The sequence below is a fragment of the Lytechinus pictus genome, chromosome 19 (assembly GCF_037042905.1).
Source record: "Lytechinus pictus isolate F3 Inbred chromosome 19, Lp3.0, whole genome shotgun sequence".
NCBI classification, from domain to species: domain Eukaryota; kingdom Metazoa; phylum Echinodermata; class Echinoidea; order Temnopleuroida; family Toxopneustidae; genus Lytechinus; species Lytechinus pictus.
Window position 1 is genome coordinate 2255307 of NC_087263.1, and position 144179 is coordinate 2399485.

The 144179-nt window shown below is 37.0% G+C and overlaps 4 protein-coding genes across 6 annotated transcripts in view; 2 read left to right on the forward strand and 2 right to left on the reverse strand.

The window, feature by feature from the left end:
* The window catches only part of LOC129283411 (uncharacterized), a 15173-nt gene extending 11031 nt beyond the window's left edge, over positions 1–4142 (forward strand). For 2 of the 3 annotated variants that reach the window (XR_010296567.1, XR_010296568.1), the window contains one exon: positions 187–4142. Coding sequence is in view for 1 of the 3 variants with exons in the window: in XM_064113676.1 (XP_063969746.1) it covers positions 788–1564 (777 nt within the window). In the remaining 2 variants the exon portion in view is untranslated. The remainder of the gene's footprint in view (positions 1–186) is intronic. The other variant, XM_064113676.1, reaches the window with a different exon arrangement.
* Positions 4143–33160: 29018 nt separating this feature from the next.
* Positions 33161–43330, reverse strand: LOC129282491 (large ribosomal subunit protein eL42-like). The gene is made up of 5 exons (XM_054918387.2): positions 43265–43330; positions 39778–39883; positions 36772–36839; positions 35590–35706; positions 33161–33664 (listed from the first exon to the last, which is right to left on the reverse strand). Exons 1-5 carry the CDS (start codon positions 43265–43267, stop codon positions 33644–33646), a joined length of 315 nt encoding a protein of 104 aa, XP_054774362.1. The 5' UTR covers positions 43268–43330; the 3' UTR covers positions 33161–33643.
* Positions 43331–51373: 8043 nt separating this feature from the next.
* LOC129283201 (T-complex protein 1 subunit beta-like) lies at positions 51374–70476 on the forward strand. The gene is made up of 14 exons (XM_064114016.1): positions 51374–51463; positions 53074–53208; positions 53999–54110; positions 55137–55213; positions 58004–58116; positions 59727–59853; positions 60238–60414; positions 61065–61192; positions 62311–62495; positions 63216–63383; positions 63823–63926; positions 64805–64904; positions 65262–65403; positions 67030–70476. Exons 1-14 carry the CDS (start codon positions 51461–51463, stop codon positions 67052–67054), a joined length of 1596 nt encoding a protein of 531 aa, XP_063970086.1. The 5' UTR covers positions 51374–51460; the 3' UTR covers positions 67055–70476.
* A 1929-nt stretch (positions 70477–72405) lies between these two features.
* On the reverse strand, positions 72406–103735 carry LOC129283341 (cryptochrome-1-like). Its single transcript, XM_064114105.1, has 12 exons — positions 102398–103735; positions 98986–99094; positions 97460–97602; positions 93198–93382; positions 91961–92049; positions 89098–89238; positions 86303–86473; positions 85266–85406; positions 84312–84463; positions 82695–82792; positions 78747–78851; positions 72406–77345 (listed from the first exon to the last, which is right to left on the reverse strand). Exons 1-12 carry the CDS (start codon positions 102592–102594, stop codon positions 76732–76734), a joined length of 2145 nt encoding a protein of 714 aa, XP_063970175.1. The 5' UTR covers positions 102595–103735; the 3' UTR covers positions 72406–76731.
* Between the last annotated feature and the right edge of the window lie 40444 nt (positions 103736–144179).

A 144179-nucleotide genomic window follows, 5' to 3' on the forward strand; every position in this document is an offset into this window, starting at 1 on the left:
AATGGAATGAAACATCAGAAAATCACTTCCTTGAAAAAAAAAAGTATATTATTTGCTTTTCTCTTGTGTACTGACACCAAATCACCATGCCCCGATTTCTCGCTCGATTGGTCTCTAAAACGTGTTTGTCACCCCATAAAGTTTAATAACCCATATCTTTATGTTTCTCTCATTTACTTTTCACAGCTCCACCCTGGGATGATAATGATACTATCTACCGCTGTGACGTCATAATGCTCTGTTCACGCTGGTGAAGTCAAGCACCAAGGTCAACCTACTTTTGAAAAGACAATTCTAAACAGACGATATCCTGTCAGACAAGACTGGGCCAGCTAATTGCAACAATCTGTGCTACTGGGTACTCAGACTTCGGCATCACCCGTATCCAGGGAGTTCAAAATTGAAACGGGTTATTTTGCTTTATCCTGACCCCGGAAACTTGGCGTTGAACGTCTCATTACACTATTAATGGAACACTTTCTCCCTGTACTGGTATATGAGGTATCAAGTACCACCATCATACGTTGTTGCAGTGATTTATGACCGGCGTTAGACTTCAAGAGCTGGTCATTAAGGAAGTTCACTTTCGCCTCACAAAGCGCATTTCTCTCGGTGACCAAGCTGGTTACTGAACCTTTAAGAGGAAATTCCTGCTTTGAACAAGGACTTTAATTACCAAGTACTTGAGATAAATTATATTTGTTGGTTTTGAAATCATATATTAGCCTTCTTTACTGAAGTTGAGGGTATTTTCTTCTTCCTCAGTGTTTTGGATTACACATTCGTTATGTCGACACAGTTAGATAATCGGTTTGGAGGGCATGCAGCGCCACCAACGGTGACCCGAGAAGATATCCGACAGATTGAACTGTTCTTCTGCAGTCTCAAAAGCAAGGTCTATGTTTGTCCCGCCCTTTGCAACTTGTACTTTGCTACTTTGGAAGAAATGGCGAATCTTGGTGGCTGGGAACTACAGACTACTGGCTTTCCAACGTTGATATTCGATACAGGCGCACTTAGACGCACTCCCAGGCTGCAACTGTGCATCGCTGAGAAAGGCACTGGTTTTGTCAAATGGAAAGAGGACCTCGGTTTGAAAACCATGTACAAAGCACCTGGTGACAAATTCCATACTATCACTCTTTCTTCGGATTCGAGACGGATCGCCGGATTGAGTTTTGACGATCAAAACGCGGCCGCGGATCTCTTACGCACCGCTGAGTCTTGGTTGCAGGAAAAATGTGCGATGGATCGTGAAAGTGCAGCCGATGCCGATAAGAAAAAGAAAAAGAAGAAATCTAAATCGGTAAAGGTCATCCTACCGAGGAAAGAAACAATATCACTTCCGTGTCAATTTGAACACATTACCCGTATAGATTCAAAGAATATCAACCGCAAACTCAACTCCGCGCAATCAATGGATGTGAACGACTCAGAAGAAGCCTACGATCAACATGCGCGGATAACCACGTACGGCAAAACGAAACAGACGTCTTATGGCTACGCAGAAAGCACGTCAACGGAAGATTCTGGACTCGATGAAATATTTACAGACCAAATATGACTGTGACAAGCAGAAGTTAACCTTTAAAAAATTGGTAGAATGAAAGACAATTTTGTGATCGATCGAATGAATCGAATGCATATATGTAAAAAACATGTACAGATTTTATTTCAAACATTTAGCATTTTTATAAAAGATTTGTTTTTTCTGTCATGTTACAGCATGTCACGACAGATTTGGTACTGTCATTTGAAGGGTGATTGTCTCTTTAAAAATATTAAGGAAAGCATTCATTTATGATGTTGTGTCTATGCCAGCGTGTTATGATAGGTAAATTCGACATAAAGGTGATGCTATTTTATTCGTAACTGAATACAAGTGGTATTGCATAGTTTCATAAAACAGACCTCCTTTATAGAGGTTTTCTCTTTCGTTTTTTCTCCGTCTAACTCTTTTATTTGTCCTCATTATTTACTTTTCGTATAATTACTTATAGGGGATATTATTGCTCCCTGCGGCAACACCCTAGTCTGCTGGGCAAACCCTTCACTCGGGTTAAGGGTCTGAATGTGCAGCCTACTCATGCCTTGTGTACTGAAGGCTCTCTCGATCAGCAAGTTTTGTATGTGCTAGTCTTTGCGTGGAGTGTTGATCAAAGTTTCAATCAGGGTATGTGCCTGCAGACTAGCTTGCAAGTACTTACGCTCCGCCATTATCAACTTGTAGATTATTTTCTACCCCAACCATTTCGGTGGGCAATGAATATAGGCCTGTATGTATGTATTTAAGTTATATTTGCAGAGGGGAGAAGTGTCTCTATAAACGCGATAATGTGAGAGTCATAGCTAAATGACGATGTCGTCAAAATGATTAATGATGTTATGATAACGCATCGAAATGGAATTAATTGTCATCATGCAATGAGAGGTGATCATTAACGCACAAATTTATTTAAAAAATGAATAGTGAAGTTTATTGCTGTATCAGTATGGTTGTGCTGGTGTATATTATAAAGGATGATCATTATTAGATCTTTAAAGAATTTTAATGGTAGGCACATTGTGTGGTATAATGATAAACCTGCACAGCAAAAACTGCGGTGTTAGTCGGTGTACATAGAGGACCACACCAGTGATTTTACACTGGTGTTAAATTGACAGTGTTAGTTTAGCACCTATAGGTGTTATTGCAACACCTTTGGTTGTTACATGTACACTCTTTGGTGTTATATTCAATCTCTAGGGTGTAATCTTAACACCAGAGGGTGTGGTCCTCTATTAACACCCACTGGTGTCAGTTTTAACACCACAGTTTTTACAGTGTGATGAAATTACATCGATAGGGCGGGAAATTGAATCGCCAGGACTGCAAATCGCCTGACCTGTCAATGTCGTATTACGTGATTATAATTTGAGCAATGAGCATCATTGCAATAGACACACTGGTGTAACGATATTGGTTGGGTGGCCTTGATTCGCTGTACCCCCCCCCCCCCCCCGAAAAAAATGTCAGTGTAATGTCCTTTAATATTGTACTTTTCGATGAATTTCCTGCACCATCCTGCATACATTATGGACGATTGAAATTATCATTTGTCAACATAATGACAGAATATTGAAATTGTGTAATAATTGACTCGTTTGCTTCGTTCGCTCGAGTTATTAAGTAAATTAATAATTCATCATTATGCATCCGGACTCAGCTCCTCAAACATTACTTGTCTCATTGCGCCTATCAATGGATATGTAGCCGTGATTGTTATCACAATTCATAAAGAAAAAATATGCGTATAATGTAGCTAAATATCACCAATTTATTTTTCAACCAAGTCAATAAAGATTTATATATCAAGACCTAACTCGGAAAGTCATGCATGGACATGTACTACCCATTCGTGTAGATTTATGTAACGCTGTCTGCATAAAAATGCATGGTCAGAAGATGGGTGGAGTACGAAAGCAATCCGGAGATTGGTGTAATATTTATCTATGTCACCGGATATGTTGTGTACACATGGGATAGATACTATTATGTTTTGAAGGAAGTGACTGCCACTATGATCACAAAGCACAACATAAGATGTCACCACTCTCGATAATATCATGTTTGATATACACATACAAGGCTGCAGTCACACACATGAAACCGGCTCCAAACCGATCGCCGATATGTCATTCAAAATAACGTGATAGATTTGATCGGTCAGGGGCCCGTTGCAGAAAGAGTTGCGATCAAATGCAACTGAAAATATCTTGCGCAACTTGATTTTCAGCCAATGTGGGACCCGTATTAAAAGCCAGCAACGTCAACATAATTATGTTTGATAAAAATATTTCGATGTACACGTATATTCATACATTCACTGTTTGCTTGACGATTCAGTATGCTTCTCTTTGTTTTCAAAGGACGTAATGCAAATTCCCTAAAGAAAACATTATGACATTTCTGGATTTCCATAGAATTTAGGTTGATCGGATCAATTGTAACTCTTTGTAAGACGGGGCCCTGTAGTCGGTTTCGTTGGTGAGACTGTAAAATAGGGATCATTTATCGTTCAGCATGTCACGTGTGATAACATGAGGCAATGTTCATGTTTAAAAGTAGCAGTGTATTTATTCATTAAAGCGAATGATTATAACCAGCATTGTCTTACATTTTATTACTGGGGTGTTCAAACTGACAGCAGTCATGGCAGTTGGTGCCCCTAGAGGACCACACCCTTAAGTGTTAAAATTACACCAAAGGTTGTAATAATTACACCAAAGGTTGTAATAATAACAACCAACGGTGTTGTAATTAATAACACTAATAGGTGCTAAACGTGCACCAAATATTTAACACCGGAATAAAATGAGTGGTGTGGTCCTCTATATATGTACACCAATCAACACCGTAGTTTTCCTGCGTGGGTATATGAAAGACTCTTTTGGGTGTGGTGAGTGAGGGTGTGGCCAATGGTGATTAAGGGGGTCATTTCCTCCCCCCCCCCCCCCCACCTTATTATAGGCGCCACGGGGAACCAACATTTAGCACAGAGTTAGTTAGAACATGATCTAATTTAAACAAGACTGCAGAATATGGGCCTATGTATATTTAAAGTTCTGCAACAATCGAAGTATAGTTTTTTTTTCAAGCAGTTATACGGAAAGGAAAATTATTTTGAAAGAAAAGGATATTCCGTTGTTGATCTTATTGATTTCACAGTCGCGTGACAATTAGTTTCACTCTCCAAGGCATATCCCATAAACATTATAAATCGTTAGACCTTTGTTGAATTTCAATTACTTTGTGAAACAACTGCCATGACTACAAGTTAATTTTGTAAAGGCTTGTTTATGGCGCTTGTTCAACTAATCATTTTACAATAATGACATGAATTAGGTACAATAAAAACTCTTTTCTGTTGTTCTGCTATTGAAAATAAATCGAATTTTCAGACGTCGAATCTTGAATGATCGCATTCGCAACTTTGGTAGAAATGCTATTGAATTGATCCGTAATCATGATCATAGCCGTACGCCGATTTTTTTTCCTTAGAGGCAAGATGCATAAACATTCTCAAAGAAACTCGTAATCGAGGGAGCGAGGAGAACAAGCTTGTCACTGAGTGCCTTTGCATTTACTAAAGTGGAATTGAAGGGTTTCGTGCTCACTTTTGGTGAATTTTGTGGAAAAAAAAAAAAATGTTTTCAGAATTTCTGAGGTGGGGCAACCCCCCCCCCCCCCCCCCCTCTGCGTACGGCCATGGTTATGGTAATTGTATCGGATTTCGTCGTCGTGATCATTGTCATTATGATTTATTTCCTCACTCGGCAATACCAGTAATTATTCTTGTGCTTCCACTCCAAAACACAGTATTGATAGGTATGACTCGAATAATTTCAAACACTCTCTACAGTGTGTTTTCACACGCAGTTCACAATTCACCTCAAAATAATAGGATTAGTGATGGGATGCGTGTTTGTTCTTTAATTGAATAATGAAAGTTTCGCATTGAATTAATAATGAACATTCTTTTTCAAAGATCCTGAAACTTGGAGAAGTAAAGGCGTCCACACATCCCGATAGAAATGAAAAAATATATATCATAACAAAATAAACACAATAAAAATGCTTTTCCTTGACATTTCACACAATGAACATTGGTGCTTCACAGAAAAAATAATAAAATTGAAATAAAGACTGTGTGATATTGAGGTCGGTGGCATCCACTCTTCCTCCACAGAAGTAACAATGAACTTAAGTTTTATACGGTATCCGCAAACGTGCAATTAATTTTCAAGTTCTTATTTCCTTCCTGGAAATCCGGATTTTTATAGCCATTCACGTAATGATTCTCGTATTATACACGTGCTGAATTGACATTGTTGTAATGAGGATACCATTACTGAATAATTTTTTTAATGACCTATTTTCCATTATTCATCATTGTGTTGGGAATTTTGAGCAGCGCTCAAAATACGAAAATAATTTCTCAAGATTTCAGTCGTGCAGCTCTGATTGTCGTTTTGGGGGGTAGTTAAGTATTCACTCTGTTATTCATAATAAAGACCGTGGCGTAACAAGCGGGGGGGGGGGGCAGGGCAGAAGGGTTTTGAAAGTTGGGGCTGACCATGCAAACAAAATCACAATCAGATGGTAACTTTTAAGTTTTACACCCTTTTGGAAAAACCGGAAGTGGGGTGAAGCCCACCCAGCTCCCCCCCCCCCCTCTCCCTCCGGGTCTGGGGCCCCTGAAGGACAAGCACATGTGTCTGCAAGGGCCGCGAAACGGTTTTGAAAGTGGGGGGGGGCAGAGCCGAAAGTGACCATGCAAAACTCATAACCAGATGGTCATTTTTATGTCTTTGTACACGGTTTAGGAAAAAAAGTGCGGGGACTGAAGCCCCCACAGCCCCGTTTCCGCGGCCCATGATCTGTCAGATGTTCATTGAAACGCCCCCCCCCCCCCCTCTTCACTAATGAACACTGGAAAAATATATTAGGTGTATAAACCACTGAAAATGTTATGGGGTTTCGAGATTATATCTGGGCAATATACCTCTGTGCAGAAAAGAAAATGAATACATTCTTTTCTTTGTCCTTCGATTGACAACGTCACGCTGTAAGCTAATTAGACACCTAATAATCAGTGTCATATTACACGACAAATACTTGTATGTCTCAGCAATAAAATTCATTTCATTAATGACGTCGTATATCACCGCCGCTTAAAGCACTACGCATCTACGAGTCTCATCATCGTTAGTCAAATTAATGATTCTAATCGGAAAAGAATGAGGAATAAATTACCGAAAGCAGTGATTCATCCTTAGTATTGTCTCTTTTATCAGTCAGGCCGAGGGGAAGAAACTCACCAAGGACTAGTTAGGCCAGTAGACTGGCAGTAATTGATGGTTTATTATGGCCTGATTAGTAGCGGATTTTATGACTCAAGATTTGAGCTGCTTTAAGTTGTTGAGAATATTTGTTCTGGGTCAAGAGTCTTTGCGTTGTACTGTAAATAAGTATGAGATTTTGTAAATAAATATCGTATGCACAAAAATATAGAAATCGTATTAAGTCTTGTAATTTATTCATTGTATAATTTAATTTCGTTTTCCTTTTAGAATGATGCTTTACAAGTCCTACAAGAATATACAAGGTTCTGCGTCGGCGCTGGGATAAATAAATGAATAAACCAAAATATTGATAGATGGAAAACAACACGCACGAACAAATAAAATAAATGAATTTAAATTGTTGACGTTTCGGTCAGCACATTGATAAATATATTTTTTAACCGAAACACAATATTAGTTTTCTGCGGTGTTTTATTTACTTTGAATTTATTTAGTTAAGTTATGTATGACGTTTGATTTGGCATTCATTGATTGATTTTATTTGTTTGTGTGTGGTTTTTCATTTATCTTTTTTCCCACACATTTCTGATTTTTTTTTTAAATTTAAATACAAGAAAATGTAAAGAAAGAAGAAATAACTAACTAGAAAAATTCAAATAAATAAATAAATCATTATTATTACCTACTCGGCAAATGAAGATGATGCAAATACATACCAATTCAGTAAAAAAACAAAGAATTAACAATACATAGTAAACATTAACCACTAGAATGGCAGGTATACATAAATGGTCAACTTGATGATTGTTAGAATAAAATTTCCAGTCCAACAAATAAATGAAATAATAGATGAAATTGATAATTAGGTAGGTAATTGATATTCATTTATTAATAATTATCGATTGTTTATTTGATAATGTCATTAATCTATAGTCGAATGACTAATTGATTGATTGATTGATTGATAAGGACTATTATATACTGAACGTCTAACTGAAAGCTACTTATTACCAAAGCCCATACATGCATGGTCGGCCTACATGTAGAGTCCCTATATATGGCATATAAGGTCTCATACAAATTCATAATATTCATAAATACGGTCAGGTTTAGAGAAACCCGATGAGCAAATTATATTCCCCGGTGAGCATATTGACCATATCTTTGACCTGGTCATTCAAAGAACAATAGGTGAAACTTGACCTCCACTACACTGACCGTACCCATGGTTGTAGGGTCACCTCTAAACAGCGCCTTCCGAGGATGCCCCCGGAAGTCGCCCCAGGGTGTCGAACCCTGATATACACCCCCCCCCCCCCTCTCGTCCGTTTATTTATTTAAATGATTTCATAATCATTTACAAATTCTCACAGTACCAAAGCAAACCATGATTATCAATTATTATGATAGAAAAAAAGTAGTGCATGAAAAATGCTATGAACTACACGTACAGTGTAGGCCCTACTGCATTTTGACGAATTTCAATAAAATCCCATATGACAAGCAGAGAGGTGGATTGGCATGTACTATTAATAGCCTATATACACACACAAACACACTCGCTGTCATCACTCACATTGCAATAAACAAAGTATCTAAAATTTAAGGTAATCATTTTTTTTTCTTTTTAGTGTTATTATTCAATCTATTGGGCCGGTTTACCATCAAAATATGGTAAAATAGAGTTTTGCCATATTTGTCATCATCACCATTAGTAAAGTTTTTTATTGGGCATTTCAAATGGACCCCATGGAAGAACAGTATAGTCATGTCGACTAAACTGAATATGGGCTATCCATCCGTTTTGCTTTTTTTCTTTTTTTTATACGGAAAATAAATACTATACTATACTAAATACATAAAGGATGCAGAGTTACATAATTATAATTGCTATATCTGATATATTTCGGGTGCAAATATTATAGATAATATTCGCCCAGAGAAAATACCGCCCTTTTAGGCCTTTGGAAAGGTTCGAAAACGAGATCCATGACCGAGAAGGAGAGAAAATTGGAATGTTACACCATCTCTCGCCACAGGGAGGATTACAACCCAGGCCTCGTAGGTATTGTTCTATGGTGCAATGTTACAGGAAGGGGGTGCGACATGAGAGATGTGGTATTCCACCAATCTGCCATTAACTCAAAGGATATTATTTTGAGCATGAATGAGGAAAACAGCTGCTCCGTTATATTTTATGGCTATTAGAGTTTCCCGCCCAGTTCTTTTAGTTTTCTCTCGTTTTCCTTATACAGCTTTCTGTCTTGGCTTCCTTTCATATCTTTTTCTTCCTTTTCCTTTATTCCCTGCTATTCTTCAGCTCCCTTTAAAATCTGCATCTCACAAATAAACAGCTGCTTCACGCTACCGCCCTCCCTTGAATATTCCGTCCGCCTCCGCCCTACAACCCCCCCCCCTTCTCCCCCCCCCCTTCTCTCTCTCTCTCTCTCTCTTAGTTTCTTTTTTTAACCTTTATCTGTTTTATTGTCTTCTCATTTTCCCCCTTTACCATTTTCGATCAACATCTGGTAACCATAGTAACGTCTCTAATGTCTCCCGCCTTCTCCGTGTCACGTTTCTCTTCCTCACCCCCTGTCTCGCTCCCCCTCTCCCCCCCCCCCCCCCCCTCTATCCGTCTTTATGGTTATGAATACCCGTGGTCGTCAAGCCGTCTGAAAGTTCTATAAAAATAACAATGTACCTTGCATTTGATAAATGAAACCGTAACTTTTCTTGACATGTTCAAAAACGGCTGAATGTGATATTTTCCCCTCAAAAAAGGCAATTCGATTTTCATTTATTTCTTTTTTATTAGAGGTTCTGCTTATAAATTCATTCGATAATTTTCATCAAGTTATAATTGAAATTCCTTCAGCTGCGACTAAAAACGTAATTAAATAGATTTCAGAATGATAAGGTATAATGATGAATAGGCCTAAATATATTTTTCGTAAAGTTCGAAGGAAGAAATAGAACAGGGAATGAAGGGAAAATGAGAGTAGACCATTATGATGATGCAGATGCGAGAAATTAATGAAGGCAACATCTGAACATTATATTCCTCGTGTTTATCAACCGATTATATTTAATTTAATGTCAGTAAAAATGAAAATTAAACTAATGCCAATCAATACCGGATACAATGGTAGATGCGTAGATAGGCCTATAAAGTTGCAGTTTAAAAGTCATTTCCTGTCACTTTGGGATAAGTTTCAAGAATTCATTGAAAATATGAAAACAATTAATGCATCGAATTCATAGAAAGAATGACGTTTAAATGACAAAAACAGAAGGAAATATGAACCCCCCCCCCCCCTCCGCTCTTCGTGCGAGGTAATGGTTATTAATTTTTGTTAAAGGATGCAGAGTATTGAAAGCTGTGGTGGCGAGATCATTATTTACATGTTGGTATCAATGGATTAAAGGAAATAAAGTAAACAATTTTACCTTCTTTATCCTATTTCATATAAACAAACAAAACATATGCCTAACCGTCGGTTTGAGTTTTGTATAAAGTGACAAAGTGCTTTCCAATCCCCACAATAATTCTGAAAAAAAACCTTCTCCCTCGATTTTCAAGATAACCTTTCAAATTCAACCATCATGACCACAGTGAAAGTGGGTTCATGACTCGCAAAGAATTAGGAAACTCCTGCATCGCAACCACAAGAAAAAAAACACAAGGAAAGTAGCAAAATTCTTCATATTCTCATGAAAAACGATACTTTTTCCGGGTTAATAATGTACTTACCGTGTGGGCTTTTCAGTGACGTAGCCGGAGAATACAGTACCCCCCCCCCCCCCCCCGTGGCGTAATTAGCAAAAAAAAAGTCAGGGGCCATATCGGTCAAAATTTATAAAGAGCTGCTAGCCAACAATAACATGAATAATGTAGGCATTTTTATTACAAAAAATCAAATGTTGTGATAGATTGTGACATGATATTCAGAAAATAGTGTCATATTTCATCCTTCTCTCTTTCCTTTTGTTCCGGCTTTTCTTCTTCTTTTTTTCTTGGTCTTGAACTATATGCTTGGGGGCGAGTGCCCCCAACCCCTATCGTAAGAAAATAGACCGCCATTTACCTTCTCGAAGCAATCCATGCCTTACAGTAAGGTTGTAATCATAGGTTGTAATCATAACAGTATTATTGGTAGGAGGGGGCAAAACTGCATAAACATGTTCAAGAGAATATTTCCAAGCGAGTGAGTGAAGCGACCGAGCAGATTGCAAGATTTTTATTTCAATTTTCAAATTGAAAAGTAGTGATCTGATTAACTTCGGGGTAAAATATTATGAACATTTGCAATGAAAATATGGGTTTTGTTGCCGCCTGTCTCCCTCTCTTCTTTACGTAATTTATGGCAATCTGTGGGATTATGCTCATCAATAATCACACTTGCGTATCCCTTCAAAAAATTAATAAGCCAAGACGAGACAGCTGACTTTATATTTATCTCCAGTGCAAATGACCGACCGTTTGGATATCATTTCTTATCCCCTTGAAAATCATGTTATAGTTGATGATATTTCCCAAGTGATCTGAATACTCTAAATTCCAAGGATTTAAAATAAATCCAGATCGGCTGTGATTGGTGACCAGCCAAATTTTGGATTTGTGTTTAATCTTTAGGATTAACTTTTAAATCTAAAATGATTTAAATTCAAATCTTTTAGCTTTATGTTTAAATCCTAATGGTTTAAATCTTAATCTAATATTCGGCTGGTCACTATTCACAGCTGATCTGGATTTATTTTAAGTCCTTGGAATTTAGAGTGTACGAATATAACATCTCATCTGTTGTATATAAATCGATGGTGTATAGAGGAGGGGGACTTAACCCCTCCCCTCAAAAAAAATATCCACAAGTAAGAAAAAAAAACGAGAAAAAAAAAAGAAAAAGAAAGTACAAGGGTGAAATATGATATAATAATTTTTAAGATGTTTTAAGATGTTAAAAAATCTTATTAATAATGTATTTTTTGCTCACTCGCTTCGTTCGCTCACTGTTTATCAGAATTTTCGACCAATACACCCTGACATTTTTAGCTCATTACTCCACTGCTATAGGAATCAGTTTAGAGGATAGAGAATGTTAATTGGCTCTGTCTGGCCTTGTTTGGTTTTGGAGGGATGTAAAATGAGGCACACAAATGTTTGGAATATGAAGCAAAATGTCATTACACGTTCATGATGAAATCAAAATGAGAGCGATCCTTATCAGATTATGGCACACTGGCCTGCGACATTATTAACAATAACATGAAACATTGTAGAGCATTTATCTGCAAGAAAATGACTTCAATACCTCAGAAGAAGTGGAAATTCTTCTTCCCCATGGCCTTTTAAACACAGGCATCTCTTTAGTATTTTATTTGTTTCGAGCCTGCTATTCGCGAGGGTACATTTCCAAATTTATACCATGTACCTAGAGAGGCTTGTTATGAAAGAAAGCAATAAAGAGTTGGGGTCGCATGCCGATTTTGGCACGCGCGAGAGCTTGGCTTCTCCGGGGAGTGCCCCGGGGATGCCAGACAGTCGCGTGCCTTATTTAGATTCATGGGGCTACTTTAAAGTCATGAAAAAAGATTTGTAAGAAATTATTAATAATAATATTCTAAATTTTCTTGCCTGAATGTGATATATAAATGAAGGGAAGAAAAAAGAAGTGTCGAGATAAAGGATGGGGATTCGAGGGAGGGGAGTGAGAGGGGGGGGGGAATAAAGAAGAGAGCGATTGGAAGATGGAGAGAGAAAAATGAGGAAGAGGGGGAGAGAGTGAGGGAGTAGACATGGTAGAGAGGGGGAATATGCAGAGGGGCGGTCAGAGGGACAGAGACTGAGGCTTTAGAATATGTGAGGGGAATAGGCCTACCAATAGTCTTGAATGCAGCTAGTTTGATGATCATCAGTATCATTTCTGATTATAACGATTAAAAAAATACACAAATCAAGTTCCATCCTGAATCATAGTAGGTCTATTAAGGGGGAAGTTCACCCTGACGAAAACTGTAAATTGTAAAAATAGCAGAAAAATAACAAAAATATTATTGGTTGAGGTTTGAGTAAATCCGTTAAAGATTAAGAAAGTTATAAGAATTTCAAGTTTTTATTTCCTATATAAATTTCTAATAAATGAGAGCTTAGATTGCTCACAGGAACCTCCGCATCTTTACGTAGAATCCATCTGCAGTTTAAGCTCTCACCGCCTTTTCGGCCGCGACTTATTGCTATAAAAATAATAACTTTAATGAAAAATTCCATCACTTGAACTGCCATGACAAAGCCATATGCTGCAGGGAGATGAGACTTCATAAAGGGATAACGGCTTTATGAATTTATGGAAAGCCAAGTGTGACGCTCGACAAATATTAACAAGCCGTTCGTTTAGTCATGCGTGACCTTAAATGAACAGCCATGACCACATCAGTAATACCTTGGTCACATTTGCTCTACGGCGGGCGTACGGCGACCGTAGATACCTGAATTCAAGAGATTTCTGCGGCGGCCGCAGTAAATCTGCGGTGGCCGCAGGGTCGACGTACGGCGGATTCCTAATTTCTACAGGCCGTAGGGGTGGCCGTAGAATTTTATCGCGGAGTTATAACATTTTTCTTGTCTACGCTCGCCGTAGAAATTGGACTAGCCGTAGCCATGGCGTAGAACGGTCTGCGGCGGCCGTACGTCGAGCGTACGGTGGCCGTGCGACTGCCCTTGTGTTCTTCTTCCCTCCTTTCCCCTTCTCCTTTTGTGTTATCTGCTTGGGAGGCACCAGGCGTGCATCTAGGATTTTGCACCTCGGGGGCCCGACCTATAATTTTAACCCCTGTGTACTTTTCGAAAAAGAAAAGGTGCCCCCTCTCCGTCAGGCAAACAGGTGCCTCAAATGCACGTTGAATTATCTTATTTCATAATCACATGAAAAAGGGCAACCGCAGACCACTTTTTCAATGATGTGTTGATAAAAATCAAAATATCCATGAATATGATGTATTAAAATACCACATTGTTAAAAGAACAAATGTGACCAGGAAGCCTAGATATTTAAGCACTTTCATCAGAGTAAGCCCTACTAGAAATATGTGGATGGGAGCTTTTATTTCTTTACCAAGGGTGGATTTAGCTTTCGCCATTAGGGAGGAGGGGGTATTTTTCATGATTTCATCCATATTTTCCCGATCGGGCGTGGGGGCGCCATGGTATAGTGTTTACGACTCTCGTCTTTCAATCAGAGTTACATAGATTCGAATCCAAGCCATTGCGTGTTTTCCTTCAGCAAGAAATTTACTCACATTGTGCTGCACTCGACCCAGGTCAGGTGAATGGGTACACGGTAGGAAGAAATTCCTCGAATGTTCGAGCGTTCGATCGAGGTATAGCCGTGCTAAAGCCGGGGTCATAAAAACATTATCATGTTAAGCAGGGTCCGCTGGGAGAACAGTTTTCAGAGCTGAAGCGGCTACCCAGGGTAAATTACGACGTTATTATTGTTATTATTATAGTTATTATTATTATTATCGGGAGTTAAATGATGATTTCTGTTGGTTTTTTTTTTTGTTAGGGTGTAGTTCTTACTAAAGACTGACGCGTTTATTAACATCTTAACTTTATTCATACAAACAAGTTAAGGGAGATTTATTTCATAAGTCCAAAAAAATAATGCGAACGCGATTTTTTATATGTTATGTATAGACCTGAAAATAGAATATTCTGATAAGTTTTGTAAGCATGAGCAGAATATCTATCTGCCAGCGCGAGCTGAAAATTTTTGATATTCTGACCCAATGTTTGGAAATTCTAAACACTATTGGTAATCATGAACAGGATGGGCACTTTAATATCATTCGATGCGAGCGCGAAGCGCGAGCTGAACATTATTTATATTCCGTTCCAAAACTGGACATTCTAAGCAATTTTGGTTATCATTAGGTAATCATTAACAGGATGTCCATATAAACTAATCACGAGCGCGAAGCGCGAATCACCTCAAAGGTCGAATTTGCCCCCCCCCCCTTCCTAGGTCGAACATTACTCTTATAATATTCAGATCAGAGTCGATCATCAATTTGGCGCCCCCCCCCCCCCGGTCGAACGTCAATTTGACGCCCCTTGGTCAAACATAAAATTGGCGCCCCTTATGTAGAATATAAATTTGGCGCCCCTGCACTTTTATTATTTTCCCCTCTTTCTCTTCTTCTCTTCTCTCCTTTTCCCTTCTTCTTTATTCTTTCTCTCTTTCTTTCCTCCCTTTTCCCTTTCTCCTCTTTCCCCCTCCTTTTTTTTTTATTTCCCTTTTCTTTCCCTTTCTTCCCTCCCTCTTTTTGGCTCCCCCTTTTCGCCTACCCGGGGGCCCGGGCCCCAAACCCCCCTCCCTCCCGCCCAGAATACGCGCGTGGGCATGGTGCATACACTTTGGAAACTTTCTAAAATAAAATGTCAAAGGTAAAATATCATGATGAGTGTGATAAGCAATTCATTGTATACTCACTGCACGTACAGCCCCCCCCCCTGCGGCCGCCGTGAGTGCGCCTTGCGGCCACCTCGCGTCTGCCGTAGTATTTGTCAAAAACCTACGGCCAGTGCAGGGTCGCCCTACGGCGACACGGCGACCGTACGTCGTGATTTCAAGGACATACGTCAGCCGCAGATTTTCTGTCTCCATAAATTAAAAGATACGCCGTGCGGCGACCCTAACATATGTGACCGCTACAGTAGGTGGCCGTGGAAATTCTGCGGCGACCATAGATTTGTTAGTCGCCGTAGACATTTTAGAATCTACGGCGGCCGTAGCAAATGTGACCGAGGTATAAACTGCCGATTCGTCTACAGTCAACTCAGGTAATCGCAAGGTCTACCTTCATTTAGTCTAATGCCATTCCGTCCATCAACTTTTCGTCTAACAACCATTTGGTCCAATACCCATTTGGTCCAATACTCACTTCGTCGAATCACCAGTTCGTCTGTGACCATTTCGTCTAATAACCAGTTGGTCTAATATCCATTTTCTTTTAATTTTAGCCCAATCAACACTTATCCAATTTGACCAAATGGTTTATGAACTAAAAAGGTTATCATACCATCTGGTTATTAGACGAAATTGTGAGTGGACTATATGGCAATTAGACCATGTGGACAGTGGATGAATTGATAATAGACCAAATGGTAGTAGACGAGTTGGTAATTAGACCAATTGGCATTAGACCAATTGAAAATAAACCGTGTAGTCACAACAGTGAAACCGACTCCAGACCAATCAAAGCTATAACGTTATTTCCAATGACATACAATCGGTCGGTCTGGAATTGGTTTCATTGGTGTGACTGCGACCGAAACCGACTCCAAACCGACCGATGGTATGTCATTTGAAATAACGTAATAGCTTTAATCGGTTTGGAGCCGGTTTCGTTGGTGTGACTGCAACCGAAACCGACCGATAGTATGTCATTGGTAATAATGTAATAGCTTTGATCGGTCTGGAATCGGTTTCATTGGTGTGACTGTAACCGAAACCTACTTCACACCGAGCGATGATATGCCATCATTGAATATTGTCTGGATAATGATGATGCCTAAATAATACATCAGGGCTAGGTTAGTTATTAATCGTACACTTGATTTGTCACGATTGATTGTACATTGTAGTCAATGCAATCAATCGTAGAAAATTGTAAAAAGATCATTGCTAAGCTCTGTGTTACGGGCCACAGATTTAGCAAACATTTTGGACACAGTTTGACAATACGAATTTAGATGTTGGCATAGACATGATAGATGGCTTTCCATAGTTGTGATTGATAGGATCAATCGTAACTCTTTGTAAGACTGGGGTCCCAGAAGACACTACAAACAATAATCATCAATTTTTTCGGGAACACATGAAGCTTGGCACGCCAGAAGGCGCATATCTTCACCGACGATGGTGATGATGATGAGTTGTTATTGACTGATGTCTTTTAAGACGTTGTTGCCCCTGGTGATGAGATGGAGCATATTGGGGGGGGGGGCAGAGCAAGAGCAGGGATCAAGGGAGTGGTGGGGACATTGCCATCAATGTAGATGAGAGGACACGTGATGATCTCTCACCCCTACCTTTTTCTTTATTGTTGCCTATGTCTAATTTACTTTGAGAGAAATACAATGAATCAAAAGGTACATGATTATTTAAGTATGATAGAAAGTATAGGACTTCAGCAGCTTATCTCATCCCCCACCAGGGTGACTAATTCTACCTCATCAGTTATTGATCATGTTTATGCTAATGTTTATAATCACGCAATTCATTCAGGTGTTATCGAGACAGATGTCTCTGATCATTTTCCAATCTTTGTAATATTTGAAAGTAAGAATAAGAATAAGAACGCTTTCGTGAGGAAAGTTGCCCGAGCCTACAAGTCATTTAATATTCAATCATTTCATGAAGATCTTGGCAAAATTGATTGGGTACCTGTATTCAGACACAAAGATGTAAATAGAGCTTATGAAGTTTTTTATGACATGTTTGTGAAAGTGTGTGATAAACACGCACCTAACACAGAACACAATGTATCTCGTAAAAAGAATAGTCCCAAGAAACCGTGGATTTCATCAGCAATTATTAAATGTATCAGGAACAAACACAAACTGTACAAAAAGTACCGGTCGTCGAATTTTAATGAAGAGTATGGGAATAAATATAAAAGGTATAGAAACACCTTGGTGACAGTTATAAAAAATGCTAAGAGAATGTATTATTGCAATTCTTTTGATTATAATAAAAATGATATGCGAAAGACCTGGGAAACTATTAAAGAGTTAATTGGGAAAAGGAAGAATAAAAATATGCATACTATTGAGGAGTTGGTCATTAATCGAGGTGGATTAGATACAATTGTTACCTCAGGAAAGGATATAGCCGAGGAACTTAACGACTACTTTGTTACTGTTGGGTCAAATTTGGCAGAACTAATACCAAATGGGCCTCCTAATTCTTGTTTTAAAGATTACTTGGGTGCTTCAAATGAGATCTCTTTATTTTGGAAACCCATAATGGAAGAGGAAGTTAAAGATATTTTATGTACTTTAGATGCTTCAAAATCTCATGGGTATGATAATTTGCCAGTTAGATTGATCAAGGATGCAGCACCTTTCATTGCTTCTCCGTTGACTTATATTTTCAATTTATCATTAGAATTGGGCAAATTCCCAGATGCCCTAAAGGTAGCAAAAGTGACCCCCCTGTATAAAAAGGGTTCGAAGGATGACCCAGGCAATTATAGACCCATTTCAGTTTTACCAGTTATTGCAAAAATCTTTGAAAAATTAGTTAATATGCGTCTCATGGCCTTTCTAGAGTCCAGTGATATTTTGTATAGACATCAGTATGGCTTTCGTAAGAGATATAGTACGAAATTATCAGTAATAAATTTGGTAAACACATTATTGAAGGCGATTGATAAAGGTGAAATAACCATAGGTATATTTATAGATTTCAAAAAGGCGTTTGACACAATCAATCATAACATACTCTACGAAAAATTAAAGCATTATGGAATAAGAGGTATTGTATTGCAGTGGTTCCAGAATTACTTAATGGACCGATCGCAGGTTTTATGTTACAAAGATGAAATGTCCAGTAGTAGAAGGATAACATGTGGTGTTCCCCAAGGATCAGTCCTGGGGCCAACACTCTTTTTATTATATATTAATGACTTACCAAGATCAACTGATTTTTTCCAGTTTAGACTTTTTGCAGATGATTCAAATATTTTCCATACTTTCCCCAAATTTCAAAAAGATATTGATATGAACTATGTAAGTAAGAAATTAAAAGAGGTGTATAGTTGGTGTATACTTAACAAATTAACCATAAATTTGAAGAAAACTAATTATATGATAATAAAAGGACCAAGACGATCTATTGAAATTGAAGGTGTATTAACTTTATGTGAAACAGTTATAGAAAAAGTACATGTGGCATCTTTTGTAGGAATTCAAATCGATGAATCTTTGTTGTGGAAAAACCAGATCCAATGTATTGATAAATGCATTAGGCGGAAAATTGGTTTGCTTTTTAAATTACGTTACTATGTACCACGGCATGTTCTAATGCTTTTGTATAAATGTTTTATACAACCACACATATCTTTTGGAATTGAAGTTTGGGGAAGTAGCTACAGGAGCCACCTAAATCGTATATATTTGGCGCAGAAAATGGCTATGAGAGCAATTACATTTTCTCCACTTAGAACAAGCTCTACGCCACTATTCGTCAGTCTGGGGGTATTAGGTGTTTATGACTTGCATAAACTTGCAGTATCAACATTTGTTTATGATTTACACAAGGAACATTTACCACATTCTGTAAAGCAATACTTTGAGATGTTAAATCATAGTTACAAAACCAGAGGCAGAGAACATTCCATGCTAAGACTCCCCAAATGTAACACTACACATGGCACTTTTTCTATATCTTTTATTGGAGCAAAGTTTTGGAATAGTTTGCCCCAGAGTATACGAGAGAAAAGAACACGGTTTTCATTTCGTAAAAATCTGAAAATTTACTTGATTAATGAAGTTTGATGATTGATATGAGTTTGGAAAAAAATAAAATAAAACAAAGTTGTTTTAGAAGTAGATACATTGAACTTTGATCCTTTTGGGAAACCATTCTCGACTAGCACTTGTGCTAACTTTTGGTTCTCCCTTTAACAGCATTTCATTTGGTACAAAATCACCCATACCATTTATAATTTATGTTCATGCATACAATCAATTTTTATGGTGATTTGCTTCTTGTCAGGTGAGACTGCATCAAGACAAACCACATGATGTTACTCTTTTGTATTATATCTGATATCACATGCGGTATTATATTGTGTTTATATTTAGACTATGATTATGTTATGTTATGAATTGCATTTATATGATTCATGTTATATAACACATTCTTGTAAATATGTATTACACATATATTCATTCATGTAAATATGTTAATGTTGTTAATAAATTCAACTCAACTCAACTCAACTCAAGCGCCCCCCCCCAAAAAAAAAAAAGAAGAAGAAAAAAGATAATAATAATGAAAATGAATAAATAGATAGATAAATGAATAAATACTAATTTGAAAATAAATGCATAAATATATAAATAAACAAACAAATATATAAATAGATATATATATATATAAATAAATAAATAAACAAATAAATATATAAATAAATAAGCAAATGAATAAGTAATAAATTAATAAAATAAAATAAAATAAAGGAATATTAAAAATAAAATGTTTCATGACTAAGAAAGGGGAGAAAAAGTTGAAATATGAAATCTCTTTCTGGAATTTGTCAAAATCTATCAATTCGATTTTTGTATTAAAATTTTTGCTTGCCCGCTGTTCTCCCCGCTTCTCATACGCCATGTCTGCTCCCCCCCCCCCCCGCCCCCTCAAAATGTTTGGTTTCCTGGTTTATTGAATTTTCCTTTCAAAGTGATTATTAGCTAAACAGGAGAGTAGATAACGCCGGGTGAAAAGATATGATTCTGCTTTAAAGGCCTCATGAGTATATGCGACCACGGCATGACGTTAGACTGGCTTAATTTTACACGTGTTACATGTGGACGAAGCAATGTGCTATGTAACCTTCATTAGTAATATATGTCTCGAATTAGCCTATTATCTTTCATTATGGGCGACGGTAGTCCAACTTTAATCAATTAGATCATTGGGTGCCTGGTAAGTTGGCTACAGTCCCATTCGCAATCAAGGATGTTGGTTCCTGTCGTATATATCATCGATGGTGTTTAAAGGGACACGCCAGGCTGGAAATATTGTGACTTTGAACAGATAAATTAAAATCAAACAAAAAAAAATCAATGACAATTTCATCCGAATCGGACAAAAATATCAAAGTTATGACATTTTAAATTGTAGAGTTATGTGCATGCATGTCTTCATGAATATGTAATGAGCAAGCTGATCATGTCATATTTCCACTTATATTTTTTTCTATTTTGTAATTTCGTCCACGCGAAGAATTATAACAATTGGATTGACTCCCTTGACTACTGATTTGATGTGTACGATAATCACTGCTGCGAATTAGTTTTGTTACAGCCTTACAGGGGAGACAATTTTCATATAAACATGAATGATAATATGAAAGAATTATGATTTCATGTATCACTGGCGTAAATCCCGGGGGGGGGGATGGGGGGATATATCCCCCCCCCCACTTTTCGAGGAGGGGGGGATGGCCTGTACAAACACCCCCCCCCCCCCCCCCACTTTTTACGAAAGAAATGAAAAAAAAATTGTTTTATTGGTGAAAATTCTTCCTAAAATACCGCTTAACAAATAAAACAATATTATTGAATCATAAAATGCAAATAAAGAGCCATTTCATCATTTCCAAACGAAATACTTATGTCCTTATTATAACATTGAAGAGAAACCCCTGTTTCTTCCAATTCATCAATGTTGGGGTCTTTGGGAAGGGATTAAGATGGAATGTCAAAAATTTTTGAATGTAATCTCTAATAAAACCATTAAACCATCATGGGGTAAAAAAAGATAATAATATTGGAGGGGTATTTGCCATATGGACATACAGTGGCGTAACTACGGGGGGCATGGGGGGCACATCCCCCCCCCCCCCCCCATCGGCTGACAAAAAAAAACGGGGAAAGGGGGAAAGGAGAAAAAAGGGAGAAAGGAAGAGAAACGTAGTGGGAAAGAAGAAAATATTCATCATAATGTTATATTATATTATAATTATGTTATGTTACATTACAACTTTATGAAACATAATTTGCCCAGGGCCTACGTCTTTTTTTATTGTTCCTGGTGCTCGCATTGTCTGTTGTACTAAATCATCCCGTTTTCAAATCAATATAAACCAGAAAGTCAAAAAGGGGCCTAAGCTTTCGATCCTAGCAGAATCTTCGTCGGAGGCAAAATGACAAACATATAAGGTGGAACAACCATAATATAGACCACAAACAAGCTACAGCAACACTAGAAACAAGGAGACAAAAGGGGCATTAGTGAGTAGAGAAGACCAATCAGGTTAGTGAAGGGGATGAAAGAAAAGGAGTAGGCAGACACAAAGGGAAGTTAGTGTAAGTAAGGCCAGTAAAAGACCTCAAGCCAAGAGGGATTAAAATAATGAGGCAGGCAACATCAAACAGGATCTGGAACAAAACAGTGATAATGGGATGAAAAACAAGAGAATTAGTGAGAGGTGGGTCAAACAGGTTACAAAGAAAGGCTTAATAAACTGGTGCATAAGAGTGGGGGGAAAAAAAGAAAAAGAATGGGGAACAACTGATAATGTGCAAAAGACATATAAGTATATATGAAAAAGCATTAAACAAACTAAGAGAAGAAGGTAAGTGTAAATATGTATCTATAAGTGATATGTATATAAATATATCCAAAAAGAAATGTATATGAAAAAATATATAAATACACATATGGTGTAACTGATATTGTAATCCGCTAGGTGTGACGGGAAAAAAACATAAGACTATATAGTAGGGGAAAAAAAAAAGCAAATTGCCTAAAAAGGTAAAAGCAAATATAGAAGAGAGGGGGTGTATTATGAAGAAACCATAGTATACATGTAAATAAGCAAATGTGGTAAATCTAAAAGAGGTGAGTGGAGAAAAAACAAATATATATATATATATATAATAATAATTATTATATCGCCTGAATAAGGAAGGAAAAATTGGAGCTGAGCTTGTATGAGATATGGGAGGAAAGTAGAGTAAGAAACTATAATGTAACTATTCAAAAGAGCTGAGGGGAAAAATTATATGTATATATAAATTGAAAGTGGATAGGAAAGAAAAATCAGTCGTTCCCCTCTTGGATGTTCAGGCCATGAGGTTGGGTGGTGCGAAGTATAAAACCAAATATATTTCCTAGCACTTGAGTTATCATTGTTTTATGTACATGTCAAGATGTGATGAACGCGATCTGTTCTTTTCTCCTCTTTTCCTCTTTTTCTCTCCTCTCTTTTCCATTATTTCCATTCATCCCCTTACACCTTCACAACTTCCCTTTACATTTTTCTAGTTTCCTTCTTTATTTTCGCTCACCTATCACTGCATTCTCCTTTTTTCCCACTGACTGAATAGGTTCGTGTATCATTTTAAGAAACTGTTACGATACTTTGTATGAGAACTTTATATGTACTTGAATGTTTGTAAAATTGATGACAATTCGGCCTTTGGCTGCGATGATCTTTTAATAAACCATTTTATCTATCTATCTATCTATCTAGTGACATATGCTTCTTTTTCATGACTCAAAAGTGATTGCCCCATGTTAAGGTCTTCTTATGTATGAAACATTTCCTGTCCGTGATTACGTTCGCACTAGTGGATTGGTGAGATATGTCTGCTCTTCATGAATTCCTAAAATCAGTCCTTAAAATGTCCCTTCTGATCTGAATATCAAAAATGTTCAGCTCGCGCTTCGCGCTCGCATCATTTGGTTAATGAAATAGGTATGGTCCTAGTTAATTCCTACAAAGAAACCTTAGAATGCCCCACTTCAGGTCTGAATTATCTAAGTTTTCAGCTCGCGCTTCGCGCGCGCATTGTTTAGCGAGACAGGTACCTATCATGATTACACAAATTTGATTATATTGTCCCTTTTTAGGTGTGAATATAAAAAATTTCAGCTCGCGCTTCGCGCTCGCATTATTTGATCAGTGAGATACATATCCGTTTAATGACATTGTCCTTAAAATGTCTCTATTAGGTCAGTATAACTGGCAACTTAGCGCGCTTCGCGCACTCACTTAGTGATTCAAAAATTTTACTGGTGCCCCCCTCCCCAATGCCGTGACCCACGGTACGCCACTGTGGACATATCAATGATAATTCCTTGCATATCTAACATGATTGCAAAAAATGCCAAAATATTTCAGTCATCCCCCCCCCCCCACCCATCAACACGGATTTACGCCAGTGTCATGTATAACCATGGACCTACTACATGGTATAACTAACATAAGAAATAAAATAGGGGTATATGACATCACACATGGCGTAACAACTCCCCCAAAACGGTCGATATTTCCTCCCAGCAAAAAAAAATTTTACTGGTGCCCCCCTCCCCAATGCCGTGACCCACGGTACGCCACTGTGGACATATCAATGACAATTCCTTGCATATCTAACATGATTGCAAAAAATGCCAAAATATTTCAGTCATCCCCCCCCCCCCCCCACCCATCAACACGGATTTACGCCAGTGTCATGTATAACCATGGACCTACTACATGGTATAACTAACATAAGAAATAAAATAGGGGTATATGACATCACACATGGCGTAACAACTCCCCCAAAACGGTCGATATTTCCTCCCAGCAAAAAAAATAACAGTGACAAAAAAATGACAGACATTTTCCTACTTTGCCAGATTTGTAGTTACTCTTCCATCAAGGAGGTGCACCCCACTCACGCACCTCGTCCTCAGTCTGATCATTTTTATTGTATAGGCCTAATTATTTGTTGAGGACAATCTGCCACTGTAATTTTGAATGACTGAAAAAACATCTCTAAATTTATTAATTTGATTCCTCCCTCGGATGCATTTTATCATCCTTAATCATTTGTCAATCGACTTAATTCAGCTCCAAGTGTTTTGATAACATTTCCCCTCCAAGTCCGTCGCTCTTTTGAGAGGCATTTGCAACGTTTATAGCCCAAGGAAATTCACTATAACATGGCAGACAACGCCCCCGGCTCAACAATTATTCATGTCGACTATAAATAAATCAATACATTGGAAGGTGCTAATTGAACAGGTCGCGATGTCGAGGCCTGTCATTTGGAGGTGACTATACTGGGAGTACTGGGGCGACCCCAGCCCCCCCCCCCCCCTCCCTTCGCCATGTGGTTTAAAGGGACGTTCACCCTGACAAAAAGTTTGTCAAATTAGCAGAAAAACATAATTATAATTATTGGTGAAGGTTTGAAGAAAATCCATCACAGATCTAAAAAGTTATTAGAATTTTTATTTAGGGGGTTTGTGACGTCATATGATAGCAGCTCCCCATCTATCGTTGATTAAAAGACAATCAATGAAATGTCATTTTCTAAAAGAAAAATGAAAATGGGCTTCATTGTACCTTCAGGATATAAACAGAAAAATTATTTCGCATCCACTCCTGAAGGAATATTTTTTTTTATCATGAACCATTTAAAAACTTGAAATTTATGCATTTATATTGCATAACATAATGTGGGGCATCTGCTCGTATGTATAATGACGTCACAAATTAACCCCCACCCCCATCACCACCCGTATACGCCAATGTGTCATCGCGCAAGAGGTCTGATCAAGGTGTGTGTCTGATCAAGGAGCTAGGCTATAAAAGATTAAAGAGATTGCATCTATATATCTCTTAACGGTGAAGGGAAAGAATTAGTCTTGTTTCATTCGGAATGCGTCACTCGTATAATATCATCTGTTTTCATATACCATGCATGTACACTAAGAAAGACTTTCAAAGACAATCGCCCCTCTCCCCCAAATGCCCGAAATTGATTAAAGAAATTTGATACAATTTTTTCGACTTCGTGTTCAAACTATGAACAGATTACCTTTTCGTTACCCCTATTCCTAAACGGTCGTATGAAGCAAAAACAGGGGATGGATACGTTTTTTTATACGACAGGGGATGGATACGTTTTTGATACGACAGGGGTGGATACGTTTTTGATACGGTGCAAAGCCAGAGTCATGAAATCGAACAAGCGAAATAAAACAAAGAAACGAAAGATAATTTTTTCATATTGGCCCTTTATGATTCATGATGAAATTTGTCTTTTTGAGAGATGTGTTTTTTTTTTTCTTCTTCCAAGACAAAAAAAAATAGGACACAATTAAAATAAAAGATGAATCTGAGGTCAAATCCCCAATAATGAAAGGAAACTATAGATGACGTAACAACAACAAATGACCAACCCGGCCCTGTCTCCAAAATGTCGAGCAGCTGATACAAATGTTAATTGATCACAGACGAAATGAGCGTTGGAACATTCTCACAAGACATAAATAGATTAAGGTGAGTAAATATGAGATTACGCTTAGATTAAAATTAGTTATTCGACGCGAGGCTGTCTGTCCGTCCTAATAATTCAACACACGATTCTTTAGCCATGTTAGCGTTATGAGAGAGCTGAAAAGGGTAAAAGATGAGGATGGTTTATTTCCTGTTTGGATTCCAAGAACCAACATGATTAATCCCATTCATGTGACTGAAAACACGAGACCAAAACATGTAGATTCATTCAGAGCACCACTCCCCTCCCCTCACCCCCCCCCCCCCCATCGTTCTCTTTCTCTCTCCCCCTGCCTCACTCCATCTATTCCATCGCCCCCTCTATCTCCCCTCCCCGGCTCTCTCTCTCCCTTTCTCTTCATCTACATTTATTTATCTATCCCACCTCTTTCTCATTCTATATCTCATTTACTTCTGCCTCTTCTCAACTCCCTCCTATCCTCCCCCCGCACACACACACACACACACACACTCACCCTCATATAAATGCCCGATTATAATGATTTCATCCACAATTTTATGTTCGTTTTTTCATTCAATAATTCAATAACTTCATCATTTCAGTTCATTGGTTAGATACAGCATACCCTTGATAAGTCATCATGAATGTTCTCAAGTTCAATTATTAGTCACTCCATTCAAAAGATCATCAAGGTGCGTGGCAATCGATATGAACTCCTTTTGTAATATGCGCGTTAAAATCGTTATGCCCAGTTCCCACTGCCACGATTCGCGCCATGATTTTATATTTTTTGTTTTGTAGTAATCTTTATTATTCATTCACTTCAAATAAAATAACAATTGAAACGGTGGTCTTGATCGTAGGGTAATCGTAATGATCAGATCATAATTGGATCAGTTGGGGCAATCGTACTGATTTGTGCAAAAAAAATGAACGGTTAAAAAATGTTTCGATCGGCTATGAAAGACCAATCGTGGCTTTCGTAACGGATCACACGAAAGTGTGAAGGAGGTATGACATACAAAAATGAAACCGCATGGAACAATCGAAATAGAATATAGAAATCCATAATGGTTTATGTACAAGTATCATGAAATAAAGTGACTCACGGTGACTTTGGGCCTTTTCACACGTATATCTTCAATCATCATTGTCATGATGATTGCAGGCGTTATTGAATCTAATCATGTTCTAGATTGGATTCACACGTGCTGAAAATCGTTATTAGCCTTATTTTTCACTGGAGTCATCATTCAAATTACGATTTTTTTTTACCGTGTGAAAGAGCGGTAAGTTTCACAAATCACCTGAACAAAGATGAGTTGTAATATGAAAAAATAAGCACCATTATCATCTATACATATTTTCGAACACGAAATACATGTAGTGTGTTCAAACATGCATACAAATTCATAACAATGTTACTCAAGCTATAAAAATGATTTCAAATTAGCAAAAAGTAAATTCCAGATTTTGCTACATCTTAAATATAAAAAAAAGAAATTTAAATATCTTTTTTTTTTTTCTGATCACACCTAACTCAACTTATAGATGGGCCTACACAATACAGTTTTTGTATGCGTATAAATTATTATACAAACATGACTTGTAATACTTGCCTATGAAAAGGCACATTGAAATATTTGAATTGATTTTAAATCATGAAATGACACCAAAATACAGTTGTATGTATGAAATTCTGATACAATTCAAATTCAAATTGAAAATGAAATGGGGGGAAAATACTTTTCTCTGAGAAGACAATCAAAATGAATTAATAAATGCTCGGGAATACCGGTTAGTATACATTGTGGCTACACGTCGGGGAATTTTCATCATTATTTTATCACTTTTAGAAGGGAAGTGGTGTCTAAAAAAAAACAATTAACACCCAAATCTTCAAATCTTATCATTTTAGATAAGATCCAACGTTACTACCTCAACGATTTCCGTCACATTGACGACCTATTGTTTGATTTGAAAATCCGTAAAAACCCAACTGTTCTAATTTTGTATAGTAAGGCTGCTAAGTGGAGTACTGATGCATAAAGAATGATAGAGGACTCAGTTTTAGAAGTTTTACAACAGCGACTCCGCAAAATGGCGGTGTGTAGAGTATGAAGGCAGGATGGTATTGGGGGGGGGGGCATAGAAAGGGAAGACGGGTCGTGTGGTCCAGTGGTTAGAGCATTGGACTCGTAATCGCAAGGTTGTGAGTTCGAATCCCTACTCTGCCATTGTCTCTACTTTGATAAAAAGGCCCGAGAGTAATATCTGTCGTCTATAAGGTCAGCCACTATGACTGATTAAACCTAGACGTAAAATGTTTCCTCGGTAATTGGTTATATACCAGCTTGGCGTTTACCAGCAAAAATGCTGTCCTGCCGAGTTCCTACGGGAGTTACCATAAACCGAAACAGAAAAGACGATAAAATGGGAACAGGGGTGGTTCCATAGTATTTTTCGCGGGAGATCACGCCCCCCCCCCCCCCCACCAAAAAAAAATTTGTATTCTTGCAAATCTCCCGTGAGCGAAAGAATAAAATTGAATGTACGAATTGACATGTTTTTACTGTTTTCTGGCCGACGATGTGTTAAATAAATAAAGTGTAAAATAGGATGATTGTTGACAGCTCTGGGCAAAACAAAACCCCAATTGTTTCTTCCTTCATCAAAACAGGAATCATATTTTCTACTTTCCTGTCCTTTCTGTATTTAGATTGTTTTCAAGATTTTGTCGATGTTGTTTGACTCCTTAAAGATTATACTTAGGTAAAGATTACTTCGTGTATGTACGTGAAATAGTCTGGTTATAAGCGTTTGATGCCAGCCTGCCTGATGCCCCCTTTTTATCCCCCTCTTTTCGTTTTCCTCTCTTTCCTCTTTCCCACTTCTTTCTCTCTACATTTCCCCCAATTTTACTTTATCTTTCTTTTTGTTTCTTCTCATCATGCTCCCCCTCTCCCGCTTTCCGCCCCTTTCAGTCTCCCTCCCTCCTTCCTGCCTCCCTTATTCACTCTCTCTTTAAATCGATTTTTACGAATTCATAATTATTTCCATCTTTACTTCAAACACCCTAAATTGCATGCCCCCTTTAAACGAAATATTGTTAAACGGATAGTCATTTTTAATCATGTGGTTTAGCCGAGGATTCCTTTTAAAATTATTATCGAGACATGGACGGACCACGAGAATCTTTCAAGGACAAATTTACCTAAATATCTTGATCTAAATAATATAGAGAAAATTAAAATTACATAAAACAGCTAATTTCATTTTTTTTTAATGGGTGCCAAGTACCAAATTTATGGCATTTTCATATTTCACTCTTTTCTTCCACTTAGAAGTTTCTTTTTGTGTGTGTGTGTTTTTGTTTTTTTTCCCTTTCCCTTTCCACTCTATAGATTTCACATTAGCATACTGAGTATGCCAATTCTTGTTTTCTGTTGGAAATATGTCAGTTTTTTGCTTTTTTTTAAACAGTATTGTGGGGTATCGTTTCAGATTGGATCACAAAGTTCATCTGCATGAAAATAAAATAAAGAGAATTTAGATTTATCAATGTGTAGATTGACCATGTTGACTATGGCCCGTATTCTGAAGTCGGGTTTAAGTTAAACTCAGGTTTAAAGTTGTGGTTTAAGTATGGATGGCCAATTGTTACATAACAGTAGAGATATCATATTTCAGCTAATTTGGCTCTTAAATCATTCATAATTATCTATGAAGTAGGCCTATAAATCGATAATTGTCTTCACCATCAATGAATCAAGAAAGAGCAGAGTAAACATAAGAAACGTACAACTTAATACAAAATTTGATACTTTTGGCTTTCCATACTTAAACCACCACTTTAAACCTGAATTTAAGTTAAACCCGACTTCAGAATACGGGCCTATGGCTGCAAAATTATTTATCCATTGAAATTACATCACTCGTTTTAGACCTCTGTAAATAATATTGACATGATTGTATAAACATGTATATTCCTGCAACCAGTAACAGATGTGTTTCGTTTGGGATCCAGCAAAATACAAGCCCTGTGTTTTTAGTGGTCCTCTCCATTTTATCAAAATGTATGCGCTTCTTTTTAATATCTGTATTTTTTTGTTAGTGACATATGTTCTTGTTATTTATGCATATTCATAGGTCATCTCAAGTATGTCAGGTGTAATGATGGTAGGATCTTGTTTATTGGATGGACTTAATTTTTAGTTGAACAAACTGTAGTTTTCTGATTTACACTGTAAAAACTGTGGTGTTAAAACTGACACCAGTTGGTGTCTATAGAGGACCACACCCTGAGGTGTTAAAATTGCACCCTAGAGATTGAATATAACACCAAAGAGTGTAAATGTAACAACCAAAGTATGATAACACCTATAGGTGTTAAACTAACACTGTCAATTTAACACCGGATTGAAATAACTGGTGTGAAAATATGCCTCCGTGAACCCATTAAATATTTACACTGCAGAAACTTTTTTTTCAGTTGTTTTTTTACAAAATATGAAAATTGTGAAAAACTACGTATCTCCCAATATTCCCAATTAAACCGCGAACTCCACTTGTTTTGCTGTTTCAAAGCGACCTCATCAATAGCCGGATGTTTTTAGTTCTACGGGTCTTTGCTTATTAAATACATGGAATATGGCCAAAACAGAGACGGTATCAAGGAAAAGGGAAACTGCAAAGATTAAGTCTACGAAAAATTGCATTTTCATGTTAAAGCTCACGGTCGATGAACTATTTTTGTTCTTCCCTTTGTTATGTTTTGTTTTAGATATTTATCCTCAAGGATTGTTCACTGCACGCACAGCTTAAAACAAGGACTTTTTTTTCATTATTTTGAGAATTAACTATCCCTAGGCCAGGCTACTCGTCGGCAGAAAATCAATGTACGAGTATTTTGGATGATGTAATAGCTCTATGGCGAGAAAGATAACGAGCGCCATCTCGTGGTTGGTATCTGAAACGATGATTCCTGCCATCCGCTCACTGAACTGGAAATACGTATTTCCAGTTCAGTGCATCCGTTTCGGCTGCCGCTGGAAAAAAATGAACACAGCTCGCGTTAACTTGCCCCCTCCTCCCCCAGGGGCGGATCCAGCCTTCGCCAATAGGGGGGGCCCGGATTTTTTTTTTCAGCCATATTTTTCCCGATCGGCCGCTCGAAGATGATTTTGGGTTTCTTTGAAGGGGCAGTCCTAATAGTCACTTCTTAGCTTTATTCTTATAAATCAACATGAATATATATTATATATCCTTATATATATAAATAATGCGAGTGCGAAGCGCGAGCTAAATTTTTTTGGAAATCTTACGTATTTTTTCCTAAAATTTAAACATTCTGGGCTATGTTTGTTATCCTGAAAAAGACGTGTATGCAACTAAATAATTGCCACGAACGCCATGCGCGAGCAGAAATGAACTGATGGAAAAGAAATATGTTTTGTTTATTAACTTGACTAGATATTTAAACTCCATATTGAACAAGATATGAAAATCACCTAACAGGCAATGCAAGCGCGAAAAGCGAGCGAAAATTTTATATATTGACATGAAAGATTGTTATTTTACAAGTCTTCTTATTTCATTCACTCGTCTTCCTCCTCTTCTAATTCTTCTCCTCTCTTTTCCCTCCTTTTTTCTCTTTTTTTTTCTTTCTTTCTTTCCTTTTTTTTTTTTTTGCTCCGCCACTAGGGGGGGGCCCGGGCCCCTCGGGTCCCCCCTGGATCCGCTATGCTCCCCCCCACACACACCCACATTCAGCTAGTCATTTGCCCCACATGCACGCTCACTGATTTTTCGAGCAAATTGATATACTTTAGGGGTTCAGCCCGGCGAGCGGGGGGGGGGGGGTCCTGACGAATTACTGAAATGTCTTACATGACTATCTGGAAAAGAATAATTCTCTACATGTCAAACTATTGGGAGCCACAAAAGTACGTTTGATTTCGGTGAAATTTGACTTGGGATGTCATTGATGCATTTTGTGCATTCTTGGCCCCGTAACACAGAAGTTAGTAATAAATCATGAAGCTGATTCCTACGATTGATTGCATTGATTATTGTACATGATCAACCGTGAAAATCAGCCCTAAGATCAATTGCTAAGCTTTATGTAACAGGGCCCTGGTTTGAAATGCAATCTACTCTACAGTAAATCAATCATAATTTGGAAATAAAATAAAATCACAGCATCTCATGTCACAGGACTATAACGAGAATGTAATTAGCTAAATTTCAGGCATATTTTGCAAGAAATGACCCTATGAGTGTTTCATAAAGCTCTTCGTAAGTTGAGAGCGACTTAGGAACGACTGGTGAACCTTGCATACGTGCTATGTAATCACCAATAAACATTCAATGGTAAATATCATTTACCACAAGAAAGGATCACCAGTCGTTCTTTAAGTCGCTCTTAATGTATGAACAGCTTTATTAAATACCCACCAGGTAATTTCTTGCAAAATATGCCCAAAATGGAGCCAATTACTTTCTCCTTATAGACCCCTGTAAGAAGGGCACCTCCCTGTACATAGTATTCTGAAAGTAAATGGGCGAAAAGTTAATACTCGAGGAGTAATCGGCCAGACTCGTAAAAGGGCAGGGGGGGTGCCAATTCCTGCCACTGATTTTTTTTTGGTGGACTGATGAAATAAATAAATTGTGTCAACAAATTAACCTGTTAAAGAAATTAATTTCCTTATGTTAAAAGTTTCACATATCAGAAGTCAAACCTTTCATCATCCATTAGAAGTATGGTAATTAGATAACCAAGCAGGAGTTCTCGATTTTCTTGCTTAAATTTATTGGCATGTAACATTATACTATTGCATAAAGAATGGATGCAGCCATATTTGTCATTTGTGTGCAATTTGTCATTAGTCCACTGGTGTCATCACCATCTCAGAGCAAGAAGCAGAGCTAGTAGTTGTAAACAAATATGATCGCATGCACTGACACATATATGATGCAAAGATATTTTAAAATCAAGGACCAATAAATTTAAGCAAGAAATCTGACAAGTCCTGCATGCAAATCTTATTTCCATACTACACTTGGTTGGTTGAAATCTTTTATCATATGAAACTTTCAAGAAATTGAATTCTTAAACATAGATAGTTATGTAATTTGACACCTATGTATTTCTTTATTTTATCGGTCCACCAAGAAATTGCACCAATGATAAGCAGTATCGAACGGGCACCAGTGAACTGATCAACATCACATCTGGGCATTGGTAGTAGACTCAACACAAACACAATGCATCAAGATGAAAAATGATACTTTTGTGGCGAATAATCTGCAAATTTATTCATTGTTCCAAGATGTCATAGATTTTGTGAGATTTTCATCTGCATTCAATATGGTGAGAGTTCTCAAAGTTATTCACTGCCCACCTATTATCATCCATAGCTGACAGAAAAGCCACTTCCTCAAGAGCTTCTCCAAGTAATGAAGACAAACTCCAAATAGAGAACATGGCATGCTTTTGCAGGATATCCTCAAAACCAGTATGGGTTATCTGTTTGGAGTTGGAAGTGCATTGACCCCTTTCCACGGGGTCAACGCACTTCTACTTCTGAAGACATCAATTCCCTGATGACAAGGATCAACAGCAGAAAAGAAGAGTCATCTCTGAGCATGTTGTAAAGGCTTGATGGCGTTGAAAACCACGGGCAGGACAGGTCCAGAGCGATTGCGGGGTTGAAGGGAAGTGGTGTGATGAACGCAAGAAGGCCGGTAGATAATCTGGATGTTGCACATTTAAAACTGGATCATTTGTCCCTGCGAAAGAAAAAGGATGGAGGTGATAAGCTTCTTGTCCAGATAAAAAGCACTTCAACTGAATGTTTGTTGTTATATTTCAGTAATCAATTTGATAAGTCAAGGTCTCGCCATGACAATTTATACTTTTTTGGCTTCGAGTCTCACGTACCTATTGAGAACAAATTTACAACTCCCAGTTACCTGATTTTAAAGTAATGAATGATTATGTAACTGCATTCCCCCCCCCCCCTTCTGAGATGGGCTCCAATTAATGTGCCATGACATTTTCTTTCACAAACTTCACCAATTTAACAATAAACAAGTCAGCTGAAAAGATAATGCAAAATGTGATTTCAAATTCCAATATTTTTTTTCTCAAATTAAATTGAATTTGAAAATCACATCAATGTCTGAGTGAATCATTTCTAAGAGTACTCAAACTTGAATTGAGATTATACCCATTTCATGCAACAGCAACTATATGGCCAGATCAATTCTTAAGTTCAATTTGAAGTTGAAATGGAGTCAACTCACACCCAACAACAATCCAAGTCATATTTCACTTCTCAAATTAGGAAAGTAGACAGAGGTTGTAGACCAATCAAAATTTAATCCTAAGACTGGGGGGGGGGGGGGGGGCTGATTCAGCGCCCCCTTGACATTTTTTGCTGTAAATCCGCAGAAGCAAGAATTTTTTTAACCGCGTCACTCGCTGACTTTTTAATTTTAAGTCTCGCGCAACTTTTGAGACCAAAATTGTGACCCCCGGGTTCGCAGTTCCGAAATTATGCAACATTTCGTAAGTGCATGCAGACCCAAAATTGCTCAAAAACGTGAATTTGTGTACAAATCAAATGCAAATATTGTTTTAGCCAAAATTCATAAAATGTATCATTATTTTTCCTTTTACTGCTTAAAATCAATTAAATTTATCTTGTTAATGGTCAAAATAAAGTCCCCGACAATTTCCATTGAAAAAACAATAAAATACATAAGAAAATAAATGCGATGTAGACATTTTTAAAAAATAAATTTGATCAGATGCCTATAAAGGGTATGTGAAACAAAAATAAGCATTTTAGGGGCAATATTTTGTTATTTAGAGCAAACTTATAATTTTACGCATAAATTAGCATGAGCCATGAGATTTATTGCAGAATTTGATATTATAGTTTTGTAGATAATGCCATGGGTAACGCGCGTGCCAATTTTCGTCGCGATCGACAGCTGAGATCATAAGGGGGGGGGGGGCTGAATCAGCCCCCCCCCCCAGTCTTCTTAGGCGTCAAAATAGCTGTCTATTTAGGGTTAACCCTCACAATTGATACAAATCAAAGTCAGATTTTATTTTACCCACAAAATTTAAAGATCTACAGTGCCCTCTAGAATCCAATTAACATGCACCTTAAAATATAATTTGAAGTACAACTTTTGAAAAAAAATGACATTTTAGTCATTTTATGTATGGGAATATATGAAAGAGTAACCCTTGGCTTACATCACTATGACATTATATATGCGCCCAATTGATTACTAATTTTAACAAGTTAAAAATTTCATAACTTGTTTATTGTTCAAACTTTCACCTATCAACTTGGGTTGTGTGGTCCAGTGGTTAGAGCATTGGACTCATAATCACAAGGTTGTGAGTTCGAATCCCTACTCTGCCATTGTCTCCACTTTGATAAAAAGGCTCGAGAGTAATATCTGTCGTCTAGAAGGTCAGCCACAGTTACTGATTAACCTAGTCGTAAAATGTTTCCTAGGTAATTGGTTATATACCAGCTTGATGTTTACCAGTAAAATGCTGTCCTGCTGAGTTCCTACGGGAGTTACCATAAAACAGAAAAACAGAAAGAAAAAAACTTGTCTGGTTTTTCTTTTTCCTATAAAAACATGTTTATTTGGGTTGGATTTGCCCCGTTAAAAAGACCACTACATACCTTCCTCTTCTTGTCTCCTCCCAATTCGAAATGCTTACACCTCTTGATAGGAATCTGTTTGCGGAATTTACAATCCATGCACTCCATCCTCAGTACAATCTTCTTGGTCGTCTTGGCCTGGTAATTCATACAAAAATAGAAGAGAAAGTTTCATTGAGCGAGGCACACTAGTACTTCATTACACTGTATTGTATGAGTCCCCTGTAAGATCAATTCTTTAATAAATAAAGTGGTAGGTCAAGCTCCAGCTAGGGTTAAAAAAAGGGTTCCACAATATGCTCCTGCGACATTTGCTCAGGTCTTCGCTTCTCAGAGGGCATAGGGTTAGAGTTTTTGGTTTTAAAAAAATGAATATTAGGATTACGCTTAATTCAGTTATGGAGGTGAGGTTTTATGTTCTGCTTAATGTGCAGAAATTCCATCAATCTTTACTTTGGCTTTTAATGTTTGAGAAACATCTATAATGAATTTCATGGCCATGATAAATTAACCCCCTAAAAATAGATGGACGATCAAACGAACCCAGCACAATAATAAGGGTTCCAGAAAGGATGACAAACTTAAATTTACCACTGCTACTATCTTAGGTTGGACAAGGGAGATTTTATGAAGGGCAAATGGTCCGAGTGATGTGAGCAATGGAAAAATTGAATGGTTCTATGACATTTGCTCTGGCGACAATTGCTCCGGCGACAATTGCTCCGCTCTCAATTCCACACACCACCATGTGATTTCAAGTCCGATGTTAGCATTGGGGTTGGTGTTGAAAGCACAATTTGGATTGCTTCCCCTAACTCCAAAACCTATTCTGAGTTTGTAAAACTGATCCAGATCACATTATTGACATCTAAACAAAAGCAACTAGTAAAAGACTTTTCAGGACCCTCTTCATTTTATGTTTGGTGTTATACTCGTGCAAAAATTCACCTAACATCAACACCAAAAGGTCAACACCAAACTTGAAATCAACCAATCGAATGACCAACTTCAACCCTGGGTTTAACAATACACCATACCCTAAACCCAACATAAAACCCTATTGTAACTTTAACCCTAACCCTATATTTTGGACGAAATTAAGCCCGGAGCAATTGTCGCAGGAGCAAATGGCGTGTCACCAATCAAATAACCATGGATAGTACAAGAAAGTTAGTCACAATAGCAGTATGATGATAAACTCACCTTCTTACGGAAGATAGGCTTGGTCTGCCCACCATATCCCATCTGCTTCCTGTCATAACGCCTCTTACCTAGGATGGGAGTGAACAAATCAGAAATGAAAAAAAATTAACAGCATGCTACATTGCTTCTACCGGTAAATTGCCAATTCGTCCACTGCCAACTCGTCCACTCACCACATGGTAATTTCATTACGTCTAATGCCATTCCGTCTATCAACATTTAATCTACCAACCATTTGGTCCAATTACCATTTGGTCCAATAACCATCTGGTCCAATCATCACTTTGTCTAATCACCAGTTCGTCTATTACCATTTCGTCTAATAACCAGTTGTAGGGACAGTGATTTTCCGTTTAAAAAAATCTCAAATTCCGTTTCAGTATGTCAGAAAACGGAAATTCCGTTTCAGCATGTCAGACAACGGAAATTCCGTTTCCCCATAGACTTTGTACACACGGAAAAGTGACAATTCCGTTTACACATTGACTAGCAAAATCACAACACGTACACTCGCACTGGTCAAAATTTGTATCTGCTACTGTACCAATAACACAATAGAATCCGTTCTAATCGGATCTATGCGGGTGCATAAAATATTTTTACAAACCCATTTAGCATGCATACATCCTCACCTTTCACATTATTAGCATTATTTCACGGTGAAATGATATTTCATCGATAATTTTGGGGTTTTTTCGGACATCGTTATCATCAGTCAACGGCTTTTGCCAATCCGCAATCTTAGATTTTAAGACCACGATATCGTGCTGTTACATCTTCAAACGTAGAGGGCAGCAACACACGACCGTGTAGTTGAACGATATGTGTGCATGTGAAGCCCAACCCGGCCAGCCGGCGACGGGTGCGGGGTTCAATCAAGTGTGCTGATGTCGAGTGCAGTCACGATGTGTGAATTGTTAAGTAGCGAAGTGAAATCATGTTTTCTGGGGTTTTGTGGCCATTTAATATTCTCATTTTGTTGTGATTTTGGAGTAATTTCTGTTGCTATTCTGTGTATTTTGAGGGAAAATACGTTTTCCGTGATTTTCCGTTTAAAATGCCACTTTCCGTTTCAAAAGGCCCTTTCCGTGAATTCCGTCCGTTTTCCGCGATCGCGGAAAATCAGTGTCCCTACAGTTGGTCTAATACCCATTTTCCTTTCCTACATTTTGCACAATTAACACTATAGTTTAATTAGACCAAATGGACGATAGGCTATTGGACCAACTGGTTATAAGACGGAATGGCACTAGACTTGCTGAAAGTAGAACATATGGTGAGTAGACGAACTGATGGTAGACCAAATGATAGTGGACGAGTTGGCAATTGAATGAATTGGAAATAAACCCTTCGACCTACTAGCTAGAATAACAATGACAAAGAGTCTATCACTGCTGTGATTAACTTGATGCCAGTGAACTCAAGTAAAATTTGGGCAGTGTTCTAAATTTTTAGTGTAACTTTGGGATACCAAATGTGAAACAAACTAGTGTTGGAATCTGAAATATAATTCCCATCCCTAAGCTACTAATCCCAAAGTTCTTTTTTTTTTTTTAAGTTATCAGTGCCGTAAGCCCAGTCACATCTTCCGGATTAAAAGTCAAAACTTTTATTACAATGTGTAAGTAATGCATTGTAACATCAGGCTTCGCTGCTGCTTTGGGTCAGTTCATGACTTTAATGACATTTTTTGAAAGCAGAAGGCACTTTGTCAAAAGTCTGTGCTGTGTCTTTTGGCAGGTATCCTACTACAAATGCACTATGCATCTTTTCATTGCAGCTTTCCTGATTCCCCATTGTTTTGTCTAGATTATCAAGTGTGAAAATTGGAAGTATAAAATAAAGCCATTGTGGGATTACTGCATGAACTCTGACTTTTGACAAGGTACATGTATACAACAGGGGTCGCAGAAGGGGGGGGGGTGAAGCCCCTGTACAAAACCATGATCCAGTTGACCTGGGGAGGCTAGGATTAAACTGATCAATACTGAAATCCAGGATTCCCTTAGACTTTAAAGGAGAATGAAACTCTTGGAGCAAGTTAGCTTTTGTGAAAGCAGAAAAATCAAAGAATAAGATCAACAAAAGTTTGAGTAAAATAGGACTAGCAATAGAAGAGTTATGAGCATTTGAATGTCGAGATCACAAATGCTATGGAGATCCTCCAATTGGCAATGCGACCAAGATCTATTATGTCACAGATGAACAACTCTCCCCTTTTGGACACTGAAAATATACCCCAAAACATCTCTTTTTGCTCATTCTCATCATATGACAAACGATTCATCAATGATATAATGTTGTGAAACCTATGTACTTGTCCTCTCATAAAGAGAACACCTCACCTTGTGATAGACTCTATAAAAATGAGAATATAAGTGAAATAAGTACTAAAGTAATGAGGGAGTTGTACGTGTGTGACATCACAGATCTTGGTCGCATTGCCAATGGGAGGATCTACATGGCATTAGTGATCTCAATATTCAAATGCTCATAAATTTCTTATTATTCATTCAATCTTCCTCAAACTTTCAACAATATGTTTCTTTGATTTTTCTCTTTGATATGGATTCAGCTGGTTTCAAGGGTTTCATTCTCCTTTAAGGAATGGTTTAGTTCATGTAGGGGTTCAGGGGAGGTTCACACTGATAAGTTGGTTTTAAAGAAGAAAAAACAAAGAGATAAATATTGTTGAACGCTTTAATGAAAATCGATCAAAGAATAACTGTTGACAAGCAGCTCCTCCACATGTTCTATGATAAATTCTCATTCAAACAGAAATCTTTTATTCTTTATTGAGCCTTTTTACAATCCTTCACCAATACTTTCTCTAATTTTCTGCTTTATCAAAACCAACTTATAGTCAGGGTGAATGACCCCTTTAATAAATAGATCAGTATACAGAATTAATACAGACCATAGAGAGTTGGCAGTTTAGGATGGAAAAAATGAAAACTGCTATGGCCTTTAGTTGTACAGAAGCTCCTCTATTATTTTAGGACTTACCTTGGGTGTAGAGCGAAGCTTTGCCAGCCTTGTATTGGGTAACCTTATGGTTCATGTGCTTCTTGCACTTCTTGCAGTAAGTGCGGCGATTCTTTGGAACATTCACCTAAGCAGAGGAGAGAAGGAGAGGGTTATACAATTGTTATAAATCATTTACTAAAGGTAAAACGTCTAGGAAAGGAAACTCTTTGCATTAAAAAAATCAAATGTTTCTTGCATCTCATGAAAAGTTGAAATACATAATTTGAGAATCTAAATAGTCTAGTTTAAATGGAAATTGTATAGACTCTATAGAGTTGTATTTCTGACCAGTCTTGTATTACTTAACACACAAATTTACGCATCAAAAATAAATAAAGTAAAAAAAACCTTGCAAAATCCTTCCAAAGGGAATTTGAATAAAAAGATGAGAAAGGGTTTAAAACAACTTTTGAAAGTCTTTATTTTCTCAAAACAATCAAATTAGGTCAAAATAGCTGATTGGTAATGTGTATTTTCCAACTTTTACAACAGAAAACACACGTTTAGTAATACAATACCATTTTCAAGTGCCCAAAACATTTCACGCGTGGAGAGGGATACTTTCAGATGCTGATCAAAGACAAGACAACTGATCTCAGCAAAAAAAAAGTCCATCTTTATTTATTTTAGGTAGGCCCTAGACTATTTGTGTGGCAGTTTTAAATTAATTTTAAGAAAATCTTGCATTTGATATGATTGAATTTAGAAGTGTTCTGTAATCACTTTTGGCCTAGACTCTAGAGATCTAACATTAGACCTCACAAGTTTAAATATTTTAATCTTGAAACTTCTCATCTGTTTCAAGGCATGATCAAGGAAAGCCATTGATTTTGAGTAACACCCTTGACCTTCACCGGTGTCAAATTGGTGCATGATGCAAGAGCTGCCGACTTGCAGTGCACTGCACAGCAGCGGTCATTCACACAAGCATAGCGGTTCAATTGGCAAATCACAAATTTGTCAACCGCACTAACTTTACACAGGGCTAACAGTAGAGGCGCACGGCCAATATGGGAGACTCTCTCCAATAAGGGAGACAATCTCCCATATTGGAGTTTTGCTTTGCTAAAGAACAAAACATCAACAAGAGTGTAATTTTTTCCACCCAAAATTTTGTCTCACTTTTGTGTGTGGATGACAACAAAAATCCTTTTCAAAACAAAAGTAGACTGAATTTTTATAGACAGTGATAACGGTTACAATTTTTCATGAGGAATCTGCTTATCACACTTTTATTTGCCGCCAAGCCCAAGGTTTTAGTTCTGCAGAAATGTAAACCAAAGAAATTCAGGGACTCAGTTTTAAGGGGAGTGAGAATGATCACTCGCTACCGCTCTCCTTAATCCATTTTTGGTAGAGTGATTCATCACTTGCCTCGGCATTGCTTAACAAGAGTGTCAGTCAATGATCAAACTGTTAGAGTCAACCTTGAAAACCTTATTCTCTGTCAAGGTTTTGTACACAATTATATTGTAAGCAATAACACACTTGCAAGAATGACATTAAAAAGTTCAATGATGAGATAAATATTGCATAGATCTGATTGTCTCCTTTGGTTGTGGGTTGTAACTTAGTGTACGTTCCTCCATCCATTTTGAGATCGGACAAGAGAGCTCCCCTTCTATGTCAAAGAAGAGCTTTTTGTAGTGCTCCCCTATAAATGCTCCCTTTGGCTTTAAACGTTTTAGGAGAGCTTTTTATTGCTCCCATCATAATTATAAAACCGAGTCCCTGGAAATTGGTCTCCCAAACTGGAAACTGGTCTCCCAAACTGGAGACTGTCTCTGAATTTGGATACCCACATTTTTTTACAAAAGTCTGATATTAGGGTGTCTGAAGCCACACTGAAAAGTGTCAGCATAAGACAGGCTGATTTAGGGGAAAATATGGCGCATTTTTTTCGGGAAGTTCAGGCTACTAGAAAAATGTGATCTGAATTGATTATTAACTTGTGTTTGGCATGTATGGAAAGAGAAAATTCAGGGGCTTCTTTTGACAGTAAGGACAAGTTTATATGATCATTTTAAATAAGGATTTAGAGATAAATTGCAAACCCTTATTTTTGTGTGTGTTGAGATTGCCATTTCCCCATGCGTTTTCTATGGGAAAATTAATTTTCTGTTTTGCACAATTTTTTCACTTTGTCGCAATTTTTCATTGTGATCTGGTTTCCAAATATTTATAAAAATCATACCATCAGAAAGAGCATAAGAAATCCTATTGGACTCTTTATGGACAAGTTTTTGGCATAAATAATGAATTTATAACAGCTCTCGGAAGCTAAAAATTTGGATTTGTGTGTGTCCATTTCTTAACTACACAGTCTATGGCAGAGAAATGCTGAAAATTGACCTAATTTCATTCTTCTTTTTTGCAGCCAATAATCGGATTTTTTTCAAAAATGTTACATTTCTGTCAGTCTGAAGGTCATTTCTCTTCAAATTCACAAAGAAAATGTGATATTTTCTTGAAATAAGAAAAATAATATTTTTCTCCAGACACCCTACTGATATTGGACTTGGAGATAATCTCTCTCATGCCATGCATAGGAGACAGTCTCCCATTATTAATTGGCCATGCGCCTCTAGTACTGCCTACTGGCCAATGGTGGTTTCACTTTCTAGTTTCACTTTCAGGAACAATTCATGGATTTGAACGTGCAACCTTCGCCATATTTTTACAATTACATGGACTGAAGTTAGCGACCAAAAGATTTGCCTGCGGCAGCTCACCCAGTTGATTTGATCTCTAACTTCGGTCCATCATTATAAAAATTACGGTGAAGCACGATGTCTGAGGTGAGAATTTTAACGATGACATCACGTCGGGATCGAAGCAGAAATTAAATTGAAATAAGGCAGTTTCTGATCACAATATTTGGGAAAGCAGTGGGCATATTGTCTTGACCTTGAAAATGAAATGTGACCGAGTGACTTGCCATGTCCCATGAGATTTGCAAATAAAGAATTTTTGGCAGTTGTCTGGTGGGGAACTTTGTCTTTGCTCGAAGTCGGTCAATGCGAAACTGTATTTTTTTTCCAACCATCCATTTTTTTATCAACACTCAACAGTCCACTTCTGGCACTTTTCTACTCAATAAATTCATGTAAATTCCATTGTATACGCCACCTACCCACCACCACCCCGGGATTACACACAAGCCTTCATAATGGCGAGTAGAATTTGAGCCGTCACCAGATAACACTGCACACGAAGCCGAAGGCTCCGTACAGTACCGGTACCGTAAATGCATTGTAGTATTGTACTGTACTGGGCGAAGGCAAACAGTGGAGCGTAGGCGAAATTTTAAGTGTAATTCTTCTTTCATGAATACCAAAAAATAAAATTGGACTAATTAATGTGATCTTAACATATCTTATTTAACTTAAAACTTTATAAATACTCTTATTTGTGAAGGATGGTTAAGATTGAGGGAGATTTAATGAACACTAGATACCGTCCGTACCATTTTGAGAGATATCTCACGTCAAGAGAACTCGCAAAGACCGAAATGAAAGAGGCTTTCTTATTGGCCGAACTCTTTAACTATTTTCATTCGCAACTTCTGATTGGCTGTATACTTAATGGCTAAGGTGTCCTTACAGATGCAGCATGTAATGAAAGTTTTTCTTTCTGAATAACTGGTGAAAAGGAAGCTGGAATCTCTGTGAATGTTCTATTTTGTTTCTCTCTCTCTCTCTCTCTCTCTCTTTCTTTATTAATGTTCTTTCGAATTGTCATTCATGATTGTGTAAATATTGAATACGGGGGCGGATTTGGCTGTTGTTTTTTTTCCGAGGGGATTTGACCGAGAAATTTGACAACCACCCCCCCCCAAAAAAAAAAAAAGTGGGGAAAAATCATTACAAAACGGATTTCACTACAAAATGAATGAAGGTGATTTTGCATTTTGGTACCAAGATTTTTTGTTTACAAGCAAAGGCAAAAAAAAAGATTTCACTACGTAATGAATAAAGGTGATTTTGCATTTTGGCACCGAGAATTTTTTACTTAAGCAAAAGAGAGAGAAAAAAAACCCCAAAAGATTCACTATTTCATAATAAAATGAAGGTTATTCAGGTTGGCTCCAAAATGTAGGTCATTATTATTATTCTTTTATTTTACTTGGCAGCCCAAGGGTGGTAATAAGGACATTTTTAATTTTTCTCCCTCGATTTTCCTGTGATTTTGATAAAATTTTCAGCTTTCTTCTTCTTCTTCTTTATTGTCTATTGATTCAAATCAACATTTTACTGGGATGGACTTAATTTATAAAGGGGCGTTTAAAGCTGAAAATGATATGATTTGAACATATAAAATTAATTAAGCTTCAAACATTGGGTCAACCCTAAACATAAACTTTTAAAAATTCAAGACTAATACCAATTCCAACTATCACATGACTTGTAAAAGAACAGTATGGTTTCTTCGACATTCCAATTTTTTTCTTCAAAATGATAATTATCATCCAATCAGACACAGCGACAACTTTCATCTACCTATGCTAAGACTGCTTTTTGCTAAAAAATACTTTTATCTTTACCGACCAAAATTTTGGAATTTAATCTCTTCGTAAAGATATTCAACAGGCCTGCTCCATCAACTCTTTCAAGAGAAAACTTAAAATATTAATGTTATTATCTTGTTGAGGAAATTGCCCTTTTTCGTACGAAGGTGTTACCGCTTGCAGCTATTTTGTTTGGAAACCAAACCAATAAAATATCAAACATTCTGGCTAGAACTTATGGTACTTGAAGTTTTATCCGAACTATATTACCTCACTTAATTCCTTCAAACGTCAATGGTTTTTAAATGGATAAAAGTGCAGCTACGGCATTGCTGAAGAAGTGTATCCATGCAGAAGTAATGCGCAAGCTCGAAGCGCAAGATGATTTTTGTTTAGGGGCCTATATTGCTGTTTTATTTTACAGATGCATGCTAAAGGAAATGTAGGCCAAGTAATATTCAGACACGAAAATAAACACTTGTTATTACATTCATAATGTAGGTTCATCTACTCAATATCTACGCACAACGGAATGCAGCAGGGCGACGTTAAAGGGAAAGTTCACCCTGAAGAAAAGTATGTGGTAAAAATCGCAGAAAAAAAATGATGAAAAATATTGGTGAAGGTTTGAGGAAAATCCATTAAGATTAAGAAAGTTATTACAATTTTAATTTTTGATTTGTGACGTCATAAACGAGCAACTGCCCCATATAATCATGTTTTCATAATAATACGCATAATAAATTTCAAGTTTTTAATGGTTCGTGATGACTTGTTTTGTTTTTATTTTAGGGAAAGGGTGTAAAATGATTTGTCTATAACACTGAAGGTACAATGAAAACCATTTACGATTTTCTGAGCAAATGATATTTCATTGATTTGTTACCATACGATATGTAGGAAAGCTGCTCGTATATGACGTCACAAAATCAAATAATGAAAATTCTGGTAACTTTTCATTCTTTTATGGATTTTTCTCAAACCTTCGGCAATATTTTTTTTTTTTTCCTGCTATTTTTACAATGAACTTTTTGTCAGGTTGAACTTCCCCTTTAGGATTATGGAACGTTGTGTGTTAAAAGGATTGGATTTCATTTCGAGTTCTAATTGCGATTCAAACCTGAAAACGGGAATCTAGCTTTGTATCTCACGTAACAGAGTCGTAGGTATAGGCCAAAAATATCCTTGTAGGCCTATATAGAGCCAATATATACGCGTATGTAAAGGGTATGGGAAGGCGGGGTAAGTTGTGACACTTTTTGCTATTTGCATGTTAGAATTGATATGATTAATAATCTTGTGGAAATAAGTACCTTGCCTTAAAATTTAATTCTTCTGAAATATTTTTTACCTATGTATAACTTCATACCCCCATTATTTCCGATTTTATTATTATATAATTGAATACTACAATGGCATACACACTATTCATTTCCCAGACACATAATTCACTTTCAGTTGATATTTCTTTCTAGAATTCCACAACACAATTAGTTTCAATACCATACTTCATCCGTATTATTTATTTTGTAATTATCTGTGTTACTGTTTGAATATTTTATGTGTGTCATTATCATCTTGTAATACATCGCAATTCGGCCTTAGCTGCGACGATGCCTTGATTTTTATTAATAAACCATTTATCTATCTAAGTATCTATCTATCATGATACACTGAAAGTCATTGTCACCTTTGAAAAAAGAGATGTCAAATGGCTCACCTTGCCCCATCTGTGGGGAAAGTTGAGTCAACTTCTGGGGTAAGTTGAGCCACAAAAACGATGTACAAAATATATATGGGGGAAGAACCAGCATGTCAATTTTTTATCTTAAGTCTTTTCACTTGCTAATTCTCTATAAATACTAAAATCGTCTAAAAGGAAAAGAACAGTCATGTAAATTTGCTCCTTTCTGCCTGCAAATCGATGTCTTTTTAAGGTGTTTTTTTTTACAATTACCATAAAAATTACCATGGCTCAACTTGCCCCATGTTGGCTGGCTCAACTTACCCCAATCCAAATTTAATGCGAGAATTTCGCATCCACACAAGGATCCATCATGTAAAAGACTATGACAATTAAGAATGAAGATTCATGCATACCTGGACTAACAACGTTGTTCAATCTTTTGTCTTTTTTATATTTAAAGGACAAGTCTACCCCAACAAAAAGTTGATTTGAAAAATAGGAGAAAAATCCAACGAGCAAAACACTGAAAATTTTATCAAAATCGGATGTAAAATAAGAAAGTTATGACATTTTAAAGTTTCGCTTAATTTCACAAAACAGTTATATGCACATCCTGGTCGGTATGCAAATTGGCAGACTGATGACGTCACCCACTCACTATTTCTTTTGCATTTTATTATATGAAATATGAAATTTTCTAATTTTCTCCTCCTTGTCAAGTGAAACAAAGTTTCATTCCTCCCTGAACATGTGGAATTACCATTATTTTAACAGTTTATGGTTAAGTTAAGTTGGTCCTTCTTGTCAAATCTGTAAAAATTGAAATATTGTATTATTCAAACAATAAAAAACAAAAGAAATAGTGAGTGATGGACATCATCGACTCTCTCATTTGCATATCACTGAGTTGTGCATTTAACGTTTTATGAAAAATAGGCGAAACTTAAAAATGTCATAACTTTCTCTTTTTACTTCCGATTTCGATAAAATCGCATACATTCGTAATTCCGAAGCTTCGTTATTCCGAAGGTTCGGATATTCCGAAGGTTCGTTATTCCAAAGGTTCGTATTTCCGAAGGTTCGTAATTCCGAAGGTTCGTTAGTCCGAAAACGAAATGAGGTTCGTAATTCCGAAGGTTCGTTAGTCCGAAAACGAAGTGAGGTTCGTAATTCCGATGGTTCGTTAATCCGAAAACGAAATGAGGTTCGTAATTCCGAAGATTCGTTAGTCCGAAAACTAATGATTAACGAACCTTATTTTGTTTTCGGATTGACGAACCTTCGGAACATCGAACCTTATTTCGTTTTCGGATTATCGAACCTTCGGAATAACGAACCTTCGGAATAACGCCACAAATGTTCGGATTAACGAACCCTTTTACGTTTTCGGATTAACGAACATCGAGGTATAGGCAATTTACGTGTTTCGGAATTACGAACCTTCAGAATTACGAAGTGTAACCGATAAAATTCGCAGCGTTATGTTTGTTTGATTTTTCTCTATCGATTCAAATCAACAGTTTTCTAGGGTGGACTTGACCTTTAAATACGTGTGTGGGTAAAAAACACTTATCTATTTCACACCCTATTTTTACTTTTTTGGCTGAAATTTGTATTTTTTCCTCTAAAAAAGTAACTTTTGTTTCAAAGTTGAAAACAATGTGGTGGGGTTAGGGGTAATGCAATGGGTCATCAATACATGACACCACCATAATGTACTCATTCATTATTGGCCTGCATGGGGCTGGTGGCTCAACTTGCCCCTATGCTCAACTTACCCCGCCTTCCCCTATAGTTTACTTAGCGCATTGTAATGGATATCATCGAATGGGCAGTGTGAGGTCTTTTCTCCCTCTCCATTTTTTTTTGGCCGAGACTAATGGGGGGGGGGGGCTATTCGCAGCCCTCATGGATCTGCCGGGATCCGCCTATACAACCCAGAAGGAAAAACCAGTAAGACCAGTAAATTTTTTTTTACTGGTTTCCAGTATATTTTTACTGGGCCAGTTGATTTTTAACTGGACCAGTAAAAATCAACTGGAGACCAGTTCCAACAATTGCATTCCAGTTAAAACAAAGTAGTAATACCAGTTAAATTGTTTTTCATCAAACTGGTGTTACTGGTCCAATAAAATGGTTTCCAGTAGATTTTTACTGGTTTCCAGTATATATGTTTACTGGACCAGTTGATTTTTAATTGGACCAGTAAAAATCAACTGGAGACCAGTTCAAACAATTGCATTCCAGTTGAAGCAAAGTAGTAATACCAGTTATATTGTTTTTCATCAAACTGGTGTTACTGGTCCAATAAATAATGACTTTATTTCAAATCAGATCATTTGACGAATTATGGAAAATGAATCTTGCAATTCAGAAAAAGTTTTTTTCGTTATCATTTATCATTGTTATCATCATTCTTCTCATAATGGTTAATTTCGGTCATGTTCGCTCATTTGGTTTACGTAGCAGACGATGCTAGCCTGCTCGTATATAGTATACTTACGCAGACCCTTTTGCAAATCAAAATCAATTCTGGACTCGATATTTGCTCCTCAAACTGTAGCTATATTATAAATATAAGTAGGCATAGCTTTATAATACAAGAACATTGATACTTTCAACATTAAATGCGTAAATTAAGTTTGTTTGGACTGTATTAATTATTGTTTCAAATGAAAAGGATCTAGGAACGGAAACTATCATACGTTAGTCACGTGACGTTGTACACAGAAATATGCCATGTTCTGCCTGCTTGATCTCAAAGTTTGGGGAAAAAATGAGATGTAACCATTATTTCAGTCATAAAGTATTAGACATCAAACTGTAGGTAATCTATTTAGCATTGAGATGACAATCAATCTCGACCTTTCTGACCCTCAAGGATATATATCAGGTGTCCCACAGGGATCTATACTGGGTCCATTGATATTTTGTATTTTTATTAATGACATGTGTAATTTGAAATTGCATGTACATTCTAAAATGTCTCTTTATGCTGATGATACCGCCATTTTTAATCACGGTGAATCAATTAAGGAGGTACAAAAGTATTTGCAAGATGATTTTGATTCAATAAGTAAATGGCTAGACTTAAATAATATGCATTTACACCCGCAAAAAACAAAAGCCATGGTATTTGGTCAAAAGAAAAAGTTGAGGGGTGCTCATTTGTCAGTGAAATTCAGGAACATACAATTAGAAAATGTAAAAAAGATTAAATACTTAGGTGTCATGCTCGATCCGGGCTTGACTTGGTGCGAACATATTACTAATATCGTTTGTAAAATATCTCGGGCAATAGGTTGTGTAAGGCGGATTAAGCACTTACTGTCCTTTGATATTATGAAGAAGCTGTACTTTTCTATGGTTTTACCTTACATTGATTACTGTATTACATCTTGGGGAAGCAGTGCAAAAATACATTTAGATAAGATACAAAAACTTCAAAATAAATATGCCAGAATGCTTTTGAAAAAAGATTATAATACATCACAAATTTCTTTGTTGCAGTCACTGAAGTGGCAATCAGTAGATCAGCGTATAAAATATCAGTATTGTGTTCTTGTATATAAAATAATGAATAATTTAGTTCCAAATTATTTAAAACCTTTAGTATGTAAACGGCCCGTGAAATACAGGACACGGTATTCTTTACGATGCCCCCTTCAGCTTCCCAAAGCTAGAATTGAACATAAAAGAAAATCTTTCGCATATGTCGGACCCAAATTATTTAATGCACTTCCTTCAAATTTACAAGTTTGTACCTCCTTGTTAGTTTTTAAAAAATTATGCAAAGCCTTTCATACGAATTGATAAAGGGCGAAATGATATTTCTTTGATTTACAATGCTATGTATGTTTAAATTGTCACTTCCCACTCTATATTTTGGTGTTAATTGTTTCTGATGTTAGATATTTTGTATTTTTGTATTTTTGATGTTGTTTGTTGTTGTTCATAGTTATCTTGACATTTATTTTAAACTGCAGGGCGCCTTTGTAAAGCAGTTTTAAGAACTGAACAGGCCTACCCTGCAGTATAAAATAAATAAAACAAAATAAATAAATAAATAAATAAATAAATAAATTCCAGGGGGAAAACAAAGGTGCCAGCGTCTCGAAAATATGGATGGTTTTAAACCGTTTGCCATAACAAAAGTTGTGAACATGGACACTTTCAAATGAACAGCGAGACGTTAATAGTGTATTAATTGTAATAATATTTACATCGAATTAATGGAATTGGATACAATTTTCACACTATTATCAATCTGGTGTGAGATTATTAATAGTTATAAAGATATACCCGGATTTCTGCAATATTACGTTTATGAAAACCACTGTTCCCTGTGTTGAAGCTGTGTGTGGGGACTTTCGGACACTCAAATGCACGCGACTAACCATTATGTATAATTATCATTATCATTATTATTATTATGATTATTATGATCATTGTTGTTATCATTCTTATTACTGTTATCATTGTATTATTAATATTATCATAATTATCAAGTATTAACATTATCATTAAAATAATTATGATCAAGATCAAAGCAAGATATATTCCTCTGATATATAGTCAACTGGTCTAAAGTAATTCATTGTTTGAAATTGAACTGGTCAAGACCAGCAATACCAGTAATTCTGATGAAACTGATCACGTGGATTACCTCATTTGCATATTTCCTATTTTTTAAAGAAAAATCAGGATTTAGAATAAAATATCCTTGCATGCAATGGCACTCATTATTGTTTAAAAACTTTCTAAATAAGTGTGTGAACTAATTCACAATGAAAATGTGTAATTTCATATATCACATTTAAAATAACAGCAGAAATATTAATTTACTAACCATCTTTTCCATCACATTTCACTGACCATGGTATATAACAAACCAAATGCATGTAATAAATTGAACCAGTAAGACCAGTACGAGGACCAGTACGACCAGTTCGAGGACCAGTCACACCAGTAGAAAATACCAGTAAAGACCAGCTTGAATTGGATACCAGTATGAAGACCAGTGAGACCAGTAACAAGACCAGTATACTGGACCAGTTAGACCAGAAAATCGATGTTCCAATTTCCAGAGTTATCAGTTAAAATTCTACTGGTCTAACTGGTCCAGTGGAACTGGTTTTTCCTTCTGGGAAGCGTCGCGTATATCAATTGTATTTTTTTGTATATTAGTTTAGTTAGTTTAGTTTATGTTTTAAACTCACATTGATCCATCCAGCGTCGGATCTAGTTTGGTTTGATTATTGATTAAGGCATAGGCCTATGTGGGAATCAATTTTGTTTTTATATTACCGGTAACTATATATTATGTAGGGCCTTTTACAAAATGTTCGAGACGGTTCTACCGAGCCTAAATTTCAACGCACGTCGCCCTCTGGTGTTGAAAATTTTACAGTTCCTCGTGCTAAAAAAGAGATCGAAAATTCACTCGAAACACACCCTAATTCTTCAAAATGGTATGCATATTCACTGTTTATATATCATTATCGTTAAATATGAATTTAGTGCTTATCCATTAGATGGATTTTATTTTATGCATGATTGTCATACAATGTTTTTAATTACATGAAGTGTCCGCCGGTTATAATTGCTTGGCAACCGCAAATTACCCTGATCCCGCCTATTGATTTTTGTGTATTTTCCCCAAAATGATGATTTCGTTATGGATGAGGCTGAGCCTGAGCGCTCCCAATCTTAACTTTTCTAATTATACTTTGATAGTAAATAAGGATAACTATTAGATCTATCTCAATTACGAAAATTAAGTGGTGAATTCAGTATTTTTTGTTGTCCTAAAATCTTTTGGCAATCCCGGATTCCCGGTGCTGCTTTCTTCATTCTTGATTTGGTCAGAGACAGAGAATGAAAATGATGCAGATTTAGAGAAACGCCTGGAGGCTGGACAGTCCAGTGAACACAAAGAAAGTGTCATGAGTGTGTGTGCTGTTGTTGTTTCAACTGCAAGGCAAGCAATCATGCATGTACTATGTAAAGGGAGGGGAGAGCGCTGAAAAGGGGGAAGGAAAGAGAGGACAAGAAAAGGGAGAGAAAAATAGTAAAAAGACATGAAGAGTAAGAGACAAAAGGGGGAAAAAAGAGAGGGTAGAGGAAAAAGAGGGAAGGGGAGAAAGGAGAAAAAAGGGGAGAGAGGAAAAAAAGTAATTAAAAAGCCGGGAAGTGGGGGGGGGGGGCAAATTCATGTTTGAGTTCGACCTTTGGGGTGCCAAATTGACCTGAAATGAAGCGGCATCAAATTTACCTTAAACTCGGGGGGGGGGGGGCAGGATACCAAATTGATGTTTGACCTTCAGATGTAACATGGAATAATAAAGATAAAATGGAATAATTTGTGCGAGGTTAGTATTAGTATACTATTGCTAACCTCGCACCATGAACCGCGTTTGGCAGTGGATTTCTTACTAGTGGGTCACGCATGCTGCGACCCCACTTCTAGCGTCCACAACACGTGACTTCTATGGCTTGATTTTTTTGTGCGTGGCGATTAGCCTAAATAATCCAGGCGGGGGTCAAAGGGTCCGCCCCCAGCTCCCCACTGTATTGGCAGCGCAAAAAAGAGAAAAAAGACGAAAATAGGGAGGGAGGAGGGAAAAAAGAGAAAAAAGGAGGGATATTGATAAAAGTGAATGAAATAAGGGGAGGGGGAAATTGAAAAATGGAAAAACTGCTGTATTCACTCATTCCATTAATATAACTATGCATCTGGTGTTCTTCAAAATAAATGGTTTATTGCCAAGCCAGGCTTTGTAGTGATACTTTTTCTTTTTTCCCCTGCTAAACCAGCTTAATATCAGCATCAATTTTCTTTTACATGTAAACCTTGCTTTAGGTTCTTTCATAAATTCAAGTTAAATGGCATTAATAATATATATATATATATATATATATATATATATATTTTTTTTTTTTTTTTTTATTAATGTATTTTCGTACCCAATGTATTTACATTGAGCATTGTCAACATGGAAATTTTTTTTATCAGTAGAGAGACAACATGATTTAAGAAATTTTTGCATGTTTAATTTCCACTTCTTATTGTTTGTCATAGGTATCCCTTCAACCTGTTCAGATTCTAAAGCATAATGCGGAGGAGGAGAAAGCAGAGCTTGCTCGTATGTCATCTTTCATTGGCGCCATCGCCATTGGAGACTTGATCAAGAGCACACTAGGTCCCAAAGGAATGGTAAGCCTGCGCGCGACACTGGCACTGGTCCGACGGTCCCAGACCAGTAAAAATTGCTGTCGGGCCAGTAACTTTTCAGAATTACCCAGATTTACTGGTCTGACGTGACCAGTAAAAAATATTTCAAGCTTATACAAATTATATTTTCTCCTCTTGTAAATTATAAAAATGGCTCTCATGAATTGTGCTGTGTGTACTGTTTGTTTGTATTTTTTTTTTGGGGGGGGGGGCAATAAAAGCAATAAATGACAGCAAAATAAACTTATTCTTGTTTATGGTGTTCTTTAGTTTGGGGGACCAGTATATTTAGGTTCGGACCAGTAAAATAAGGAGAAATTGGGTATCTACTGGTCCGACATGAACAGGTTGGACCAGTAGAAAAAAAGGGTTAGTGTGGAGCCCTGGCCGTAAGCTGTTCTGCTTGGAAAAAGGAATTTCTTTCTAAAGATGATCACCTTGTATTCTTAAAATTTAAAATGATCTAACAGATGGATTATTGGGGGGAAAAAATCAGGACAATGATGAAAAACAACTATGCCGATCATGTTTTATCTTTTCGTACATAAATATTCTTCGACTTTTATAGAAGCACAGAACGTTAGATTTGGTCTTCTAAACCTATTGCTTTTTGCTCTCAGGATAGTGAAATAAATGTGGTCTTTTACTCTCTATAACATTTGATTTTGTGAAAGGGATGAACTTTTATTGCATCATTAGTATAGATATTGTCAATGGTTTGCTTCCTCGAGATGCACCAAACTAATTTGACGATTGTACTTTTTATCCCCAGGACAAGATCTTACAGAGTAACAGCCCAACAGCACCACTCACTGTCACGAATGATGGTGCCACCATTCTGAAATCCATCGGAGTGGATAATCCAGCTGCTAAGATCCTTGTTGGTAAGTTGGATTGATGTTATTTGATGTTTATTGTTTTGTTTAGTTTTTCCTTAGGCTGTTACATCAGTGTACTTAGTGTAATTATCATTATTTATTGTATATTTTCAGTGTACATTTCAACTTGGTGGCCCCTTTTTATAAGCTCTGCTTTCTTTGGGGTTACCAAACCATCATTCTATTGTTATATTTAGTATTTGAATAATTATTTATATTGGTATCTATTTATGTAATTGTTTGTACCTGATGATGGTTAAATGAATAAATTTAATTGAATTGAAATTATCAGTATTCCTGTGTATGCATGACCATGTACATTTATTTGTGTTTTCATTGCTTGTAGTATTTTGGTATATCTTGAAAGGAAATGGTTTGACCAGGGAAGGTTAGCCAGGGTTACACCAGAAACAAATTCTCCCGAATCAATGCTGACTGATTCTGCACGAATAGGTCCCGACTCGGAGCAGAATCACTAAGAATTGACTGCCCAGAATACACTGAATGCCTCCCAGAATCCGACCAAATTCCATCCGAATAAATCCCGAATGTGGACCAAATGAAATTTGTTATGGCCACATTTGGGAGTATTTTGAAGGGTATTCGGCTGGTTTTAACATTTCAAAACGAGCCAAATCTCTCCTCGAATGTTCCCAAATCCCTCCTTAATTTTCTCTCATTCAGGGAGAGAGAATAGAGTTCTCCCGAATCCTCCCAATTACGATTGGCAGCTGATTCGGTTCCAGCTTTAAATACCAGCCCGTATGTTGCCCCTGGAATAATTTGATTCTGCTAACATACACGAGTGCCTGAAATCAGAATTGTTCTGATAAAATGATATAATTAAGGTCCAAATACAATAATTTCTTGTCCCAATGCTCTTTGTGGTCAGAATATCTCTTATGAGCAATGTAAAATTAATTTCCTATGTATTTCATGGAGGGGGGGGGGGGTTATTGTCAACCTGCTAATATAAACTATTTCATATGACTTGTATGGAAAAATAAATTCATTGTTTTTTATTATAATCAGATATCAGTAAGGTACAGGATGATGAAGTTGGTGATGGAACTACCTCGGTCACAGTACTTGCCTGTGAACTTCTCAAAGTAAGTCATCTTCCATTTGAAGCCCTTTGTAGTTTCAAAGTCACACTTTTCACACCATTCTTCATTGATATTTGAGTATGTTCATATGGTAATCCCCTCTCATCTTGTCAATCGATGTGACATGTTGTTCTATCTATGCAATATAGTGTTCTTTTAGAAAAGAAAACGCAAAGAGAAACTATGCGCGTTAGCTCAGTCGGTAGAGCGGGGGACTCGTATTCCGGTGACCCGGGTTCGATTCCCACTTGGTGCACTAGTGCCCTTTGGTAAGGCATTAATCCTCAGTACCAGGTCCTTCGGAGAGGACCTTAAGCCATCGGTCCTCTGGTTGCTTGCTTACAAGCATTCATGCTTTCTTAGCAATCAGGTAAAAAATCACCACCAATACCAAAAGGAATTCTTAGGCATTTAGTACACAGTGAAATTGAATCCCATGTGCATAGGGCCATGTAGAGTACATTATGATAGTCTTGATGCATCATACCCTTTCTCAATATTAGCAAGAATATATGATGAATTTTTATTTCAAGAATATGATTCTTATTCCATTTTCATTGAAACCTAAGGAATACTGAGGAGCACACTAAATATTCAATTTCATCGAAAATATTGTGGTTTGACCGTTGCAAAGAATACAAGAAAACTGTTGCATCCTGGGAAAAACAGATAGGAAGCTTTTGAGAAGTTTGGGTCTTGAGCATCGATATATGTGACCAGGCGCCACAAAACCCACAAAAAGTCATCAGGAATGAAATTTTAGTTAAATAGCCCTTCTGAAAGAGGAGATTCTAAGCTTTATAATGATATGTAACTCATTAATAAAGATTGATACTAACACATACAAGTAAGAGGAGAATGTTCACTACCACAGAACACTCCTTTTGAGAAAGGGGGATTAAAATCACTCGTCTATTGAAGAGAACTATTGTGTATTGTAGACAAAAGGAAGATTAAAAATCAATAGATTTTCAAAAGAAGGAATTATCAGATTGCCCCCAAAGTTCACACACTAATTAGGTACATCCTGTCCATTAGTTTGAACAAGTATCAATGTTAGAACTTATCCTGTTTTATATTTATAGTGGTTCAAAGAGAGATGAATATTCAGGTTTTCGTGTGAACAAAACATGATTACAATTAACTCCAAAAGACAAAAATAGGTCTAATAAAAACACTGAAAAACTACTCTTTAGGTTTGATTGGTACATCCAAATTTTTAAAGTAAATGGGGAGAGTATACTCTTTTAGAAAACACCAAAATCTTAAATTTGAATATTCTGACCAAAATACTCTTAATTGGCTCCAATTGACAATCACACAGTGCAACTTTTGGGGTCACATATAAAAAAGAAATATGGATAGAGGTACAGCGCTTTAAAAATAAACCACCAGAGATTCTTAACCCTATCTAGGCCGGGGGGGGGGGGGGCCTCGGAGGCCCCCTCAACGATCCGCGCAATATTTTCGCCGCGCGAAATGTTTTAACCGCGTCGCTCGCTGACTTTTTACTTTCAAGTCTTGCGCAACTTTTGAGACCAATTTTGGGTCACCCGGGTACGTGGTTCCGAAATTACGCAACATTGCGTAAGTGCATGTCAGACCAAAAATTGCTCAAAAACGTGATTTTGTGTACAAAGTCAATGTAAATTGTGTTTTCAACCAAAAATCATAAATGTATGTTTATTTTTAGTTTTGCTGGTCTAAATGTATTTATTTTATGCTTTTTATGATCTCAGAAGAGTCCCCAACTAATTTCATTGAAAAAACAATGAAAAACAAAAGGTAAAAAAAACAAAGAAATACATAAGAAAATGATTTGATATCGCAATTTTGTTCATGTACACTTGCTAAGAACACCACAAAGAGTTTCTATACCAAAAATTAGAACATTTGGAGCTTTATTTAGGGAGTTAGAGAAAAAAGTATGATTTCGCATACTAATTACGCATAAATTAGCATAATCACTTACTAGCAATTCGCATGAAATAAATTACTATACAATTTTGTAGATTATGTCCCAGACAACCCGCGTACCAATTTTCGGCGCGATCGCACGGTCGACGGCCGAGATCTCAAGGGGGGGCCTGGGAGGCCTCCCCCCCGGCCATATGAACTTCGAAAATACCCCGGCCTAGATAGGGTTAAACTCCAATAGGTCAAGCACACACAAAGTTACATACTCTTTTCTCTTGCTTGTGCATGCTGTTTTTTCTTACGTGTTGGTATTCCCCCATGTACTGTTAATTGTGTCATGGAATACTTATAATGTAGCTTCAAGGTCATGTGTGCCGCAGCATACAACAAGCTCTGTCCAGGATCCGCACCCGATTACAACAAGTCTCTTATACACCACTATCAACCTGCACGCACACTGCGATCATCCCAATCTAGTCTCTTGCATATCCCACTATCTAAAAAATCCTGGGGCGATCGAGCCTTTGCTCATGCCGGACCAGCCCTGTGGAATTCACTTCCACAGGAGCTGAAGAACTCAAACTCTGCAACATCCTTTAAGGGCAACCTAAAATTGCATTTGTTCACCAGCAGGTACTAGGTTTGAAGACAGTAATTTTTCCTCATTTTTAATTTACCCTTTCTTGTACTTTTCTTAGTTCTATTTTGCTCTCTTCTAAGCGCCTTGAGCATTTAATCAAAATGGAAAAGACGCTATATAAATCATATGTATTATTATTATTATTATTATTATATCAGTGGTCTCGTGCGGGTGTTGTTCATTGTAGCTGTGATATACTGGCTTTAATATTTAACATTGAAATTTCTTCATAACAGGAAGCAGAGAAGCTTGTTGGCCAGAAGCTCCACCCTCATACGATCATCGCTGGTTGGAGGAAAGCCATCGATGTCGCCGTAGCTGCACTTACACAGGCATCTGAAGATCACAGGTAAAAAACGTCAATCAAGCCCCTCTGATAGGCTGTAAAACCATCCATTTACCATACAGGACATTTGATATTGCAGTAGTTGAACCAATGCACATGATCCAGGGCTGTTTCATGATGCTTTTGATTCTGGGAATTCACTTGCATTGCAAGGATTCAATTTCTCGGTCTCGTATTGTGAACTCTGGGTCTCGTAACACAAATGTTAGCGATTAATCGTATGCTTGATTTTCACAATTAATTTTACATTGTAGTCAATGCAATCAATATTCTACAATAATTGCCAAGCTTTGTGTTATGGTCCCCTGGTAAAACTTGTGTCATGGTTTAACTATGGATAGCCAACCATAACATAAATCACTGAACAGTATAGATTAAATTTACCACCTCATCTCTCGAACAATTCCTAGAATTCAAGTCTGCCATTTTTATGTTACATTCATTCATTGCCTGTTGTACTTTATCTAAAATTGTATTAACTTTTAAATTATAGCCTTTGCATATTACTACACTGTATATTTTTTACTATGTAATTTATTGTGCCAACACCAACTTGTAAACATGAATTTTCTAGCTCCTGCTGTTTTTTCATGTGCGATTGTTATCGACATGTTTGATCATCAATAAAGACCATTTTTAAATTGAATTGAATGATGACTAACATCCTTTTATTCACTCTTATTGCATGGGAAAAGAACACAAGCTAACATATGAAATTCATAGGATGTAAACATGAATTTAACATTGTTTGTTTCCCATAATTTCAGCTCAGAGTTGACCATGGCCTAAGATTCAGATTCAGATATTTTATTGTCCATGATGCAATAGTTCATATGGAAATTCAATTTGTTCACACACAACAATTTGGAATGAAAAATAAATAATAATAATATAGGATTCATATAGCACACGTATCCATCTTGTTTGGTGCTCAAGCTGCTCCTATATTACCGCAGCTAACCTAGTCTACCGATTCCGGTGCTCACAGCTTTTTGATGAATTACTTCCTGCCAGTACCCATTTACCTCACCTGAGTTGAGTGCAGCACAATGTGGGTAATTTTCTTGCTGAAGGAAAACACGCCATGGCTGGGAATCGAACCCACGTCCCTAATATTGAAAGGCAAGAGTTTTTACCACTAGACCATGACGCCCCCACTTATCTCATACACACAAGGAAGATAACATTGTTTCAAAGAATACACACAAACATTCTGCAAATAAATAGTTATACGAGACTTCAGAATACAAGCCAATTATGGTTTCTGTCTTTAGATACAATATCATGTTTTTGATTTGAAAATTGATCTTTAACAGATATTGGGTGATTTCAAGTCCAGTGTTGGTGTTGGAAGCACAATTTGGATTGCATTTTCTAGCTCCAAATCCTATTCTGAGTTTACTCAAATAATACAAATCACGATACAGACAGCTCAACACCTAGAGAGTGACTTTTCAGGACCAACTTCATTTCACGTTTGGTGCTATGCTCATGTAAAAATTGACCTAACACCAACACCAAAAGGTCAACACCAAACTTGAAATCACCCAATGTGTCCAGATATTAATATCTTGTATACTCTTTTATCTTTTTTTTTCCTTGTTACTTTATAGTGATGATCCTGAGAAATTCAAATCTGATCTGATGAAGATTGCATACACTACACTGAGCTCTAAGATAGTCAGTCATGACAGAGATAAGTTCTCTGCCCTCTGTGTTGATGCAGTTCTACGACTGAAGGTAAGTCATTCACATGACATGCCAACTGAGTGGCATGGGGTGGGACCAGGGACAATGTGCCCCGAGCACCAATTTTGTGGTGGGGGGTGGACACAAACTGATTCTCCCCCAGCATATCCTGGTCTGAAATAGTCCAGTTAAATTAGGGTTAAAGTCGAGGAAATCTCCCCCCCCCCCAAAGAAAAAAAAATCTGTCAGTAATCTACAGGGAAAGTAATCCTTTCATTCAAAAATAGGTTACCATAAAAACTTGTATATAAAATGTCTCCTTTCATTTCTAAATATTTTTTAGTGTTGGCAGGTTTGCTCATATTTCACCCCTCCCCCAAAATGTTAAAATTTGACCCTCAATGCTAATTGATCTTGTTTGTGTTTCTACCACAGGGAAAGACTGATCTCCATGCTATTCAAATCATCAAGAAGCTCGGTGGGAACATGAACGAATCCTACCTTGATGAAGGTTTCTTATTGGACAAGAAGGTCGGTGTGAACCAACCCAAGAGGATAGAGAATGCTCGCATCTTGGTGGCTAACACCCCCATGGATACAGATAAGATTAAGGTTAGTCATTGTAATGAAAGAACAAAGTAACTTACATGGTGGGTGTTTCATAAAGTTATTCCTAAAGTTACGCCTGACTTTATGAACGACTTGAACATGTTCTACGGTGCTAAGTCAGCTGTATAGGGATATATCATGTACATGTAGCACGAGAAAGAATAATGATAATAAGAATAACTGGTTTTTATATAGCGCTTAATCAATCTACGACTGCTCAAAGCGCTTCACAATTATTATTACCCAGTCACTGGATTCATAGAATTTCAAGCAGCCTGTTAGGTGCACACATGCTAAACCAACCGCAATGACGGTTGTTTCCTACCGGTTCCCAATTAGCACCTGGGTGAGAGTGGCAAAGTGTGGATTGATGCCTTGCCAAAGGACCCTAGGCCATGGTGGGATTCGAACACACAACCTTCTGATTATTTGTATGAATTGAATAAATAAGAAGTATGTGCCAAATCAATAATTCCATTGGAAAAAAAAACTTGCTCAATAATAGAAATATTAGCTATGCATCTTTTGCAATAAATGGCGTCATGAGTTGCGATAAACTTTTATTTTTGTTCTTTATTTCTTTGCATTTGGATCCGACTGCAAAGCCAAATGTGTTGCTTCATATGAAGTAAGTTATTTTTCTTGTTTTTCAGGTTTTTGGTTCTCGAGTGAGAGTGGATTCGACAGCTAAGATCGCAGAGCTCGAACTGGCTGAGAAAGAGAAGATGAAGGAGAAGGTTGATAAAATTCTTAAACATGACATCAATGTCTTCATCAACAGGTATGCTGTTTATTTCCATTCTGATTAAATAGATACATTTGGCTTAGATCAATTAGAGAGATCCATTTATTTTGCCCATTTATGCTGTAATGTGGAAATGTGCCCTGTCAAAAATGCGAAAGTATTTACTTTGTTATGATTCATGGTTGTAATTCTAGCCCAAGGAACTTTGTTGTAATCATGTCTTCTAGATATGAATTCTAGATATGTACCAGGGGGCCGTTTCATAAAGCTGTCCGTGAGTTAAGAGTGACTTTAAGAACGACTGATGATCCTCATGCAGTGGTAATATTCACCATTAAATGTTCATTGATGATTATTTAGCACGTAAGAAAGGATCACCAGTCGTTCTTAAAGTTGCTCTTAACGGCTTTATGAAACACCCACCTGGGGGGTGTTTCACAAAGATTTAAGTATGACTTAGAGTCGCATTTAAATACCAAGTTGCGTACGGTATGAAAGGCTTGACAGCATTGGTCAGATCGTGTCATGAGGACGCGCACTGCTGCGTAACTATCAATAAGATCGCGCGTTCCATATCATGTACGCGTAGGCATTTAAGTGCGACTTAAGTCATACTTAAATCTTTGTGAAATACCCCCCAGGTCTGTGGTTCTTTTCTGAATGCATGGCAGGGTCCATCACAAACATGCAGTACATTAACATTATTATAATCATAATACACAGATATAACACAATCAAATATAGTGAAAATTGTATTTTTGGAATAAAGTCATGTGCATTTTATTTTATTCCATGCACATTATTGGGCTTAACTTTTCCAAAACTATATGATGACATACATGAATTGTAATCGCACACGGCTGACAGGGAACAATTTTCCTGGTATCGCATCGCAATTTGCTCCACATTTTTGAAAGACTGCTATGCATAGAGTCTTTCGTATAGCATATTTTTACATAGGACTGTACATTGCTTAGTTGAGAGCTTTTCTCTTATGACCAAAAATGCTATTCAAATTTGTAAAGCAAAATTATTCCCTGGGCCGAACATGGTAAATATAGGCAAAATTTGCACCGGTTCGAAACCTTACCTGTGTTTGCCGTTGCTCCCTCTTGTATTCTTCCTAATTCTTTAACATATCTTCCCTTGTCTAGGCAACTGATCTATAACTACCCAGAGCAGCTGTTTGCTGACCAGGGCGTAATGGCCATCGAGCATGCAGACTTTGAGGGTGTAGAGCGTCTGGCCTTGGTGACCGGTGGAGAGATTGTTTCCACCTTTGACCGCCCTGACCTGGTCAAGCTTGGCCGTTGTGACCTCATCGAAGAAGTCATGATTGGTGAGTACTACAAATGGCACGTTGTCATTTGGTCTGCACCTTCTTTGTATACATTTCTTTTGGTCTCATCCGACATAGTTTAATCCTAGTTCATCTACAACCAGGGCTCCGTTACACAAAGGTTTGCGATGAATTGCAAACATGAAAGAACAGCACTGATTGGTTCCCGGTCAGTATTTTAGACAAAGTGCGCCTGCAACGATGATCTTGATTGGTCACTGGTATTTGTGTCACAGAGCCCTGATCTAGTTACTATTTGGTATAATGTCATTTAGCTCCATTTATCATTTTGTTTGATTTCCAGGTAGGCTATAACCAACCATGTTTTCTAATGTCCACTTGGTCTCACATCACTTAGTCTGTATGAGGAGATGAAGTGTTTATGGACCAAAGTTGTCATTTACAAAGTGTATAATTAATTAGTAGACTGTTTATCTCATAAGTGGGTGGAGCGACATTTGCTCCTGCAACGATTGCTCTGGGGTTTATTTCATCTAAGAAGTAGGGTTAGGGTTGCAATAGGGTATTATGTTCGGTTTAAGGTTAGGGTAAGGCATAATGTTAAACCCACGGTTGAAGTTTATCATTTGATTAGTGTGTGGAATTTAGAGCCGAGCAATTGTCGCCAGAGCAAATGTCATGGAACCCAAAAGTACTCGTAAGGTAGGGTTCAGGGATTAAATGTCGGTGTTAATCTCTACACATTTTTTTTTCCTGCAGGCGAGGACAAACTGATCAAGTTCTCTGGTGTAGCTCTTGGCGAGGCTTGTACCGTGGTACTGAGAGGAGCCACCCAACAGATTCTTGACGAGGTCGAGCGTTCGCTTCATGACGCCCTCTGTGTCCTGTCACAGACAGTCAAGACCACTCGGACAGTGCCAGGAGGAGGTAGGGCTTTCAAATATTGTTCTGTGTGTACTGTAGTCATGTTGCTAAGTTTACGCTACTGACTCTAAACTGACTGACAAGTGCTTTTTGACAGGCAACCTTTAAACATATTGATTGAGTTGGAACCTGTTATATTGCTTTCTTTTTTAATGTATCTGATGTGTTTTGATCATCTATGGAAAGTATGCTTTATACAGTACATCATTTTACCTAGGATAACCACTTCAGTTCTAAAAACTGTTCTCCCAGCAAGCCATGCTCGACATGATACTATTACCCCAACTTTAGTTGGGCTGCCTAGGCACCCGAGCATTATTTCGTTCTAATGAGTACACATATACTGCACCTTGGTTGAGAGTGGTATTTGTTGATGAACGCCTTCCCAAGGGCCTTAAGCGCTACATGATTCCTATGTATTTATTATTATTATTTTTATTAGGTGCATCTGAGATGTTGATGGCTAATGCCGTTTGTGAGTTAGCAGCCAGGACACCAGGCAAAGAGGCTGTTGCCATTGAGGCATTCGCCAGGGCCCTGAGACAGGTAAGACAGTAGTTTTCTGGAGATTTAGGAGTATTAGGCCCGTATTCTGAACTCCGGTTTGAATTAAATCCTGGTTTAAAGTTGTAGTTTAACCCTGGAGAGTCAATTGGGGCACAAATCTCTATTAGTGCATGTTTAATTTATTAACTCTTACGACACTCAAATCATTTATAACTGTCTCAGAATGATAACTGAAATATTTATTTTCTTCATTATGAAAACAAAGGGAAACAAAATAGTAAATATAAGAAATATACAATACAAGCAGAATCTTTGAGTTTTTGGCTCCCCATAATTATAGCAGAGTTAGACCATGGTCTAAGTGAAACCTGACTTCAGAATACGGGCCCAAAGGTTGAGGGTCATGTATATTATATTCTTGACCTGGCAGTGATGTAGGCATAGATTTTGAATTTGTGCTGTTGGGAGTCCATCTAGTTCGGTATTCATGTATGTTAATGATTTTTGATGATGTAGTGGCAATTAACTTTGGTTGTAAAGACATTCTCAAGAAATAGCTATTGGCTACAACAACAGGAAATAATTATAAAACGATATAAGATTTGTATAGCACACATATCCACCTTGTTAAGTGCTCAAGGCGCTCCTATATTGCCCCAGCTAAGCTTGTCTACCGATTCCGGTGCGCACAGCTTTTTGAGGAATTACTTCCTGCCGGTACCCATTTACCTCACCTAGGTTGAGTGCAGCACAATGTGGGTAAATTTCTTGCTGAAGGAAAACATGCGGCGCCATGGCTGGGAATTGAACACACTAGACCACAACGCCTCCTCATGGCTTTAGCTGTAATGTTAATTTTGCTACTGCTGCTGCTGATGATGATGGCGGCAATGACAATTTTTTTTCTTTACTCTTAGCTACCAATCATCATTGCTGATAATGCTGGATACGATTCGGCTGAACTCGTCTCTCAGCTCAGAGCGGCACACACAGAAGGAAATTACAAGATGGGTTTGAGTAAGTCTTTTACATCACTTTGCTAGTCCTTCTCTATGAGAAGAAGACAGATTGTATCACTTTCTTTATGAAGATTAAATTATTGTTATAGCTATTTAGAGAGAACCTTCCAAAGCTGCTTATTGTTGGTTTGGGGGTGGCTTGCCGCATATGATGGGGCTTTCTGTGATTATCTTTACTTGATTAATTTTTGGAATCTTATCATGAAATGTCAATATTCACTAATATGTATTATGATTTTGTGTTAATTCCTATGTAAAGCGCATAGAAACACTCGTTAAAAGCGATATTTGAATGCAAAATATTATTATTATCTCATGGAAGCATTCGTAATGTGTTGTATTGTTTTCTTTGTAGATATGAATAATGGTACAATAGGAAACACCATGGAACTTGGGGTACTGGAGTCGTTCCAGGTGAAACGTCAGGTAGTCCTCAGTGCATCAGAAGCCGCAGAGATGATCCTACGAGTTGATAACATCATCAAGGCCGCACCAAGGTGAGCTTCGCATTCACATAAGGAGGGAATGTATGATAACTTATGGCTGAAATGATAGTAGTAGTATTAGTGGGAGAGGTAGTATAGTAGTAGTAGTGGTGGTGGTTGTGGTGATGTTTGGAGAAGTTAAAAAGTCCACATTATCACATAGTCATCATCCTCATCATCGTCAACATGGACACCGTAGTCATGGACACCATAGGCATAATCATCAAAATTGTAACAACCATGATGATCATCATCACCATTATCGTCGTCGTCGTCATCATCATCGTCACCACCACCATCATCATCATCATTATCTCACCACCATAATCATCATCATCATCACCATCATCACCACCACAATCACCATCATCATTTCCTTCATAATCTATATACTATCTTAATTTCATACCAATTTACTCAAGCACCACACCAAGAATAATCTCACATTTTCCTTCTATTTTGAAATTAATGGAAATGAGAGTTGAAGAGGAAGTAGGCCACATTAAAAACTCTCTATCTATTCTACATCCACATGTCATCCCCAACAGTTCCACTGTGGTATTAGCAGCATGTACTCATTTCTTTGATCTTTTAGTTACAATAACACTGCAGGATTCATTATCATAATCTGTCTAGTGTGTCGGAAATTGCTAGCCAAAACCGGCCTTTTTGCTAAGTGATGTAGAATTTGCAAGACTAATGAATAGGAGAAAGAGGTACTCAGAACCTGGAAATGATTTTATTTGTTGGGAGCGTGTTTTCTCATGATCTGTTTTGATGCTATCAACAATCTTCTTGACGATTTTTGCATCTTGTATAGTTACGTGATTGTCTTAAATAAAAATGCCATTGAAATCATGCCTAGGTTTATTAATACTGGCAGGGAGATAATAATTCGTTGTGCCATTATTTTTTTTCAGAATGACGCCTTCATTAATTTGTTGCGCAGTTCCCGTTTTTTATGTCTTACCCCCATTTTTCTCCATTCATATTTTACTTACTAAGCTGTGAAAATAATGATGATTGGAGAGCATAAAACTTATTATAAACTAGAAAAACAGATGACAATTTTTTCAGGAAGGTCCCCATAATCTGGACCAAACTTGAATAATAACAAATTTCCCTATTCACAAACCAGGTTTTAATCATACTTTAAAGTTTAATATAAATACCAGTTGTGGTAACAATATCAAAATGAGTTCCAACAGAATCCAATGAAATTGCCACCAAAGTGTATGCATGTGTAAATGAAATATATGTGCCAAATAGCTCTGGAAGAAATGCGTAATTGCTGAAAAATGAACAAAATTAGCACAAAATTCCATCAAGTGTCGGGTATTTTTCGAAGCAATATTAATACACTGTCCCACATATGCATTTTTGTGTTAGTGATCGTCAACATTAACAAATTTCAGCTAAGATTTCATGATTTTACAAAGACAAGTTTACATTAAATAATGTACCAGATCTAGATGTATGATAATATTTTTGACAATTAACCTTTATTTCAAAATACTTTCTCATGAAATAATTGTTTGCTGCAACTACTGTCTTTTACCTTTCACCTGTCTTTTGCTTTGCTTTGCATCTGTTACAGTTTGGTTCATGTAATGATTTCCCACCTTTTTATCTTTCCAGGCAACGAAATGATCCCGGTCATTGAGAGATGCTGACCGCTGTACATATTCATCGTTGGAGCTTACTTGTGGCTTTTGATGTACGCTGATATCCTGTAGAGTTATAACAGAACACCATTCGATAATCAATTCCCGGGCCTGTTTCTTCAAGAGTTGCAACTATTGTAACTTTGCCATTAATGTAACTACTGTAGAAACCTTGATTGTGATTGGCTGTTGAGCACCGTTACCATGGTAGTTGCTATAATGACAAAGTTACCACAGTTGTAAGTCCTTTGTGAAACCAGCCCGTGGAGGCTGTTTCACAAAGCCGTTTGTAAAGTTATGAATGTCTTCATGGACTACTTGAATGCATTCTTGGATACTTAATACAATGTAGGGTCTAATCCTGTTATTAACCAGAATTTGAATGCAAAGTTTATTATCAAAATTTGATTTATGCTAAAAAAAATCAATCCCACTAGCTAAACAGCAGGGAAATCTTGTTGTTAACCAGAATTGTTTAGAATAACTTTGCAAATAGCTTCATCAAACACCATCCAAGGAGAAGGGGCAGGGGGGGTGTTTCACAGAGATTTTAGCATGACTGATACCCCTTTCATAAACCTATCCTCCAATTAGCCGCCTAAGAGTAATGCGGATAATTCAATAAAAATTGCGTTCACAAACTCCGAAAATTATCCGCACTATTTTTACGAGCGCCCGTCCTGAAAAAGGCGGATAATCATCATGGCAACCGCACACACCCCCTCCGATGCGGTTGTGTTGGAAAAGAGTGACCTTGTGACCGCACCATGGCAATTATCCGCATTACTTTTGAAATGCGTTCATATAGTCAAAATCTGGTCCCGATGCTGCTATTATGCGGATAATTGCAGCATCAAAATAATAAGGATAACTCTGGTCCTCCTCCGATTTTACGACCAAATTATGCTGCTATTAGCCGCATAATTGGGTTTATGAAAGGGGTATTAGATTCGTATTTAAATTCCCATTTGCATTGGAGTATGAAACTCATCATTGCATTGGGCAAACCACGCCAAGGGGGCATGCGCTACTTCATATTTAAGGTCAAGTCCACCCCAGAACATTGTTGATTTGAATGGATAGAGAAAAATCAAACGAACATAATACTGAAAATTTCATCCAAATCGGATGTAAAATAAGAAAGTTATGACATTTTTAAGTTTTTCTTATTTTTCACAAAGCAGTGATATGCACAAATCATTGATATGCAAATGAGAGAGTCGATGATGTCACTCACTCACTATTTCTTTTGTTTTTTCTTGTTTGAATTATACAATATTTCAATTTTTACAGATTTGACAATTGGGACCAACTTGATTCAACCACAAACTGTTAAAATAATGGTAATTGCACATGTTCAGGGAGGAATAAAAGTTTGTTCCACATGACAATGAGAAGAAAATTCGAATTTTTCATATTTCATATAATAAAATACAAAAGAAATAGTGAGTGGGTGACGTCATCTGTCTGCTCATTTGCATACCCACCAGGATGTGCATATAACTGTTTTGTGAAATTAAGCAAAACTTTAAAATGTCATAACTTTCTTATTTTACAACCGATTTTGATGAAATTTTCAGTGTTGTGTTTGTTGGATTTTTCTCCTTTTATTCAAACCAACTTTTTATTGGGGTGGACGTTATATATCATGTGCGCATACGCATTTAAGCTGGACTCTTAGTCACACTTAACTCCTAAAGAAACACTCCCTATTCCACAATGTTCAAATGTCATGGGACGTTTTCGTGAAATGCTTCTCTCAACAATATTATATAACCATTGTCTCTCTCCACATATTTATCTGTCAACATTATGTGGTGCTAATCAAGCAACTATAGGACTTGAACGGATGTTGCACTGAGAAAATAAAACATTCTTTTCATTATCGCACATATGTATCAAAACGTTGATATCCCAGCAAAATGGTAACAATATCTAGAATGATGATTGATATTTGGCTAACAACATCTAGCAGTGTTTATATTACAACTTGGTAATAAGCAGGGTCATTAAATGGGAGCAATGCTTCATTCTCGTGTCGCATCTCACCAAGAAAATGTCAGTCGGGGACCATGAAAACAGATGTTGATTGGTGTTTGGTTCAGTAGTTTTTAGCACTGTTCATATTACCGCTCTCTCACTAGCAGCGCTCTAGTCAGTGTCATATAGTGGGAGCAGTATGTTGTTATCGTGTCACATTTCACCAAGTATATAGCAATCAGGAAGCATGGAAACAAGCGTGAATATGAAACCACAACTGATGGAATACATTAACATAGCATCCTAAATGTAGGCTTATTTATAATCTACAAGATGTAGCCTGGAAAATGGATGGGGGTGAAATGCGTTCACTTTCCCAGGCATGTGTGAGATTTTATCTGATTAATTGGTCTTTATCGTCTTCTACTTGTTTTGATGAACCGAAAAAGGATTGAATAGTGATTTCATGGCGATGAGGTGGATTTATTGAGATCTAACGCATGCCTTGTGCTAAATTGCCATGTGGTTAAAATAAAGTGGCAGATGAACATAGTTTATACCAGAAATTCACTTCTTCCTTATAATTGAAATCTAAGATGAATTTAAAATGAAAATGGAAGCTTTAGATCAATGAAAGATGGAGAAAAAAAATTGAAAAAAAAAGTAAGTTCTATTCAAACTCCAATTATCTAATCTGTGATGTTTTACTTTCACAGCATAGCACCGATAATACACGACTTGTCCTCTCAATTTTCTTTTTCTGCTTGCACTGAAAGCAAAATCAGGCAATCCCCTTCGAGGTTTTGAGCTTCGTATTCTGGTAATTGGATTGCGATCCAAGTCTGACTTTAATTACTTCATATAACCAATTAAAGACTCCAAATCCGTGCAGATTTATTGGGAACATGCTGGCAATCACGTGGGCTTGAAACCACAATTAGAATTTGCAAAAGAACACATGTTCCCCATGTGCTATATGTACTTTACTGGCTGATTATACTATTATCTCATTACTGATGGCAATTTCACTCAAAATGTTACCCTGGAACAGACATATGAGAAGGAAAAACCCCCATTAGAGCATTTCCATGAATGCGCAGGATGCTATTATCTTTAATATTCCTAAAGACAATCGTCTTTCTTTTCACTCCAAAATGTTATTTGGAAAGGACAGATTTTGCAGAAAATACCCTAAAAAAGCATTTCAATATATGCACAAGAAGCTTAATTAAAATGTAGTGGTGTGTAGAGAAGAGTTGAAGGAAATCAAGGAAAAGTAATGTGCTTGATGTATACCTGATTTCATTGTAAATGTAGTGATGCGATTGTTTCTTATTATCCGAGTGAGATGGTGTGATTTTTTGTTGTTTTCTTTTGTACTTTCGAGATAAATTTGAACCAAGGTATGGAAGCATTAAATGTGAATGTAACGATGAAAAAACTTTTGAGTTGTATATTGTAATGATGTACAGTCAAATCTGTGTTAGCAGCCACCTGCCTATAATGATCACTAAAGCCGATTCCAACTCAAGCAGATTGTGTGTATAAGAACCTGTCTATAGCAGCCACCTGCCTTACGAAGGACAGTGTTTCCACTCTTGCCGAAATTCAGGAAATTTTGACTTTTTCCAGGAACCGTTCGGGAAATGAAAAAATTCCAGGAAATTTCGGGAAATCCAAAAATTACAATTAAACGTAGCAAGTTTTAATATTCATGTTATATTTAAAGGAGAATGAAACTCTTGGAGCAAGTTAGCTTTTGTGAAAGCAGAAAAATCAAAGAATAAGATCAACAAAAGTTTGAGTAAAATAGGACTAGCAATAGAAGAGTTATGAGCATTTGAATGTCGAGATCACTAATGCTATGGAGATCCTCCCATTGGCAATGCGACCAGGATCTATGATGTCACAGATGAACAACTCTCCCCTTCAGGACACTGAAAATATACCCCAAAACATCTCTTTTTGCTCATTTCTCATCATATGACAAACGATTCATCAATGATATAATGTTGTGAAACCTCTGTACTTGTCCTCTCATAAAGAGAACACCTCACCTTGAGAAAGACTCTATAAAAGTGAGAATATAAGTGAAATAAGTACTAAAGTAATGAGGGAGTTGTACGTGTGTGACATCACAGATCTTGGTCGCATTGCCAATGGGAGGATCTACATGGCATTAGTGATCTCAATATTCAAATGCTCATAACTTTCTTATTATTCATTCAATCTTCCTCAAACTTTCAACAATATGTTTCTTTGATTTTTCTCTTTGATATGGATTCAGCTGGTTTCAAGGGTTTCATTCTCCTTTAAAGAACTGTTTACATGGTTACTTAGATCAATAGCTGAAAATTTTAGGCTCGCGCTCACATTTTACATTGTTCCTATTTTTAAGGTCGTGAAAAAAAAAAAATTCCTTGATTTTGGTCACTTGGACCAAATTTAGGCACGCTGTATTATTGCCCGATTTTTGTTAAAAATCAAACTTGAAAATTCCAGGAAATGTCTATGAGTTTTGGGATTCAGTTTCGGGAGATTTGTTTTGGATCTGTGGAAACACTGACGAAGGCTATATTTTGTTTTTTCCTTTGGATGGTCACTGTAGGCAGGTTTTTACTGTATTTCAATTCTAAATCAAAGACAATGATGAACAAAACTTTTTTTTTCATATCCTTATGTGCATTGTATTCAATGTCATTCCCTTTGATTAAAAAAAAAACGGAAAGGAAGCAAAATCAAATGTATGTACACACTTTCAAGATATCTGCGACTCAAAAATCATTTGATTTGATGTTTAGTATTGCAACTCGATTTAATTGCAACACAAGCACTAGATCGTGATTTTCAAGGGCCTTTTTCTGGGGGGGGGGGGGCCCTTCAGTTTTACAACATATTACAAAACAGGTGGCGAATGGGAACTTACAGCTCCTATTTGTTAGAGTCAATTCATAGTTAACCAATGTCTGTTAATTTACATTATGAAGAAAATATATATTTTATACTTGCTTTAAGTGACAGGTGAACTTTTTAGCAGTCGGTAAATTTATCCATGTATTATAGATGGAACGGGTATAGCCCTCCCCCCCCAAAAAAAAATGGATTCTAGACCAAATGAGTAGTAGATGAGCAGGTTGTAGATGAAGTAGTTTTGGACGTTATAATGTGATACGTTATACAAGAACTGCGTTATGATTTCCGACTCAAATATGCAAATGTGTCGATACCATCTTCTAGGTCAAATTTTGCCCAAAGTCTAAGAGATCTCTGTTGTCCTCGGATATTTGGCCTACCCAGAGTCACCTGCCAGCCTCTCTCATGCCCAAAACACCAAAAACACTAAAAATGAATTTCACGGAAGCTGATCAAATATTTTACAGAGTGAAGCATATTTATTTGACACAAAAAATTAACATCTAAATTCTGCAACCTTTCTGTGATCACATACATCATTATGTTACCTCCTGCATTCCTGCAAGTAGCTTTTAACCACATGGTCAAGAAAACAAAATAAACATCTAAAAATTCAATATGGTATACATTTTATACAAGATATAAAAACACACACACAGATAAGAACACTTGGGACTTCAGAGTCCACAGGTTCGGCATTTATACACATAAACAGTGGCTCAATTTGGTGAATTAAAATAACTGGTTGTCGTTCATAAAGTATGGTATTAAAAGTCATCCCAACGTTCTGTACCAGCTGCACAGAAATGTTAGTGCTAACAGGGCACTAACAATAGGCCCGGTCACATCTTTTGGATTGCGATGTCAAACACTGATCCAAAATGTAAGTAACGTTTCCAGTTGTAACAGGGCTTCTCTTAGCAATAACTTATTGTTTGTTAAGTGCTAACATTGTTTAACACAGAAGGAGATCAATTTGGATGAACAAAAAAAAATACAAAACATTGTTTCATAATGCATTAAACTAAGAGGAAATCATTAACTTTGGAAATTCTTGGTCAGCTTGAAGAAGAAATGCAAGGACCTGCCTACATGTATCTTACAAGTAAAAATTGAGCAATATACAGATCTACCCTTTTATTTGTGTGTAGACTTGGTAGCAAATTTAGAAAGCAACTATAAGGTGACAAATTTCATTTAAATGTGCACCGAATACCTTTGCTCTTACGTGTACATATTTGGTAATAATGCTAGCTTGCAATTTTCAATTCTTTTGAAATAAAAAAAGTTCACATTGTTAACATGGCAGAATATTTCTGTCATAAGATCTAGCATTTACAAATATTCAACTAATAACCAGAAAGATTTTCTTTAAAAAAGATATATTTATCTATTTAAAAAAAAGCAGAGCATCTACCAAATATTGGCAAATTCATAATAATATCTCTTTATTGACAGTGCTACAGATATACCTTTCAATATAAAATTTGATAGAATTTAAGGGAATTTTGAATAGTTTGCCACAAAACTGGTTGCATTAAAATAATTTCTACTGGGAGAGAGAGTTGAAATGCTGTACACCTCTGTAATTCAAGAATTGCTTATACAATGTAAGTTCAATAATACATTTTCCAACCATTTATAACAGTTTCCCTGACTTATTTAAACTGTGGGATTTATGTTTCTTTATTCATTTTGTGTGAATATTAGCACATCCAGACGTCACAGTATCTGCCTACATTTTATTGGACGCTCAACTCACATGGTTTTAAAAACGATCAGAAGTGAATGAAATATGGATAGATAATAAACGGTGAATTAATGTTTGGAATGGATGTATTTCACTTTCATCATACCCCCCCCCCCAACCTAAACATAGATAAATGCCAGTTGTAACGATTTTAAAATGAGTTTTTACAGAATTCGATCAAATGACACCACAAGTGTCTGTTTGTACGAGTATGAAATATACCAAAGGATTTTGGAAAAAATTGTGAAATTGCTGAGAAAAAAAGCAAGATAAGCATATTTCATCAAAATGTCAGGTATTTTTCCAAGCCAGCTTAGATTTCATGATTTGACAAAGTTCAGTATGTAACTGTACAAGATCTAGGTCTAGGATGATACGGTAACAAACTTTGTTTTACAGACTTCTCATAAAATCGGTGTTTACTGCAACAACTTTCATTTATCTGTAAAGGAAGAAAAAACTACAGTGAAATATCATACCAATATCATAATCACTAATGATTTCTTTTGTAACTCACTTACATGAAGCTATCAAAGATCTTTCTCAACCCAAAACGATTCATTAGACATAGTGTAATGAATGACTTTGAAAGCTGTTGGAAAGGAGGTAGTTTTGCATTGAGATAGTTCAACATTTTTTTGCAGATTTTCTCTGACAAGTCGGGAGACTTGCATTCTTCTGTTTTTCCCTTACTTTGTGCGTAAAATAAAAACGAAATAGAATTTAAAAAATGAAATTAAAGTGTGTTTATATCAGACCTCGCTGAAATTGTAATTCCATACATTTAACCTAATATCTCAGTGGAGAAATATAATCTATTTTCTTCTTGCCTTATTTGAACAAGAAAAAAAAGAAGGAAACATTGTTGCCAATTTTACGAATCAAAGGTGTTATTTCAGACCTTTAAAAAAACCTTAACTTGATACAGATCACCTAATATCGAAGCTGATGTTTAACATTGGAAACCATTTTTTTCAGAAATAGGAAATATTTCCTCATCTACATTATGTTTATTTATATACATTTATAGATATTTTATATTCATTTGTACTCATTTATATTTTTATTCATATTCATCTATTTCTATTCATGTAGTTAAAGAAAATTGTGAAAGTCAGCAGACTGTCACCTCATTGATATTAATGCAATGGGAGTAGAATTCTAGATTTATCTAACCTTTTAGAAACCCAATTATGGCCAGATCACAGTAGTGTAAATTCTCAATTCGCTCTTTCTCTACCCAGCACCATACACATACATGTATAAAAATAGAACAAAGTGTGATCATTTCAATCTCTCTTTTTTTGGTGATGCTGTACATTTAATTACATACATGAGAGGAGATAATTAATTCAATCAATTTCCCAACACACAACTGAAGCATAAAAGTGGTGCACACATTTTTTTTTCAAATTCTATTTGTGATTACACGACACCTTCCAAAGGCTTTTATAATTATACAAGACACGCTCTACAATATTCACCAACATGCGCAATGAAAAGCAATTTATTCACTGTATGATCAAGGTCTACATATTCACAGACACTTTAATTTATCATCATTTAACCGAGATCATGGATAGGCTTAAGCCAGAAAATCTAGTGTGATCATATCTTCCTTGAATCATGCATGAAATATAGTCCAATCTTGCTTATCTAGCCAGCCACTCAGTACCATGCAGCATAAACTATCTGGTAGGATTATAGAGTAATGTTCATGTAATGGGACAAACACTGTTTCTGTAAAAATTTCTACAGAACCAAGTGTCATCATTTTTCATTTTTTTATTTTCTTAGCATTCTTGATGATTATCAAGAATGAGTTTCTGTTTGTGCAAGTTAAAAATTAAAATGAAATGAGATGGGAAATTGAGGTTTTTACACGACTTGGATGAAGAAAGTGGTGGTGTTGTGGCTCCCTGAATAACTTCATGACCCGCAAGGTCCGGGTTCAAATCTCACTGCAGCACTTGCATATTATTGCAAGGCATTTATCTACATTTGCCACTCTCCACCAAGGTGTAGTAAATACATGTAGGTACCCGGTAGGAAGGAATTCCTTGAATGCTCGAGCATTCAATCAGGGTAGCATTGCTAGAGCCGGGTTAACAGTATGCGGTGCTTAGAAAAATTGTATCAAGCACTATTAAATTTTGCATATTATTATCATTTTTATTAACTGAAGATAGAATATAGCTGTGAGATACCACCAGTTTATTAAAGGTACAAGTATGAATGTGGCTGGATATAAAAGCAAGATCGGAAATTGAATACCCGGAATGTCTTACAATTATATCACTAGTTACTACTTACAACATTTGCCTGAACAGAAAAAATATAACCAGAACCTTTCCTGGCCTTTAATACCTAGTAACCTACACATATCCCCTACAATGTAAAACATGTAAAGGCCTGAAAGGGAAGTTTTGGAGGCTAGAAAGCTGGCAAAGGACTGGTGTCTCTGTGCCTAGTATAATCTGATGGTTGTGTTCTTATCTTTATATCAGATCTTATCAGAAAATATTGGGTATTTTTCATGTTCAAACAAGTGAGCATGCTGCCTGAGAGAGAAAAAAAACTTTCAAGCAATGTGCTCAAGGGCTAAAAATAATCTGTTAGTCTGTTTAGAGCCACACTACAGACAGTCTGTGATGTCAACATACATCCCATTGTGTGAGACAATGAACACTTCACATGGAAATTCTATAAACAATAATCACAATAAGACTTTGACATGATCATATAACTCTATGGTTTGCACAATATCAACTGCAGAAATTCTTCAGAAGTGCATTGGTATACATGTTCAAGTGAGCATATCATTTAATTCCATTAGAAACAAGAAAACTGTACATACATTTTCAACTCTGATATTCAGTGTAGTCATCACACCCATATCAGAAAAACAGCACATGATTTAATTCCTGATGAACAACAGATGTACATATTTATAGAAACTATGATAATCAAAGAACGATAGGTAGCTGAAGGAACTGAATAGCTGCTTGTCCTCAATTCTCAAGGAGATGAATGTCATTGATTCGTGAACTGCCAGTGGGACTGCCAATCAGCCCCTTCGAGTTCTTTGAGCAAGCTTCCTGAGGTGCCAGGGACATCTATCGAACTCAAGCCAGTGATCGTGACTGGCATGTGTTGTTGACTCATCTGTTGTTGTTGCTGATGTTGTTGCTGATGTTGCTGCGGATGTTGCTGCGGATGCTGATGATGCTGCTGTATCACCAGAGATGGTTGATAGCTCAAGGTACTAGTACTGCTTCCCGGAAGATGACTCGTAACGTCGGTCACGCTCAACCTACTGACCTCCATGCCCCTGACGTCTGGAACAACCGACACTTCGCTGACACCCGCTCCGACGCCACCACCCCCGATGCCGCTGCCTTCGCCCATGTTGCTTCCGGTGTCTCTGCTGAAAGGCATCTGCATGTGGCCCATTCCCATACCCATGAAGCGCATCTTTCTGGGTCTTGGCATGAGGATGCTGTTGTTTGGAGATTGTGCCACCGGAGCTTCCTGGATCTGTTGCTGATGCTGCTGTTGCTCTGGCATGAGCTTAGAAGACACACTGGGTTTACCCACTTTAGGAGGAGCAGATGCTGCTTTGGAGCTTGGCACTGATCCCAATATTCCTGTTAGAAGTCAAAGGGGAAATAAATGGTGAAGATCATCATCACTCCAAAACAAAAGCCTCAAAGCCTGACATCATGACAGAAAGAATCAGTGCAATATTAGTATGCATGAAAGGGGAAGTTCACCCTGAAGAAAATTTTATTGTAAAGATAGCAGAAAAAGTAATAAAAAATATTGGTGAAGGTTTGAGGATAATCCGTCAAAGATTAAGAAAGTTATTAGAATTCAAAGTTTTGGATTTGTGACGTCATATGCGAGCAGCATTCCTACATAGCGAATGGTAAAGAATCAATGAAATGTCATTTTCTCAGAAAATTGAAAATGGTTTTTACTGTGCCTTTTGTATATCAATAGACAAATCATATCACACCCGATCATAAATAGAAAACAAAATAAAGTCATCAGGAACCATACAAAATTTGAAATTCATTGAGTTTTTACCATTCGCATTGCACCTGAGATGCTATTAGCCACTTGCTGAAGACGGATCTACATGTAAGTGCAATCGTGTCACATAGTATGCGCTCGGCTTTAACCCTTATTAAACTGGGGGGGGGTCAATTTAACCCCCCCTCAACAAATTTTGTCACTATGCCGTCGCACGAATTTTTTTGACTGCGCCGCTCACTGACTTTTTACTTTCAAGTCTTGCGCATCTTTTGAGACCAAATGGTTCCAAAATTACACACGTTTTCTAAGTGCATGTCAGACCAGAAATTGCTAAAAAACGTGATTCCGTGTAAAAAGTCAATGCAAATTGTGTTTTTCGACCAAAAATCATAAATGCATGATTATTTTTAGTTTTGTTGGTTTAAATGGATTTATTTTATGCTATTTATGATCGCAAAAGGGTCGTCGACTAAGTTCATCGAGAAAAACAATAAAAAAACAAAGGTTTGAAAAAACAAAGAAATACATAAGAATTTAAAAAACAATAAAATACATAAGAAATTAATTATATTTTTGCTATTTTTTGTAGATATTTGTTAGAAATGTAATAATTGATACTCCCACCAAAAAATAGCATTCTACTAGCTATATAACTTGAGTTAAAGGCAAATACATACACAAAAACCAAATTTATGGCAATTTGCATAATTAATTAATAAAAACTTTTTTTTTTTAAATTTGGAAAATTTTACTATACACTCTTGTAGTTTAAATCTGGCTCTACGCGCTTGCAAATTTTCGCGGCGATTGTGCAATCAGCGGCCGAGATCTGAGAGGGGGGGGTCAAATTGACCCCCCCCCCAGTATATACTGGTCCGAAATAGTTAAGAAAGGGTTAATATACATGCACATCCTGAGGTATCTATATTTTGATCCATTTTAATAGGTTATGGAACCTTTTCAGTTTTCTACAAGTTGCAACAAGTTAAAAGAATTTTAACTAAGTATACCTGGTCCGCCATGCCGCGACAAATTATTATAGACCTTCCTCATCCTCTCGATGTTCCGATGAGACGCCTCCGCGTGGTCGACAATTGGAAGCGGATAGTCCTTGCCTGTGGGGTTAGAAAATTGCGCGCACAGAAAAAACGTGAAAATATCAATTCTATTCATATCAAAAGCAAAATGCATTCTTTCAAATGAATGCAAAATGGTACCTCAAGGGGACCGGGGTTCGGACGGAGGCAGGGCTGAGAACGGGCCGGGGAAAGGGGGGGGGGGTGTTAAGAACGGAGAAGGAACTCCACTTACATGAAGTTCTCTGGTGTACATCTTTCCCACGCTGAATCAGCAATGACTTATACCATACCTCATTTCGATAATGAAAACAGGCCACAGTCCGTCTCCTGGAATCTTCCATTCACTTGAAATGGGGTGTTCATTTTTTTTAAATAAATTTTTCTAGTTTTGATACAGTGCTCTTGACAAACTCCGGATATAATTTCAAATCAATTCCAGATTCTCTGAAAGACGTAATCTAAAATCAGTCCTCTCACAGACCAACTCATGCTATAAAGGAGTCTCTTATCACCGAATGCAAAATGATATGTTCCATCACCTTTTGCTTCAGTTCCGTACTGACAGAACTTAAATTCAGACTCTACCCCCGAACTCAGAATGGTTTGCTCCAAAATGCAGTCATGTGGCCAACTCCATTATGGCAAATGGGGGATGGCAAATCAACTTGCATAGGAAATATCTACACCAGCCTCTAACTCCCATCTACCTGATGATGTCTGTGCCTTTGGTCAAATCAATGCCATTATAAACCCTTCGAATACTGCAACTGGGTGTTCCCCGTACAAAGCCTGTGTTAATTCTATAAATCAGCCGTGAAAGAGTTAACCTTGGGTTTAATACACAAACATGGCAAACCATGTAGTGTTTAGATGTCTATAAGTGTTTGAAAAAAAATCTTTGAGTTACTTTAATTAGACAGCATTATAAGCTTATTCAATAGAATACAAATTCGTTGGACATTTCATATCCTAATTAGGGGGCCTATGAAATACATGTATGTTTTGGATATAGGAACATAAAGAGCAATTGAAATTTGGCTAAGAAATTGGGTTTGGATTTAAAATGGCAGAATTCTGAAAATGTTTTAATTAAACATGCGAACAAAATAAGAGTCATAGTAATAAAAATCAGAGTAGAGAACAAAATGTTGAAATTTTCCAGATTTTTAACACTTATCGAGTCAAATTTAGTTCTTGTGATAAATTCTGTAACTTTATCAGAATTTGCCAGAAATTTAAATGAAAAAAATTACCGCCAGATTAGCAAAGGAAAGAGGGGTATGCAATTCAGATATTTTCAAAAACACACATTAATATGCAGCTAAACTTGTAACAACATTATACCCGACCTACACAACGAGACTCCACCTATACATGTACATGGATCTAAAAAATATATCCACGTACATGTATCAGGTGATTGATCATGTGATATCTCTACCAGTCAGGTGACAGTAGTAGAGTGAGCCAATGACAGACATCATCACAGTGGGGGTTAGATCATCAATATAAGTCAGTGAAACGCAAATTTTACCAGAATTACAGCGCTCTGTATCGGTTTCCAATACATAGGCAAGGCCAAATTCGGAAACACTGACATGCCAACAAAAAAAAAAATCAATAAAAAAAAATTAATAGAGGTTCGGAATAAGGGAGAAAGGGGACGCTTTTGCGAACTGATTAAAAAAAAGAGCAGAATGCTACGATATACATGTACTGTAGATTATTCCTTTAAAAAAAAATTATAATAAATTACTGAAAGTGTAGAAGTAGAAGCCTTGTGCACATGTTCATGTTGTTTATATACCTTGGAGTTGTGTCTGACAACCCAAAACAAAGTTATTTGTTAAATTAAGTTTTGAGAGTTCATGACAAAGAAACGTCAATATGAACGCCTTCAGAAGGCGTAGAAACAGAACACTCGACCAGAAAGCTACGCATTAACTCTACACAACTATTATATGAACAACATGCACAGTGCTATTGTGAAAGAATATTCACGAAATATCGGACATACATGACAGCTAAAAGAAATATTTATAAAGTAAATAAAAAGCTGACTTTAGATCTTATGTATGGACAATGAAAAGAAATACAAGTACAGATTTGACAGAATAATCACAAGAAAAGACAAAACAAAGTTCTAAAAGAAACAAAGTTCTTAACTTACAGTACACAAAGTCGTATACCTCGCGTCCTTTTTTGGAGCTGGAGGTATACGTTTACATTACCCGAAATTACTACAGACTAATTCTATTCAGGAGGCTTTATCGCAAAACAGCGTGTTAAGAGTGACGGCATATCCGGTTGATCTGTCCCCCGCTTGGTGATGAGTGTCCTACCGTTCACTTTCGCCGAGACTCAAGCGACGAAAGCAACGTATCATGCATAATGCGGGAGATTTTAACGTTATTCCTGTATGAAGAAGTCTTGCACAGGTTTTAGAGCAGTGACGTGTTAGTGGGATATTAGGAGGTTATTCAATAATACACTGTCATCATTGAGTGAGAGCAAGAAGGGCACTCAGTCTTTGAAGGGCTTTCGACTGTTACGCCTTTCTTGGGCTCAACCAACGGTGAACTGTTCAACTTACTAACTCATTTGAAATGTCAAACATACTTTCTGGCAGTGAGACACGCCCGGGAGGACATTAGATTATACACGCAATAGTCATTCACAATACCAGAATAATATACAAGTAGGAATTGGAGTCTTCATGCTCAATAGGGGAAGGGAGTTTGGGGTGGGGTGGCGGATGAGAAAGGGGTAGGGTGAGAGGGTGGGGAATGGACGGGAAGAGGAGGGGGAAAGGATGGGGAGAAGATGGGGATAGATGTTGGAAGGTGAAGTGGGAGGAAGGGGTTGGCACTGGGAGGGTTGGGAATGTGTGGTTGAGGGAGGAGGGGAAATTGAGGAGGGGAGGGGAGGGAGAGGATATTGAAGAGGGGAGGGAGGGGATATTGAAGAGGGGAGGGGAAGGGGGAAGATATGTTAGAATTGGAAGGGTTGGGGGGAAATGGGGAAAGAGGGTTGGGGAGGAGGGTGAGAATATGGGGAGACGGGGAAAAGGAGAGGTCGGTTAGTGAAGGAGATATGGCGCCGGGGGACTCTGGGTGTGGGGAAAAGATAGAGGGAAGAGGAAGATAATGATACGGGGGGGGGGGGGGGAGTTCAGAGGATGTAAGGGTGTATGAAGCCCAATTTACTAGATATTATCGAGTATGCCAGTGACTTGGACAATTCCATGGATAATACACAAAGCCCAATCAGGCATGAGAAAGCAATGTTGACTTTTCAAAGGATGTTAGATACAGCAATATTGCAAAAATAATCAGAAATCAGATTAATAATACAATAATGATACTGGGTCCCGTCACACAAAGGTCAGCGATCAAACGTATGCTTGATTTTTATTATTAATCGCACATTCAATCAATGTTTAAAAAATGCTCTACGATGATTGTTAAACTTTGTGTTACGGGACCCAGGCTACCCATAAAGATGTATAAACCACAATCAATATTACTGAGCAGCACCAACTTCTAAATCTCCAAAAAACAATTCTGATAAACAAGATGTTTCTCAAAATCAATTATGAGCCTAAAAAGGGCATCATCCTCATCTTTTTCCACTTGTTTTGAATTCCATACCAACAAGAGTGAGGTTTGTGGCTATAGTAAATTATTAACGTTGTCTAATAAAATAGCTCACTCACTCTTCACCAAAACACAGCTGATGAATCTGCGGTGTGATTTTAACCACATTGCGTGTTTCCATCTACCGTTGCCATAGAACCCAGAGCAATCAATATCCATGTCTACCATTATTGATCCCTAAATCAAAGTTGTTTATGAATCTTTCTAGAAACGTTCTACTCACCAATAATACACTTTGCTTTTTCTTGGACCTCCAGGGGCGCTGTCCAGGGCTCGAAGATGTACTTTGATGGGAAGTTCTTGAGAAAAGGGAGATATTTCCTGCAATATCAAGAAAAAAATATGAATAAAAATATATATTGTATTGTATAATTTCTTATAATCATCATCATCATCATAATGATACTGGTAATAATTTCCACTAAGACCATTTACCACTTTGTCTAAATTACCAATTTTATTTTATATTCACTTGATCTAATACCACTTGTATTCTATATGGCATAGTGCTAGAATGTACTGTGCAACGTGGCAGTCCACAATCTTTGACTGTAATAACATTTTAACATTCGACTCTATACACTCGGGACGAGAACAATAGAGTGACCAAGCTAGAACAATGGATTCACAGGACCAATTCATTTGCCCTAGCTCCTAGCGTCGAGTGTAATCTATTGTCAAGGAATGTGCAGTGTGAAAAGCATACAAGTGATGGTTAGACCAAGTAGAAATAAGACCATCTGGCATTAGACTATATGACACTTTAATAGACCAATATGCTTTTCACCTTGCATTATAATAATAGCACCATACTATCCTTAACCCCGAAGTATCTTCAACCCCATACTATCTTTTCTTGGTTTCACACTATAATTTCTTAACCCCATACTATTTGCTTAGCTGGGGTTAACTCCTTATCCATGATGGGGTTAGAATACAAACAAAGGGCCCGTAAATATATTAAACAAATTTTCAATAACGGTTAAAAGCTACTGATATCATTCAATCTGATTGGTTGACAGTAAATTTGTAACAGGAATCGTGCATTTGCATGTCTTTATGAAACAGGTTCCAATTATTCTAATTGGAGGCTTAACGAAACATAATTGAACTATTTTGACACAAAAGAAGTTATTTTTAGCAACTACAGAAGGACTTTGTACAGAGTAATTTGGTTTTCATTTTAAAATTAACTATCTGCGATTCATTATACATAATCAGGATTAAAATTAACCATCTGCGATTCATTCTACATAATCAGGATTTATTTCTGAAAACCAAATTCACTGTTGTATCAAAATTGTGTCAATAAACTTTGATATCTTTCATCTCTAGGTCAATATTATGAGTACATTCAGACTTTGATTTCAAATATATCATTCTGAGTGCATGCCATATTGTCGATTAAAACCAATATTTGAATAGATCGCTTGAGTGTTGATATTCCAAACAAATATGGACTTTGTATTGAAGTTTATAACATAACAGCATGTGACAAATATTGATAACAAACAAAAGAAATGTTCAAAACAAAGTACAGGTGTGCAAGTCATGTGATTAATATTACACTAATTGTAATTCAACGTCCCACGGTAATTTTTCACTCAGTGCTCTTGGCCACGACTGCATGAATTTTGTTCTCTCTTTGTGTTGCCACAGTGGGTTATACCAAGTTCAGTATTGGTGCTGATTTGGTGATACAAGCAAAATTTAAATATAAATATCCTCTTTTATATATACAGGGTGAAATTGCACTTAATTAAGTGCAATTTCACCCTGTATCTATAAAAGAGGATTATTATTATATTACTTTCCCCAGTGTATTCCTCAAGGTACCTACCTGACATAGTCACCGTTTGGGTCTGTCCGCCTACCAAACTTGACAGGGCAGTAGCAATGGAAGAACTGTTGATAAAATGAGCTGCAGGATAACCAGATCCAGTTCCCAGCGTTGACGCTCCAATCAGCATCCAATAGAAACTCATCAAAGACCTAAACACATGGACAGGAGACACAAATCATAATAATAAATGATAATTATCATTGTTTATATACATGTAACACACTTGCTTTATCAGAAGTCACTATAAAAGTGATTTATTGTTCTGGGGCATATTCGACCTGGCTTTATTAAGGCCCGGTCCCACTGGCATCCAGTAGAAACTCATCAAAGACCTAATATACATGTAAATATTTCACTTTTTTTCATTTCCACTTCAAGATAAAATCATTTCATACACACATACAGTATAATTTACAAATGTACGAGGTAATATATTGGAGGCTACATTTACATGAATGTGTATGGCTTCATAATTTGTGCTCTGAATTGTTGGTTTAATATATTTGTACACACACGCACTATGCTCCAAGGCATAAAGCTTGTTGTGCTGGAATACGGAATTATTTTCACTGGCTCAGGGCAATTGTTCATTCTTTTGGCAAGCTGCCATACAGGATACACCAGAATGGGAAGATAAGAAAATGGGTCGAGAGGACAAGATACTGGATCATGTAAAGTCTCACTGAAATATGACTGAAAGACAAACAAATACCAAAAAAAATTCCAGGATCTTGTTTTCTTGACCCCATCAAATTCCCTTAACAAGGTCTAATAATTTGGTTTGTTTGCATTTTCACTCAGAATGTCTTCTCATCCAGGGGACTGTTGCATAAAAGTTACAATAAACTCTGCCATCCAATGGTAGCTTCCATGAAATTCTGGATTCAAATTCAAATTGTTTTATTCTCTCAGGATTATAGATACGAGTGGTCAAGATTGACCGATACTGACCTTCATACCCTCTTCCCAGCTGATCCAGAGGTCACCTCTGGTCAAGAAGCAGGCCACAGCGTGTCGGGCCAGCGGATGAATCCAACCTTCAAGACGCAACTGGGTCATGATTGCATCAATCCAGGGATAGCCGGTCTCACCCTGGAACAAGTTGGAAAGAAAAAAAAGAGAGTAATGATTTGCATCACTAGCTATATTGAAAAGGTAGCGATAAAAGATCTGTGTAAAATAAAGGACAACACTAAGTAAGAGAGCCAAGGTCTTGCCCGTTTTACTGACTCGAGCAGGGCAGGACAACCCAACACCTAAAAACAAACTCATTCTCATACCTGTATCAAAGCCTACATACTCAAATACATTATACACAATGCCTTGTCGTCTCACGCCGAGTCAAGGTTCCCTGTCTAAAATCTCATGCATCGCTGTTTGGTGTTTTATACAGCTGATCATACGTTACGAGCGACTTTACGAAGGACTGATGATCCTTTCGTGTGGAAAATGATACACATCAGATTTTTAATTGGTGTTGATATAGTTCCTCAGATAGGGTCATCAGTCATTTGTAAAGTAGCTCGTAACTTAATTACGAACAGCTTTATGGAACACCCACTTGGTGGGTGTTTCATAAAAGCTGTTCGTATGTTAAGAGCGACTTTAAGAAGGACTGGTGATCCTTTTTTGGGTATCCACAAAAATATTCACTGGCGATGGTTCAGCGCGTAAGAAAGGTTCACCAGTCATTCTTAAAGTCACTTGTAACTTACGAACAGCTTTATGAAATACCCACCGGTCTTTGAACTTGGCATCTCCGAGAAACAGAAAAACAGAGAGAGCAGAGAGGGTGAAAATGGGAGTTAAGGGAAGAGGGAAGTTGAAACAGGAGGGGGAGAAGAGTGTGAGAGAGAGAGAGAGGAGAAAGCTGAAAGAAGAAAACGAGAGAGATCTGTAGATACAAAGCAGGGCAGTTACCATGGTAACAATTTATGACACATTAAAAAATGTTTTCAGATTGGGAAAACTCAAAATCATCAACTTACGTTTGCCCATTTGTTGAGCATAGCCGTGTTCTTATCCCACGGAATCTGTATGCAGATGGGGTTGTCCACCATGCGGTCAAACATGTTGTTATTACAGGCCACTGTGAAGAAAAACTCACGCCACAGGAGTTGACCGTGGAGGGATAGCGGAGTGTGTGTCGTCTTGCGAACCTGAAAGAAAAATAATTAACAATGACAACATGAAACATTTATAGTAAGCCTGCATGCTATCACCACGATTTTAGCACAGCTACCCTGATCGGGTGCTCAAGCATATACAAAATTACCAAGTACTCATTTACTACACCTGGGAGAGTGGCAAATGTAGATGAATGCCTTAGCAAAGGATGAGAGTGCTGTCATGGGATTTGAACCCTGGCCCTTGTGGTTCAAATATTATTATTATCATTTGCTTGACATCTTTGCCTGGGAGGTAAAAGGCGATCTGAATCAATGACCCTTGCATCTCTCCTGCTGTAATCGATCGGGAAGTGCAGGTGCACCATGACATCAGGCCCCCCCCCCCCCATACACGAATAGTGCAGTTGGTTCTTGCTTGTTAATGTGGAGAGGTGGTGACTCTCCACTACACGGGACCTTCATTTGACACCCTATCCAAGAGACGGAATTAATTCCGACATGTGCAGGTCTGTCAAAATTCTAACCCCAAACTCTGCAGGGAATGCTTCCCATAGGTGTATGATGTATTAAAAATAAGGAAGAAAAAAAAAAATAATAATAAAGGAAAACTCCTTACAGTCTCAATATGAGTAGCAGTAATTAAATTCTTATTACATCTGTCAGCTAGTTTATAGTTAGGCCTCAATTTTTCTTTATATACACCATTGAATACATGTAGCTCTACGACAAAACATCCCTCAGACACCATCCAATATGGCTATATAATTTAACTTTTCACATTATAATTTTGTGTTCTTGACATGATGAAACTGAAAAATCTTCCTTTAAAAAATGTGCCAGGAGTGAGCAACGCCCCCTTTATTTGAAAAAAAAAAAATAACAAAATGTTTCTGAATACAAGTACAAAGTATTTGCTTGCTAGAAAGAGCTCATTGTGTATGTGCATTTTGGTTCTGTAACAAAAAATAATTAATTTTCATTTTCCTGAAAACATAGCTCATAATGCTGGCTGGGTTACCAGTTTTCAGGATGCGATATTAATGCATTTTGTTTTTATCTCATAAAGAGATCTTAATCACTGCTGGTATATGATAACAATTTTGAAAACAATTGGTATTATAAATTATAAAACAGTATTAAGTGATTCTGATGTCACTCAAATACAATTGAAATTTTATCAACTTCTCACACCCACCTATTAATGGTCATGATAAGGACTCCAACTTTTTTCTGATTTCAGGTTGTTCTGGTTCCAAAATTAGGACCAGATACCAGGTACAGTGTATAAATTATTCACAAGCAAGATAAGAATCATCAGACCGAAAATCAGTGAGAGCAAAATTTTCTAGCACACAACAAATCACTGTCATTTGCATGATAATGGGTCGATAACGTTTTCAAACCTCCAAAAATAGACCGACAGATGGAGGTGATAATGCTCACTCACGCAGGCATAATGTACATGTATAGAACGATTAATGGCACCGATAAGAACGGAGGAGGAAAGTTAAACCAACAATTCATTAATTTGAACTTTAGGAGATACATGTAGCAGTTAATTACATGCTTTGTTTCAGGCAATCAGAGCTTTGCGAATCTTCAATAGATGTACCATGTACAGGATTCCCATCGTGAACGGAAAAGTACATTTGGGAACTTAGGGCGATTTATCCCCCAAAATGTTCAAAGGAGCCCTGGATATTGGAAGAAGAGCCCCGTAAAACCCCAAGGCCCAATGAATGCTGCTTTCACATTTCGCAGCTGCACGGCGAGTCAAAAACAGCCATTTTATTCATTTTTAATCAAACCACTATGCAAATTTTCAGTATGAAAATTATGACAATGATTAATTTCCATATAGTTCATGTTGATCGCATCAATCGCAACTCTTTGTAAGACAGGGCGAAAGGCCGGATACAAGGATTGTCAAAACAAAGGTGTGGTATCGCCTTAAAAGCGGAAGCTGTATTGCGTCAGTGGACTAAAAATTGGATGACATAAAACCGATGACGTACATGAACCTATCGACAAATACAACAAACAATCAAAATGCGTTCCAGTAACCCCCCCCCCCCAGAGAAAAAGGCTTGAAAAGTGTTGATGTAATAAACAGATTTTTATCAGTTGCAACACCCACCATTATCTACAAATGTAACAACATTTGCTTTACTGATTTGCCTTTTAAATTAAGACTGAAAATTCAAATTAGTGACCTGAATACATACATGTATGTTCACGCAGTGGGGTGTGAAGTTAGAATTTGTTTACTTCATTAATAAGAGCCACCATTCTTCTTTGCTATTTTGTTCCGGCAATGAACAATGCTATCAAAAATCAAGGAGGTAAGTTGCCAATTTGTCTACTGCCAACACGTCTACTCACCACATGGTCTACTTTCATTCCCAGTATTTTAGTGTTTTTAACATTCTTTATTACGTTACGTACAAACAAGCCCAAAAATATATTATTTCAATACACGTTTCTTTGGTTGCGCCTGGTATCCATTTGTCAATGGAAGTGGCCCCCTCGATAGTAACGATTAACTTCAATCCTGTATACACTACACCCTACCCTAAACCTAATTGCAGTTCTCTAACCCTACATCTTAGACAACATGAAGGCTGGAGCAATTGCCTATAAATATCACCACATACCTTTTGGTAGAGCTCGGTTAATTTCCAGTAGAAAGTTCTCGGAGAGAGACAACCGAAACGGAGGTAGGGGCTCAGGCCGGCGGGGCTCGCCATCAGAGAGGCGGGGGACATCCGGGGCCTTTCAAAATTGGCGACCCATGCCTAAATTGAGAACAAAATAGAAACAAAATTTAGTTCACAAAATGGTGTCCTCTTATTTTTTCAATTTGTATCCAATAAACTACACTTGATTGCATGTTGCATGTACAACAAGAAAAAAGCAATTCAGGTCCAAATTGATTTTTATTGCACAATCTCCTATGCTGTATTACATGTACATGTACAAGTGCCCTATTCATAAAGATTTACATGTCCAATCACGGTAACTTTGCTATAAATTTGATAACTACTGTTACCAAGGAAACCTTGATTGTGATTGGCTCCTGAGCCTTGTTTCCATGGTGATTCCATGTATAATGGCAATATTACCATCTGTAACTGTAATTTGCACTATATAAAAAACAAAATTATTATTATCATTATTATTATTTACATGTAGGCCTATATTCTTTAAGAAATTGGCCCATGGGCCCCATTGCATAAAACTTACTATTACTTCCCCATCCAATGCTAACTATGGTAACAATGCTCATCAGCCAATCAAAATCAAGGATTACATGCAAGTTACCAATTGGATGGCAAAGTTACCACAATAGCAACTTTTAAGCAACAGGGCCTGGATCTTCACCAAGGCATAGAAAGAAAGAGAAAGATTTAAGCGAAAAAGACAGACTGGGAGCCGTAACACAAAGCTTAGCAATGATCATAGATCATTTTTCTATGATTGATTGCATTGACTGAAATGTACAATCAATCGTGAAAATCAGGTTAACAATCGATCGTGGACCTTTGTGATACGGGACCTGGTGGGTCTTTCATAAAGCTGTTCGTAAGATACGAATGACTTCACGCACGACTGGTGATCCTTTCTTTATGTGATATCTTTCTGTAATTAAAGTTATGACCTAAGAACATGTTCCAGTCGTGCGTACAGCTTTATGAAACACCCACCAGGGACAGATTAAGCAAGATGCAAGATAATTAGAAAGACAGAAGGAGAGAAAAGTAAGAGGGAGAGGAAAGAGTGAGCTGAGATAGAGACAGCGTTGAATACCGTAAATACAGAAAGGAAGGCCGAGAGTGAGACAAATAGATCTGGATGAAACTGAGATTAATGTAGAAAGAGAAAGGAAAGGCAATATTAAGGCTAATTAAAGCAAAAATAGAAACTGAGAGAGACAGAGAGGGAGAAATAAAGAGCGAGGTTGGTAATGATTCACACAGGAATTAAGGTATATAAAATACATTTATTTCTTGCATATTTCCATCTAGTTGAAGTTGTACGGGGCTTAAGTTCTTATACGAGTGGGCAACAGGACTTTCACATTCCTACGAAAGCAAAGGCTTTGGATAATTTTCTTGCCTCAAGACTAAAAGCTGTAATTTGATTTCACCAAGGTGATTGATGCTTTCGCACTGCAAATACCTACAGGCCTTGGAGAAAAGTATATTAACAGAAGTACCCACTAATTTGCAGATATTTTCTTCAACTTGTTTGTTGATTGAAAGGGCTTCCTCGCTTCACACGATACATGTATCTTGATTGCCAATCAGAAAATAACAAGTACCGTATTTCTCCTGATCATACAGGTGTCAGGAGGACAAAGACAAAGATCATCAGAGAGTTACATTTTGTTTAAATTGTACAACTGTCATTGTTTTTTACTCTATTGCATTAATAACTCACTAATTGTACCCTGTTTTTATGAGATGTGAAATAAATAAATTTGAATTTGAGATAGAGAGAGAATCAAGAACAGAGCCAGAGAAAGAAGAGGGAAAGATAAAGAAAGAGAGAGAGAGAAAAAAAGAGAGAGAAGGAAAAAGAGAGAGGAGAAGAGGAAGGAAAAAAAGAGAGATAAGAAAGAACACAAAAGGAGAAAGAAAAAGAAAGAACGAACGAAAGAAAGAAAGAAAGAAAGAAAGAGAGAGAGAGAGAATGAACCAACGAACGAACGCACGAATGAACGAAAGAAATAAATAAATAAAGAAAGAAAGAAAAAAAACAAGGGGGAAAAGAAAAAATGACAATTTAAAATAGAAAGAGAGATGGGAGAGAGACAAAGAAAGATAAAGAGAAAGAAAGATAAAACAAGACAGTGAGAAATAGAGATAAAAGTAAAGAGAGAGAGAGAGATCTGAATACATTTCACAGAAAATATCTTAAACTAGAAAATCCCTTCAAATCCAAAGTCATCAGTGTTTCATGAATAAAATACATCAGAGCCTCTAGACACTAAAATCAGGAACTATTTTAGGTTCGTTATCGAGGGCCAATCTGAAATCTAATCAAAATTCTCCGCCTCTGATAGTGTTTGTGAAAAAACAGAGAGCTCTTGCAGTACCGGTATATATCCTTCCACAGTATTAAGCGACATCTAATTGGAATGCATAACAAGCCACCGAACAGAAATTATCTAATAAAAAAAATCTTTTAGGTCAGGTTCGATCCAGGGAAGAGCCGTGTATACGTCAAGAAACGACGCCCACAGATGCATAATTTGAGAAACTGATAAACAATTTCATCATACTTAAAAGGATGTTTCAAACAGGATAATTCATGAGCAATAAATGCTATTAGAGTCGTATAGTTGTACACGTAGGTAGATGTGATTTTCAAGGGAAATTAATACATTCGATCCCTCCTCCGATCACTTTGCTCAGTGAATTTTACTCTGTTTATTTAGATATATTTATTTTCAGCCCGGAGTACCCCTTAAATGTTGAGGCAGTCAACATCCCCTCCTCCACCATAGTACCTTACCTTTCTTTCAAGATGACGATCAAGTCTCTGTTTGGCTTCAGTCTCACCACCTATCCACATAGGAGGAGGCACATCTTCCTGATCAAACCCTACAATCAAAAATAAAACAAATAATGTCACATACATTATGAAGTTGAACAATGAAAGGCGAAGTTCACCCTGAAGAAAAGTTTGTTGCAGAAATAGTAATTTGTAAGACGGGTCCCTGACATCTTTCCTTGATATTGATTGACTGAGAGACACTGTTTCTATGGTAACTTTCCTATAAAACATCCGACAAGTCCTTTCATGAAACGCTCCCCTGAATTCATAAATGATGCAACTCGAGATGCACATATTATACTCCCTGCTATTCACGCTATTATGTTGTTTCAACAAGTCATTCACCTTTTTAGCTATAACCCCCCCCACGTTTTCATACTTTCCATGCTGCGATGAAGATGAAGGAATATGAGTCATAAACAAATCAATGAAAATGAATGTTAACAAAGCAAAATGGAAGGTGAATGACCAAGAATTTAGCTATGGGTCTGAATTCACAAAAGGCTGTGAAACCTTCATTTCATACTACTGATATCAAGCATGGGGCGGCGGTTGTTACCAGTGACAAACAAGATTTTTTTTTCAAAGACTGGCAGACCAAAAAATTGAGAAAAAAAATACGCTTCCAAGCATCCTGCTCAATTTGCCTCTGCAATAAATACTGTTTATGTACAGTAGAGGAGACTCATGGCTTAAAACTGTTTTATGGGAAAGGAAAGATTCAATTTTGAAATTAATTAATGAAATAAAAATTACATACAATGTACATGTATTATGTTTTAGTAAAATGAAAACGTTAAATTGAAATGCCTTTCATATTTTCATGGGTGACCAGGGCTCTCACTTAACTTTTTTTGTCTGCAAATGGAGCACCATCCCCATGCCAATTTCATGCATGAACAAAATATACAGTCAAAACAGGTGTGTCAAGTTGATTTCGCATCCATGGTTGCTCTCCCCTCCAAAAAATTGTCACTGAACCCAATTGAACAAAAGGGAATCGGAGAGAGTTCTTTGCGACCAATCAGATTTGAGGAAATGATCAAAATTCTCCTCTATTATAGCACCAATGTGAACATGGAGCCACAATTCATCAAAAATCTATTACAAAAATTATCGATAACAATTGGTCAAAAATTTCATCAGTAGCAATTCATCCTTAAAAATTCCTGATTTTTTAAAAATAATTACTTACCCAATTCTTCTAGGGTAGGAATGCCGTATTTATCTTCGTGGTTGGGGTCGATAAAAGTTTCGAGTCCCTCGACATCTTCGGCCTCGAGCGCATCGACCGGGTAAACGGGTATACCCATCATTGAGATGATGTCTTGGAAACGTTTGTACGTTAGCGGAGGCTCATTATCGTTCAGTGCAAGGATTCTACACAGAAAAGAAAAGATGGTAATGATTAATGAAAACAAAGGGGGAAAAAGACACCTTTCTCACTACCTTACTAAAACTACCGGTAGTTTAATGGAAACCAGTTTAAGGTGTAATGAGAAAGGTCGAAGCGATCTTGGAATTAAGCGATCTTCCAAACCGGTTCATAAAACCACCTCAGGATGTAGTTTTCAAGATCGCTTTGCCTCATTAAAACTGGTTTAGCGTAAGGACACAACTGTTCTTCGGGAAGCGATCTTCGCACATTTTGAGCGCTCTACTCCAGACAGTGTGTAGAATGCCTACGCTGCGGTTTCGAATTTCGTGCGAAATGTGTCACCCCACTGAGTGTTCCCATAGCAACGAGATCACTTTACGTGAAGTGATTTTGAAAACCTTCTTCGGGTGATCAAATGGGAGCACTAGCAAAGCGATCTTCCAAACTGGTTTCCTGAACCGGTTTCCAGTAAACTAGTTTTAGAAAGTGTAATGAGAACGGGGTCAAAGAGCACTAAGCAATAAAGCATCATAGTTCATTATACGTACACAGACAAGTGTGAGAGCAAGGGTCTGGGAGAGTTAGCGAGAGCTCTAGGTAGAGAGATGCAAAGGAAGGAGATCGAGAAAGAGAGAGAGAGAAGCAAAAAGACAGATCAAGAAATTATGAAACCTCTATCTACCTGTGACACGACAAGGATTTTTTCCCTTAAGTCGTTCACATGATTTATAACTCGTTCCGCCGATTTATAACTCGTCCCTCGACCTCTGACATGTTCCTTCAAAACTCTTTCCCTTTCCCTTGATTAGATTATAGTGGGAATGAATTATTCTCATGACTGATAACTCATTCCCTCGACTTATAGTTATAATTTTTGGGAACGAGTGAGGAAAATAAACATCCTAGCTGTCAGATTTACAGGGCTCCAGAAAAACAGAGAAAGAGAAAATAAAGGGAGAAAAAAAGGTGAAATATACAGAGAAGTAAAAAAAAGGTCAACATCTTTCAGCAAACCCTATAGAAAAAAAATTAAATTGACCAAGAAAAGAGAAAAAAGTAATCCCTTCTTTTTTCTTTAGAGAGAAAAACATATATCAGAACAGAAATTTGAGTGTAAATATGATGGTATTCTATGGGGCTACACACGTATGTACCAAGTATTAAACTTGGCAAGAATCCACAATTTGGAACTTTAACCCCCCCCCCCCCCCCCCCGCGCGCCCCTGACTGGGTCGTAGCAAGAACACGTATCACAAGTTATATAAATGGATCTCCCACCTCAGGGCCACCACATGGCTTTTCTCATTTTAATCTACATTGTATAGGCCTACATTTGCCCTTTACATGTTCACAATGTGTTTCATTACCATGAACATAATCACCATCCTCTCTTAATACTCATGAATAAGTAGAGTGTACTTAATTCCTACACAATCAACTAATGAAAATTTGAATTTATTAAATGGCGGCCAACTTCCAAGACAGAAAGCGACCAAAGGAAAAAATCAAGACTTGTTTTTTTGCAAAATGGATTACCTCCATAAATTCTCATGAATAATCGATTGCATATTACCTCTGGTTTGCAAAATACATCTAGCCATAAATGCTGATGACATTTCTGTGTATTAATAACGTGAGGCAGATTTAATACAATCTTCCAAAAGAGAGATAGAGAGAGAGGGGTGTGGGAACTGAGAAGAAAGAGAGATAGAGACTGTCCATAGGGACTGCCTCGACAGAACATTTGCTTTGTTCTTTTGCAGCTTCCCATTTTATGTTCATTTTTTATGCATGTACTGTAATTATCTTTATACAATCTTTGCCTTTTTTAATCTTACTTGCATCTTACTATGTATCTTCGTTTCTTTGTTTCTTTATGTATTTTTGATATTTTTTATATGCTCAATGTATTTTAATGGACTTGAATAAATAAATGAATGAATGAATGAGACGACTCAGACGAGTTCACCCTTTTCATTCTTCCCCTTTGAAATAATAAGGTGATGTAACTGATTGAAAGATACGCAATATGAAAGTAATGAAATTAAATGAATTATTTCACATTTCACATATTTTCCCTTCCTTTTCTCCTTTTGTTTTTTCTTGGTCACAAAACTTTTTTTTTGGGGGGGGGCACCCCCCCCCCCCTCTGTATGCCAGTGTGTACTGTAGCAATCAATTTTACGCAATCCCTCTCTCTTTTAAATATTAAAAAGGTTTGAATTTTAATAGGACAATAATAATCAGGGTTGTTAGACTTTCAATGATTGCAAATCATCGTATTAGAAAAGAAGAGGGGCTATAAAAATTTAATTCATCCAGTATTAATCTAATAAGATCACACCTGGTTTTAGCTTTATAGATTGAATGAATATTGAGGAATTAAATGATACCACAGATGCCAACCAGATCAAGAACATTTCAGTATTTTAAAGGATGAAAATCAGTATTTTCACCGAAATACCATAGGACAACACATACATGTAAACTGAAACTTTAATAGAGATCAGTATTTTCCATGAAACCACCAGTATTCTTTCTCATTTTTCAGTATTAAGTAATTACTGAAAAGCAGTACTACAATGTACATGTACTTGGCAGTTATGATACATATAAAGCAGACTGCAATGCAATAAAAGCTCTTTCCCTTCAATTTCTTTATTTAAGACAGCTCGATGACAAAAGAAAAAAGATACAAGCAACAGCTCATCAAGACAATGTAATCAATCCCATTTACTAAACAAGAGAACAGAAATTTCAACAAAGAAGCAATATTAAAAAAATTGAAAATTGCCAAATTGAAATGTCACAATGCCCTAAAGATAAAAAAAATGCAATGCCTGGATTTTACGACGTAGCTTCCTAATCAAATTTTATTTTTTATTGGGAGAGCGGAGCTCTTTAGCGTTTTGTAAGCATGGTATTACATGTGCTTGGCTGGTAAACAAAGTCCACAGGGAGAAGCAGAATAAATTTCTGGAAATTCACAAGTCACGTGCCTTCGCATGACTTTTCTCAAAGGCCTGTTTACATACAGTACACATTTGCTTCTCTTTTTAGAAGTATTTACCTGTACTTGTCTATTAAGTTTGGCACCCCCCCCCCATGAAATAAATGTTGATTTTTAGCGTCTTTAATATGAAAGTAACTGTAAAGTCAAACATGTTTGAAAGGATGCATGCAGGGGCACGCAGCATCAAAGTACATGTATTTCTATAGGAGGGGGGGGGGGGGGCAAGATTACCAAAAGATGCCATCACTTTTTGTTATCGGTTGAATTGCAGGGGTATACTTAATACTCGGACCTCTCATTTTGAAACTCTTCTTTCTTCCTGTCTTGTTTTCTTTTTGTGAAAAAAAAAAGGTTTTCCTCACTAATTGACATATCATAGGCGACTGTTAACACATGCGATCTGAAAGATATTTACTTTTACCACCGGGAATGGAGGACATTGAACACACCATTTGTTTGTCATAATTAGGTTTTTTTAGTCATAATATCCAAATTACATGAATTTACGTTTTCAATCATGATTCATGTACTGTCTAAATTTGAAAATCGACAGGAATTGTGAAAAGCATTATACCTTGCGAGTCAAAAAAACTTGACACCTCATAAAATCCCAATTTTAAGGAAAAAAAATGATGAGTACATAAATAATCCTTATATCTGGCCAGAAAGAGTATCTTCTCCCAAATAGTTTGATATCATATTTATGTGGTATGTCTTCATGCTTGGATAAGTATTCTTTGTAGTGATGTAAGTTTCGACTTGCACTTAAGTATATATGTACAGTAATTACACCACTTAATGAATCCAGATGTATGATGTCATAATCCTATTCATGTTATATTTTTTCCTTAAATTGGAGCTTTGTGAGGTGTAATTATTTTTTTTTAAATCAAATGGTAGATCCCTGTGTAATGCTACTCTTGTACATGCATATCAGTTTTTTATATCCAAAAGTTTGAGGGATTCTGCCCCCTCAACCCCCATCAGAGTGCCGCTTTCTGCTCTCTTCGCTCCCTGCGCGAGGGTGTAGACATTGGACAACCAAGAAAAACAACTCAATACTCACTCTTTGGGGTCGTAGAGAGTATGCGATACCTGGGAGATAACTTTGACTCCAGCTTCTTGGGCGAGGGTGCTGATTGCCTTGTCTCGAGTTCTTCCAAACGGCTCGCTGTCCTCCTCGAACGACAGCTGCGTCACCTTCCATTCCTAAACAAAGGATAAGAATAAATGGAACAATATGATCAGAAACCTGACATTTTTGTACTTCTGTGACATTGGCCCGTATTGTGAACCCAGGTTTGATTTAAACTCTGGTATATAAAAGTTTGTGGTTTAATGTATATAGATGGTCAAGAAAATTGTTGACAAGATCGATCATTAGACCAAATGGCAAGGAACCACTTTAGATTTAGACATACATGTATTGGCCCGGATTCTGAACTCAGGTTCAACTTAGACCATGGTCTATAACTCTGTGCTAAAATTATGGGAAGCGAAAAGTGTCCAAATTTTATTAAGTATATATATATATATGTTTCTTATGTTTACTGTGCTCTTTCCTGATTCATCGATGGTGAAGACAATCATCTATGTATACTTCCTAGACAATTATGAATGATTTGAGAGCCAAATGAGCTGAAATATGATATCTCTACTGTTATGTAACAATTGGCTATCCATACTTAAACCACAACTTTAAACCTGAGTTTAAGTTAAACCCGACTTCAGAATACGGGCCATTGGGATTAGCCCAAAAGCCAATTAATTCATTATAAGGTCAAATGAGTGAATTTTTTAGAAAACAATGAAGACAAGATGGGATAATTAGACCAAATGGAGAAGACCATATGGGATTCAAGCAAAGCACTCGAGATGTATAGAACAAATAGAAATTCCTTGTTTACATTCAAAAGTCTTGGGAGGGAAATGAGTGAACGGGTTCGGACAGATTTGTAGATAGAGCAAAGGGGAGAAGACCATATGGGATTCAAGCAAAGCACTCTAGAGTTTAGAACAAATAGAAGTTCCTTGTTTACCTTCAAAAGTCAGTCTTGGGAGGGAAATGAGTGAACAGGTTCGGACAAATTTGTAGATATGATAGAGCAAAATTGAGAAGACCATGGGATTCAAGCAAAGCACTCAGGATTTATAGAACAAATAGAAATTCCTTGTTTACCTTCATAAGTCTTGGGAGGAAAATAAATGAATTTGTACAAATTTGTAGATGATAGATGTAGATCAAAATGGGAGGAGAGTAGACCACATGGGATTTTGAGATTAGACAAAATGGCATTTTATTATTTACCTTGAAAAGTCTCGGGGAGGAAAATGACTGAATTTGGACAAATTTGTTGATGATGATCTATAGACCAAATGGGATTTAGCCATTGTGGTATTATACCATTGTGGTATTATACCAAATAGCAATTCATTTTATACTGTACTACATCAAGTCTAATGTTTGAAGATTGTAATCATTAGCATATAGGCATTAAGCATAGCTCGGAGACACCGAGACCACATGAGGGCGATGAGGTTTTAGACATAGTGGGGCTCAATCATTAGACCAAGTGGCAATTGATTATTTACCTTGAAAAGTCTTGGGAGGACATCTGCTGGTTGACCTCGGATGAGGAATAGTCTGGAGTTGAGCCTCCTCAGACTGGAGTCAAGATCCTCTAAACATTCCAACAGAAACCTAGAGAGCATAAAAAGAAAGAGGAATGTATAAAAAGATGAATTTGTAATTTACCGGTGTGTTGGCTCAGCTAGAGCGTTCGTCTCACAACCGGAAGCTTAGGTTGGGAGTTCAAACCCCGGCCGCGTCAGACCAAAAGATGTTAAAAGATGGGAGTTGCTGCTACTGTTGCTGTTAAAGGGATACGGTAGAGCCTCGTCGATCTGGCGCTGCACAGCGGCTGCTGGGCCCATGATCAATTGGGCAAAACAAATTTTTGGAGTATTCCATTTCTAATGTCTATTACGAACAATAAAACATGGATTTTCATTTTTTTTTCATTTTAAAACAAATAAAGGATGAACAAAAAGCATGTTATACTCCCCTTACATACATCAGTACAAGACCCCGAAAATGTGTAAAAAGGGTACTTTTTGCTGATTACAAGTACAGCGTGTCATGCACCTGATTTTTCAAGTCGAAATGGCGGAAAATGTGATAAGTTTTAATTGCGCAAGATTGATGACAAGCATTCAATCCCATGCAACTTAATAGCTATAATAAACTAGGGCCTTACAGACACTAAGGTGAAATGAAAAGGGGTCAATCCTCTAGCTCTGAGCAGGCACGTCTCTACACTCTCCATGCCAGCAAATATTGCTACTTTTGTAAACAATTGGCTGGCATTCACTACTGTATAGTCTTCAGGCACTTGACTGAACTTTAATCAACAAACAGACAAATTGACATGTAATTGAAAGTGTACTGTCTTTCCAGGACACAATTACATGTATCTTCTTGCTGCTTCACATACTCCGCTTGCCAATTACACGTACATGTATGTCTAGTATCTTTTGGGATCAACTTATTTATGCTCAATTTCATGTAGTTTTCTAGCTATTTAGGACTGTTTATATCTCATTCAAATGTGGTTTAATAGAAATTGCTATGCCTATTTATGTAGTCATGACATGAATGTGATTTTCTTGATATATTTATAGGGCATTATTCTATTTTAAGAATTTAAAAGACTTTCTCATGAAATAATTGTTTGCTGCAACTACTTTCTACCTTTTGAATATTTGAGTCGTTTTCTTTTTTTCTTTTTTGTATTAAGAGTTAACATGTACAGTACATCAATTTTTGTAAGAACAACAAAGTACAGGGGCCATTTGGGGGGGGGGGGTCACACTTAAAATTAATAAACCGTTTTGCAGGCATACATACAAATTTCATCTTCCATAGTTATCACTTCACATTCATGTACACAACATAATATATTTCTAATTTCCATATTTTCTGCAATCTGATAATTGATGTTCTCTGTTGTAGACCTTGTACAGTGTGTGTCTAGCATTCAATATTTAATAGATAGTACAAATATTCTTTAACTGGGGAAGTTCACCCTGAGGAAAAATTTGTTGTAAAAATAGCAGGAAAAAATATTGGTAAAAATTTGAGGAATATCAATTGAACATTTAAGTTAAAAGTTTTTGATTTGTGACGTCACAAACGAGCAGCTGCCCCATATTTTATGATATAAAATGCATAAATTAGGCCTACAATTTTCAATGGTTAATGATGACTAATAATTTTTTTCTTTCAGGTTTGAAATAATTTGTGTTGATATAGGCCTACATACATGTACATTGTATATACTGTCTGAAGGTACATAAAAAAAAAACATTTTCAATTTCTTACGAAAATAACATTTTATTGACATAAGTTTCAATAATTTGTCTGTTGATATCTATAGGCCTATATATATATACTGAAGGTACAACGCGAAAAAACATTTTGAATTTCTTGGGAAAATGGCATTTTATTGACATAATTTTCAATAATTTGTCTGTTGATATAGGCCTACATATATATTATACTGAAGGTACAAAAAAACATTTTCAATTTCTTGGGAAAATGGCATATTATTGACATAATTTTCAATTCACAATACACGGGAAGCTGCTCTCATATGACGTCACAAATCCAAAAATTAAAATTCTAATGACTTAAAATCTTTGATGGATTTTCCTAAAACTTTCATTGATATCTTGATTATTTTCTATTATTCTTTCTGCCATTTTTACAATAACTTTTTGTCAGGGTGAACTTAGTATGGTATCTATTTTTGAGTGAGTCAAAGCAATTTCCACATTGAGATAAAATTTTCAAATAAAAAGGCCACTTCATGGAAAAAATTGGCAATTTGAAATTATACCACTTTCAATGTGACATCACAAAATCAAAGCTAGCAAACAAGGTTATGATATATATACCTTGCTCTCTGTTACTATTCCCTGTGTGGTGAAATGATGTTGGCAATGTTTGGCTTATTTCCTCTTGTTCTACTTCTCGGGACAAATGCTTGATTTTTTTTACACTGTCAGTTTCCATTATGTGTGTCAAGTTGGCTCTTAAGTAGATTGAATTCTTTGAATTATTTTTTCTAAATTAAAAATAGAGATTGAAAACTGAAAACTTTCTTGCAATTTTACTGTCCACCAATAAAGGGCGTACACAAAAATTTGCCCAAAATTTAAGTTTTTGAACGCTCTGGTCAGGGCCCTAGGAATGATTTTTTAACTGGGGTTGCTTAGATAACTTTGATGAGCAAAAAAAAAGTACAGAAATGAAGGTTATTTTTGTTTTTCAGTCCCAGAGAAATTTGACAAGCAAAAAAAACAAGTTTTTTTTTGGCTTACATTTCTCCATTCTTTAACACCTACCAGAATTCATGGGGGTGCTGCCTATGGAAAATAACTTTCTTCAGTGAATGAGTGGTCTAACTCAAACTTTCAACTTCTCTTTCAGGTCATATCATTTCCATTGTTTTATTTAGTTTTGATCATTATCAGATCACAACGTTCTACTATAGTATAATGGTGAATTTCCCTTCCAGTTTGCCAATAAATACTTAATGCCTACTCACTTTAAGTACCCATCTGTGTGCTTGTAAAAGGCTTGCCGGGCCCAAGCCGAGATCATAGTTGACATTATACATTTGTAGTACTTGGATGATGATGATGTCATGATGATAAAAATGATGATGATGGTGGTGGTGGTGGTGATGATGATGATGATTAAGATGATGATGGGGATGATGATGATGAATGATGTCGATGGTGATGATGATTGATGAAGATGATGATCGATGATGGTGATGAATGATGATGATAATGATGTTGACGATGATGGTGATGATGATAAATTTTAATAAAACCAATAATATAAGATTTGTAGGATTTCAGGGAAATCTGCTGTGTGGATTATCAGGCTACATGTAGATGTCCCTTTTTGTTTTTGAAAGACCAATGAATACTTTACCTCCATCTGTTGACCCCTTTGCTACAGGACCCAGCAAACCAAGGATCAAGAATATAAATACATCTGAATCCACTCGCTGCTTTTAGCCCCTCTTTCAGGGACGGGTTATCATGAAGACGGAGTCCTTTGCGAAACCAGTGAACAAGACATCCCGGCTTCTCTGAATGGCGACTGGATCGATGCTTCCTCTTTGGCATGTTTTCAGGTAGCAAACAAAATTTCTCTTTCACAAAATGCGTCAGTCCAATTCTGAACAGACAGATTGCCTTAAGTTTCGGGAGATGGATACAAGTCGTCTTAATCTAATTTCAAAATGTTAAACTTCTCTAGTCTACCTTCCGTGGTGTCAGCTTCTCCTTCCGAAATCCTGGGTGTTCCCGAATTAAAATTTATAGTTGTCCAGACCTTTTGAGGTCTAAAGAGTTTTAAGTGGGATCCTATCCCCAAAAGATGCTTTGTTTTGGAAGACTGCGTAACATGGAAGCTCAGCCGGCTCGAATCTTGTCAAAATGATCAAACAATACCACACTTGCTGTCATAATGACAATGTAAGTTAGATTGCGAAAAGAAAACGACTTTGAAGTTCTGAAAAGCTGGTGTTTTTAGTTAATCGAGATGAGGTATATCGGCATCAATGTGAACCATATTCTGCCTTGTCAATGTCCAGAAGAGATAACTTATATCTCAATTCCAGGACTGGGAACGTTAATCTGCTCTCTCTCGATCTCGAAAGACTGGTGACAGACACTTGAGTGTGAGTGTCGAATTAAGCCAAGGAATCACAAAGACAATGACAGTGTTTGTCAGATGAAAACGAGATGCGATCCAAATTTCTAATTTTTGTTAGGAGGATAAGAATATGCGGTCGGAGCCTAACTTATTTAGGCCCTAAAAAGTAAGGTCTGTTCTATATTAAAGCAGTTTGGAGTCTGTGAAAACGACAGGCCAAAATACTGAAGACAAAGTAGGCGGTGCAATCAGATATCATCAGTTAATAAAATCAGCAAAATTCTGCTTGAATATTTCGACAAATTGTTGATGTGATTCGGTGATTATCGGACAGAGAAATCTCATCAAGAAGACTCAGCGATACTTGCGCTTGACGACTTCGCTTCAATTCGCAGCTTCACAATCCACTTGGCTCCAAAAACTGCACATTATATCGAACTGCATACAGGCATAACCTAATTACAATGACAGTTCACTGTAAGAAAAGCATGTACACCAACGAGGGCCGTTTCCTTTTCAAGAATTCTATCAACAACAATGGCGTCTCGATCGTACGCCACAGTTTCCGATGTTGTGTAACAAACATGTTTTGAAGGCTTCGTATAGTCTATTTCCAGAAGTAGCCATATCATATTTTTCTTTCTGCCACAAGATTTAGGCAAATATTTTGCTTATTTCAGAACAAATTACACTAAAATGAAAGTTTATCATAAGTTTTTATATATTATGATAACAATATTACTATTTCATTTAGTTTAGGCTTTATTTGGGTGAAATAAAATGATAATAATTACATTTATTTGAAGAAAGGCTATCAGAAACATCGCATCGACAGAAACGTGACCCAAAAAAGACAGTCGGGTGAAACGCTCTGATTGGCTATTTCGCTAGGGGAGTGTCTGCATACTAATGAAGTCACGTTGCAGCTGACATGTTACGGTATCTTAGAGTGTGCTGAATATGGGACAAAAAATAGCGGAGGCCATAAAGCATGAGATGTACGTGAGCCTTGCCTTCTATCAGCGGCGGATCCGATGGGGGGGGGGGGGGGTGCTCATCTGCAGACGAAAATGTTGATGAAACGCTCTCTTTTGTCGAAACTGACTTCCTCGAAATAAATGGTCCCAAATTTCTCTCGCTCTCTCTCTCTCACCCCCCCCCCCTTCACTCTCTTCTTCTCTTCCATCTTCTTCTTCTCCTCCTCCTCCTCTTCCTTCTTCTTCTTCTTCTTCTTCTTATTATTATTTATTATTATTATTATTATTGTTTTATTATTGTTGTTGCTGTTGTTGTTTGATTTTGTTTAAAATCTGAATTGTAAATGACTCCGTATGAATAAAAAACGGAATTCAATGAATATTCCTGGATATTTTTTTCTCTTCAACTGTATGTGCATATCGAGGGGACGCACATGCCTGTTTTATCATTATATAGTATTGTGACTTTGTTGACACTATGTAGAGTTTGTATTGACTCAGTATTTTTTATTATTTGACGGACTAAAGTGCACAAATGCTAGCTTCTAGCTTCCAATGCAAATATTATGACAATTTCGGATAACTTTTAAATGATAATCCCTTGTAAGACCCGTCACGCCAAACCCAAAATTAAAACATCCAATTTCCTCAGTCGTTCTTTCATTTTTTTTTGGGAACCATGAAATAAAAAGTTCTATCACGTTTTGTTCAAGTGTATCTATTTCACAAAGAATACAATGTTCATTGTAATAATAATGATCAATAATAATTAATTATAATAATAATGGTCAATAATGATCTCACCCACTCCACCAACCCGCCCCCCCCCCCCTACCCCGCGCCTCCAACTCACTCTGCCGCCCCCTACGCAAGAAACGAGTGGTGCGGTATATAGATGTGTCTCACTGTGGCTTGGTGAGATTAATGGAATGGTTAAAAGAGCAGGGCTCTCCCATATCCTTTAAAAATCCCAATAGTAGCCAATTGTCACATTCAGTGTCACATACATTGAAACCTGTGGGATCACTCATTGTGCCAGATAGACACGTGGAAGCGAGCTTGGTTTTACCGGAGTTTTTAAAAACACCTCGAAAAACTTCCCTCGTTTGTCAAATTTACACTGTTACACATCAATTTACGAGGTTCTTCCCGCTTTCTTCAGAATATAAAGGTCGCCAAAAACTAATGTACCGGCAAGGGCGGATCAGGGATTTTCCAAGGGGGGGGGGGCACATTATTTTGTGTTATAACGGCACATTTAGGGGGGCCTACATTACAAATTTTAATTGTGCCTCTCAAGGGGGGGGGGGGCACGGGCCGACTCTGCCCCCCCCCCCACCCCCGGATCCGCCAGTATGTACAGGAATGTGACATTCGATTATTTAAGCCGATAGAAAAAAGAAATCATAATAAAAATAACGTTTTATTTTTCCCCAGGTTATAGCCACTTTACTTAGGAAACTGCTCTACCAGCGGACCCTGCAATATGTTATTATTACCCGGGGGAGTCAAATGCATTGCTGTTCACATGCGTGACCAAATTATTTTCAAACACCCCCTAAACGAGTTTTTCTCTGTGTGCATGCAAAATAACCCCCTAAACAAGTTTTTTATTTCGCGGGCTTCATTTACACATTTTGGCCCCTAAACAAGTTGTCGCTAGAATATGAAAGACAAGTTTTGTCTACTTGCTACAATAAGCTTATATAGACAAAACTATATTCATTGGTATTGCATGCCCCCCCCCCCGTGCAGTTAGAGGTAAAATACCACAATCGGAAAGAACCCTTTTCAGAAACGAGAAGGAAAAATCCCCGGGGTGAAAGCTTGGATCAAAAAACATATACCTATAAACACGTTTGGCTAGTCTTAAAAGAAAAAAAACTTTGGAAAAAATACCCTAGATACCTTTGACCCCGCGATTGACCATTGACCAGTCTTTCAAAACCACCCTTTTTAATGAAAATAGGTGTTTTTTTAGTGCACGCGCGACCCGCGTCCAAAACTGAAAAAAAAACACCCCTTTAAACGCGTTTTTTTGTCACGCATGTGTAACGCAATATATTTGTCTGCCCCCTGCGTTATTACCCTTCTCCAATCTAAATGCTGAGCGCCTAGCAAGAAGGCAGAAGATTCCATTTTTATACTGAGTCTTTGGTATGACTCGGCCGTAATTACAATGACATTGGCAAAAGAAGTAGCCAGACCATATTTTTCTTTCTGTTACAAGATTTTGGCAATTATTTTGCTTATTTGAGAATAAATTACACTAAAATGAAAGTTTATCATAAATTTTATATATTTATGATAACAATATTACTATTTCATATAGTTTAGGCTTCATTCGGGTGAAATAAAATGATAATAATTACATTTTTGAAGAAAGGCTATCAGAAGGAGGAGCCGTGGAGGAGTCGTGGTGTAGTGGTTCTGACTCTCGCCTTGTAAACAGAGGGTCGTGTGTTCGAATCCCACCGCGGTCTGGCGTCCTTTGGCAAGGCGTTAATCCACACTTTGCCACTCTCGACCCAGGTGCTAAATGGGTACCCGGTAGGATGTGAAAGTCATTGTATAGCTTGTCCAGTACTGTGTGCGCCTCACAGGCGACTGACTGGAATACTCCCCAGGGAGTGGAGGATGTGCACACATTGTGTGTGGGAATGACGGATTAAATCCGATGACCGGGGTAATAATATATCTGTAAAGCGCTTAGACACGTCGTTCCGATGTATTAAGCGCTATATAAAAAAAGCGGATTATTATTATTATAAACATCGCGTCGAGAGAAACGTGACCCAAAAAAGACAGTCGGGTGAAACGCTCTGATTGGCTATTTCGCTAGGAAAGTGTCTGCATACTAATGAAGTCACGTTGCAGCTGACATGTTACGGTATCTTAGAGTGTGCTGAATATGGGACAAAAAATAGCGGAGGCCATAAAGCATGAGATGTACGTGAGCCTTGCCTTCTATCAGCGGCGGATCCGGTGGGGGGGGGGTTGCTCATCTGCAGACGAAAATGTCTCTTTTGTCGAAACTGACTTCCTCGAAAAAATGGTCCCAAATTTCTCTCGCTCTCTCTTATCACCCCCCTTCACTCTCTTCTTCTTCTTCTCCTTCATCTTCTTCTCCTCCTCCTCCTCCTCCTTCTCAATTCTTATTATTATCATCATTTATTATTATTATTATTATTGTTTTATTGTTGTTGTTGCTGCTGTTGTAGTTTGATTTTGTTTCATCTGAATTGTAAATGACTCCGTATAAAAAAAAAAAAAAACGGAATTCAATGAATATTCCTGGATATTTTTTCTCTTCAACTGTATATTTTACGGTTCCTAAAATTGATAATTTAAAAGAGAAACTTGAAACTTCAAATTGGTCAGAGGTGTTGGATAATAATGATATTAACGGCTCCTATAATAATTTTAATAACATTCTCAAAGACGCCCTTGATGAATGTATTCCATTGGAGAAGTGTAAGTTTTCAAATTACAAACACGAACCTCGTAACCCATGGGTTTCCAAGTCTATATTGAGATCCATTAACAGAAAAAACAATATGTATTACAAACTTAGAGCAAATCCTACTCCAAAACGTCATGAGAAATATATTAGATATAAAAATACATTAACAAGAATTTTACGGATCGAGAAGAGGAAATATTATTGTAATCAGTTTGAAAAAAAAAGGTCCAACATAAAAGAAACATGGGGTATAATAAATAATGCTTTGAATAGGAGGAGTCTTATTAAAGATATAACCCAAATTCGTGAGGGAAATAAAGTTTTAGATGAGAATGAATCAATATCCAATCACTTTAATGAATACTTTGCAAACATCGGACCAAATTTGGCTAAGAAAATTCCTAACATTGAAAAAAGTTTTCATAATTTTTTGAAGAACAAAAATCAGAATTCAATATTTTTTAACCCAACCAATTCATCAGAAATTTTACGAATTGTAAAAAATATGAAAGATAAGCGAAGTATGGGACATGATCAAGTTAGTAATTTCTTGCTGAAACATATCATAAATGAAATTACTGAACCTCTAGAGCACATTTTTAATTTATCTATAAGTCAAGGTGTTGTACCGGATACAATGAAAATCGCTAAAGTTATTCCGATATTGAAAAAAGGTGATCCTTTAGACTCCAATAATTATAGGCCAATATCACTGCTATCGTCAATTTCCAAAGTGTTAGAAAAACATATTTTTGATCGTACTATGTCGTTCCTTGTAAGTAATAATGTTTTCGCAGATTCGCAATTTGGTTTCAGACAAAAACATTCCACGATACATGCAATTTTACAATTCATTAATCATGTTGCTTCCGCTAACGATGATCATTGTCATACACTTGGAATATTTTTGGACCTCTCCAAGGCCTTCGATACCATTGACCATCAAATATTACTGCATAAACTCTTTCACTATGGTATTCGTGGAAAGGCCTTGGAGTGGTTTAGAAGCTATCTCATAGGAAGGTCTCAGTTCGTTTCTATTAAGGGTGTTAATTCGTCTTTTAAACAGCTACTTTGTGGTGTCCCTCAGGGATCTATCCTTGGACCTTTACTTTTTATTTTGTATATGAATGACTTTCAAAACTCTTCTCGAGTCTTGTCATTTACTTTATTCGCTGATGATTCTTCCGTTTTCTTTTCCCATAAAAATCCCAATATCCTATTAGAAACAGTTAATATTGAACTTAGACTTGTTGCAGAATGGATATGCGCAAATAAACTTTCCCTTAACATAAATAAAACTCAATGTATGTTTTTCAGTAATTCTATCTCACAGTTACCCGGTAATGTTTACATTAATAATACTGTTATAAATATAGTTGATTCGTTAAAATTTCTTGGTCTTATCATTGACAATAAACTTTCTTGGAAAGAGCATAATTTGAATTTAAGTAAAACGCTTGCGAGGAATGTTGGGGTAATCAATAAACTAAAATCGTCATTTCCTGTTCATATTTTAAAAGGTTTGTACTCAACACTTATCCTACCTTACCTGAACTACGGTATACTTGCATGGGGTAATTCGTTTAATTACCAACTGGATAAATTGTTAATTCTTCAAAAACGGGTATTGCGAATAATTTGCCATTCTGACAGGTTAAGTCACACAAACATTTTATTTTTCAACAATAAAGTATTAAAGGTGCATGATTTATATAATTTCTTTTTAGGGTGTTTCATGTTTCAATTGAACTCAAATGCTCTTCCTCATGCTTTTACATCACTATTCCAAAAGAATCAACATTTGCATACTTACCCTACCCGACAGTCGTCATTCTTTCACTTGCATAGGTTGAGAACAGTACTTAGGAAAAGAACGATAGTATATACTGGTCCAGTTTATTGGAATTCCTTGGATATGACACTTAAGCAACTACAAAATTATAATATTTTCAAACATCACTTGAAAGCAAAGCTTCTTCTTCGATATAATGAAACAAACTGAAATTGCTATTTATTGGCATGCTCTATTGCATTTTTGTCCACAGAGCTTATTATCCAGAAGTTTCTTAAATTCTGTTGGATGGCAGCTGCTTACTTTATTTCTTTTGTTTTTTTATTTCTTCGTTTCTTTCTTTCTTTGTTTTTTGTCACGTTTCTGTGTTGTGTTGTTTTTGTGGGTGTAATTTAATTGATAAAATGTTGTCACGTGTATTATTACTAAGTAGTAATGTCAAATGTAATGTATAAAAAAGGGAACCTTATCTACAAGCATTCTGCTTCTAAGGTTTCCTCCACTTTTCCGTTTTTTATGTACTTAAACATGTATTAATATGTTGTGATTAAGAATGCTTGCTATCTATACTTATATAGTCTACGTGTGTAATGGTTGCTCAGCTTAGTTATGTCAGTTAAGTTTTGTAACATAACGGATTTGTGGAAATAAAACCTAAATGAAAAAATAAAAATAAAATGTGCATATCGAGGGGACGCACATGCCTGTTTTATCATTATATAGTATTGTGACTTTGTTGACACTATGTAGAGTTTGTATTGACTCAGTATTTTTTATTATTTGACGGACTAATGTGCACAAATGCTAGCTTGTAGCTTCCAATGCAAATATTATGACAATTTCGGATAACTTTTTAATGATGATCCCTTATAAGACCCGTCACGCCAAACCCAAAATTAAAACATTCAATTTCCTCAGTCTTTCTTTCATTTTTTTTATTGAAGCATGAAATGAAATGAAGTATTAAAAAATGCTCATTCCACATGTTCAGGGAGGAATTAATTGCTGTTCATTTGACAATGAGGAGAAAAATAGAATATTCCCTATTTCATGTAATAAAATACAGAAGAAATAGTGAGTGGATGACGTCATCGGTCTCCTCATTTGCATACCCACCAAGATGTGCATATAACTGTTTTGTGAAATTAAGCAAAACTTAAAAATGTCATAACTTTCTTATTTTACATCCGATTTTGATGAAATTTTCAGTGTTAAGTTTATTGGATTTTTCTCTTTTTATTCAAATCAACTTTTTGTTGGGGTGGACTTGTCCTTTAATGAAAATAGGTGTCTTTTTTAGTGCACGTGCGACCCGCGTCCAAAACTGAAAAAAAACACCCCTTTAAACGCGTTTATTTTTGTCACGCATGTGAACCGCAATATATTTGTCTGCCCCCCCCCCCCTCGGGTTATTACCCTTCTCCAATCGAAATGCTGAGCGCCTAGCAAGAAGGCAGAAGATATCATTTTTATACTGAGTCTTTAGTATGACACGGCCGTAATTACAATGACATTGGCAAAAGAAGCAGCCATACCATATTTTTCTTTCTGCTACAAGATTTCGGCAAATATTTTGCTTATTTGAGAATAAATTACACTAAAATGATACTTTATCATAAATTTTATATATTTATGATAACAATATTACTATTTCATATAGTTTAGGCTTTATTTGGGTGAAATAAAATGATAAAAAATTACATTTATTTGAAGAAAGGCTTTCAGAAACATCGCGTCGACAGAAACGTGACCCAAAAAAGACAGTCGGGTGAAACGCTCTGATTGGCTATTTCACTATAGAGATGTCTGCATACTAATGAAGTCACGTTGCAGCTGACATGTTACGGTATCTTAGAGTGTACTGAATATGGGACAAAAATAGCGGAGGCCATAAAGCGTGAGATGTACGTGAGCCTTGCCTTCTATCAGCGGCGGATCTGGTGGGGGGGGGGGGGGTGCTCATCTGCAGACGAAAATGTTCATGAAACGCCCTCTTTTGTCGAAACTGACTTCCTCGAAATAAATGGTCCCAAATTTCTCTCGCTCTCTCTAGTCACCCCCCCCCTCCACTCTCTTCTTCTTCTTCTCCTCCTCCTCCTCCTTCTTCTTCTTCTTCTTCTTCTTCTTCTTCTTATTATTATTATTATTGTTTTATTGTTGTTGTTGCTGCTGTTGTAGTTTTATTTTGTTTCATCTGAATTAGAAATGACTCCGTATAAATTTAAAAAACGGAATTCAATGAATATTCCTGGATATTTTTTCTCTTCAACTGTATGTGCATATCGAGGGGACGCACATGCCTGTTTTATCATTATGTAGTATTGTGACTTTGTTGACACAATGTAGAGTTTTTATTGACTCAGTATTTTTTATCATTTGACGGACTAAAGTGCACAAATGCTAGCTTCTAGCTTCCAATGCAAATATTATGACAATTTCGGATAACTTTTGAATGATAATCCCTTTTGAGACCCGTCACGCCAAACCCAAAATTAAAACATTCAATTTCTTCAGTCGTTCTTTCATTTTTTTTAATTGAACCATGAAATGAAAAGTTCTATCACGTTTTGTTCAATTATATCTATTTCACAAAGAATACAATGTTCATTGTAATAATGAACCACCACCCCCCCCCCCCCCTATACCCCGCGCCTACCACTTACTCTGCCGCCCCCTACGCCAGAAACGAGTGGTGCGGTAGATGTGTCTCACTGTGGCTTGGTGAGATTAATGGAATAGTGACAAAGAGCAGGGCTCTCCCATACAGGGGCGTCGATCCATTTTTCAGATTGGGGGGGGCAAAATCATAAACGTTCCAAAGGCGCTCGATCGTACAAAACACCCACCCACACACACACACACACACACACACACATATATATATATATATATATATATATATATATATATATATATATATATATATATATATATATATATATATATATATGTATGACTCATGAGACACAGACACGCATCTCACTACACAGATAGTACGAGTGCCGAGAGTGAGCTCAAATTTCTTTATATTCTGAGCTGAAAACTTGATATTCTAAGCATTTTTGGTACCAATGATTAAGATTTGTATCTAAAAGAAGAATAGATGCGAGCGCGAAGCGCGAGCTGAAAATTTTGACATTTCGATCTGAAAAATGACAATTTACTGGACGTTTTTGATAAAGAACAAGCTATATATCCAAGAAAAGATGATTGCAAATTGAAGCAGTTCTTTTGAGGCTTAGAACTGAAAACGGGACATTTACATTCATTCATGAAAAGTATGGGTTTTTGCTACAGAAATGATGCGAGCACGAAGCGCGAGCTGAAAATTTTTATATTCCAATCTGAAAAGTGGACATTTTGAGCACGATTTTAAATAAAGAACGAGTTGTGTATCTCAATCTCGCTTGCTGAACATTACAATCTTGTTTTTTTTAATGCATATCCGGAATTATTGGGGGGGCAAAATGATATGTTTGCCCCCCCCCCAATATTTTCATTGGTGGGGCGATCGCCCCCCCCCCCTGCCCCCCCCCCCCCAGGATCGACGCCTCTGCTCCCATATCCTTTTAAAAATCCTAATAACCCATTGTCACATTCAGTGTCACATACATTGAAACCCGTGGGATCACTCATTGTGCCAGATAGACACGCAGAAGCGAGCATGGTTTTTACCGGAGTTTTTAAAAACACCTCGAAAAACTCGTTTGTCAAATTTACACCGTTACACATCAATTTACGAGGTTCTTCCCGCTTTCTTCAGAATATAAACATGATAAAGGTCGCCAAAAACTAATGTACCGGCAGGAGCGGATCCAGGATTTTCCAAAGGGGAGGGCACATTTGTGTTATAACGCCACATTTAGGGGGGCCTACAATACAAATTTTAATTGTGCCTCTCAAGGGGGAGGGCAAGGGCCGACTGTGCCCCCCCCCCCGGATCCACCAGAGTGTACAGGAATGTGACATTCGATTATTTAAGCCGATAGAAAAAATTCATCATAATAAAATGAACGTTTTATTTTTCCCCAGGTTATAGCCACTTTACTTAGGAAACTGCTCTACCAGCGGACCCTGCAATATGTTATTATTACCCGGGGGGGGGGGGTCAAATGCATTGCTGTACACATGCGTGAACAAATTTTTTTCAAACACCCCTTAAACGAGTTTTTCTCTGTGTGCAAAATAACCCCCTAAACAAGTTTTTTTTATTTCGCGGGCTTCATTTACACATTTTGGCCCCTAAACAAGTTGTCGCTAGAATATGACAGACAAGTTTTGTCTACTTGCTACAATAAGCTTATATAGACAAAACTATATTCATTGGTATTGCATGCCCCCCCCCCCCCCCCCGTGCAGTTAGAGGTAAAATACCACAATCGGAAAGAACCCTTTTCAGAAACGAGAAGGAAAAATCCCCGGGGTGAAAGCTTGGATTTAAATAAATATACCTATAAACACGTTTGGCTATAGTCTTAAAAGAAGAAAAAACTTTGGAAAAAAAATACCCTAAATACGTTTGACCCCGCGATTGACCATTGACCAGTCTTTCAAAACCACCCTTTTTAAGGTTAAGTCCACCCCCATAAAAATGTTGATTTGAATAAAATAGAGAAAAATCAATCTAGCAAAACGCTGAAAATTTCATCAAAATCGGATGTAAAATAAGAAAATTATGACACTTTAAAGTTTTGCTTATTTTCCACAAAACAGTGATATGAACAACTCAAATGAGAAAGTTGATGATGTCCCTCACTCACTATTTATTTTGTTTTTTATTGTTTGAATTATACAATATTTCATGTTTTATAGATTTGACAATGAGGACAAACTTGACTGAATCATAAAGTATTAAAAAATGCTCATTCCACATGTTCAGGGAGGAATTAATTGCTGTTCATTTGACAATGAGGAGAAAAATAGAATATTCCCTATTTCATGTAATAAAATACAGAAGAAATAGTGAGTGGATGACGTCATCGGTTTCCTCATTTGCATACCCACCAAGATGTGCATATAACTGTTTTGTGAAATTAAGCAAAACTTAAAAATGTCATAGCTTTCTTATTTTACATCCGATTTTGATGAAATTTTCAGTGTTAAGTTTATTGGATTTTCTCTTTTTATTCAAATCAACTTTTTGTTGGGGTGGACTTGTCCTTTAAAGTAGAACTATATTGAAAATCGTAAAAATGGAGAATCATATATCAAATTAAAGGAGAACATAAGGAGAACACGATGGTGTAAATCATTTATCATGGAGACCGATGGAACTCAGTTAATTGATAGTTTAAAGTTCTCTCTCTGAATGCTTCAAACACGCAGAATTACGTCCGCGAAATTGGGGATTTCTTATGACGTCACTTTCTGTACGAGAGGCGTGATTGGCTCTCCAACGTGAAGCTCCACTTGCATGCAAAACCTGTTGCGAGGGTACGTTTTCTCCACATTGTCACTGAATACTTCGATCCCGAAATGAAAGAAAACCCAGAATTTTATCTAGATTTGGATTTTCAAATTGATGATTATGAAGATGAAGAGAATGATGATGAAGTTTCTAGCTCTAGAAAAACAAAGTGACGTGGATAGAGGTATACATTAGGGGAATTACGCCGGTGATTATGAGTCGGACAATTCAACTTGCATGCCGATTCGCTACCAACACATGCAGCTGATAGCTGCTCCGCGGGTCAAATCCATGAAAATGAATTCCATCACGACCACATCCAGACAGAGTCTCTTTCTTCTATCAACAACATAATGAGAATGAAAATAATGATATAACTGTACTTACAAACAAGTGAATATATCCGAACCTAGGCTGAAGGTAAATCAACTCAAAGAATAACAGCAGACGATATGCACCGACGATGAATTTCACGTGGCTGGGAGATTGTCACTCGTTCTGTTAGATAAAATTTCTATCTCATTATTTTGACTAAATTACGAAACTCGGAGAATTAGTATTCTACATAAAAATTAAGTAACACCTGGTTCTATTTTTTGAATTACGATAAAACCTTTTTGAAGCAAAGAAAATGAGGTAAATTAAAATTAGATATAAAAGATCATCCGCCTAGCTCGCATTCGATTGTAAACAATCAGCAAGGCGAGCACATAGAGTTGGATAAAGCTACGCTCCAACTCTGTATGTGCTTTTGATTGTTTGTTTACAATCGCATGCTGCTAAGTGGATGATCATTTATATCTTATTTTGATTTACCTCAATTTCTTTGCTTCAAAAATATTTTATCGTAATTCAAAAAATAGTACCAGGTGTTACTTAATTTTTATGTAGAATACTAATTCTCCGAGTTTCGTAATTTAGTCAAAATAATGAGATAGAAATTTTATCTAACAGAACGAGTGACAATCTATTCCAGCCACGTGAAATTCATCGTCGGTGCATATCGTCTGCTGCTATATTCCTTGAGTTGATTTACCTTCAGCCTAAAATATAGGTTCGGATATATTCACTTATTTGTAAGTACAGTTATTTTATTATTTTCCTTCTCATTATGTTGTTGATAGAGGAAAGAGACTCTGTCTGGATGTGGTCATGCTGCATGGAATTCATTTTCATGGATTTGACCCGCGGTGCAGCTAGCATGCAGCTGCATGCGTTGGTAGCGAATCGGCTTGCAAGTTGAATTGTCTTACTCATCATCACCGGCGTAATTCCCTTAATTTACCACCATCCACGTCACTTTGTTTTTCTAAAGTTAGAAACTTTATCATCATTCTCTTCATCTTCATAATCATCAATTTGAAAATCCAAATCTAGATAAATTTCTGGGTTTTCTTTCATTTCATGATCGAAGTATTCAGTGTCAGTGTGGAGAAAACGTACCCTCGCAACAGGTTTTGCATGCAAGTGGAGCTTGACGTGATGGGAGAGCCAATCACGCCTCTCGTACAGACGGTGACGTCATCAAATTCGAGTCAATTCAGAGACCGATGCGAGGCATATTTCGGAGAGGCATTTTAGCGCTTTTTAATCGGCGATTTCCACCTTATGTATTATTTTCGTTATTTTTGAATGACCTAATGGTAATCCTCACATCATTACCTTTCCACTGATATATAATAAGGCCATATTCATAATCAATATATTTCTCCTTTAATGAAAATATGTGTCTTTTTTAGTGCACGCGCGACCCGCGTCCAAAACTGAAAAAACACCCCTTTAAACGCGTTTTTTTTTGTCACGCATGTGAACCGCAATATATTTGTCTGCCCCCCCCCCCTCGGGTTATTACCCTTCTCCAATCGAAATGCTGAGCGCCTAGCAAGAAGGCAGAAGATATCATTTTTATACTGAGTCTTTAGTATGGCACGGCCGTAATTACAATGACATTGGCAAAAGAAGCAGCCATACCATATTTTTCTTTCTGCTACAAGATTTCGGCAAATATTTTGCTTATTTGAGAATAAATTACACTAAAATGATACTTTATCATAAATTTTATATATTTATGATAACAATATTACTATTTCATATAGTTTAGGCTTTATTTGGGTGAAATAAAATGATAAAAATTACATTTATTTGAAGAAAGGCTTTCAGAAACATCGCGTCGACAGAAACGTGACCCAAAAAAAACAGTCGGGTGAAACGCTCTGATTGGCTATTTCACTATAGAGATGTCTGCATACTAATGAAGTCACGTTGCAGCTGACATGTTACGGTATCTTAGAGTGTACTGAATATGGGACAAAAATAGCGGAGGCCATAAAGCGTGAGATGTACGTGAGCCTTGCCTTCTATCAGCGGCGGATCTGGTGGGGGGGGGGGGGGTGCTCATCTGCAGACGAAAATGTTGATGAAACGCTCTCTTTTGTCGAAACTGACTTCCTCGAAATAAATGGTCCCAAATTTCTCTCGCTCTCTCTAGTCACCCCCCTCCACTCTCTTCTTCTTCTTATCCTCCTTCTTCTTCTTCTTCTTCTTCTTCTTCTTATTATTATTATTATTATTGTTTTATTGTTGTTGTTGCTGCTGTTGTAGTTTTATTTTGTTTCATCTGAATTAGAAATGACTCCGTATAAATTAAAAAAACGGAATTCAATGAATATTCCTGGATATTTTTTCTCTTCAACTGTATGTGCATATCGAGGGGACGCACATGCCTGTTTTATCATTATATAGTATTGTGACTCTGTTGACACTATGTAGAGTTTTTATTGACTCAGTATTTTTTATCATTTGACGGACTAAAGTGCACAAATGCTAGCTTCTAGCTTCCAATGCAAATATTATGACAATTTCGGATAACTTTTGAATGATAATCCCTTTTGAGACCCGTCACGCAAAACCCAAAATCAAAACATTCAATTTCCTCAGTCGTTCTTTCATTTTTTTTAATTGAACCATGAAATGAAAAGTTCTATCACGTTTTGTTCAATTATATCTATTTCACAAAGAATACAATGTTCATTGTAATAATGAACCACCACCCCCCCCCCCCCTTATACCCCGCGCCTACCACTTACTCTGCCGCCCCCTACGCCAGAAACGAGTGGTGCGGTAGATGTGTCTCACTGTGGCTTGGTGAGATTAATGGAATAGTGACAAGAGCAGGGCTCTCCCATATCCTTTTAAAAATCCTAATAACCCATTGTCACATTCAGTGTCACATACATTGAAACCCGTGGGATCACTCATTGTGCCAGATAGACACGCAGAAGCGAGCATGGTTTTTACCGGAGTTTTTAAAAACACCTCGAAAAACTCGTTTGTCAAATTTACACTGTTACACATCAATTTACGAGGTTCTTCCCGCTTTCTTCAGAATATAAACATGATAAAGGTCGCCAAAAACTAATGTACCGGCAGGAGCGGATCCAAGATTTTCCAAGGGGGAGGGCACATTTGTGTTATAACGCCACATTTAGGGGGGCCTACAATACAAATTTTAATTGTGCCTCTCAAGGGGGAGGGCAAGGGCCGACTGTGCCCCCCCCCCACCCCGGATCCGCCAGTGTGTACAGGAATGTGACATTCGATTATTTAAGCCGATAGAAAAAATTCATCATAATAAAATGAACGTTTTATTTTTTCCCAGGTTATAGCCACTTTACTTAGGAAACTGCTCTACCAGCGGACCCTGCAATATGTTATTATTACCCGGGGGGGGGGGGGGGTCAAATGCATTGCTGTACACATGCGTGAACAAATTTTTTTCAAACACCCCTTAAACGAGTTTTTCTCTGTGTGCAAAATAACCCCCTAAACAAGTTTTTTTTATTTCGCGGGCTTCATTTACACATTTTGGCCCCTAAACAAGTTGTCGCTAGAATATGACAGACAAGTTTTGTCTACTTGCTACAATAAGCTTATATAGACAAAACTATATTCATTGGTATTGCATGCCCCCCCCCCCCCGTGCAGTTAGAGGTAAAATACCACAATCGGAAAGAACCCTTTTCAGAAACGAGAAGGAAAAATCCCCGGGGTGAAAGCTTGGATTTTAAAAAATATACCTAAAACACGTTTGGCTATAGTCTTAAAAGAAGAAAAAACTTTGGAAAAAAAAACCATAAATACGTTTGACCCCGCGATTGACCATTGACCAGTCTTTCAAAACCACCCTTTTTAAAGGTCAAGTCCACCCCCATAAAAATGTTGATTTGAATAAAATAGAGAAAAATCAAACTAGCAAAACGCTGAAAATTTCATCAAAATCGGATGTAAAATAAGAAAATTATGACACTTTAAAGTTTTGCTTATTTTCCACAAAACAGTGATATGAACAACTCAAATGAGAAAGTTGATGATGTCCCTCACTCACTATTTATTTTGTTTTTTATTGTTTGAATTATACAATATTTCATGTTTTATAGATTTGACAATGAGGACAAACTTGACTGAATCATAAAGTATTAAAAAATGCTCATTCCACATGTTCAGGGAGGAATTAATTGCTGTTCATTTGACAATGAGGAGAAAAATAGAATATTCCCTATTTCATGTAATAAAATACAGAAGAAATAGTGAGTGGATGACGTCATCGGTTTCCTCATTTGCATACCCACCAAGATGTGCATATAACTGTTTTGTGAAATTAAGCAAAACTTAAAAATGTCATAGCTTTCTTATTTTACATCCGATTTTGATGAAATTTTCAGTCTTACGTTTATTGGATTTTTCTCTTTTTATTCAAGTCAACTTTTTGTTGGGGTGGACTTGTCCTTTAATGAAAATAGGTGTCTTTTCTAGTGCACGCACGACCCGCGTCCAAAACTGAAAAAACACCCCTTTAAACGCGTTTTTTTTGTCACGCATGTGAACCGCAATATATTTGTCTGCCCCCCCCCCTCCTCGGGTTATTACCCTTCTCCAATCGAAATGCTGAGCGCCTAGCAAGAAGGCAGAAGATATCATTTTTATACTGAGTCTTTAGTATGACACGGCCGTAATTACAATGACATTGGCAAAAGAAGCAGCCATACCATATTTTTCTTTCTGCTACAACTTAAAGATTTCGGCAAATATTTTGCTTATTTGATAATAAATTACACTAAAATGATACTTTATCATAAATTTTATATATTTATGATAACAATATTACTATTTCATATAGTTTAGGCTTTATTTGGGTGAAATAAAATGATAATAATTACATTTATTTGAAGAAAGGCTTTCAGAAACATCGCGTCGACAGAAACGTGACCCAAAAAAGACAGTCAGGTGAAACGCTCTGATTGGCTATTTCACTATAGAGATGTCTGCATACTAATGAAGTCACGTTGCAGCTGACATGTTACGGTATCTTAGAGTGTGCTGAATATGGGACAAAAAATAGCGGAGGCCATAAAGCATGAGATGTACGTGAGCCTTGCCTTCTATCAGCGGCGGATCCGATGGGGGGGGGGGGTGCTCATCTGCAGACGAAAATGTTGATGAAACGCTCTCTTTTGTCGAAACTGACTTCCTCGAAATAAATGGTCCCAAATTTCTCTCGCTCTCTCTAGTCACCCCCCTCCACTCTCTTCTTCTTCTTCTCCTCCTCCTCCTCCTTCTTCTTCTTCTTCTTAATATTATTATTATTGTTTTATTGTTGTTGTTGCTGCTGTTGTAGTTTTATTTTGTTTCATCTGAATTGTAAATGACTCCGTATAAATTTAAAAAACGGAATTCAATGAATATTCCTGGATATTTTTTCTCTTCAACTGTATGTGCATATCGAGGGGACGCACATGCCTGTTTTATCATTATATAGTATTGTGACTTTGTTGACACTATGTAGAGTTTTTATTGACTCAGTATTTTTTATCATTTGAAAGTGCACAAATGCTAGCTTCTAGCTTCCAATGCAAATATTATGACAATTTCGGATAACTTTTGAATGATAATCCCTTTTGAGACCCGTCACGCAAAACCCAAAATTAAAACATTCAATTTCCTCAGTCGTTCTTTCATTTTTTTTAATTGAACCATGAAATGAAAAGTTCTATCACGTTTTGTTCAATTATATCTATTTCACAAAGAATACAATGTTCATTGTAATAATGAACCACCACCCCCCCCCCCCTATACCCCGCGCCTACCACTTACTCTGCCGCCCCCTACGCCAGAAACAGTGGTGCGGTAGATGTGTCTCACTGTGGCTTGGTGAGATTAATGGAATAGTGTACAAGAGCAGGGCTCTCCCATATCCTTTTAAAAATCCTAATAGCCCATTGTCACATTCAGTGTCACATACATTGAAACCCGTGGGATCACTCATTGTGCCAGATAGACACGCAGAAGCGAGCATGGTTTTTACCGGAGTTTTTAAAAACACCTCGAAAAACTCGTTTGTCAAATTTACACCGTTACACATCAATTTACGAGGTTCTTCCCGCTTTCTTCAGAATATAAACATGATAAAGGTCGCCAAAAACTAATGTACCGGCAGGAGCGGATCCAGGATTTTCCAAGGGGGAGGGCACATTTGTGTTATAACGCCACATTTAGGGGGGCCTACAATACAAATTTTAATTGTGCCTCTCAAGGGGGGGGGGGGCAAGGGCCGACTGTGCCCCCCCCCCCACCCCGGATCCGCCAGTGTGTACAGGAATGTGACATTCGATTATTTAAGCCGATAGAAAAATTAATCATAATAAAATTAACGTTTTATTTTTCCCCAGGTTATAGCCACTTTACTTAGGAAACTGCTCTACCAGCGGACCCTGCAATATGTTATTATTACCCGGGGGGGGGGGGTCAAATGCATTGCTGTACACATGCGTGAACAAATAATTTCTAAACACCCCATAAACCAGTTTTTCTCTGTGTGCAAAATAACCCCCTAAACAAGTTTTTTTTCATTTCGCGGGCTTCATTTACACATTTTGGCCCCTAAACAAGTTGTCGCTAGAATATGACAGACAAGTTTTGTCTACTTACTACAATAAGCTTATATAGACAAAACTATATTCATTGGTATTGCATGCCCCCCCCCCCCCCCGTGCAGTTAGAGGTAAAATACCACAATCGGAAAGAACCCTTTTCAGAAACGAGAAGGAAAAATCCCCGGGGTGAAAGCTTGGATAAAAAAAAATACCTATAAACACGTTTGGCTATAGTCTTAAAAGAAAAAAAAAACTTTGGAAAAAAAATACCCTAAATACGTTTGACCCCGCGATTGACCATTGACCAGTCTTTCAAAACCACCCTTTTTAAAGGTCAAGTCCACCCCCATAAAAATGTTGATTTGAATAAAATAGAGAAAAATCAAACTAGCAAAACGCTGAAAATTTCATCAAAATCGGATGTAAAATAAGAAAATTATGACACTTTAAAGTTTTGCTTATTTTCCACAAAACAGTGATATGAACAACTCAAATGAGAAAGTTGATGATGTCCCTCACTCACTATTTATTTTGTTTTTTATTGTTTGAATTATACAATATTTCATGTTTTATAGATTTGACAATGAGGACAAACTTGACTGAATCATAAAGTATTAAAAAATGCTCATTCCACATGTTCAGGGAGGAATTAATTGCTGTTCATTTGACAATGAGGAGAAAAATAGAATATTCCCTATTTCATGTAATAAAATACAGAAGAAATAATGAGTGGATGACGTCATCGGTTTCCTCATTTGCATACCCACCAAGATGTGCATATAACTGTTTTGTGAAATTAAGCAAAACTTAAAAATGTCATAGCTTTCTTATTTTACATCCGATTTTGATGAAATTTTCAGTGTTAAGTTTATTGGATTTTCTCTTTTTATTCAAATCTACTTTTTGTTGGGGTGGACTTGTCCTTTAATGAAAATAGGTGTCTTTTTTAGTGCACGCGCGACCCGCGTCCAAAACTGAAAAAACACCCCTTATTTTTAAACGCGTTTTTTTTGTCACGCATGTGAACCGCAATATATTTGTCTGCCCCCCCCCCTCGGGTTATTACCCTTCTCCAATCGAAATGCTGAGCGCCTAGCAAGAAGGCAGAAGATATCATTTTTATACTGAGTCTTTAGTATGACACGGCCGTAATTACAATGACATTGGCAAAAGAAGCAGCCATACCATATTTTTCTTTCTGCTCCAAGATTTCGGCAAATATTTTGCTTATTTGAGAATAAATTACACTAAAATGATACTTTATCATAAATTTTATATATTTATGATAACAATATTACTATTTCATATAGTTTAGGCTTTATTTGGGTGAAATAAAATGATAAAAATTACATTTATTTGAAGAAAGGCTTTCAGAAACATCGCGTCGACAGAAACGTGACCCAAAAAAGACAGTCGGGTGAAACGCTCTGATTGGCTATTTCACTATAGAGATGTCTGCATACTAATGAAGTCACGTTGCAGCTGACATGTTACGGTATCTTAGAGTGTACTGAATATGGGACAAAAATAGCGGAGGCCATAAAGCGTGAGATGTACGTGAGCCTTGCCTTCTATCAGCGGCGGATCTGGTGGGGGGGGGGGGGTGCTCATCTGCAGACGAAAATGTTCATGAAACGCCCTCTTTTGTCGAAACTGACTTCCTCGAAATAAATGGTCCCAAATTTCTCTCGCTCTCTCTAGTCACCCCCCCCTCCACTCTCTTCTTCTTCTTATCCTCCTCCTCCTTCTTCTTCTTCTTCTTCTTCTTCTTCTTATTATTATTATTATTGTTTTATTGTTGTTGTTGCTGCTGTTGTAGTTTTATTTTGTTTCATCTGAATTAGAAATGACTCCGTATAAATTTAAAAAACGGAATTCAATGAATATTCCTGGATATTTTTTCTCTTCAACTGTATGTGCATATCGAGGGGACGCACATGCCTGTTTTATCATTATATAGTATTGTGACTTTGTTGACACAATGTAGAGTTTTTATTGACTCAGTATTTTTTATCATTTGACGGACTAAAGTGCACAAATGCTAGCTTCTAGCTTCCAATGCAAATATTATGACAATTTCGGATAACTTTTGAATGATAATCCCTTTTGAGACCCGTCACGCAAAACCCAAAATTAAAACATTCAACTCCTCAGTCGTTCTTTCATTTTTTTTAATTGAACCATGAAATGAAAAGTTCTATCACGTTTTGTTCAATTATATCTATTTCACAAAGAATACAATGTTCATTGTAATAATGAACCACCACCCCCCCCCCCCTTATACCCCGCGCCTACCACTTACTCTGCCGCCCCCTACGCCAGAAACGAGTGGTGCGGTAGATGTGTCTCATCATGGCTTGGTGAGATTAATGGAATAGTGACAAGAGCAGGGCTCTCCCATATCCTTTTAAAAATCCTAATATAACCCATTGTCACATTCAGTGTCACATACATTGAAACCCGTGGGATCACTCATTGTGCCAGATAGACACGCAGAAGCGAGCATGGTTTTTACCGGAGTTTTTAAAAACACCTCGAAAAACTCGTTTGTCAAATTTACACCGTTACACATCAATTTACGAGGTTCTTCCCGCTTTCTTCAGAATATAAACATGATAAAGGTCGCCAAAAACTAATGTACCGGCAGGAGCGGATCCAGGATTTTCCAAGGGGGAGGGCACATTTGTGTTATAACGCCACATTTAGGGGGGCCTACAATACAAATTTTAATTGTGCCTCTCAAGGGGGAGGGCAAGGGCCGACTGTGCCCCCCCCCCACCCCGGATCCGCCAGTGTGTACAGGAATGTGACATTCGATTATTTAAGCCGATAGAAAAAAATCATCATAATAAAATGAACGTTTTATTTTTCCCCAGGTTATAGCCACTTTACTTAGGAAACTGCTCTACCAGCGGACCCTGCAATATGTTATTATTACCCGGGGGGGGGGGGGGGTCAAATGCATTGCTGTACACATGCGTGAACAAATTTTTTTCAAACACCCCTTAAACGAGTTTTTCTCTGTGTGCAAAATAACCCCCTAAACAAGTTTTTTTCATTTCGCGGGCTTCATTTACACATTTTGGCCCCTAAACAAGTTGTCGCTAGAATATGACAGACAAGTTTTGTCTACTTGCTACAATAAGCTTATATAGACAAAACTATATTCATTGGTATTGCATGCCCCCCCCCCCCCGTGCAGTTAGAGGTAAAATACCACAATCGGAAAGAACCCTTTTCAGAAACGAGAAGGAAAAATCCCCGGGGTGAAAGCTTGGATTTTAAAAAATATACCTAAAACACGTTTGGCTATAGTCTTAAAAGAAGAAAAAACTTTGGAAAAAAAACCCTAAATACGTTTGACCCCGCGATTGACCATTGACCAGTCTTTCAAAACCACCCTTTTTAAAGGTCAAGTCCACCCCCATAAAAATGTTGATTTGAATAAAATAGAGAAAAATCAAACTAGCAAAACGCTGAAAATTTCATCAAAATCGGATGTAAAATAAGAAAATTATGACACTTTAAAGTTTTGCTTATTTTCCACAAAACAGTGATATGAACAACTCAAATGAGAAAGTTGATGATGTCCCTCACTCACTATTTATTTTGTTTTTTATTGTTTGAATTATACAATATTTCATGTTTTATAGATTTGACAATGAGGACAAACTTGACTGAATCATAAAGTATTAAAAAATGCTCATTCCACATGTTCAGGGAGGAATTAATTGCTGTTCATTTGACAATGAGGAGAAAAATAGAATATTCCCTATTTCATGTAATAAAATACAGAAGAAATAGTGAGTGGATGACGTCATCGGTCTCCTCATTTGCATACCCACCAAGATGTGCATATAACTGTTTTGTGAAATTAAGCAAAACTTAAAAATGTCATAGCTTTCTTATTTTACATCCGATTTTGATGAAATTTTCAGTCTTACGTTTATTGGATTTTTCTCTTTTTATTCAAGTCAACTTTTTGTTGGGGTGGACTTGTCCTTTAATGAAAATAGGTGTCTTTTTTAGTGCACGCACGACCCGCGTCCAAAACTGAAAAAACACCCCTTTAAACGCGTTTTTTTTGTCACGCATGTGAACCGCAATACATTTGTCTGCCCCCCCCCCTCCTCGGGTTATTACCCTTCTCCAATCGAAATGCTGAGCGCCTAGCAAGAAGGCAGAAGATATCATTTTTATACTGAGTCTTTAGTATGACACGGCCGTAATTACAATGACATTGGCAAAAGAAGCAGCCATACCATATTTTTCTTTCTGCTACAACTTAAAGATTTCGGCAAATATTTTGCTTATTTAAGAATAAATTACACTAAAATGATACTTCATCATAAATTTTATATATTTATGATAACAATATTACTATTTCATATAGTTTAGGCTTTATTTGGGTGAAATAAAATGATAATAATTACATTTATTTGAAGAAAGGCTTTCAGAAACATCGCGTCGACAGAAACGTGACCCAAAAAAGACAGTCAGGTGAAACGCTCTGATTGGCTATTTCACTATAGAGATGTCTGCATACTAATGAAGTCACGTTGCAGCTGACATGTTACGGTATCTTAGAGTGTGCTGAATATGGGACAAAAAATAGCGGAGGCCATAAAGCATGAGATGTACGTGAGCCTTGCCTTCTATCAGCGGCGGATCCGATGGGGGGGGGGGGGGGGGTGCTCATCTGCAGACGAAAATGTTGATGAAACGCTCTCTTTTGTCGAAACTGACTTCCTCGAAATAAATGGTCCCAAATTTCTCTCGCTCTCTCTAGTCACCCCCCTCCACTCTCTTCTTCTTCTTCTTCTCCTCCTCCTCCTCCTTCTTCTTCTTCTGCTTAATATTATTATTATTGTTTTATTGTTGTTGTTGCTGCTGTTGTAGTTTTATTTTGTTTCATCTGAATTGTAAATGACTCCGTATAAATTTAAAAAACGGAATTCAATGAATATTCCTGGATATTTTTTCTCTTCAACTGTATGTGCATATCGAGGGGACGCACATGCCTGTTTTATCATTATATAGTATTGTGACTTTGTTGACACTATGTAGAGTTTTTATTGACTCAGTATTTTTTATCATTTGAAAGTGCACAAATGCTAGCTTCTAGCTTCCAATGCAAATATTATGACAATTTCGGATAACTTTTGAATGATAATCCCTTTTGAGACCCGTCACGCAAAACCCAAAATTAAAACATTCAATTTCCTCAGTCGTTCTTTCATTTTTTTTAATTGAACCATGAAATGAAAAGTTCTATCACGTTTTGTTCAATTATATCTATTTCACAAAGAATACAATGTTCATTGTAATAATGAACCACCACCCCCCCCCCCCCTATACCCCGCGCCTACCACTTACTCTGCCGCCCCCTACGCCAGAAACAGTGGTGCGGTAGATGTGTCTCACTGTGGCTTGGTGAGATTAATGGAATAGTGTACAAGAGCAGGGCTCTCCCATATCCTTTTAAAAATCCTAATAGCCCATTGTCACATTCAGTGTCACATACATTGAAACCCGTGGGATCACTCATTGTGCCAGATAGACACGCAGAAGCGAGCATGGTTTTTACCGGAGTTTTTAAAAACACCTCGAAAAACTCGTTTGTCAAATTTACACCGTTACACATCAATTTACGAGGTTCTTCCCGCTTTCTTCAGAATATAAACATGATAAAGGTCGCCTAAAACTAATGTACCGGCAGGGGCGGATCCAGGATTTTCCAAGGGGTAGGGCACATTTGTGTTATAACGCCACATTTAGGGGGGCCTACAATACAAATTTTAATTGTGCCTCTCAAGGGGGGGGGGGGCAAGGGCCGACTGTGCCCCCCCCCCCCCCCACCCCGGATCCGCCAGTGTGTACAGGAATTTGACATTCGATTATTTAAGCCGATAGAAAAATTAATCATAATAAAATTAACGTTTTATTTTTCCCCAGGTTATAGCCACTTTACTTAGGAAACTGCTTTACCAGCGGACCCTGCAATATGTTATTATTACCCGGGGGGGGGGGGGGGGGGTCAAATGCATTGCTGTACACATGCGTGAACAAATAATTTCTAAACACCCCATAAACCAGTTTTTCTCTGTGTTCAAAATAACCCCCTAAACAACCTTTTTTTATTTCGCGGGCTTCATTTACACATTTTGGCCCCTAAACAAGTTGTCGCTAGAATATGACAGACAAGTTTTGTCTACTTGCTACAATAAGCTTATATAGACAAAACTATATTCATTGGTATTGCATGCCCCCCCCCCCCCCCGTGCAGTTAGAGGTAAAATACCACAATCGGAAAGAACCCTTTTCAGAAACGAGAAGGAAAAATCCCCGGGGTGAAAGCTTTGATAAAAAAAAATACCTATAAACACGTTTGGCTATAGTCTTAAAAGAAAAAAAAAACTTTGGAAAAAAAATACCCTAAATACGTTTGACCCCGCGATTGACCATTGACCAGTCTTTCAAAACCACCCTTTTTAAAGGTCAAGTCCACCCCCATAAAAATGTTGATTTGAATAAAATAGAGAAAAATCAAACTAGCAAAACGCTGAAAATTTCATCAAAATCGGATGTAAAATAAGAAAATTATGACACTTTAAAGTTTTGCTTATTTTCCACAAAACAGTGATATGAACAACTCAAATGAGAAAGTTGATGATGTCCCTCACTCACTATTTATTTTGTTTTTTATTGTTTGAATTATACAATATTTCATGTTTTATAGATTTGACAATGAGGACAAACTTGACTGAATCATAAAGTATTAAAAAATGCTCATTCCACATGTTCAGGGAGGAATTAATTGCTGTTCATTTGACAATGAGGAGAAAAATAGAATATTCCCTATTTCATGTAATAAAATACAGAAGAAATAATGAGTGGATGACGTCATCGGTTTCCTCATTTGCATACCCACCAAGATGTGCATATAACTGTTTTGTGAAATTAAGCAAAACTTAAAAATGTCATAGCTTTCTTATTTTACATCCGATTTTGATGAAATTTTCAGTGTTAAGTTTGTTGGATTTTTCTCTTTTTATTCAAATCAACTTTTTGTTGGGATAGGCTTGTCCTTTAATGAAAATAGGTGTCTTTTTTAGTGCACGCACGACCCGCGTCCAAAACTGAAAAAACACCCCTTTAAACGCTTTTTTTTTGTCACGCATGTGTACCGCAATATATTTGTCTGCCCCCCCCCCCCCCCCTCGGGTTATTACCCTTCTCCAATCGAAATGCTGAGCGCCTAGCAAGAAGGCAGAAGATATCACTTTTATACTGAGTCTTTAGTATGACTCGGCCGTAATTACAATGACATTGGCAAAAGAAGCAGCCATACCATATTTTTCTTTCTGCTACAAGATTTCGGCAAATATTTTGCTTATTTGAGAATAAATTACACTAAAATGAAAGTTTATCATAAATCTTATATATTTATGATAACAATATTACTATTTCATATAGTTTAGGCTTTATTTGGGTGAAATAAAATGATAAAAATTACATTTATTTGAAGAAAGGCTTTCAGAAACATCGCGTCGACAGAAACGTGACCCAAAAAAGACAGTCGGGTGAAACGCTCTGATTGGCTATTTCACTATAGAGATGTCTGCATACTAATGAAGTCACGTTGCAGCTGACATGTTACGGTATCTTAGAGTGTGCTGAATATGGGACAAAAAATAGCGGAGGCCATAAAGCATGAGATGTACGTGAGCCTTGCCTTCTATCAGCCGCGGATCCGGTGGGGGTGCTCATCTGCAGACGAAAATGTTGATGAAACGCTCTCTTTTGTAGAAACTGACTTCCTCGAAATAAATGGTCCCAAATTTCTCTCACTCTCTCTAGTCACCCGCTCCCCCTTCACTATCTTCTTCTTCTTCTCCTTCTTCTTCTTCTTCTTCTTCTTCTTATTATTATTATCATTATTATTATTATTATTATTATTATTATTTATTATTATTATTATTGTTATTATTATTGTTGTTGTTGTTGTTGCTGCTGTTGTTGTTTGATTTTGTTTCAAATCTGAATTGTAAATGACTCCGTATAAATAAAAAAAACGGAATTCAATGAATATTCCTGGATATTTTTTCTCTTCAAATGTATGTGCATATCGAGGGGACGCACATGCCTGTTTTATCATTATATAGTATTGTGACTTTGTTGACACTATGTAGAGTTTTTATTGACTCAGTTTTTTTTATTATTTGACGGACTAAAGTGCACAAATGCTAGCTTCTAGCTTCCAGTGCAAATATTATGACAATTTCGGATAACTTTTAAATGATAATCCCTTGTAAGACCCGTCCGCCAAACCCAATATTAAAACATTCAATTTCCTCAGTCTTTCTTTCATTTTTTTTTATTGAACCATGAAATGGAAAGTTCTATCACGTTTTGTTCAAGTGTATATCTATTTCAAAAAGAATACAATGTTCATTGTAATAATGATCTCACCCACTCCACCAACCCCCCCCCCCCCCTACCCCGCGCTTCCCACTCACTCTGCCGCCCCCTACGCCAGAAACGAGTGGTGCGGTAGATGTGTCTCACTGTGGCTTGGTGAGATTAATGGAATGGTTACAAGAGCAGGGCTCTCCCATATCATTTTAAAAATCCTAATAGCCCATTGTCACATTCAGTGTCACATACATCAAAACCTGTGGTATCACTCATTGTGCCAGATAGACACGCAGAAGCGAGCTTGGTTTTTACCGGAGTTTTTAAAAACACCTCGAAAAACTTCCCTCGTTTGTCAAATTTACACCGTTACACATCAATTTACGAGGTTCTTCCCGCTTTCTTCAGAATATAAACATGATAAAGGTCGCCAAAAACTAATGTACCGGCAGGGGCGGATCCAGGATTTTCCAAGGGGGAGGGCACATTTGTGTTATAACGCCACATTTAGGGGGGCCTACAATACAAATTTTAATTGTACCTCTCAAGGGGGAGGGCAAGGGCCGACAGTGCCCCCCCCCCCACCCCCGGATCCGCCAGTGTGTACAGGAATGTGACATTCGATTATTTAAGCCGATAGAAAAAATTAATCATAATAAAATTAACGTTTTATTTTTCCCCAGGTTATAGCCACTTTACTTAGGAAACTGCTCTACCAGCGGACCCTGCAATATGTTATTATTACCCGGGGGGGGGGGGGTCAAATGCATTGCTGTACACATGCGTGACCAAATTATTTTCAAACACCCCATAAACGAGTTTTTCTCTGTGTGCAAAATAACCCCCTAAACAAGTTTTTATTTCGCAGGCTTCATTTACACATTTTGGCCCCTAAACAATTAAGTTGTCGCTAGAATATGACAGACAAGTTTTGTCTACTTGCTACAATAAGCTTATATAGACAAAACTATATTCATTGGTATTGCATCCCCCCCCCCCCCCCCCGTGCAGTTAGAGGTAAAATACCACAATCGGAAAGAACCCTTTTCAGAAACGAGAAGGAAAAATCCCCGGGGTGAAAGCTTGGATAAGAAAACATATACCTATAAACACGTTTGGCTATAGTCTTAAAAGAAAAAAAAAAATTGGAAAAAAATACCCTTAATACGTTTGACCCCGCGATTGACCATTGACCAGTCTTTCAAAACCACCCTTTTAAATGAAAATATGTGTCTTTTTTAGTACACGCGCGACCCGCGTCCAAAACTGAAAAAACACCTCTTTAAACGCGTTTTTTGTTACGCATGTTTACCGCAATATATTTGTCTGCCCCCCCCCCCCCCCTCGGGTTATTACCCTTCTCCAATCGAAATGCTGAGCGCCTAGCAAGAAGGCAGAAGATATCATTTTTATACTGAGTCTTTAGTATGACTCGGCCGTAATTACAATGACATTGGCAAAAGAAGCAGCCATACCATTTTCTTTCTGCTACAAGATTTCGGCAAATATTTTGCTTATTTGAGAATAAATTACACTAAAATGAAAGTTTATCATAAATTCTATATATTTATAACAATAATGCTATTTCATATAGTTTAGGCTTTATTTGGGTGAAATAAAATGATAATAATTACATTTATTTGAAGAAAGGCTTTCAGAAACATCGCGTCGACAGAAACGTGACCCAAAAAAGACAGTCGGGTGAAACGCTCTGATTGGCTATTTCACAATAGAGATGTCTGCATACTAATGAAGTCACGTTGCAGCTGACATGTTACGGTATCTTAGAGTGTACTGAATATGGAACAAAAAATAGCGGAGGCCATAAAGCATGAGATGTACGTGAGCCTTGCCTTCTATCAGCGGCGGATCCGATGGGGGGGGGGGGGTGCTCATCTGCAGACGAAAATGTTGATGAAACGCTCTCTTTTGTCGAAACTGACTTCCTCATAATAAATGGTCCCAAATTTCTCTCGCTCTCTCTCTCATACCCCCCCCCCCTTCATTCTCTTCTTCTCCTCCTCCTCCTCCTCCTTCTTCTTCTTCTTCTTTTTAATTTTTTATTATTATTACTATTATTATTTATTATTATTGTTTTATTGTTTTTGTTGTTGTTGCTGCTGCTGTTGTTGTTTGATTTTGTTTAAAATCTGAATTGTAAATGACTCCGTATAAAAAAAAGGAATTCAATGAGTTTTCCTGGATATTTTTTCTCTTCAACTGTATGTGCATATCGAGGGGACGCACATGCCTGTTTTATCATTATATAGTATTGTGACTTTGTTGACACTATGTAGAGTTTTTATTGACTCAGTATTTTTTATTATTTGACGGACTAAAGTGCACAAATGCTAGCTTCTAGCTTCCAATGCAAATATTATGACAATTTCGGATAACTTTTAAATGATAATCCCTTTTAAGACCCGTCACGCCAAACCCAAAATTAAAACATTTAATTTCCTCAGTCGTTCTTTAATTTTTTCTTATTGAACCATGAAATGGAAAGTTCTATCACGTTTTGTTCAAGTGTATCTATTTCACAAAGAATACAATGTTCATTATAATAATGATCTCACCCACTCCACCAACCCCCCCCCCTCCCAATCCAAGGCCCTATAGGGCCTTGTCCCAATCACTCTGCCGCCCCCTACGCAAGAAACGAGTGGTGCGGTAGATGTGTCTCACTGTGGCTTGGTGAGATTAATGGAATGGTGACAAGAGCAGGGCTCTCCCATATCCTTTAAAAATCCCAATAGTAGCCAATTGTCACATTCAGTGTCACATACATTGAAACCTGTTGGATCACTCATTGTGCCAGATAGACACGTGGAAGCGACCTTGGCTTTTACCGGAGTTTTTAAAAACACCTCGAAAAACTTCCCTCGTTTGTCAAATTTACACCGTTACATATCAATTTACGAGGTTCTTCCCGCTTTCTTCAGAATATAAAGGTCGCCAAAAACTAATGTACCGACAGGGGCGGATCAGGGATTTTCCAAGGAGGGGCACATATTTTGTGTTATAACGGCACATTCAGGGGGGCCTACATTACAAATTGTAATTGTGCCTCTCAAGGGGGAGGGCAAGGGCCGACTGTGTTTAACGTTTTATTTTTCCCGAGGTTATAGCCACTTTACTTAGGAAACTGCTCTACCAGCGGACCCTGCAATATGTTATTATTACCCGGGGGGAGTCAAATGCATTGCTGTAAACATGCGTGACCAAATTATTTTCAAACACCCCCTAAACGAGTTTTTCTCTGTGTGCAAAATAACCCCCTAAACAAGTTTTTTATTTCGCGGGCTTCATTTACACATTTTGGCCCCTAAACAAGTTGTCGCTAGAATAGTCTTAAAAGAAAAAAAAGGTTTGGAAAAAATACCCTTAATACGTTTGACCCCGCGATTGACCATTGACCAGTCTTTCAAAACCTCACTTTTTAATGAAAATCGGTGTTTTTGATACCCTTAACGAGTGCACGCGCGGCCCGCGTCCAAAACTGAAAACACCCCTTTAAACGCGTTTTTTGTCACGCATGTGTACCGCAATATATTTGTCTGCCCCCTCCCCCCCCCCCCGGGTTATTACCCTTCTTCAATCTAAAATGCTGAGCGCCTAGCAAGGAGGCAGAAGATATCATTTTTATACTGAGTCTTTGGTATGACTCGGCCGAGGATCGAACCCACGGCCTCCCGTTCATGAGGCGGATGCTCTACCACTGAGCCACCACTGATCGAGCCACCATGCCCTGGTGAAGGGGAGGGGGTGGATTCAGACTGTCTTGGGTGGATTGATATAAAAAACGAGTCCTGGAAGGCACTACTTTGTGGCGTATCTGATTGAATTTTTGGGTTAGTAGTAGTAGTAGTAGTAGTAATAGTTGTAGTTCCAACAACTAGAAATGGCAATCGTGTTGCCATAGTTTTATATTCAATAATTATTTGAAAACAAAAAACCACATCATGATAATGAACAAGAACGGAAAATTAAATTGCCTTTTTTCATTCAAAACAAGATCGTAAAAGCTCTCCGAGAGCTGCTAAGTCAACATAAAATGCGTAATGAGAATAAAGGCGTTTTCCCACTTTCAGATGTCAGCACTTGATTTATTACTGCGAAATTCTCTGCAAAGCTTTTTCTTTTGGGAGGGAGGGGGCGGTTCATAAAAAGCCGAGATCATTAATGTTATCGTCCATCTTAAAGGTCAAGTCCACCAAAAAAAAACAAAAATATATAATAGGAGAAACCATGCAAACATTAGATTGATGATTCTCCAGTCGCAGATAGCAAATAAAATCAAATTCAAAATCATCTTTGTACTCAATACAAAATTAGAGACAGGAATTATTTTTTATTATCATTTTTGTTTGGTCTTTTTAACAATAAATTTGAAATACACATTGCAAATGAAAATGATATATAGATCTCTGTAAAAATAAGGGAACTCACTTAAATACACAGCTTTTATAATAATGACGCCCCAAATAATTACAATAACAAATATGATGATAATAATCATCATAACAAGGGTGATGATAACAAATAAATTGTGAATAAAATGGGATGAAAACAAAGAGATAAAAAACTTTGCTATTTGCCCACTTTATTTATAGGTATAGGAAAACAAAGAAAAACAAATAACAACCAATGGTAAATTTATTTTACATTCCATTTTGATATATAAAGTTGAACTTACTGGAACCAAATATCCTTGAAATAGAAAAGGCCTGGTATGAATGGGTAGGCACTTATGATCCAAGTTTGAAAGGAGACTCGTAAAATGACGTCAGTCTCGCCGATGAATATTCATTAGATCGTGGTCGTGCGTGTTCAATACACACTGCGTGCAGGCATGCAGATAGTTATATGCGAGGAACTTTGGCTCCAGAGACAAGTTGTCAAATAACGTGTGTGTGTGTGCGTGTGTGTACCATCGGCTGGTAGTATGCCATGCTGTCTAAGACTTCAAACGCGTCGGAGAGAGTGCATGGCAATTCGGTAAAACGAAGTTTCCGATATAAAGAGATAATAAAATAACACTATGTACAGTACGCCCGGGGGGGCCACTTACATTGACGAGTGGACACCATGCGCGACCAAAAAAACACGTAAAAAGGATGTCTTTTTCAAGAGAGGGCACGTTACGTACGTAACGTGATAAGGGTGTCAAAAACACAAAAATATTGAAAAAAGGGTATCTATTTCCAGTACGTTGAGAGGCAAATGTCAGATCAGGGGAGGCAGGAGTACAATCAGGTTTTTTTTAAGGGAAGAATAGTGTAGAATAAAAGGTATTATATATAGCCAAATGATCTAGGTGAGGGAAGTGAACAATGATGTTTTTAAAAAAAAGAATGAATATACCTTACCTGAATATTATGGTGAAGCCAATTTAAAAGGAGGTGAGACAAGTTTCAATGGAGGTTTTAAAATAGAATAAACTGTATTATGGTGAAGCCAATTTAAAAGGAGGTGAGGCAAGTTTTAATGGAGGTTTTTAAAAAGAATAAACTGTATTATGGTGAAGCCAATTTAAAAGGAGGTGAGGCAAGTTTCAATGGAGGTTTTTAAAAAGAATAAACTGTACTACAAATTATGGTGAAGCCAATTTAAAAGGAGGTGAGGCAAGTTTCAATGGAGGTTTAAAAAAAAATAAACTGTACTACAAATTTAAAAGGAGGTGAGGCAAGTTTCAATGGAGGTTTTTAAAAAGAATAAACTGTATTACAAGTTATGGTGAAGCCAATTTAAAAGGAGGTGAGGCAAGCCTCAATGGAGGTTTTTGAAAAGAATAAACTGTATTATGGTGAAGCCAATTTAAAAGGAGGTGAGACAAGTTTCAATGGAGGTTTTAAAAAAGAATAAACTGTATTATGGTGAAGCCAATTTAAAAGGAGGTGAGGCAAGTTTTAATGGAGGTTTTTAAAAAGAATAAACTGTATTATGGTGAAGCCAATTTAAAAGGAGGTGAGGCAAGTTTCAATGGAGGTTTTTAAAAAGAATAAACTGTACTACAAATTATGGTGAAGCCAATTTAAAAGGAGGTGAGGCAAGTTTCAATTGAGGTTTTTAAAAAGAATAAACTGTACTACAAATTTAAAAGGAGGCGAGGCAAGTTTCAATGGAGGTTTTTAAAAAAGAATGAACTGTACTACAAATTATGGTGAAGCCAATTCAAAAGGAGGTGAGGCAAGCCTCAATGGAGGTTTTTGAAAAGAATAAACTGTATTATGGTGAAGCCAATTTAAAAGGAGGTGAGACAAGTTTCAATGGAGGTTTTAAAAAAGAATAAACTGTATTATGGTGAAGCCAATTTAAAAGGAGGTGAGGCAAGTTTTAATGGAGGTTTTTAAAAAGAATAAACTGTATTATGGTGAAGCCAATTTAAAAGGAGGTGAGGCAAGTTTCAATTGAGGTTTTTAAAAAGAATAAACTGTACTACAAATTATGGTGAAGCCAATTTAAAAGGAGGTGAGGCAAGTTTCAATTGAGGTTTTTAAAAAGAATAAACTGTACTACAAATTTAAAAGGAGGCGAGGCAAGTTTCAATGGAGGTTTTTAAAAAAGAATAAACTGTACTATACAAATTATGGTGAAGCCAATTCAAAAGGAGGTGAGGCAAGTTTCAATGGAGGTTTTAAAAAAAGAATAAACTGTACTACAAATTATGGTGAAGCCAATTTAAAAGGAGGTGAGGCAAGTTTCAATGGAGGTTTTTAAAAAAGAATAATCTGTACTACAAATTATGGTGAAGCCAAATAAAAGGAGGTGAGGCAAGTTTCAATGGAGGTTTTAAAAAAAGAATAAACTGTACTACAAATTATGGTGAAGCCAATTTAAAAGGAGGTGAGGCAAGTTTCAATGGAGGTTTTTAAAAAAGAATAAACTGTACTACAAATTATGGTGAAGCCAATTCAAAAGGAGGTGAGGCAAGTTTCAATGGAGGTTTAAAAAATAAACTGTATTATGGTGAAGCCAATTTAAAAGGAGGTGAGGCAAGTTTCAATTGAGGTTTTTTAAAAGAATAAACTGTACTACAAATTATGGTGAAGCCAATTTAAAAGGAGGTGAGGCAAGTTTCAATGGAGGTTTTTAAAAAGAATAAACTGTATTACAAGTTATGGTGAAGGCAATTTAAAAGGAGGCGAGGCAAGTCCGTTTTTAAAAAGAATAAACTACTACAAATTATGGTGAAGCCAATTTAAAAGGAGGTGAGGCAAGTTTTAATGGAGATTTTTAAAAAGAATAAACTGTACTACAAATTTGAAAGGAGGTGAGGCAAGTTTCAATTGAGGTTTTTAAAAAGAATAAACTGTACTACAAATTTGAAAGGAGGTGAGGCAAGTTTCAATGGAGGTTTTTAAAAAGAATAAACTGTACTACAAATTATGGTGAAGCCAATTTAAAAGGAGGTGAGGCAAGCCTCAATGGAGGTATTTAAAAAGAATAAACTGTACTACAATTTATGGTGAAGCCAATTTAAAAGGAGGTGAGGCAAGTTTCAATGGAGGTTTTAAAAAAAGAATTAACTGTACTACAAATTATGGTGAAGCCAATTTAAAAGGAGGTGAGGCATACATATGTAATGTCTTTCAAGCTGTATGACAAAAATATTCTTTTCCATCCAACATCAGCTTCTACTATTTTTTAAGGTTAGTTTTTATTGTCATGTTGGCAAATTGTGAAATAGTTCATGTTGAAATATGTTGTATTACCTGTCATGCATTTGTAATGTTATTTTTTTAGAATATATTCTGTCATCATTTTCAGTACATAAAAGTTTATTCAATGTATGCCTTTACCAAAGTTGGCCATAAGCACAGTGGGTACCAACTATCACTGAAGACAACACAACAATTACTCAAAATATATGCATAGCCTTATGAATGTACAAGTCATAAAATCTACTATGACTACATAGCTTTTTTTTGTGCAACACAGTCATATTTCATTTGGATCAATTCAAAATTGAGTGGTGTTTTGGGGGTAATGCTATGGTAACTGCAGTTCTGTTGTCCTCTGACAGTTGGTGTTGTAAGGATGTGATTGGCAGTGTGTGGACGTCATGTTATAAGAGAAAAAAGTTAAAGTGAGAGTGTTGGCTTTGAAATGGACTCAACCTATGAAAGTTAAAGTTTGTGCTGCAGAAACTGGTGTGGTAGTGGGATGATAATGATGATGAGGAACAGGGCCGGTATTCAATGCTACTCTTAAAGCCACAATTTCAAGTATATTTTACTCAGTATTTTGCAAAAGTAAAATACTTATCCATCTTTGGTATTCAATTGCATTTTTTTTGGCTAAATATTTTGCTTAAATGTAAGTCAGCCATCTACTAGACTTAAGTCTACATATACAAAAATGATACGCACAGAAATACATTCACACATTTGGCACTATTTGGCTCAAAATTTATAACATCACAATGGGTATTAGTATTTAGTTCAATTTGGATAAGGTAAATTCTGAGATCTGATCTGCATACAAGTTTAAGCATTTTGATAAGCCAGCCAAATTGCTAAGTAAAATACTTACAAAATAAAAACTTAGAATTTAATAGGCGGCCGAGGTATTATTTTCTTCCAGAGGACATGTACAGATTTCTTGTTGACAAAGGATGACATGATGATTATTTTGCAAATATGGCTTATTAAAAAATATATTATGTATATTCCATTTCAGTGACAATTGCATTTTTGGGGAGGGGATATTACGTATTTGGGAATGGAAAAGTTCAAAATTAATGCAAACTTAACCTATTTACGCAGGGGGGGGGGGGGGGGCTCTGAGCTCTGCGATTTAAAAAAAAAGTCTTTTGCATGTTTTGAGACCAGTTTTGCGAAGCCCGGGTATTGGGTTCTGAAAATTACCAAACAATTTGTAAGTGCATATCAGACAAAAATGGCTCAAAATTGTGATATTTGTGTACCACGTCAATGGAATATGCGTTTTCAACCAAAATTCATGAATGCCTAATTGTTTTTAGTTTTGTTGAACTAAACTGATTTATTTTATGCTGTTACGAGAGTCCGAGCATCGTTGAAAAAAAACAATGCAATACAAAGGTAAAAACACAAGAAATACATTATCGAAGAACACCACAAAGAGTTTCTAAACCAAAAATTAGAACATTTGGAGCTTTATTTAGGGAGTTAGAGGAATAGGTATAGTATACTAATTATGCACAAATGAGCATAATCAATTAATAGCAATTTGCATGAAATAAATAACTACACAATTTTGTGGATTATTAAAAGCAATTGCGATCTTTCTCTTCACTATTCATTGTTTTTAGAAACCTCATTGAAGACTTGCCTCATGCACCTCTCAAGATGGCTTCATCATTTGAATTATATTCTACACTTATCATTCTTTAAAAAAAATCATTGTAGACATGCCTCACCTCCTCTCAAATTGCCTTCACCATAACTTGTAATACAGTTTATTTTTTTTAAAAACCTCCATTAACTAATTACCTCACCTCCTTTTAAATTGGCTTCACCATAATTTGTAGTACAGTTTATTCTTTTTAAAAACCTCTATTGATCGAAACTTGCGTCGCCTCCTTTTAAATTTGTAGTACAGTTTATTCTTTTTAAAGACCTCCATTGAAACTTGCCTCACCTCCTTTTAAACTGGCTTCACCATAATACAGTTTATTCTTTTTAAAAACCTCCATTGAAACTGCCATGCCTCACCTCCTTTTAAATTGGCTTCACCATATACAGTTTATTCTTTTTAAAAACCTCCATTGAAACTTGCCTCACCTCCTTTTAAATTGGCTTCACCATAAATTGTAGTACAGTTTATTCTTTTTAAAAACCTCTATTGAAACTTGCGTCGCCTCCTTTTAAATTCCCAGGACCAAAATCCAGTTGAAACCAATTAGAGCAAAACCAATTGAAACCAGTTGGCCAACTGGTTTCAATAGGGAAATTGGAACAACTGGAACCAATTGAAACCAGTTGCCAACTGGTTCCAGTTAAAACCAATTGGGCAACTGGAACAAGTTGGCAATTGGTTTCAATTGGTTCCAGTTGAAACCAATTTAAGCAACGTACCAGTTGGCAACTGGTTTCAATTGGTTCCAGTTGTTCCAATTTCCCTATTAAAACCAGTTGAATCCAATTGGAGGCAACTGGTTTCAATTGGTTCCAGTTGAAACCAATTGGAGGCAACTGGTTTCAACTGGATCCAGTTGAAACTAATTGGTTTCCAACTGGATCCAATTGGAAATTCCAGTTGGAATGACTTAATTAATGACAAATTAATTAAAATTTGCACTAACTATTGCTCATGCCAACAAAGAAGCAGTGCTATATGTTTATTAATACCAATGTAAAGGGCATTGATAAAATAGACTTTCTTCATGTATATATATTTATATGAAAGATCTTCAAATATATGTATTTGTATTTGATGTAATTTAGTAACAGTTAGTGGTGTACTAATTATCTTATAATATGTTTTAATTATAATCTATAACATTTATGAACATGGTTTTCACTGCTAAGCATTCTAAACACTTATCTGAAACAAGTATGGTACTTGAATTAGAAAAGAATTAAATAGATACATTTTAAATGATGATGAATCACATAAAACATTAATCTGTGCACACTGGCAGATAATATGCAAATTAACTGGTTTCAATTGGAACCAGTTGGGTAACTGGAAAATTTCCAATTGGAAACCAATTGGAAGTCATTTCCAGTTACCCAACTGGATCCAGATAGGATTTCCAGTTGCCCAACAGGTTCCAATTAGAATTAATTTCCAGTTAATCACCTTTCCAGTTAGAAGTCATCTTCAGTTACCCTATTGGTTCCAGTTAGGATTTCCAGTTACCCAACTGGTTCCAATTAGAAATCATTTCCAGTTGGAAGTCATTTCCAGTTACCCAATTGGTTCCAGTTAGGATTTCCAGTTACCCAACTGGTTCCAGTTAGAAATCATTTCCAGTTAGAAGTAATTTCCAGTTACCCAACTGGTTCCAGTTAGGATTTCCAGTTACCCAACTGGTTCCAGTTAGAAATCCTGTCCAGTTGGAAGTCATTTCCAGTTACCCAATTGGTTCCAGTTAGGATTTCCAGTTACCCAACTGGTTCCAGTTAGAAATCATTTCCAGTTAGAAGTAATTTCCAGTTACCCAACTGGTTCCAGTTAGGATTTCCAGTTACCCAACTGGTTCCAGTTAGAAATCCTGTCCAGTTGGAAGTCATTTCCAGTTACCCAACTGGTTCCAGTTAGGATTTCCAGTTACCCAACTGGTTCCAGTTAGAAATCATTTCCAGTTGGAAGTCATTTCCAGTTACCCAACTGGTTCCAGTTAGGATTTCCAGTTACCCAACTGGTTCCAGTTAGAAATCATTTCCAGTTAGAAGTCATTTCCAGTTACCCAACTGGTTCCAGTTAGGATTTCCAGTTACCCAACTGGTTCCAGTTAGAAATCCTTTCCAGTTGGAAGTCATTTCCAGTGACCCAACTGGTTCCAGTTAGGATTTCCAGTTACCCAACTGGTTCCAGTTAGAAGTCATTTCCAGTTACCCGGCCAACTGGTTCCAGTTAGGATTTCCAGTTACCCAACTGGTTCCAGTTAGAAATCCTTTCCAGTAGGAAGCCATTTCCAGTTACCCAACTGGTTCCAGTTAGGATTTTCAGTTACCCAACTGGTTCCAGTTAGAAATCATTTCCAGTTAGAAGTCATTTCCAGTTACCCAACTGGTTCCAATTAGGATTTCCAGTTACCCAACTGGTTCCAGTTAGGATTTCCAGTTACCCAACTGGTTCCAGTTAGAAATCATTTCCATTTGGAAGCCATTTCCAGTTACCCAACTGGTTCCAGTTAGGATTTTCAGTTACCCAACTGGTTCCAGTTAGAAATCATTTCCAGTTAGAAGTCATTTCCAGTTACCCAACTGGTTCCAATTAGGATTTCCAGTTACCCAACTGGTTCCAGTTAGGATTTCCAGTTACCCAACTGGTTCCAGTTAGAAATCATTTCCATTTGGAAGTCATTTCCAGTTACCCAACTGGTTCCAGTTAGGATTTCCAGTTACCCAACTGGTTCCAGTTAGAAATCCTTTCCAGTAGGAAGCCATTTCCAGTTACCCAACTGGTTCCAGTTAGGATTTTCAGTTACCCAACTGGTTCCAGTTAGAAATCATTTCCAGTTAGAAGTCATTTCCAGTTACCCAACTGGTTCCAATTAGGATTTCCAGTTACCCAACTGGTTCCAGTTAGGATTTCCAGTTACCCAACTGGTTCCAGTTAGAAATCATTTCCAGTTGGAAGTCATTTCCAGCTACCCAACTGGTTCCAGTTAGGATTTCCAGTTACCCAATTGGTTCCAGTTAGAAATCATTTCCATTTGGAAGTCATTTCCAGTTACCCAACTGGTTCCAGTTAGGATTTCCAGTTGCCCAACTGGTTTCAATTGGTTTCAACTGGAAATTGTTATATTCCAGTTAAAACCAATTGAAACCAGTTGAAACCAATTGAAACCAATTGGAAATCCAACTGGTTTCAATTGGATTTTGGTCCTGGGTTTGTAGTACAGTTTATTCTTTTTTAAAAACCTCCATTGAAACTTGCCTCACCTCCTTTTAAATTGGCTTCACCATAATTTGTAGTACAGTTTATTCTTTTTAAAAACCTCTATTGAAACTTGCGTCGCCTCCTTTTAAATTTGTAGTACAGTTTATTCTTTTTTAAAAACCTCCATTGAAACTTGCCTCACCTCCTTTTAAATTGGCTTCACCATAATACAGTTTATTCTTTTTAAAAACCTCCATTAAAACTTGCATCACCTCCTTTTAAATTGGCTTCACCATAATACAGTTTATTCTTTTTAAAAACCTCCATTGAAACTTGCCTCACCTCCTTTTAAACTGGCTTCACCATAATACGTACAGTTTATTCTTTTTAAAAACCTCCATTGAAACTTGCCTCACCTCCTTTTAAATTGGCTTCACCATATACAGTTTATTCTTTTTAAAATCCTCCATTGAAACTTGCCTCACATCCTTTTAAATTGGCTTCACCATAATTTGTAGTACAGTTTATTCTTTTTAAAAACCTCCATTAAAACTTGCCTCACCTCCTTTTAAATTGGCTTCACCATAATATTCAGGTAAGGTATATTCATTCTTAAAAAAAAAAAACATATTGTTCACTTCCCTCACCTAGATCATTTGGCTATATATAATACCTTTTATTCTACACTATTCTTCCCTTTAAAAAAACCTGATTGTACTCCTGCCTCCCCTGATCTGACATTTGCCTCTCAACGTACTGGAAATAGATACCCTTTTTTCAATATTTTTGTGTTTTTGACACCCTTATCACGTTACGTACGTAACCTGCCCTCTCTTGAAAAAGACATCCCTTTTACGTGTTTTTTTGGTCGCGCATATGGTATCCACTCGTCAATGTAAGTGGCCCCCCGGGCGTACTGTACATAGTGTTATTTTATTATCTCTTTATATCGGAAACTTCGTTTTACCGAATTGCCATGCACTCTCTCCGACGCGTTTGAAGTCTTAGACAGCATGGCATACTACCAGCCGATGGTACACACACGCACACACACACACGTTATTTGACAACTTGTCCCTGGAGCCAAAGTTCCTCGCATATAACTATCTGCATGCCTGCACGCAGTGTGTATTGAACACGCACGACCACGATCTAATGAATATTCATCGGCGAGACTGACGTAATTTTACGAGTCTCCTTTCAAACTTGGATCATAAGTGCCTACCGTATGAATGTCAATCCCAAGGAACAAAGCGAGTATATTAAAGGTCAAGTCGAACCCCAGAAAAATGTTGCATTGAATAAATAGAGAAAAATCAAATTAGCATTACGCTGAAAATTTCATCCAAATCTGATGTAAAATAAAAAAAAAGTTATGACACTTAAACGTTTCGCTTACTTTCACAAAACAGTGATAAGCACAGTGACACGCATATAAGACAATCGATGATGTCCTTCACTCACTATTTCTTCATTTTTTTTATTATACGATATTTCATTTTTACAGATATGACGATAAGGAACAACTTG

What these genes read in the sequence shown, in the direction of transcription:
- LOC129283341 (XM_064114105.1), bottom strand. Translation starts at nt 102,594, where the DNA reads ATGCCAAAGAGGAAGCATCGATCCAGTCGCCATTCAGAGAAGCCGGGA. An exon ending in TCCTACCCTAGAAGAATTGG is followed by an intron (nt 92,050 to 93,197) that starts GTAAGTAATTAT and finishes TTTTGATTGTAG; the next exon opens with GGTTTGATCAGGAAGATGTG. An exon ending in TGCTCAACAAATGGGCAAAC is followed by an intron (nt 85,407 to 86,302) that starts GTAAGTTGATGA and finishes AACTTGTTCCAG; the next exon opens with GGTGAGACCGGCTATCCCTG.
- LOC129282491 (XM_054918387.2), bottom strand. An exon ending in AGCTTCGCTCTACACCCAAG is followed by an intron (nt 36,840 to 39,777) that starts GTAAGTCCTAAA and finishes CTCCCATCCTAG; the next exon opens with GTAAGAGGCGTTATGACAGG. An exon ending in AGCCTATCTTCCGTAAGAAG is followed by an intron (nt 35,707 to 36,771) that starts GTGAGTTTATCA and finishes ATGAATTACCAG; the next exon opens with GCCAAGACGACCAAGAAGAT.
- LOC129283201 (XM_064114016.1), top strand. An exon ending in CACTAGGTCCCAAAGGAATG is followed by an intron (nt 53,209 to 53,998) that starts GTAAGCCTGCGC and finishes TTTTATCCCCAG; the next exon opens with GACAAGATCTTACAGAGTAA. An exon ending in ATCAATGTCTTCATCAACAG is followed by an intron (nt 61,193 to 62,310) that starts GTATGCTGTTTA and finishes TCCCTTGTCTAG; the next exon opens with GCAACTGATCTATAACTACC.